Source organism: Falco cherrug, chromosome 6 (assembly GCF_023634085.1).
Source record: "Falco cherrug isolate bFalChe1 chromosome 6, bFalChe1.pri, whole genome shotgun sequence".
In the NCBI taxonomy this organism is placed as follows: domain Eukaryota; kingdom Metazoa; phylum Chordata; class Aves; order Falconiformes; family Falconidae; genus Falco; species Falco cherrug.
In genome coordinates this window covers 66,645,250-66,767,145 of record NC_073702.1, presented here as the reverse complement: position 1 = coordinate 66,767,145, position 121,896 = coordinate 66,645,250, and the positions used below count along the sequence as shown (strand labels likewise).

Sequence of the window (121,896 nt, the reverse complement as noted above, 5' to 3'; positions counted from 1 at the left end):
TGAGGGGACAACGGGAGTCAGGAAACCCCGGCGCGGCGGGGAGCCCCGTCTGACAGCGGCGGGGCCGGGCCGGGGCCGGGGGGCCGGGGGCAGGCCGGGCGGACCCCCCGCGTGTGCGTGGGGGCTCACGGCCCCCCTCCCCCATCCCGGCTGGGGGCGGGGGCGCGCCGCCCCCTCCTCTCCGCTCCGCTCCGCCCGGTGCTCGGCGCGGCCGCCCCCACCCCCCCCCACCCCCGGCTCCCATGGCGGCCAGCGGCGGCCGATTCGGTGCCGGCAAGCCCCGCCCGCCGGCGGGCCGAGGCCGGCCTCCCCCTTCCCTCCGCCGCCCCCTCCGCGGCAGCCCGCCAGCAGCGCCACAGCAGGCGCGGGGCCGGCTCGCTCCGCGCTGCCTCTCGCCCGCTCGCCCCGCCGCCCCGCCGCGCCGCGCCGCGCCGCTCCCATGCAGGCCGGCGGCGAGGCAGAAGATGGCTGACTCGCCGGGGCACCCGCGCCCCTGCCCGCCCGCGCCCCCCGCCCGCCCGCCGCCGCCGCCGCGCTCCCCCCGGGCCCTCCGCGGCGCCGCCTGCCACCACTGAGAGCCGCCGCCGCCGCCCCCCCCGCGCCCCTCCCGGCCCCCCCAGAGCACCAGCAGCCATTTCATCTCCACCACCAAGTAGGCGCAAAAAATGGCAGAAATGGAGAAAGAAGGGAGACCTCCCGAAAATAAAAGGAGCAGGAAGCCGGCTCACCCGGTGAAACGGGAGATCAACGAGGAGATGAAGGTAGGTGCCTGTGATGGGGAAGGGAGCGGGGGTCCCCCCCGCCCCCCTGCGTGGAAATCAAATAAGAAAGGATCTCTTGTCATTTTTTTTTTTTTTGTAGGATGCACTGAATGTGTCTCAACTCCGCCTCCTGGGCTGAAAACAGAGACGAATTCACACAGGCTGCAAATCCTGTTCATTGACCAGCTTTATTTATTTTTTTAAAATAACTCTCCCTCGTTGGGCTTTTAAGCTCCTTGGGTGCCAGTGATGAGCCTCCCTGCCCCCCGCCCCCCCGCCCCCCCCCCCCAGCCATCCCCTCAGGTGGCAGGGAAGCCCTTAAAGTTAGGAAAGAAGGGGACCCCTCTTAAACTATGTATTTCTCTCCTTTTCCAATAGCCAGCTGCAACTGTGTAATTAAATTGTCAAAGTGAAATGTTACAGTCTGAGCCGCGCATCGCTCCCGCACTTGGGAGCACCGCGCATCCGCTCCCCGCCGCCTCCGCCGCGCCGCGCTCCGCTCCGCTCCGCTCCGCCGCCGGCGCCGCGAGCCGCCGCGAGCCGCGAGCCGCCTTTGCTGGAAGCGCGTTTATCGCGCGGGCGGCTGTCCTGCATGACAAGAACCGGGGCCGGTCCAGCTGTGCGTAGCGCTTGAGGCAGCCGCTCCAGATGTTAGGATGGCTGTGACTGCACAAAAATTGTTATTTGGGGACTTTCTTTATCATTTGGGTCGCTGCTCCGGGCTCGACCGGTCCAATTTTTCTTTTTTTTTTGCGCCTGTTTTCCACGTCTGTTCCATATCCGTTTGTTTTACATCTCTGATTCCCCGAAGTTGGGAACAGCGTATTGTGAGACTTCAGCTGAACTTGTTGTTGTTTAATGTGCAGATAAAGTGACTAAAACGGCGTAGTCTGGTTATGAGATAAAGCTGCGGACGTTTCTTTTGAATATGTCATTTATTAAAAGGCTGATTGTAAGTGGAGGACTGCCTGGAAAATGTCACACATTCACATAGTATGTATGCTACTACATAGGCGAATATAGGAGTATGTGTGATGCCTAGTGAAAACATCTTTGCTTTCCAGAGCATTGATCTCCCCGTGTAAAATGAAACAGGAATGCACAATCCCCTCCCCTCGCCCCTCTTTTGCACACCACTAATTTTGGTTAGGTGCCCTTTCCTGCCTAAGGCAGGCATTCTTGCTCCTGCTGCCTGCGTAATGAGTGTGTACACAGTTCTGCGTGCACATCGACTGGAAACGTGGACAAGAGTAGTATTAGGGAAACAGGCACAATAACGTGTTGGTGCATCTCTTTGGAAACAAACCATACTAGTTCAAAGTCCCGAGGAGCGGTATGGTTATTTGTGAGGTATATATGGCACATCCTACCTTCAGAGAGGGCTCTGTGCAGGCACCAAAGGACAAGAGTCATGGCTCATTGAAATCCCACATAGTTTTGAGGACTGCAGGGGTCTGTGGTATAGGACATTGGCCCCGTAGAGCATCGCCTAATGCAATCTATATGGATTGCAGCTTTTAAGTTTCATAGGTTCTAGAATTACAAATTAGCTAATTTTAATCAAAACATGTGAAATGTTATCCTGGCTGGATATAAAGGCTGACTGTGCTGCATCCTCTGGGTTTGTTTTGTTTACTTTGGCTGCAGGCACACTCAGCGGTTTGGGAGATAGTTGTTCTTCTACAGTATAACAGATGTTTGTCTGAAAGGGTGAGGAAGAAACAAAAACAACATTGTGTGAAGGAGAAAAATTACACAATTTTAAACTAATGCTTTGGTACTGAGCATTGGTGTTAACCTTCATGTAGAGAGTTTCCCTTTTTTGATTATGGGTAGCTGCTGCTTAAGGTCAGAATCCTCAAGATTTCAGCTGACTTAAAAATTAAAGGGGGTTAGAAACGGCATTTTGAACCAATGTGATTTCTGGTCAAGAATGAGGTAGCTGATGGCAGAACCTTTCACAAAAGACAGGCCACCTTTCGGTGTAAACTATGCTATATATGCCATGTATTTTTAGTAGGACAGTTGGCTGCTATCACCCAAGAAGGGGAAGGAGAAGGGGGCGGGGGGGAGTAAAAAAGTGGCTTGAATTTTTGACCGTTGAGGAAAGTTTAAATCCTGTGGCAATCATTTACTCTTTTTTTCTTTACCGATGAATTAAGACCTCTGGTTGCTCTTCATAAACCCGAGGAATACAATAATGTAACAAATTGGTTACACTGTGCAAAATGTTTGCAGTGAAATGACAGAGGGAGCACAATGTGCCCTTGTGTAGGTTCATATCTGTAATGTTCAAACAGGCTGACTGTTTCCCTTCATCTGAACTGCTTTCATCTGGACCAGTGTAAAATAAGCTCTGGTAAGTAATCACGGCAGAGCAGAAAGAAAGGAATGTATACAGCAATAGACAGCCTAAGCTGTAAAAACTGTAACCCGAGTATCAGCAGAAGATCAGATATCAAGGCTTTAAGGTAGGGGAAATGAAAGAGATGAAGGGGAGGAAAAGACGAGAGAGGGAATGGAAAAGTCAGCTTGGAAAGTGAAGGAGAAGTAGGAGGGCCCCCTCAGGGAAATTTGGCTCAGGGATTAGGGAATTTTATCATGGTGTACAGTGACCTACTCAGGTTTCAGCCCACGTTGCATCGAATTGCCTCCCTTTGCTAGCAGAAAAGACTGGTGTATATGTGTTGGTTTTTTTGGTGTGGGTTTTTTTTTTTTCCCTTTGGATAATAGAAAGGCCATTGGTACAAGTGTCTATTTTATGTACAGCAAATGCAGGGCACTATGAATGAGCAATAAAATTACCTCATCACAGAGACTTTCCTTCAAGACTTGCTGTTTGATACAGCCAGATATTTACTCAAGAAGAATCACAACACCTAAATTCTTGGTTTGGTGTCTTCCAACAGTACTGTCACAGCTCGGTTTTAACATGACTGGATGGGTATTCAGGTTGCTTGCTCTTTCCCTATGCCAGATATTAAGTTACATTTTTGTTATCGCTAACCTAATGTACATGATGGTTATAACAAATTTTAATTTGATACAATGTTGTGTGCAAAAAGTACACGACTCTGCACAGTTTTCTGATATTACATTTCAATGAAAAATATATGCAGGAGGAACTGTTTTGTTACACCGTGACCTTTGCAGCCTCTCATTCTTTTTCCTAGTTTTGTTTTTTTTTTCTTCAGATGATACTTTCCATTTTTTTTCTTCCAGAGGTAGCATTGTTCACCTCACGCTTTGGAAGAAGAGCGGTAGTTATTCTGAAATTCAGTTCAGTGCCATTTCTCACTCGCTGATGAGTGACAGGACACCTGATAGATCCAAAGCTATCATAATCAGAGAACCCAGTACTATTTTAGGACCAAAATACTGTTTACAGTTTAATTGATGAAAGCACTCATCAAGGCGCAGTGGTGGCTTCCCCATCCCTCCCTCCTCAGCTTATTTCGCTTTGCCATCCTGCTGCCAGGCAGCAGTGCTGCTCAGGAGGAACAGTGAGCTGCTCCACACGGTTGTGAAATGGAGTTGCATCCAGTACTGGATTGCACTGGAAGTTCTCCTGAACAAACAAGACAATGTATCCGCATGTCTCTGTCAGTTGAAAGGCGAGCAATTAATTTGTGCTGTAATTTCACAGGGTTGCTCCATGTGCCCAGGGAGTTTACCATCTATAAATATTCTCAATAACTAATTTGTATCTAAAATTGGGCTTCGTTCCTGATGCCTAGAGCTTAAGACAGCCCCATCTGTTATAGTTTAATAGTAAACTCATCAGAAGATCTTTCAGTTTAGTGTTTTAATACTCCCTGTTTGGCATTGAAAAGTACTACTGTCAGAAGGAGGAAAGCAGTGAAGCAGGCGTAGCAGCCCCGTGCCTGGAGCGAGCCAGATTGCTCTGAGCATTCAGAAGATTCCAAGGAAACTCCTCCCTTCTCTCCTGAAAGGCAAAAAATGTCTTTGGGAAAGTGGAAAAGCAGACAGACTTTATCAGTTGTACTATTTCAGGAGCCTGAGGTGGAGGAGGTTTTCTTGCGGAGCCTGCGTGGACGGAGTTCTGTGGGATGGCTGCAAAGGGAGCTGTGTTGCCTGCACAGGGAGCCTACCTGCCTGTGCAGGGCAGAAGCAGTGCTTCCCCAAACACAGCGGGTGTTGCAGAACCAAACGCGTACATGAGAGGACAAAGGAAATTAAAGCATCAAGAAATGTTGCTTTCCGATGTCATAAAGGTCTAACTGTAAAATTCAATATGGCGACGATGTAAATAAGCAAAGAAAGTGAGGGCCGGAAAAAAAAAATAAATTCGAGTTTGCGTTGTGACTGTAGAAACATTTTTATTTCCTTGGTGCAGTGAAAGTGAAAAGTGAATTTGTGGGGCTGTGACCGAGTGGGTTGTGCAGGCAAGGAAATGGAATGGAGCCACTGTGCTTCCTCCCAGATCTGAAATAAACATTCAGCAGTAAAACCTAGAAGAAAATGAGTCTGACAGACTTATTCTCCCCTGCGTTTCCTGCCTCCGTGTTTGCCAGGCCTCGTTCAGTGAAGCCAGGCTTTGCCCCCTGTGAATAAGGTTCATAGAGAAGGAAAGGTAAGAGGTCTAAGATGGAAAGAGAAGCATGGCTTAGCTTCAGAATATATTAATTAGCAAAGATTTGGGAAAATGATGCATTGCATTGTAAAAAAATCAAGGTGTAGGTGTACCGTTACGATGAAATGAATCCTAAAGCGGGAGTAAATGTGATTATGTTTTTACTGCCTAGCATATAAGTCAGTCACAAAGGAGAGGAACCACAGTCTGGCGAGTCAACACACTCTTCTTCATCTTTCCCCTGAATAGGAAGCAAATTCAAGTCAAAATACCAATGAGCATAATAGTTAGTTAGTTTTCCTGGCCCTTCCAGGCAGGAGGATATTTCTGTATAGTACAAGAATAGAGAAATCATACAGTTAAAACATGCAAATTGCCCTGCAGTGGTGATAAGTGGTTTGGGACTTAGCAGGGGGCAAAAAAAGAATTGCTGTCGATTAGGAAGGGAGGGCTTTGGCAGTGTTGTGTGACTGGGGCCACTGGAGCATTTTTGGGCCAGTTTCTTTGGCAGGGATGTGGTGGTTGTGCTGCAGCCGTGGCAAATACCCTGGCAGTTGGGCAGCTGTGGTGGTGCGCTGGCAGCTAGAGGGGTGCGGGAGATTTGGCTCCAGTGGGATGTTAACTGGCTGCCTGAGTGTGCTGGCAGCTGAAGAGGTCATCAGTCTTTCCACCACAGCCTCGGGAGCCTGGCTGCTTTGTGCACGCACGGAGGCGAAGCGTGGCGTGGCGGTGTGATCATGGAAGTGTGTGGCTCAGGGTGTCTGTGCTGGTCTTCACAGCTCTGATGCTGGCTCACGCTGGGAGCTGCACCAGGGATCAGTCTCTTGGTTTCCCCCCAGGGGACTGAGTGTTGCCTCTCTGGTAGGGTGATGTTAGCTTCTGTCCTGTAATCCAGTGGGATTTGCTCTGGGCTCAAGGATCCCTGCTTAACAGTGTGATTGCTGACTTGGGATTTTACTGATAATGGACAAGGTTTTCCCTGATGTGCTGGTTTTTCACATCATCCCAGGCCTTCGGCAGGGCTGTGGGGTTAGGGTGGCGGCCTCCATCTTGAAGACCCTTCATATCCCTTTGGGGAATGAGTCTGAAAGTAGGCATGGACTAGCTCAGTGCCTCTGCTGTCCTGTTCCTGCAAAAGCATGGAATCACAGCTCCTTGCACATCCTCCATCTGGTCATCCACACTTGCCTTCGCATCTCCCTGGGCTTTGGCAGGCCCATCATCTCTCAGTTCAGCTGGTTCCTCTCTAGCCTGCTTCATCACTGCTTCTTCTGCTCTCCTGCTCCAGCCTCGGGTCCCACATTCTTTCTTTTCTCAAGCACTGTTGTTACAATTGTCACCCTTCCTTTCACTAAGCCTTTGGAGCTTGTACATCTTTCAGTGAGGTTCTGCTCTGCATGTACAGGTTAGTATTGATTGACTTGCTTCCTTTCCTTAAGTTCATTGAGCACTGGGCTTTTTTGCCTCTTCCCCCCCTCCCTCCCCCCCTTTTTATCCTCCCCTCTGCATTCAGACAGAGAAAAAATGTCTTGTCTCATCTCATCGTTTGTGTTTTGACTATTGCCACCATGCTTGGTCTTTATAAAGCCCGTTTTGTTACCGTATCTAGGACATAAGCTGTGTGACCATCATCTTGACTGAGAGTGTGTTGGATATTGCTGCAAATGGGTATTGTAGTCAGGAGTCTGAGGGAAGGTGACGCTGTAGTTCTGTGGATGCATGTCTATACAAGAGAGTTAGTGTGCAAGAAAACATTTCTCAGCTTTGACCTCAGCTTGCTAGGGATGTCCTCTTGGTTTGCTGTGTATATAAAGTGCTGTGTAATGAAGCCCCAGCTGTTAGCCTCTGAGAGAATAGTATTAAGAGTGATCAACGTCATTGTAATAGGTGAGACAAATTATGAAGGAGAATGGCTTAATTGTTTTTTTTTATCCAAGCATCCTTGTTGAGAAATCACAGTGTTAAAAAGGTGCTTGTTACTGATAATATGCAACCTCATCATACTCCCACTGAAGTTAGTTAGGAAAGACCTGGGTGATTATTTTTTTTTTAAGAGTCAAGTCTCTACGATGGGTAATTTAAAAATCAAATGTGTTCTTTGTCCTTATGAGCGTTCATTTTTGTGTGTCACTCATCATGGATAGTAAAAATGAGACTTGAAAGAAAGGCACTTAAAACTTTGTGCCATTACAAACCCAAGCATCACTTTGACTAGATTCTGGAGAGACACACACATGTATGAATTTTCAGAAAGAAAGAAACATATATACAGCCTTGCTTACTTATTCCTTGACAAGTAATTAGAAATTACTCATTGCCTGAGTTGATCAACAGTGCAAATAAAACACAAAGCATCCACAGGAGGCAAATTTAGAGCTACTCAATTAATTTGGTTACATGGGGTTTAAGTCAGGAAGACTTTGTCAATTTGTCTCTACCTTGCTAGATTAGTCTCTAGGGCCACATCTCCATAGCTGAAATCTAGCAAAGCAAGGGAAGGTAGCAGAGCTTGCTTTTGGGCCTCCATGGACCCCTTTGGGTCATTCTGGGTGAGCTGCAGTGGCAAGGTTTCACTCCCCATTCCCACATAATTTCGTTGTTGGATTCCCATGGGTTAGAGACAGGGTTAGTGCATTGGGAGTTTCAGTGCCAAAGACATGTTTTCTAAAAAGCTAAAAAAACCCCCACCCAACAACCAACTTCAGAAAGATTTCCCTTTTTTGCTAGTATTTAAAACACTTGCAACACTGCATCATTCAAATGAGAGTTTAAATGTATATTGTAGAAATGAATGTAGGTGTTAGCCACACTACACTGTATTGTACTTGTTGCAAACTGTAGTAGTGGCATACCTCAGATGTAACAGGCTGTTGTGCTTTTAATGCTGACACTAGAGGTAAAGGTGGAACAATGTAGTGTTTTCTGGCAATTCGGGGCTGCACGGGACAGCCACGGCATCAAGACTTCCAGCAGGAGGCCAAGTGAAAATGAAAGAGGGGAAAAGACCAAGGGAAATTAACGCTCCAGGGTCCAGGGTCTGCTGTGGGTTTTTGTTTTGGTTTTTCTTTTCCTGAAATGTGTGTTCGTAGCACAGTTGCACAGATGATACTCCTGGAAGAGTATAAACTGCTTGCGTTTATTGCTTGTAGCTGCTTTACAGTGCTCCTTGAGTGACAGGAACACCTATACAATCTGGTGTGATGAATGAGCCAGGAGCAGTGCAGTGCTGTGATGTTCTGGGGCAGAGTGCCTGCTGTAGCTTCGAATTCGGAAGCAATTATCATCTGATTAATTTTATTTATTTATTTAAATGACTGGAGAATTGCTGTGTTCCATCATTAGATTTGCTCCCACTCAAAAATTAAGCTAGAGCAGTTACTAGACAAAATCTAGCAACCTGCAAATTTGACACGTACCATTTGTTTTGAATTGGTGTGCTCTCTTCATTCCTTTACTGGTAGCCAGAGTCCCAGGAGACAGTCCTTATCAGGAGTGTTATTTTAGATGTCAGGATCTTAAAGGAAAATGAAGTTTGGAATTTGTTTTAAAAGAGTGATAAAAAAAAATATATGCAGAGACCAAATAGAAAAGCTTTGTGTGTGGCTTTTTTTTTTTGTTTTATAGTTGTCATGCTACTTTAAATTGATCTTTGCCATCGCAGTAATTCATTAGCTGGTTTCATTTGGTGGTTTCTTAAACCCATAGCCTGTAGACCTCCATGGCACTGTTTGGTTTCAGAAAGCTTTGTTGCCTGGCTGTAGATTTCTTAACTTACTCCACTAAATCTCCTGGCCCAGTAATGAGAATTTTCTGCAGATTTTTTTTTTGCCACCTGACCTAGAGGACGTGTTTTTAATAGAATTTGAGAGTTATGACAGTCATGTTCCATATTTTGCATTTCCATACAAACATAAAATGTAACCACATGGCTGCTTGGAAATTGGTTTGAAAATAAATGTGGCAAAACTGAGAAAGGTTTTCTTAAACAAATATAGGGGATGTTTGTATGAAATGTTATGGTAAAAGGCTTTCATGGGGCCGAGTTTTTAAGTGGTTTGACTACGCAAGGGCTTATAACTGAGGAAGAACGTCTTCACTGTGATTTTATTTGATTTGGTTCATGGGCACCTCAAGGAACTGTAATTGTGTCAGTGACCTGCTCCAGCTGAAAAGACTGTAGCACAGTAAGATTGATTAACTGCTCGTTGAAAAAAGTCCTGATTTTCTGTTATTCTCTCGCTGCAGTCTTAAATATTTTATGGCAACACAGACAAGTTTGTGTGACGAATGTATGTTAAAATATTTCTGACATTGAATGCCAGAGCAAAAGTCATAAATAACTCTCCTTTTCATTTTCTTTAAATTACAGATGTATGAGTCTCTGTCATAATTACATGTGCCAGTCGAAGATTTAAATGCATTACACTTTATGCACTTGACTTATGAAATGAGCATTAGTCTTTGAGGAGGTGGGCTAAACCTGACACTTCCTCGTGTAGCACAGATATGGTTCGATTTATGCAGTCCTCCCTTCTTTCCAAATGGTTATTGATTACATAAATAAGTAGGTAATTTTTCTCTTTCAGAACTTTGCAGAAAACACTATGAATGAGCTCCTTGGCTGGTATGGTTATGATAAGGTTGAATTGAAAGATGGAGAAGATATTGAATTCAGGAACTACTCGGCAGATGGGGAAAGCCGCCAGCACATTTCTGTTCTCAAAGGTAATGAGACTTCATGTTTCTGTGTTCATGCAAAGAAGGATTAATATCTCAACCTGTCTGAATTGGCGTGGATTGGGAAGCGTGTTCTGCTGCTTGCTTCGTGGTTGCTTTACATAAAAACATCAGAGAGTGCCTTCTGGTACAAGGAAGCCAATACAGTATGAGGAAAATCACTTAACAGAATTGTTGTTAGTAGGCACTTACTAATATTTCTTCGCAAGTAATACCTTTTGTGAGTCAGTTGAAAGTCCTGTACCTGTGGTACCGATAAACTGCTCACAACTGGAAAAAAGAGGGAGCGTTTTCTTGGCAGTGTGGCCTTAAGGAACCCTTTTGCTTTCAAAGCTAAGGCATTCTGGCCTATGGCTTTTTTAAATGCTGAAAGATTTTGAGCTGGAATATTCACAATACCTGTAGGAACGAGCGTGAATGTTCACAAAAAGCTCCTCATCCATGCTTGTACTATACTGCCTTCTGCAAGTGCTGTAGAAGTTCTCCAGGGATGGAATTTGTTTGGGACAGTGCTGCATCTTAGTGATTCCAAACGTGAAGGGTGGGAGCCCTTCTCTTTGTTCGGCTGTTCAGCCGCTACCTTCTGACTCCTCGGTCGCAGGGGATGGGTAAGGACTTGTCATCAGAGCGAGGGGAAGAGCAGGAAACTGCTGCACCTTGACTTATCCAAAACAAGTTCGTCAAAGGTGAGGTAGAGAGAGGAAATTGCAGCAGCTTTTATGCTCTCAGCCTGCCACTTTTCACTGCATTTGTGGCCAGCAGCATTTGGGTTTTCTTTCTGATGGCCAGCAGCAGCACTGTATTCAGTGAGCACTGATAGCAGAGAGAGACCAGTTCTGAAGGAGAAATGGCTAGGAAAAAGGTGGAAAAATTAGAGGTAAGATGAAACAACCTGGTCATGTTAAAATTGGATGTTTGCAGCTGGTTAGTTCTATAGTGACATTGGTGATCAATATTTCTTTGTCATTGAAAATGCAATGTCATTAAGCCACCTTTGAAGAAACTGTACCTGTGTTGTAATGCGATTCATTTATTTATGTTTTAGTAAATAGATCTGCTATTGAATGATTTGTGGCTCCAGTCTATGCCTGATGAAATTGTGATGTGCTTTTTTTTTGTAGAGACACGGTACAGGTCATAACGTTTCATGTAGCAAACAAAGATGTCGAATACCTGTGACAGAAGTTTTTGGTGTGTGCAGTCTATGGGAGGGAAAAAAGTGTGTTTCTTTTTCTGAGAGATGGGAGGAGAGGGAATTATAAGAATTAAGTCCTGCCCCATAGCTAACTCAGATGCATTAGAGAAATTCCTACAAATAAGAATCCTGAGGTGATTTGGGATTAAAGAATTAGAATAATAACTGTCATCATTTCATGTACACTTTGTTGTCATTTCAATATTTTGTCCCTTTCTTTAAATCCTTTCCATTACTACTACTCATATTATTGATAGAGAATTAGAAATTCTTTTATTTTTAAGTTTATGCTTCTTGCATTGGTGAAGTCACAGTACGCTGAGTGTAATCACCATGCAAACAGTAGAAGTAAAGGATGAGAACAGGGCATCATTGATTAAATCGGGTGTACTAAGGACGTGCATGACACAATAATCCCACCTTTTGAAAAAGAGGAAGTGTGAATTTGATTTAAAAAAATGGAGTAGTTCTGAAGAATACTGGAAACTATCCATTTTTTAAAAGGGAAAATAGCTGGGTTTTTTTGTGCGCTCTTCTTGTATCAGGGTAAGTAATTTAATGAACAGATTGGTGAAAGTATGTCAGTGAATTTAAGAAATATATTTGTCATACTGTACAATATGTTCGTTGTGTTTTACAGAAAATTCTTTGCCAAAACCAAAATTACCTGAGGACAGTGTTATTTCACCGTACAATATAAACCCAGGCTACCCAGGGCTTGCCACAGGAAATGGACTATCAGACTCACCAGCAGGGTCGAAGGATCACGGGAATGTACCTATTATTGTCCCATTAATTCCACCACCTTTCATAAAGCCACCAGCAGGTAAATCCTAATGAACATTTAAAAATGGTTACTGTCATTGACAGGTCCTGAAATTGCTAGATTGTGACATCTTAGTAAGAGGTCTGATTTCAAAATGTTTAAAAACCAGTTGCAGGGAACTTTAAAACGGAGTGGGAGAGTGACTTTATTTGTTAGTATTCTTGTAAAACTTCTACAAATGCAATGACAACAGACTGGTGCTGCTTGTGACACTCTGCATGCTGGATTATACTCCCAGCACTTCAAAAACATCTGCTTTTAGAAAGAAAAAAAAGGATTTTGTTCTGATGAATAAAGCCTTTAAAAAAATTAATGGAAGACAATTAAATTAAAAATAGGCTCCATGAAGGAAACAGCAAAAGAGACAAAGCCATCAAATCAATATCTTGTCTTTATATTGGGTTAACAAGCTCATCCTGGGAAAACTGTCTCTTGATTCTCATTGAAATCCCTGACCGTTGTCTCTTGAGGATTTAATATGATCTTGACTCTTCCCAGGAGACTGCACTGAGATGTTTTACATTTTCATTAGATTTTTATCAGGCGTGATTTTATAACATGCCATTCCTCAGAGTTTGCATGAAAAATGATTTATTCTACACTGCATGCTGCTTACCATAATCTGTGAAAGTAACTCTCACGGCTGCGCCGGGGTGATTAATTGCTCTGTTATTGTTTACTGCTGTACATGGTGCGATAATGGTGAATTTAGATAGGAGTAGGCTCAGTCCTGCTTCCGTGGACTTCCCTGGGTGTCGTTCTGGGTGCTCTTGGGTGACCGAGGCACTGAGTCCAGGGTGACCTGCAATAACCTACCCAGGAACAGTAGCTCCCCGCACACAGGGAGGCAGCTTGGCTGAAGAGTCCCCACCAGGTGCGAGGAGGCTTCTGCAGAGTCAGAACAGCTTGTAGGATCAGGTCCCAGGTGTTAGATGGTCACCTCTGCCCTTTGTTGCATTGATTAAAGGTAGCTGTAAAATACTGATGGGTCCAAGAAAGTGTTTGCGGGTTGACAGGCATGTGATAGGCTACAGTTGCCCCTCCCAAATTATCTTTATGCCATTGAGTTTTATCTCTAAAGAAGTATAGTAATATGCCATGAATAGTTTTCAAATGTTACTCAATATGCATTCCCTGCCAAAGACTTTTCATCTATTTTATACGATATTTGCTAATTACCAAGGCTATTTGGGCCCATTCCTGCAGCCTTTACACAGCTAAAGATCTCGGGCCATATGGGCTGGATCCTCAGCTGTTGTTGATTTGGCCCTAAAGCTTTAATCAAGGGCTTGTGCCATCCCAAGCTATTTTCTCCTCCAATCTGAGTCATGAATGAATCCAGAATGCTGAATTTGTGGTACGTGAACACAAGGCTATAACATGCATTGTGCAAACTGCCACAGTTGCTGGATTTTTATGACATCAAACAAGCAGGAGGAGATGGAACTATGAAGTAGAAAAACAAATTACTGCAACAGTAGTTAAGTGGACACAGGGGAGCCTTGGCCAAGTCAACTGCCTTCTGTTCTTTGCCCATCCACCTACCACGTGTGATCCTGAGTTCAAATGTACCGCTAAGGGCAACGTGCAGAGAAGGCTTTTCATAAGTATTTTCCAACTTTAGGTTTTTAATTCATTAATTCATAATGAATACTGTTGTTTTACTTGCATAATCTCTGCCTCCTCTGACTTTATCCCATTGTCAGTAATGGGCGCTAGATTAGCATGACTTCTGAGCAGATGAGCATATTTATCTCACCTTTGTTTTAGAGAGCAAGGTTTGGGAGGACCGGAGGGGGAGGAGAACCACAGCCTTTGTGGGATTTGCAGTAAGCATTGGTAGTAATTGTTCTGTTTTATCTTAGGGCGTAGGTGCCCTAGTCATTATCACCCCAAAGAGCCTGGCAAGAAGCAACTGGTGAATGCAAGTAGAAAAGGGAGTACAAAGGAGCCAGGAGAGCCAGCATGTGAGGCAGTGGACTTGGCACTGCACTTTGACACCGTTTTGTGGGCACTACATCAAAGCAACAAACTTCAGAGTGATACAAAGCCAGACAAGAGAAACTCTGGGGATGTTTTCTTGTTGCCCCTCACAAGCACAGGGGATGACTTCGGAAGCAGCACAAAGGTGCTTCTTTGAGTTGAGCAGGCAAATGGAAAAGACTCACATTATTAACTGCTAAAGCCGAAATTCACCATTTTCGGCATGGAAGAGGGACAGGCTATGGCTGACCTGCCGCAAGAACAGAAGCAGCTTACATTTGCCCGAGTTAATAAATGAAGACGGGAGAAAGGAGGGAGCGGCAGAAAGTGTCTAGGAGAAAGCTTCAAGGTTAAAATGCTGGGCAGAGAAAGGAACCTTTGCAGCACATTTTGAGTGGGTGCACATAGGATGAGGTTACATTACAGGCCAGAGAAAACCAAGTAGTGATGCACTGTAGTGACTGAAAAGCTGAGAAGCGGGATGAGTCCAGACTTTATGGATGGATGGGCAAAGCTTTTAGGTATTGCACAGAAGAAGAATCTACAAGATTTAAATATAGCTGAAAAGAGAGTGCCTGCAGATGGAAATGATATCTAAATCATGAACCTGAAGGACAGGAAAGATGATGGTGCGGTCCACTATTACTGAGCAAATAATATGGAGTGAGCACTCAGGGAGAAATTATTAAGACTTTAATTCTTGCCGTATTGATCTTGAACTGAAGGGTCAGCACCAGTAAAGAACTGTCAGGGAGACAGGCTGAAATATTCATTTGGACAGGAGAGCAATGGTCTGGAGAGGATAAGCAGATCCAAGAAACAGTCACAATGAATTATTAGTTGAATAATTTTTGCAGGTAAGATTCTATACAGATAGGAGGGAGAAGAGAAAGAGCAGAGCACAGGGGATGCTCACAGAAGCCTGAAGGGAGAAATAGGAAGGATGCTCTGCAATGTGCACTGATGTAGCAATGGCAGGGGTAGAAGAAGGGGAAAGACAGTCAGGAAGCCAAGGGAAACAAGATTTCCAGGGAGGCAGATATAATTCTTGGTATCAGAAACAACTACCAGCTTGAAAAGGAGGAGAAGGAGTACTAGTACTGAATTATGTCTAGGAAGCAGTCATTGAAGATTTCAGCAGGCTAAGGTCTTCCTTGAGCATGCTGGAAAACCTTGAACAGTGCCCTATCTGCATTCATATTTTGTATGAACAGGCTAAAACCTTGAACAGTTAACGAATCTACCTTTTTGCCCTCATATTTATTTTATGGTAAAGTGGTTTTTTTTCTTTTGAAAACCAAGTAATTTTGAGCATTCAGACTAAAACTTTATCTCCAAGCTGTTCAGCTTTTCTGTTTTAGTCAAATGAAATATTAGGTAAGAATTTGCTTATAGAGTCTTGGAAAACATCAGGCTGCTACCTGACCAATTATAAACAGCTCCAGTAATGGCACTCTGTCTTCACTGTACCCCAGAATTACACCCAAAAAAGGCCAAGTGGGCCCTATCTGGTGCACTGACCATCTACAGACTCAGGTTGCAGCATGTTAATGGAGGATACTAAATCTAGTCACGGGAAGCCTCCACAAGAAGTATGCCAGTTGCTCAGATCTGGAGACTGTCTGCAAGAGCACTCCACTGATCTGCACCACCAGGCAGATAAACCACACTCAGTCAGTGCCCAAATCAAACAGGACTTTATCAGTCAACATCAGCCATCTGACCTGCATCTGGAAGCAAGTAAGAAGTCAGTGCAGCCTCCAAAGAGTTGATGTAATAGTCTCCTTGTGGCTGATAACCATCCTTCTTGCCCAGCAACAGATTCTGAGTGATCTTCAGGGTTAGTCTTGGGTACAACCCATTGCAACAAACCGATACTAAGATTAGTTCTACTTGGTATGAGAAGTTTCTTATTTTCTACACAGCAATGTAAAGAAAGTATTTTTTTCAATTAAAAAATTACATAGAAATAGCAGGGAACAAAGTGCAGTAGCCAGGAGTGATCTAAAAATAAAAATCCCACCACAGTTGTGCAGGGTATACGTCCATAGTATGCAGCATGCAGACATCCTAACTGTTACTGTGCAGCCCTTAGCGATAGAGTAAATCTGAGAGGGCACTTCGGGTGACTCTGCCCTTTCACTTAGACAAGTTTGGACGGCTGCTGTTACATGGGATGAAGGAAGGCTAAAATCAAGACTAGTCAAAGAAGAATGCAAAAAATTCTTTCAATGCAGGTAAGAACATGCTGCCTCCTTCCCCTGGCACCTGCTGGAGGCTATGCTATCTCAGTTTCCCCATTTTTTTTAAGAGTGCTCTTTGGTTTACTTTCTCTTGTGAACCCCCATGGCAGTGCCTTGGTAGGGGAGGTACAACTGCTGGTGGGTCTAGCCTTTGAGCATGGGTGTCGGCAAAACCTTCCCTTTCCTGCCTCCTGTGTATAAGCGATGCACCCAGTGTGTCTACTGTTCTAAGTGTCCCAAAGAAGAACCAGCGCCCTGCCATGCTGTGCTGTGAGGGGAAGTCACTGTCAAGGGATGCGGTGGAAGGGGACGCAGAGAGTGACGCCGTGCAGTTGACTGAGCTTTCCACAGGGGAAAGAAGTACAAGGGAAAAATAATGCTCCTTCCCAGGGTTTCCACAAGATAATGAGTACATTTGGGAAAGGAAATTAAATTTAAATTCTGCAATCTGCAGATCAGTGTTTCTACATAACATTTGGTTCAGTGATTTCCAAGTGACAATGACTAGGATCGTACCAAAAGTTACTAGAAACTCGTGGAAGTGAAGGAAGAATGGGCCGGAGGAGCTGTTTCTGGTGAGGCAAAATGTCTTAAAGGAGGAGCAGAAGCATTTCCAGTGCTGACTACCTTGTAAAATAGGCTTGTGACCTAAGCTGGCAAGGAAATGTCACATGCAAATACTAAATAAAATAATTAGGTATTTTATAGATAAAGGATTGAAAGGAATGAGTGATTTTCTGTGTTACAGCTTAGCCTAACTTTATAATTAAAGTTTACAGGATTCTTTTTTGTAAATACAAGTGCACACCAGTAATTTGGTGAAACACGTGAGGTTAAGCAAAGTCCCTGCCCTGTGAACACTTGGAACTGCACGTTGTAACCTCTCTCAACATTTAAATTGTATTGGAGGAATCTGGAAGCATAAAAGATGTTTTAAATGGTAGTTAGCAGGGCAGTAAAAATGAATTCCGAGATCATCTGTCTAAATTCACCAAGGAATTGGTTCTATGACTGCATTACCAAGAAGTCTGATTCCAAGCAAAACCCAGCGGCAGTTTTCCTTAAATAAAGACCATATTATCAGATCTAATTAAGTCTCTATATTGAGGAGACTTTCATTTTACTACGCTTTCGATCCTTCTTCAGTATTTCCCAAATCTTATTCTAGCTGCTGAACCCCATTACAGCTTCTCTTAACTGCAGGTTTAGCTCTCTCATAAAGACCACTGCGACAAATCCTGTAGTCACTACTCTTCAAATTCTTTCTCTTGTTTTCAGTTTGAAACATCATCTAATTTACACTGATCGTAGGGTTATTAGTGCCTGGGTTTTAAAATGCCAATGGTTGCCAGGATGCCTGCCCCATCTAGCCCACTGTTGATGCCTTTTGCTCTCTGTGGAGGGCCAAGTGTTTCCTTTGTGCTAAAAAGAAAATCATAACGTCTATGTATGCACTTTAATAGCATATATTCAAAATACACAGGGAGTTCCCCCCCTATTAGCTGAAATAGGTGCTTTTTTGTTTGCATGTTTAAAACCTGCCTAAATGCCAGCTTTTATTTGTGTTGTGCATTCAGTCCTTACTGAACTATGCATGAGAATGTGCCTCAACTCATGCATAGAAAACAGAGGCAAGCCGTGGTTCCCCAAAATGATTTTTAAAAAGGAGCTGGGACACTTTGCTTTATTGGCAGAGTAGTGAACTTCAAGAGGCTGGTCCTTAAAAGGAAATGCATTGTGGAGCCCCTGAGGTATTTCCATAGCAATGGTTGCAGCAAGCTTTCTATTGCCAGCCCTATTTTTTAATCTTCCTCTTGTAATTACTTTTTCTAAGGTACTTTTTGTACCTTAAGTTTGTATACACTCCATCTGTTTAGAGGATCAGCACTTAAGTGCTATCACAAGGGTATCTGCAGCAATGTCTCAGGCATTTTGTTTGTTCATTTTGTAGTTCAAGATGAATCAGATAAAGCATCTCAGATTTAAGAAAAATGACTGTAATGGTCCTTCTGCCTTGCTTGGGATCATCAGCCTCAGGAACTGCTTTGGGATGAAAACTCTTGAGTACGTGCTACTTGGTTTTCCTCAGAAACGGCAAGCTGGGGTTTCAGAAGTGGCAGGCGGGTAACTCAGAATGAACCATTCTGAAATCCTGGCATGTCCCAGTGGAAACAGTGAGCCCTTATTGTTCATGCTGCGAATGCTAGAATCAAGTTCAGATCTAATGTCTTTAAAAAGGAATTTTTGCAGCTTTTCATTAGAAAGTAGTAGTGAAAGCAGCTAAAATAGTTCAAGATGTATGCTAGTGTATTCAGTGCAGTTCCCAGGATGGGGTAAAAGGGCTATTCTAGCTCCCCTCAAAATAACCTGGGATCCAAACTGCCCACGTGAGGGGGTGGGATGCAGCAAAGAGAAAGGGAGGAAAACAGAAGCAAGCAGTACTGGGGAGACATGGCTTCTGATAGCTGTGGTGGAAGGAAACTCATGCCTGGAAGAGATGGGCCGTGAGGAGACACCAAGCAGGGATGGGGTGCCAAAATACTTTCTGTATCAGATCACAGATACAACCACAGCCAAGGTACAGGTTTCACACAGGCTTACTCAGTCCAAGGGACATACTCTTTGAGATTTCCATCCCAGACCCTCTGGTCTCCTGGTCTTCCTTCTGCACAACAGGACTTATTCGCTACTGCAGCTGGGCACTTTCAGGAGTGATATTTTCTTCTTGCCAGAAGAGTTGAGTATCTCCTACTGAATTTCTTGCAAGGAAATGTGGAAAGCAAGGTTTTGGAGTACTTGCCCATGAATCATTACAATCTGCAGGATTAGAGCTGTATTTAGTTTCACCCAAGTTCTTGAAACTGGAGTTAAAATTGAAAATACATATCAGTAAGTACCAAACGGAATTAGTAGAAAGTTACAGCCCAGAAGTTAGTAAACTGATCAGGATTTAACTCCAGAATTGTAGGGATTTTAAGATCATCCTGCTAAACACTGTAGGCCATGCTGGTTTGCTTAGATAAAGGGACAGAGCTGTACGTGATGGATTTACTCTGCTGTACTCATTGCCTTTCTTCTCTTCCCCCCACCTCTCCAAATTATGGTTCCACATAAGATCGATTAGTGTAAACTGCTGCTCATTGGGTTTAAGCGGAACAATTTTCTGCAGCTCCTTCACACCGGTTTGAAAGGAAAAAAAAAGCCAAACATTCTGCTTAATTAAGACCTAAAGAGGCGGTGCAAACTTTTGATGATTAATTGAAGCATGCTTTAGACTGATGCATATTTAGTTATTATAATGTGATAATTTTATCTTGTTATACAAACTACTCCCTTTGGGAACATGATTTAACACTGCAAACGCTTCGCGTTTATTGCATTGTTCATTATGAAAAATACACAGGCTAAAAACCACAAGGAGATGTATCTGAACAGTATCTGTGCGGTGGGTGCAGGGAGTACTTCTTCTACCTGTAATGACACAACCCAGGGGCAGAAAAACACAGTATTGGAACTCCCACAATAGCTTTCCCTGTGAAGAGTTGAGAACTCAAAAAAGCAGAGGCTGAAAATTCAGATCTTGTTCTGCATGTGGAAGGAATATGTCTTTCTATTACCCAGTGTAATTGTAGAAGACAGTGGTACAGATGTTCTGCTGAAATCTCTCCTGTTACTGTTCAGTTGTCTCTGTGCCAGCTACTCTCTGTCTCACCTGTATGAGTACCTGCGCTACCTGGCATAAGCGTGACAGATCTGAGAGCATGCTAAGCACATTGCAAGAGCAGGTCATAAAGTTACAAACCCAGATGGAGGAAAAAAAAATACAGCTGTTAAAAAATAACTTTCTTTCACTTCAAAATGAGCTGTACCAGGATTGCAAATGTTATTTTTGTACTTCACAAATGTGTCAGCCTAGCTGTGTGACTCCTAAAAGTGATGGTGAATGATCTTCATCAGAAGAGCTGCTCCAGCGAGAGCTCACATGATGGGCATAGGCATGCTGTCAGGATGAGCTCATGTTACTCAAGCGGATATGCTAAGCTAGACTACCAGCGAAAATTTGTCTGTGAGCAAAGGAGAACATTGCTGATGTACTATACTGATGTGATTGTTGTGGAGAAGCTTTCTTAGTGCAGACCTGATCAGGAAAAGATTAGAATAAAGATTCAAGACAAATAAGCAATCTCAGGCGACTGGATTTGAAATTCCCTGCTTCCCTGTGTTCTCATCGCATCAGGTTCCTCTGGCTGAGTGCTTTAGGGATGGGGATTTGATACGTTTTCCTGAAAGAGGGGCAAGAGTCTAGTAAAGTGATTTTTAAATGATTTGGTCTTATGAAACAAAGGTCTGTGAAGAAGTAAGAGGAATTTTATCTTGAATGGAAGAGACAAATTTCTGGTTTCTGATTATTCCAGTTTGTGTTTAGGAAAAGACAGCAATTAAATCATGTGACATTGGCTTTTCTTATTTCACACAGTCTTAATGTTTTGTGTTTAAGCTATTGCTTCCCACATGGACTGTAATGTTAGAAATGCATGGACTATTACCTTTTGGTTAATACTGCAGTCCTCTTTTTTGGTCACTAAGCTTAATACACTGCAACAAAACGTCCCTGTTAGTTATTTTCACAGCATCTGCTCAGACCTTTACTGCAACCAGTGTCAAGAAGGAAAGCACAGGATCAGGTTTGGACCTTTATCATTGTCCCCAGCTGTCATCCGCACCCATAGGCCATAGGGCATGGCTCCGTACCTATCCCTCAGGTACCAAGAACAGGTCCTTTTCTCTGCCGTTCTTAGCTTCACTTGAAGCTCAAAGAAAGGATTTGATTTTAGAACAAGTCTTCCTGCCACAGGGCTGCGCAGGGCTCTTGTTGATGGTCCATAAGGAATTAGTCGTGTGATACTGGATGTTTTCTTTCTTCACCTGATGACTGCATTGCAAGAAGTTAGAGTTGCATCAAAAATTGAGTTGGGCAAACCTACACCTGAGGGAGCAAAGATGACTTAAAAAGTGACATATTAGTGTACTGTTCCAGGAAGCACATGGTCCAAACTCCCTTCTGAATTACTGCTTTTTTCTGGCTGCTTTATGTGGCCATACTCAGCTAATCCTTTTGTAGCAGTGTTCCTGAGCCTATTCAATGGAAGAGGCATCTAGTTTTATTATTACTATTAAAAGGATTATATTGTATGCGACCATTCTTTGATGACTGGCTTGAGAAGGGAGTAGGCGAGAGAAATAATTGAAGTTCTTTGTATTTAGGCAGACTCTTTCCCTCCCTTTCTCCCTTCCTTCTTTCAAAATGATGAACATTTTGATTAATATTGATGGTGCCTCCTGCATATCAGCAGTCTCTTCCTGGAAGTGCAGACAGTGGCTGGAAGTAGTAGTTCGTAGACATTTTCTGCCGTTCTATTGATTGTCAGATCTGTGGACCACAAATGAAGCAATGCTGCTTCAAAGGATTCCCCATGAGGTGGTGGTGAAGTTCTGCTGCTCAGGGCAGGGGAAGACAACTTGACAGAGCAGGACCGTCTCCTCTCCTCAATCTGTCTTAGAGGGTCTTTGGCAGAAAGAGGGAAATTGAGCCTTACTGTCCTGTATAACCTCCTGCACAGAAGTGTGTAATGCAGCTTTTCCATGTAACAGCTTCTGCTGCTGCTGGGATGTTGTGTAATTGCGAATGGACAATTGTGTGGTCACCCATGGAAGGCAGTTCATGTCCGTCGGTGAACAGGAGCTGAATGATAGCTGAGGTGTTTCCCTTATCAAGTCATGCGTGAAAGACCCTGCGAATCCTGGTGGTGCAGCTTTGTGGTTCTCCTTAAAAACCGTGCCCCAGATGAGCCCACCTGCTTCCAAGAGCTTCTCCAGCACCTACTTTGCCAGTGAACTCTCTTTCAGCTCTGTATTTTTTTTTTTCCATTTATGACAGTTGGTCTCACCAGAAGTGAAGGTTATTGGAAAGTATCACTGGTAGATGTCCTATTTTCAAGAGATAAAATATGTCTTATCAGTAGTAGAATATATGTTGCTGTTATCTGAAACAAGAGGTTGCTGTCTGTTTTCGTTTGGTTCACAGGATCTTCTGTTGTCCTGATACATTCAAAGGGGCAAGTTCAGCCCGTAAGGGATTGGTTTATTATGGTGCAGAAGTAGCTGAATAGGGCACCTTTGTAAAAGCTGAGTACTTCAGATGGCTCAGGATAAAAACAGGGAAGAGCTCCTGAGCTGTGCTGGAGTAGTTAGCACCCTGACCCAGACTGCTCTGCAAGGAAAGCTGTGATGACGCCATGCAACGCCACCGTGATGGTACCCTGCGCTCCTGGCTGAGATTACAGCCAGCTCAGGGGCAGGCATCTTGACCCTATAGATGGGTAGAGATAATTTTGGGCAAATTGTTTTGATTTCCCTTGATGTTCAGTATGTGAAAGCATTTATAGTATTGGCAAATCCCACTCTAAAGGGTAAGTGATAAAATACGTTAAACACAAATCTGTGTTATAACTTAGCCTTAAATATAGGTTTAAAGGTAGACAGTCTGATTAAAACTAAAAGGTCATTATTTTACATTGTACAATTTTATTTGTAGCTATAAATCATAACACAATTTGTGGAAGGAAAAAAGTTATTAAACTGGCAATATTTATTCCGTTAAGGTGAATAAAATGTAGCACGTAGTTCTGAGTTATGATAGCTGGGGAAAGGAGCCAAATCACTCTGCTAAAAATTAGTTTGCCAATAATTTTACAGAATGATGACAGCGTAGCTTCAAAAACAAATCCTTTATAGGGAAATGGGATGGCTGCATGACAGACTCTCTGAGCTATGAATTCTCCACAGCTCATGGACCAGGAACTGCTTTAACAATTAGTCTTCAGGGATTATTTTTTTTTTTCCCAGAAGTTAGACAATGGCTGCTGCCTATAACTGAAAGGTCAAGCTGTATCACAGGCTGGACATAAGAACTGAAAGAATTCTCAGTTTTAGGTCAGAAAGGTTCCTGCTAACGTATTGTCTTGATCTGTTCAGGAGGCTTAACTATTTGCTGCCATCGTCTGTGAAGCTGAAGGGCGTGATGACTACACAAGGATATTGCTAGCACTTTAGTAATAAGCCCTGGGTTTTGTTACATGACAGAAGGCATACATGCCACATTTGTAACACGCATTAGATAAGAGCTTGAAAGGGGCTCAGGAACTCTTCCTGAATTAAAATTTGACCAATGAACATAATGACTGGAAAGTAACCCGGCAGACTTTACCACAGTGCTGCATCTTCCTTCTTGCTCGAGTCTGTTTCTGTGACTGCTACATTCACATGAAAGCTCCCCATTTTGTATACGTCATTATTTCGAAACAACATGGAAAAGGGGTATCTTGTGTTCCTAGTTATTTAGAAGAGGGCTCTTGTTAGATACCTGCCTTGGTGCGGTACCTTCCCAGTGTGTTTTATCCCCAGCTTGCTGAGCAGAACATCTCAGGGGGTGACTACAACAGACTGTAAGCAGCAAGAACAAAGCATCAATAGTCATTAAGCCTCTAGTCTTGGTTAGTTGTTCAATAAGGAGTTGTACACTCTTAAACATGCTAAAAAGCTCTCGAGATTTCCAGAGCTTTTCAGCAATGCATCATTTTTTAAGCTAATAATCTTCCAGCCATCTTAGAAGCTCTGCCAGTCTCCCCAGCCTGGCTGGCACAGGTCACTGGCTGCCTGAGGATGAAGCTGGTAATCACAGACATGCACAGTTCTGCTCTCAGACAGTGAGGAGGGCAGAAATAAGATAAGCTGGTGGTGGTTGTATCTAAGAGTAAGTGTGCAGATGTCTGAGGAAGGTGTTTGCATCTCATGTAAACATTGTTCTTATATTTTTGTTGTAGAAGATGATGTGTCAAATGTACAAATAATGTGTGCCTGGTGCCAGAAAGTTGGAATCAAGCGCTATTCCCTGAGTATGGGAAGTGAAGTGAAATGCTTCTGCAGCGAGAAGTGCTTTGCAGCCTGCCGAAGAGCATATTTCAAGAGAAACAAGGTAAGAGAAATAAGGAAAGATGTAACCTACATAGACATAGCTTTAATCAGGCCCAACCTGGGTCTCATTTAGCATCTAACAGAAGCTCTTTTCTTTTGTTTTCTCTGTTTCATCTAGTCCCTCCACTTCCCATCTGTATTGTCTGTTGGACTGTCAGTCTTTTACTAACCCTGTTTCTTTCAGTTTCCTTCAGTTCAATGTTTGGGTTTTGTGAGAATCAGGGAATTCAAATACTAATAAGCATTAACATAAGAGTCCCAATTTGGCTTTAGAGTCTCAGGATACTTGCTACATACACACAACTAGGAGAGATATCATGGAAACAGTAGAGGAGGGTTGCATATGACAGTGTCACTAAGTCCTATGGTGCTGGGATCTTGGCCAGTGGGTAAATGCTTTTAGGGCCTGTGTCTGGATCCCATCACAGTAGCGGACATCTTCCTACTGCTGCTAGTGAGCTCTATTTTCATCCTTTTAAAATGTATCATTACTAAATAAATTATCATTCCTGCAAAATTCAGACACTATACAGTTTTTGGGTTGGGGTATGCAATGTTAGAACATTTAGAGTAGCGTGAAAACCCCTCCTACGCAATTTAAATTTAACTGTCTAAAATTAGAATGCAATCCTAATATTGAATGTCTGCAAAAATTGCTGTAATCACTGAAGTACAGTGCCTGAAAATGCCCTCTAGGTTACTTCAGCAGCTGTTTTTCTGTAGCAGAATGTGCGATATGTCATTTAAAGAAAAATAACGAAGGAATGCCCCAGCATTTTTAGTTGTTGAAAAAGTAGCTGTGTCCTTTTGGTGCTTAGTAGTGTGAATTTTTGGGTAGCTGCTATTGTCTTAGAAATGTTTATTATTCATAAAACCCTTTAAATTTTTGTTTTCTAAATAATGCCATTTTCACTCATGCTACAGAACATTCAAAGCTTCTCAAGATCAAACTGAATTCAGGTCTCTAAATCTGGTCTTTTACATTTGTGGTAATAACAAATCGGTACATACAGATCCTAGATTCAAGATGCAATGTTATAGCAAAATACCCTCCTTTATAAATTTGGGTCACATCATCCTGGGGAAAAAAAAAAAAAAAAAGGAAAAAGAAAAAAAAAGGGAGGGGAAAAAAATGCCTGAAGAATTAGGTTGCAAAAATCAGTAGAGTGGAATTTTAGTGGCAGTCTTGGAGAATCAAGCTCATAATGTCTACTGGAGCAGACAGGCTAGTTCAAGTCATGTGAGTCTTCTGCGAGGAGTGGTGTTTACATCCTTTTTATCTAGAAAAACCATAGAGGAGGGAGATACATGCTCCTTAGATGTTCCTCATTTGAAAATAAGTTCATGTATGTGTATGTGCACTGTGCACACATGCATGTTTATGCCCTTGCAGTTCAATGGGCCTTACAATGTGTCAGACACTCTGGGGTGACGGGATCCAGATCACCGTCAGCTGATGCTCCCATGGCTTTTCAGTCACAAATTTACATGGGTAAGATGGTTCATAGTACTGGAGGCATTGTCAGTGATCCTAGTTAGGTGGTCCTGTGTGTCCAGTAGTGATGAGTACCAGATAATTCAGGAAACCCTGGGGATGTAGATGAAGGAACAACCAGTTCATGGTGGATTCTCAATTTCATCTGCATCTTAGATCCTGAAATAGGAGGTTTAGATCCCTACTAAATGAAAATAGATACATGTTAACATAATGCATAGGTGTACTTCAACCTTCTACTAACCCATGAGTAGTAGGATTCATTAATGGTTTATGGCCATGAATTCAGTGAGTCAGGCAATATATGAAAAAGTTCCCTTTACCTGACTTAAAATTTATTACCTGTGTGCTTTGTTGGAGGCCTCCTTGTCCTTGTATTATGCAAAAGGATAAAATAGAACATCTCATTCCCCCTGCTACTCTTTCCTACACCTCTGTTAACTTCTGGAAGCTAAAAGATGCTGACTATTTCCTTCCAAAAGCTCTCTGTATTCATTATTTTGTATATATCTAAATAACAATAGATGTTCCTAATCTTTTCATATACCATCATACCCTAGTGAAATGTCCTATTCTTCTCTAAAGAGACTGCAAATTAACAAAATGTCATATGGGAGGACTTGGCAAAATATGGCGAGATAACGTATAATTGATATCATGTTGGTTGCTGCATTGGCTCTGCTGCAAAGCTAAGCCAGTGAGTCAAATTTTCTTCCTCTTTGCACCTGTGGAATCTGCAATTGCAGAGGATCTGACCCAGCAGGGGAAATCTGGAACTGCTCCTTGCATGTGTATTTACAGCATTAGATGATCAGGGGACAGAACACTTAGGAAATGCTGCTGTTAAATTAAGACATGTACAGTAGAACTCAGCAGTCCCTCATGCTTCTTGTTTTGCACTTTACCTATTAGTAATAGAGCAGAGTCTTGAGGAACAAGATCAAAGGAACAAGGCTGCAATAGTTTCACATGTAACTGCTGACCTTTAGTCTGTTATTACTAGTCCAACAGCATACCTGTCTTCTCCATGAGTCTAATGCTTATTTATTTGAGAAGTTATGCCACTCTACACTTTCTCATTTTTCAAACAGAGGAGTAAAATAGTCATGTTTCACCTGCCTTATGTATGTTTTAAACAGCAGATCACCACCACAATATAGTGTTGTATTACATTAAATATGTACAGCTGTTACATTTCTAGGAGCTGATAGGACTTTGTGGTCACTTCATTTAAGGCTTGAATTTCCTAATGGATCGTGTTAAGCCGTCTTCCCTCCCTCCCCTAGAAAGAAGTGCTGTAATAAGCACTTGCTTAAAATGATAGAACTGTTTAAACAGTAAAGAATGTCATCACTAATGTCTCAAAAGTGGCACTAAGTAATGCTGCAAATTATCCATCCCTGAATGCCAATTGCTGTGTTCAGAATTAGGACTTCTGTCATCATCCTAATAAGAAAATCTTCTCCCATACCCAGGGCAACTGCACACTGAAGCAATACATGCCCACAGATTTCCAGCTGGGAGAAGGCTTGGCATGAGACCACCTTGAAGGGCCCCTGGAGAGCAATGAAAGTGCTCCAAAGAGACCCAGGGTAGCTGGGCACTGACTGCTCCCTCTAACTCCTTCCCAGCCTGCTCTTGTAGTGGGTTTAGCAAGAGTAGCAACGCACCAGAATAAACCGGTACCTTGCTGGCCTCAGGAGTGTTTGAACCCAAGCAGTGTAGTCAGAAGCACACATCAGTCCTTCCTGCCTTTTGTCCCAGTGGAGCTGTGTGCTCCATAAGCTGTGCCCCTGCACTCCGCATCTGTAAGCCAGGGCTTACACAAGCTTCATGGCTGGGGCGGGGAGTTTGTAAGGAAAAAGGCTCGTGTACTTGTAAGTTGCTCTTCTCATAAGAAAGGCAAAGTTTGCCCCATGTATCTTTCAGTCATGACCATTAAAATTATCTATATTAGCAACCATGCCTTGCAAGAATAGGAATATGTACGTTTTGAATTATAATCGGTCTCCCCACAGAGTGTAATATTATCTCAATTACCAGAAATAAATGAAGAAAAATTTGGGGGTTTTACCCCATTAGGCAAAAAGCAAAGTATTTAGACTAGATCCGATTTAGAAAACACCTACAAATGCCACCACCACCAAAGAAAAATAATCCAGATCTGCATTCCCACTCCTGTTTGGTCTAGTGTGCATAGTCAAACACACATAACAAACTACTATATAGTAATAACCTGTTGTGGGTAACAAAACCAATTAAAAGGAAGTATTGCAGGGAAAGGGAGCATTTCATACTAATGTTTGTAATTGAAGATTTAAGATTTGGAGCTGTTCTGGTGCTCCCTTCCTTAGAGATTTAATTTTGTAGGCCAACTAATATGAAGCTAAGTACCAAAGAGGCACATAAGGGCAAAAAGCATTGGAGCACCAAGTTTCAGAATATGAAATTTAAAGGGAACGATAGGATTCATAATTGGATCCAGTGAGTTTGAAGCCTGAAAAGATTAATTTTGAAATTAAGTTTATTGACTCAGTGGGTCAGAAAACAAATTTATTGTGACCAAATAGCCAAACGTAGAATGAGGACTGAATTCACAGAGGTTATAGACTCTGTTCACAGGTATATTAAAGGATAATTTATTTGATTTGACTAAGACATCAGAGGCAAAGTGATTGCAAGGTTGTCAAGCCAGCATTTTGTACTTGACCTTGTTCCTGTTTCACACTGCCTCCCAATCAGGAAAAATGATGATAGATGCTTTTGTTTACAGTGCAGTCAAATTTCATTTACACTAATAAACAAAAAGGCATAAGTAAAAAAGTAAAAGTAAACTGCTGTTTAGCAGCATGAAGATGTAAATGATAATGGCTCTTTTCTCCCCATACAGGATAGTGGTGGGCAGCACCATGTATGAGTCAGTATCACAGACAGGCATTGTGTTTTATGCTGTATATGCAGCATATATAAATATATGCATATGTATGTTTTATCTCATCTGTATAGCAAGAATGAATGTGAACAATCAAATGGGGCTGTAAGAAGTAATACGCATTTATTTAGTCCTGGGTTCTGTTGCATTAGACAATTCCTTACATTTTCAAATTATGTTTAAAGATGATAAAATGCACACAACATCATAAAACCTCAGTATTCCTGAGTATTTTTTTGGTTAATTAATGTATATCACTATATGATTAATATGGGCGTGTATATACAAACACATACTAAAAACTGGGAGTAAACAGAAGCTATTATTCCCCAAAATTATTACTGAGGGCTGTCAGAGAAACTTCTCTTGATTTCAAGCTTAATTGTGCAGCCTAACAGTGCGTAAGAAACATTTAACAATCTCCCTGTTAAGTCAATGAGTAACAGTAAAAAAAAAAAGTTACTTTCTTTTCTTTCTTATGCACCTGCAAAATTTAATTTGTAAAATGATCATAATTCATGGCAATTTGGAAAATTGCTTAAAGCAACTTATGCAACTAGTGCCCCTGACGAAAAAAAAAAAAAAGCCAATGAAAAAAAAGCTTAGGTGTTACATCTTCCTTTAGACTCCCTTTCCATAATAAGTTTTGGAACATATGGGCTTCTGAATAGAAAACCTATTTCTCGTAGAGATTTAATGTGTATTAATTAGGTGTTCAGAAAGGTCTGCATAGAGCAGGTGTCCTACCTGGTTGGTGTGAAATTGCCCGTATTTGGTTCTGCAGAGGTGTAGAGAAGTGGGGTTTCATAAGTGGTTCACAAAGTTGCTTCTTCTGCTGTGGTTTTGTGTAGAATATGTGCATGTGTGTTTATGTGTGCTTGTGTGTGTGTATGTGCACATCAGCATACGTGTGGTTGTGTGTATTTGCCACAGCAGCCAATTTGATAAGGTTTCTTGCAAACGTTTGAAAGTAGGAAGGGAAAAGATGACAAACATCTCTGTAGCTATGACTGCTATGGTGGGATATAAATGAGTGCTGATGAGTGAATGCAGATGAAACGCTGAGTCTGCAGAGGAAATAGTTCAAACATGGGGGACAACTGCAAGCTCCTTGAGGAACCTATGGGAAGGAAAATATCCTTCCTCAGAGGATGTTTTTAAAGTTTGTGGAGGGTAGAATGACACAGACAGTGGCCAAGAATCTGAACAGACACTGAAATAGCAAGGAAATCCTGAGCTGTGAAAGAAATGGGTGGCATCAGTCAGAAAGGAGAAGAGTTGGCATCATTGTGTAGCTGTCATCAGCTGGCCTTTCTACTTACTGGATACTAAACCCAGAAATCTCATAAAACTCCTTCCCTGAACCAGAGCTAGGATTTTTCATGATTAGAAGAGGCAAATGAAATTCCAAATTAACCTACTGAGACCATCAGTCAATATCTCACCACTCACCCACAGCAAAGCAAAACGTATTAGCATTGCTAACGATGAAATGCATCAGCACCTGACTGATGCCACCAGTGACTTAATGAAAGGATCTGGCAAACCCAGCATGCTTGTCAGTTTGCAAACTCAATGGACATTTTACTGTCCATCTGCTGCCATTTAATACTATAAATTTGAATCAAATTCCCATTGTCTGAATTACTAGCAGGTATCCAATTCAATTAAAAGGCGTGTTCACTTTTAATTCTAACCACCATGTCACATTACATCAGTCGTGTTGCATTCTGGCTACTTTGGTTATATCAAGATGAATATGCTAATTACAGCTTGAGAATCGGCTGCCTCTTGGACAGCAGCGTTTGATCCAAATGAAGCGACCAGTTTCTGCAAGGTGTCCTTGCATCAGTTCTGGACAGCTTCAGCGACTGCACAGCTCCTTCTTGCCAGCAGTAGGTTTTGTTTACATACAGATATCACAACACAACATCACTAATTAGATTAGGACATGACTAGAAATGCATTTAGGGTTTTCAGACAGTAGGTGTATGCAGTTTAGAGCAATTATTTGGATTTAAATAGATGTTATGACACCTTGATGTTGGAGATGTGAGAGAAGTTGCTGCCTACCAGGGTGGCTGAGGAAGAAAGATGGCTGGTAGCGGTATTTCTGGAGATTACTAAGGTGCTTTACTGAAGTCTTAAATCACATAGGATGAATTTTTGGAAGGAAGAGGGAGACACGAAGGGAAAAACAGACCCTTTGCTCCGTTAAGAAGTTTGGCAAGATGGAGTTCATACTCTGCAGTATCCAGGACATTTTTGCATCACCAAGGGATTTTTGCTTAAAGAGTTTAGGTGCATAACAATGATGGCTTCAGAAAATGAGGAGGTATATCACACACGGGTGCTTACTTTACCTCTGAACCCCTTTAGCTCCAACCTACGTGAGCTAGGCAATCACTCAAAAAAATCCTGCTCTCCCCTACATTCCATGTCTTGATTCTTGTTACCTTAGATTAGCCCACATTGCCTTGGCCTTGTATGAAATTAGGCACCTTCCAGCTTTGTTTCTATGTGATCAACACAGAATGAGCATCGAGGAGAGTCTTTATTCTGACAAAAACATAGGATAGATCTCCAAAGTGAATTTCATTTGCACAGATTATATTTGGTGCCACTTTGCCTAATGAACACATCAATCATTAATACTAATACGAGCTGGGCAAATAATGAAATGCATATTAAATAATATGTTTGTTCAAAAATACCATGACATTTGAATAAATTATTGCCTTAGTGCATCTGTTCACTTATCAGTCAGCTCATTAACTTAGGGAAATATTGAAAAAGGAGCATGAGTATTTTTTTCACTCTATATATTTTTATTTTAAAACCAAAATTAAGCAAATATGGTTTTCAAAAATATGTTTGCATTAGGAGCAATGTTGTGAACAACATCCTCCGTACACTCTCCTGAAAGGACGTATGGAATGCTACAATTAACTCTGTAGTTTAACAGGGTGAAGTTCTGCCCGGGCAGGAGACCACGGTGGGCAGCAGTAGGAAACCTGAGGGGCCAGCTGAGGTTGGAAGGTCATTTCTAGTCCTGAAGGTTTTTGGGAGCACACATTTCTTTAGTGGTGAAGGGATTTATGCAGGTGAGGCAGCAGTTCAGTGGAGTTGCGATTTCTTGTCAGCGGAATGCCTGTGTTTAATTACTGTCTCATTTTCCTGAAATGGTGACTTCCCTCTCCATTACGCATAGAAATCTTGGGACAAATTCAAGGATGAAACTGAGTCCAACCGAGGGAGTAAATCCCATCATGTATCTTTTGGCCCCTCCTAGGTAGGAAAGTTTCATCCCTTTTGGATTTGTTTGCAAACATTTGCTGGTTGATGGGAAGACTGAAGAAACCCCTACACACGTTAGCCTTGAGTCTGGCCTCGTGAGTCTAAATGAAGCTAGGAGAGGCCAGATGGATATAACTTACAAGCTGCTGGATGAACAGGAAAATCTACTACTGGGAATTGTTAGTTAAAGTCAGCTTTACGCCATATATCAAGCCATGCACGATGCACAAGTGTTAAACTTGCTGGGAGAACGAGGTGGGTTTTATTGGGCAAAAATCTGAAAATGTGAAATATCTTTCCTGTAGAAAGTCGTTTCGGCCAGCTGTTTGCTGGCCAGCGAGGTTCGGTGAGGGGCTGCGTACTGTCAGAAACCCAAGCATTTACAACTCCGCCATTTGAATTTAAATTGGACTGAAAGTAAATGTATGTTGCAAGTTTAGCCTGGATACAATTTTGTATCTAAAGTAAATGTACTCATCTGTTTAAAAATTAGTCATAAAGTATCTGATGCTTTTGAGGGGTGTGTGTGTGGGGGTGTGTGTGTGTGGGGGGGGGGGGGGTGTGGGTCTGTGTTTGTGTGTGTGTGTGTGTGTCTCTGTGTGTGTGTGTCTGTGTGTGTGTCTGTGTGTCTGTGTCTGTCTGTCTTCAGGTGTTTTTTGTTTATTTCATCTCCTGCCTAAGGAGTAGGAGGCCAGGCTCTGCCTCCATTGCATGGAAGGGCTGGTGGATGCTCAGGCAGGAGCAGCTCTTCTGGCTGGCACACACGGGACGGGCAGGGGCAGATGTGGCTGCCTTGCTGCCCATTTACTTTCAAAGCAGAGCAGAGCATCTCTCTGGCTCATATCTGGGCTTTGCAAGGGGAGGATCTTCAGTGGGGTATGGTAGCCTGGTGCGGCTTTACCGGACAGTGTGCGAGACCGTCGAGGACTTGGCTTCCCCCACTAGCACTGGCTGGATGCAGTAATTTCCCCTGTATCACATTGATGGACAGAGCTGCAGTGTCCCATGCATGCAGCACAGTGTCGCTTCCTTCCCCTGAGATTCGGACTGTTGAATGAAAAGGGGAAACCGAGTGAGTTAGAAATCAAGCAACAGCTCAGTCTCGATTACTCTTACTATTTTTAATTTAGTCCCCAGGCTTTCACAGTCGTGGTGCACAGTGCTACTAACTCAGGTGGAAGAGAGCTCCTAGAACTAAATATAAGTCTTCAAAGCCTGATCTAAAGATTTAAACAGAACACTGACATTTAGATATTTATGAGGAGGTAGGTTTGAATAATTTCATGATGTAGTAGTAATAATGGTCACTTTGGCCATTGTGGAATGGTTCAGTCTCATGCCTCCATTTGCAGAAGCAATTTATCATTATCGATGCCTCGTTAAGGCAACTCCCCGCTGCGTTTTGTCTAATGCACAGGTATGAAAAGAACAGGTAGCCATAGTCCTGACTCCCATGTTGGAAGATGGTAACTTCATCCTAAAGAAAGGAAGGACGAGGAGCTCTGAAAGAGAAGGCTCTAAAATACTGAGGAAAAGGGTTAACAAAGATAAGGTTTAAAAAAAGGGGGAAAAAGAAGCATTGAATCACTCTGGAGGCTATTTAAGAACACCATATTAGATGCACAGATGGTATGTATACCTCTGAGCAAGGAAAAAGTAGAAAGGGGAGAGTAAATCTGGCATAGTTAAGTGAAGAAGTGCATAAGCTTAAAGGGACACTGTCAACTTAAAACTCACACGTTTATTGGAAAATTTGTTACCTACTACTGTTACAAATGACACCTATGATTACTGTAACTGAAAGACAAAACAAAAAACTCTCTCTGCTTTTAGGTGTGCTTCCATTTGGGCCTGATCCAGATTCCATCAGTGTCAGTGGGTGACGTCCCATTGCTTGCAGTAAGCTCTGGATCAGGCCCCCGTACATTGTGTACGAGCAGTTTTGTTATTTTGCATGCAGTCTGTTTTCTTATTGTTTCTGTGGTTTTTCACACAGCAAGAGAGGAAAAAACATTTTTTTCCAAATTGGACGTGCAGTTGTTAAGCTATGGCAATGCCAACGGGGTTCCAGCCACACTTGTACCAGAAATATGAAATGGTTTGCTTCTCTAAGACAAAACTCATCCATCAAAGAATTTGAAAACGCGACTAAGTCATTTATAACTGAAGGTCTCTGAGATAAAGTGTGGGAACAAAAGGACAAGGAGATTCTCTGAAAGGTGTATGTACAAGGCGCTGTAGAAAGTGTAGAAAAAGTGGCTCTGTAGAAATAAAAAGCCACCTGTGTACCTCCCCCCTGCCCCATGCCTGTAGGCCGCCCAGCAGTGACTCTGGCCCCTTCTGAAAAAGTGGAACAGCAGAAAAATCAAATTAAATTTTCTGCGTCCATCTTCACCGCAGAGGATAATGAGGAAATTCTTGTCCCAAGGACACTTTTCACAGGAAATCAGAGTGTGGCCTTATAACAGAAATTGAAGTCTCTTAGGAGGAAGTTATGGAGCAACTTCAGCAACTCGAGAGCAGTAAATCACCAGGAGCAGATGGTACTCAGCCGAGTGTTCCTGAGGAAATAAAAGTGTGAAGCAGCAGATATATTGACAAGGATCTGCAATATATCATTAAAACCAGCAACTGTTCCTGAAAATTTGGAAGCCATTTGTATGGTGCTTAGGAAAAAAAAAAAAAAAAAAAAAAAGAGAGAGACGTAAGAAAGTTGTTTTCTTTTCAGTATAGGAAATGAAGCTGAGAATTCCTAAATACTTCTTATTTAATTTGCTTAATGGCAGAATACAGTAACTTTAAGTTAGACCTGGCAGGCTGTAACATTGTAAAGAACAACTGCGATATAATTTTTTACGTTAACAGCTTTTAGACAAAGATATTTAGGTGAGCATAGTTTATTTGGACTCAGGAGTATGTTTGCTGAATAAAGTTTGTTGGTTTTGGTGTGTTATTTGATGTCTGTGAGTAGTCTGATGCCCTCTATGGAAACAATGAACACATTTTGGTGCAGCAGCATTTATCGGTCCATGTTTTTATATGAAGTTGAACATTTGAATAAGAAACTGATTGCATTCCAAAGGACCTGAGTTTACTGCCAAAACAAAAAATAGCTTTATAATGCTGGGGAATGTTTTTATATGTGCTACGAAGTTTTTAATTCAATTTGCTACAGAAAAATTAATTATTTTAAGAAAAAAGTTTAATTTTTCAACAAAAAGCAGATACTTCGATGCACAAATCCACTCAATCAAATCCCTGTTTTCTGCAGTTATACCATATGGGCAAGGAGTAACAGAGGAGTACAGAGGTTTTGACAAGCAAACACAGCTAGTATGTATACACACACACGGAAATCAGCTGAGGGAGGCAAATTAGAAGTTCTAATGGATTTGGAATTTAGTAAAGCACTCGAAATAGCATCTCATGAAATCTTACCCTCAGATTAATTCAAATTGCTTTGGATATGAACACTGTCAAGTGGCCTGAAAACAGGCTCAAGGAATAAAGTAAAGGGCGGTGATAAAAAGCAGCATATCAGGTTGTGGATAGAGAAGTGCCAGAGGGACTTTCGTGAGGTTGGTCTTGTTTCATATTTCATTAATGATGTCCTGGAGAGAACAGAGAGCAAGTTCACAAGCTCTGCAGAGGATACTAAGCCAGGAGGAGTTGAAGATACCAGACAGGACAGAAAATAGTTCTCTGGAGGAATTAGAAATAGTAAAAAATAACAACTAAATTACTTGTACTTTGACAAAATTGAGTTACTATGTCTAGGGAGAAAAAAAACAACCCCAGACAACCTGAAAAAAAATTTTAGTGCAATGAGTGAAGCTGGACAAGAGGCTGAAACTGAGGATAAGTATGGGCAATAAGCTGGGCTGTGTGGATGTAATGGTAGTTAAGTGGCGACAGCTAGGGTCTGGAGTGTGGGGGTGTTGAGGAGAATAGTTGTGTGGTTGCTGAAACATGGACAGAGCAAGGAGCCGCAAGATTTGGAGGGAGTTTGCACAGGCAGATTAAAGGATGAGCAGAAGCAGAGGATGATTTAGGGAATATGAAAGCATTAAGCCCATGGAGAAGGAGAAGGTGGCTGGGAAGAAGTTTGTCTTTTGCAATTTTGATGTGTAATACATCAATGTAACTGTTAGCCCTTGGAACTGTGGCCTGAAATGAGCTGCTTTGCTTGGGACAGACTAAGCTGGGGTGAGCAAACACTAGTAAATACCGAAGCTGGCACTGGCAGAGGGAATGCATACACTGTCTTCTGTGTATTTTCTGTCTCAGACTTCTGCAGAAATGAAAGGGTAGCACACTTGGATTCAGCAGGCAGTATTACTTCCCAAAATTACACTGCCCATTTTTAGACTGAACTATCACAAATAGTAGTTAAATGCCTGAGCCACAAGCCACTGAAATAAACAGGAGTGCTCTGACTGGAGTAGCAGTTGAACTGGGCCTGAAATTGAATAGTTTAGTTTTATACATTTAATAAAACTGATGATTATTAGCAAAATATATAGCTAAGCCAAGTAAAAGAGCAATGGAAACCAAACCTCGTTTATCAGAGATATTACCTGCCAGTGTAAGTCCCAGATGCATCCTATAACTGCATAGATTATGGGATATTTTTCACTCCTTCCTTCAGGTATTGGCTGTTGTCAGCTGCAATTTGCCAGACAAGAGGAACAAATGGGCTGATCACTATGGCAAGACCCATCTTCCCAATCAAAGCGGTTGCACTGATGGCATAGCAAGCGTGAAGGGTTCCGTGACATACAATTCTTAACTGACATGTCCCATTTGGGCAGCCAAATACATAGCTGGTATAAGCCAGTGTGGCTTTATTAAAATCAATGGGGCTACTTAAATCAGGTGTAATTTTGGCCCAGTATAGGAATTGTAATAGCTCCATTTAGTTCTTACTAGGTCTGAAGGGGCAATAGGTTCACTGTAGTGTCACTGGGAAGTTTTTTTTTATTATTATTGTTACTATCATTAAATTGAAAATGTTTTGCCTCACTTTCAATCATCCTCAAATGTCTTGTAAAAAATTTCAACATTCATAATGCAGTTGTCAGTGTCACCACAGTGCTCATTTGAAGTATTTCGAAAATGTCAGTGTTTTCTAGTATCTACTGTTGATGAAAATATGGGAAGCGTAGAGGACTTTTTATAAAAGGATTGAAGTGATATGTGAGGTTGTGTTCAATCTCATGTAGTAAGGGCTGTTTTTAAAGAAATGTCTTGTAGAACTCAAATTTACTATATCTGGACATTTCAGTATAAAATGTAATCTGTAGCACCTTCACTACGCCTAGCTTTTCCAAAAAACACAACTAGAGGTATTAGAGCATGTTGCATAGTTTGTAAGATATTTCCTAAAGACACCTAATTGCAAATGTTATTTTGAGCTTTTTGTTTCTTCAGCCTTTAACTTAGGTTTGAATAACTCCATATAAATTGCAGAACAGAATATGCAATAAGGTACTGACCGCCAGTTTTGAAACAAAGGAGGTATTTTTGACTTGCGGATGTCAAGGGCAGTATTTCCAGTGATGTCAGTAGGATGAGAACTGAATCCCAAGCTACAAGCCAGTGGTGGCATTTCAGCAGGAAAAATAAGGAATTAGATATTTACATGTGTACTTCATGACCCACAACTATCACTTTTTGCTGATAAAGCTGTATAAGGTTTTTTAAATGTAACCTAATTTATATTAAATAAAATAAAGCCCAGGTCTGCCATACTTAGGCTGGGTAGCTCTTTATTCTCCTTCCCAGGGCAGGGAGGTAATGCACATTTTTCTTCCTTCACTATTCTGCTTTAGCCTTTCCCTTGCTTTATTAAGTGGAACCTTTCTAGCCTTCGCAATGCAGCCACCAAACTTTTAACCTCTCTCTGGCTATGTCTTCCTACATTTCCTAACCCGTTTCTGCATTTTCCCTGGCAAGGTTAGGATAAGGTATGGCATTTAATGATCTGTGTTGTGTTATGTATTTGCAGCATGTCTTGTGTTGTCTTACGGATTTTTTTTTCTTAGGGTTTTGGTTTTTTTTTTAATTGAAAGGTACCAAGGAGATTCTCAGTTGTTTTTTCTCTGTGCCCTTAACGGGGTTTCACTTACCACCCCATTAAACAGTCATTTCTTATGTGCAATTGTGATTACTGGAATGTAGGTTGCTATTATTAATCATCTTTCCATTTGTACTGTTACATTAATCATGTGAGGAGACACGGGTGTAAGTTTGAATCCGGCAGAATGACAACTTCTTGTTCACAGTGATCTGAAATTCAACCCGTGAAGCAGAGAATGACTTTTACAAGTCATTTTCATGTTTGCCAATTTTGAAGGCAGCTCTGTGCCATTTTGCAGTACTCCATGCTAATTGTGACCCGTGTGGATTTAGGGATTTCATGAATAATACAAGAGATGCAGGAGCAGTTGGGAAAAAATGGTTTTGCACGTTGTTTGTGTCAGGGCTCAGTAATGGATCTACCCTCGAACGCAGCCACCGCTAAGAAGACATTCTGGTTTCCAGGGCCTCACACTGCGCATGCAGGAGTCATTTCAGTTTTGCACGCACAGCTCTCTAGCTGCTCTCCCTTTGTTTCCAAATAGCGTGTGCTCTGCTGCGTACATGTGCCTTCACATATTCCTACAGGAAATCTACTTTCACGCCCAAGAGGAAGAAAGTCTAGCACATTTTCTGCAAATAAGCGTGCTCCTTCAGGAAGCGTGCTTGCAGAGGAGCAAAGAGGACAGTACAGCTGTAAACATTCTGCTCGGAGATAATCAGTGCCCCAGCAGGAGCACCTTCCCCGCACAGCTGTACAATTCCCTTTGCTCTCTAGAAGGCACTGCACCCTACGTGCAGTTTCCAAGCTACATTTAACACAATTGCCCATCAGCACTTAGGAAGCAGTTACCACAGAAACCCAGCAGAGACCAATTAGTCACATGATTAAATTAATTAAAATAACCCAGGGTATCTGCCATCTTGCTTCTTTCTGTTACACATAGCGCGTGACCCAGGTGGAGCTGTAATTGGGCAGCATTATTGTGCCTTTTAACCCTAGAATCATCTTCATACTGTACTGGAGTGGTCTTTGATTTTTTCTTTTCCACCAGTCTTGTGTAAATCCCTTTCCAGAGATCTGTGTTATTCCCTTGCCACAGAGGTGCATTATTCCTTTTCTGGAGATCTGTGTTATTGCACAAAAAACATTCTCCAGCCCCCTCAATAAGCCAAGCAGTATCAAATTTACAAAACATCAGATTTAACAACAGTGAGATTTGTTATGTTTGGGATAAGAGGATTTGGAAACATTTTCAATTGCACAGCTAAGACTTTTGGAGGTCTTTAATGACAGCTCTAACAATACTTGCCAGAGAGAGCTCTGTAATATGTATTAGCACTTGACCTGAGAATTGTAAAGCACTAAGAAAAGACTGTATGTTGTGTCTTCATTTCCCAAGTAATACTGTTATTGCAGTGGGGCACGTTTAAGTGGAACAAGGTGTCTGCCTTGTAATACTGCTTCCTGGGAAAGGCAGGCAGTTTGGTTTCCTCGCTCATTTTTAAAACCTAGAAATGCACAGTCATATTCTAACTTAGTAATTCAGCTCTTTGTCCTTGGTCCTTTGGCTGCCCTGATAATTGGTATCCCCCAAATATCCATGTCAACTAGAGTTTTCTTCTATTACATTGGTGTCATACTTCTGCACGCACACAAATCATCTCTACCTGAAATGGCATAAAACATGGAACATTGCAATTTCCATCTCATCAAAGATTTGCTGGTGACTGCTCTGAAGTTACCTTGATCCATGGCACTAAAAAAGAAAAAATAAATTAATACTATTTCTGGCCCCAGAGTAGAGAGCAGCTTGCCTCTCCAAAGCAGATTCCATACAAACAGACTTGACAAAATAGCATGCATAAATTACACGGCTCTGATGCATTAATTCGTGCCTAACAGAGCAAGTGGCAACAACACTACATCTACAATGGATGGGTATAAGATGGAAGAAATGAAGTCTGTGGGTTAATGTATAAATAATCAACTGTTACGGAATTTGCAAATATTGTGGAAGAAAGCTAGCAGGTTTTGTGCGTGCTGTATTGCTAAAGTGCTGTGCACAAACACATTTGCTAGGCTTAACTGGCTCTGACTAGCCCGTCAGGAAGGATGTACATGTTTGGCAGTGCTGAGGCACAGATGCTCCAATATGAGACAGGGTCTGGTTGTGAAATGAGGTCTCTGTCCACCAGAGTAATGTCAGTGACAAAAGTGAGCCTCCACGCTAAGTCATAGCACGTTTCCCAGGGTGAAGCAAGCCTTGTGCCAGGTATAATGTGAGTCTGTGATTTTATAGAAATTATCCCCAACTGACCAACATCACCTGCATCCAGGACACACATGCACACACGATTTACCAGGCTTAAATGAAACCCGTGCTCTGAGTGTTTTCATTTTGCTTGTGTTTTACTTGTAAATTGTCATGGGCTGCTGTGGCCTGTATAATACCCACTGAAAAATTGCCTCTCGTGTAATGTTTGATCTTGCTATTTTTGCAATAAGTGACAATAAGAACACTGAGAAAGAAATTCTCCATGGGATCACCCAGTTTTATAATGTAGTCATCCCATAGAAATTGGCTGAATTATGTTTCTATAAAACTGAAGTAAACTAGTGGAAAATCTGGTCTGAAGATTGTAGATGCAGCGGCCACATGCTGTTGTTCCCAGAATTAAAAAATGTCCCATAAATATACTCATGAAAAGGATCACGAGAAGGATGCTCTCTGTTTCGTATTTAAAGTACTTCATCAACAAACCTGCCTACTAAGTTCTCAAAGCTTTTCTTCCTTTACAATGCAGAACAAAAAGCATTTTTTCAGACTAGAGCAATGAACAGTTTTGACTGTGTTTTCTTGTCACGCTGCATAAAGTAGATGTGTCTGAAAGCAAAAGACAGGCTCTTCTGTACCAGCTAAAGTGACAGCAAAGGCTGAGGTGGCTGTTTTGAAGTTTTCAATGTGAATAGGAAGGGAAGGATTTTGCTGTGATGTACAGGGGCTCTATGTTCTTGGTACAAGTTTCTTGGTATGGGTTTCTGGCTTTTCCAGGGAACACAGAGTCACCCTTAGCCGAGTGTTACAAAGGAGTGAATGGCAATGGAAATATGGGTCCCTCTCCCAGCTGTCCTTGGAGTGGGATTCATAAATGGGAAAGCAGGGCCTGAAGTGGGTCAGTACATATCTCTGTGCCATATCTGCATTTGAGAGAGAGATGTGCTGACCTCTTCCCAGAGCGGGAGACGGAGCAGTCCTGCAGGTGCTGTTCTCCTTGCTGAGTAGCCGGGGGGTTCATAGGGGCACTTCTGAAGTACGGTCTCTGAGCTGCTGCTGGGATGGTCACTCCAGGAGCACACAGATTAGAGGGTGGGATTGCAGAAAAAGAGAAGGTACTGGGGAGTAAAGAACATAATGTTTCAATTGTGGAGGTATTGGACAGGATCAGCGGGATTCCAGGCTTCCTTTATAAAAAGGTGAATAATTTATATTTGCCCTCCTTGGAATAAGAAAAAGGGAGAATATAAAAAGAAACGTGATGAAGTGCAAGCAATTTTGAAATAACTATTGTGAATGAATGTTATAAATGTGCAGTGTATTGCATGCCAGAATAAATGAAAGCAAATCAAGATAGCAGAAGAATTTTGGTGGAATATTTTCTGCTTACCGCCATAGCTGAAGCAAAGAGTAAAGAGTCATATCGTAACGATTTGATTTTCCTAGGTGTTGTGAACACCTCATTTCTCAGGAACTGTGATGGGGCTTAGCTAGACATCCACATCTGGGAAAGTCAGGTCATCTTTAGCCCATTCATAGGCAGGCTGAAGTCAGTAGGAAGCCTGAGTTGAGCGGCAGTAAAGTGATTAGCATTTGGCTTACATGATTTTAAACAGGAGGAATGGATAAAACATGTACTTCTGAATCATTTATGTATGATGTTTTTGTGTGCTAGAGGACACGTAAGATAGTCTTCAGGCCCAAGTAAATACTCTGATACATCGTATGAGAAGGAGTGCCAATGAAAGAGAAATTCAGTGCCCTCTAAGTCAGGGAGATGGTAATATAGGTGAGAGGAGGATAATTTTGGGGGTTCCTTTTTGTAAGAAGTCACTACTGATAGTTCAGAAAGAGCTGGTGAACCTACAGCAATCCAATATCCAGGATTCATCCATCCCTGATGTCTCCACTTATTTGTATTCCTAAAATGGCTCTGACATAGAAGTAGTTAGGGCAGAAATAACCTCCTGGAGGCCATCCAGGCATTTCCCTACATTGCAAGAGGGTTTGTTTAATTTAATCCTAGTCTATCCTCATGGCATTACTAGACAAAAGCATTTAATAAATGGTCTGAGAGACTGTAAAGGAGTACTCTCTCTTTGGTTGCATTTCAATAGCTCTCCTTGGCTCCTTGAAGTTCAGAAAGTTTAGCAGAATAAGTAAAAGTTCACAACTAACTTTTCCAGCTTGTATGTAGTATTGACTGTAGGCTGTGGGGTTGAATTCTGGTCATTCTCAACAGTTGGTCTCAACTGATTTTAATAGATTAACTGTTTATTTTGGAACAGCTGTATTCACAAGTGGGCCATTGCTTTAGGCACAGACCTGTTAGTATGAAGGATGTTGCTGGTATTCTTGATTAGGAACAGTGTACAATTCTGGATAAACATCAGGTGAGAATTATCTGACTCAAAGGGGTGGGCATGTTTCCTTGTCAGCTGGGATAAAGGAAGGTCCAGGTGATTCCAGTTTAGACAGATACAGCTTATTCTGAGGCCATTTGGATAGGACCCAGTTTCCAGAGCCATATCCGCTATGGCTTGTGTTATCATTCAGGCTTTATGTAAACTGGACAGGACTCATTTTGCTGTTGCCTTTTTCTCCAAAATTCCTTTGTCTGGAGGCTCAACACTTTCTACTTTTCTCAGCAGCATTTTCATTAGTCTTGATTTCCTTTGCCCATCCTTCTCTCTCTCCCTCCTGCCATCAGCTGCTGCTTACTCCCTCGACTCTTGCCGTCTGTTGTACCTGCTCTCTGTAGCGGCCCTCATGGATCCTGGCACTTCCTATATGCCACTGACACTGTGAACTCCACAAGAAAGCAGACAAGAACTGTTTCTAAATTCTGTATAACTAAGGCTTTTCCCCAGAAGCACTATGTTGTCTTTTAACATACATTTATATATAAACCTTGTACTAGGGAAGTGATAGTAACCATGTCCCTGTTACTCCACTGGCATTGCCAGCAGATTCTTAATGCGATGGCAAAATAATACAGCTCTGCCTCAGGAGCTCACTGCCACTGCAGGCGGCAAGGGGCAAATGCCAAATAGGTAATGCTTTTATTTATGTGCTTTCAACAGATTCTTAGTAGTTTTCCCCCACATTTCTGCAGCAAAAACTGGTCCCAATGAGGAACAAAGACTGACTCCAGGGAAAATTTTAATTTATAGATGTGGTCTGTGGATTTCCATGCCACTCTGCTCTCCAGCTGTCCCCTCTGCTTCCCTCTGAGCACATGCTCTGGTTTTTCCCTTTTCACAGCTCTCTGGGGTCTAAAACCTGGCCCCTTTGAAAGCCAAAGGTAAAACTCAGCTGGTTTCGGAAGGGCAGGATTTTAGCCCAGCCGCTCTCACTGAGCAGATGCCTGTCCCATGTTGCAGGTGGCTGTGCGTGGCGCTGCTGGGACGAGGCAGCGGTGTAGCAGGCTTGGTCACGGGAGAGCATGACAGTGAGTGCCAGAGGAGAGGCTGAGGGCACTAAACCAAGATATGTCAATGTTATTATCTCTGCCTTTCCAAGCTACTTACAGCACTGCATGCTCCTCTTGTCAATTCCACTCAGATTAAAAACCACAGTGAAATGTTCCTTTTTTTCTGCTTCTGAATGGGAAATCAGAGATAACTTAGATACCTAATATGTATTTGAAAAGATAAGTGTGAGTTGTGTGGGTTTTTTCCCATCCGTTGAAGAGTGTTGCAGAAAGAAATAGTTGTCCTGAACTATCTATAAGATGGTTCCCTTCTCTAGAGAGTTTATTACCCTTCATCTTTCATTACCCTAGGATATTTACAGGTAGCATATTCATTGTCTTAAACATTCCTGCATGCTTGTATGAGCACACAGTGTACAGATGCTAGGAGACAGGCTTCTTAGCACCCAAAGACAGGGTATTCTCATTTAACGTTTTCATTTCACTGCACCAAACTGTGGAGCTGCAGCATAAGCAACTTCAGACTTATTTACTCAAGTGTGCGAGACTCAGAGACACAGAGTTTTTGACTGGTCACATTACGTGTCATGGTAAAGAGCCTTTTGTCTCCATTCAAGCTTTCTGAAACAAGACAAATTATGATATTTTCCTGTTAATTTCTGTTAATTTCTTTCCTTAATGAGTTTCATTAAAATCAAAGCTTCTGGAAGACTGAGCCATGACAGCTGTCTAAAGACTGTTTCGCTTGCTATGGGCTGTTTGGGCTGAATAATTATTTCGGCTTTGTGAGGATTATTTCTTTAAATAAGAACAATGATGCTCTGTTTGGGAAGAGAAACAAATGCTTGGAGTGGTGCAGCATAATTTCGTAGCGCTGACTTGTAGTACTCAATGGCTTTCAGGAATACCTGGGAAAAACACATCTCTCAGTCTGGCACATTTTTTAATGATTTCACTTAAGGATACAAAGGCAGCTATTTCAGCTGGCAAGAGAAAGAGGGCTTGGCTTTTAATGAAGCAAATCAATTCTTCGAAAGAGAGAGGAGCTTATTCTTTACTGTTGCATTGCTGTGACTGTGACCCAAGAATGAAAAAGCAAGTCTTTCTGATTTACCATTCATAAAATATTCCTGTAAACTGCAGGCCTGATACTTTGGTAAGGTAATGGCAAATATTTCAGTTCTTTTACATTACCAGCATTGTAAAATCTTAAAGACGTATTGTGTCTTTTGCAGCTATTGTAGTTAAAAGGACAAGGCTTTTACAACATAGTTCAGTCTGCTTGCTGAGCTGACCATTTTCTTTTGACACAGAAATTCTTAAATCAAGGGGTGGGAAGATGGGAATTTTACAGTAGTACACTGCTTCCAAGTATGAACTGGACACTCACCACCTGTTTTCACGAGCTGTTGCACCGAATTCCTTGTCAGAGTTGCAGAAAACCACACTGGTTTGACGGAGTTTGTGTTCCTATTGTGAGTCTCAATTTTCAAGACCCAAATAGTGGATTTTTATTTGGTGAAAGTGAACATTTTCTGAGCCTTAGGGACACTCTCTCAACTTCCTAAATCCTTGCTCCCTGCCCCCTGTTTCTAATCCTGTGTCTTTTCTGGTGGTGATTTTATCACAGTACTCATTCCTTGGAGGACAGAGGCCGGTGACCTCTGCTTGAAATGAGATTGTAGTTAAGAAAGTGGTTATTTAGAAATGGCACCTACTTGTTTAACAAGACTCTGCGTGCTCTGTACACTTCCTGTGTTGACCCAGATGTATCTTGTCCCTGTCAGTATGGCTGGAGCATGACTAGGTGACTTCCCACCTCAGTTAGCATCGTCAGGGTAATGGTCAAGGAAGCCTGACCAGATTTTTTACTACCAGGTGTGACAAAACACTGAAAGAGCACAGCTTAATTTTTAAACCACAGGTTGATTCTATAAGACAGACAGAAAAGCACAACCCTGTCCACGCTCAGAAAGCTACCACTATAATGAAAAACGAAGCCAAGCGTATCTGATGTAGTAACTGTCAAAAGGGAAGTCAGGCTCATGTCGGTACTGCAGGACTGGTCTCAGATGGCAGCCACTGCTTGATGGATACATGGGACATGGCATAGGTCAAGTGTTTAAGGTAATTGTTTGTGAACTGGCCAGCTGACAGCTGAAGATCTGCAGTGAATTTGCGGTTTGGCCAGAGTTTCGCAGGGAGCGGCCTCTCCCCCACCAAACAGCTACATATCAGGAAAAGATGGGCTGCTGCTGTCTTATTTTCCTACCTGCTCAGTAGCTGTAGCAGTTGGAGAGGTGTATGCTCCCAGCAGGAGAGGAAAGGCGCCCACAAAGGCACAGGGAAAGCCAGATGGGTGCTTCTGCACCACATAAGCCCCTTCCTTCACAGAGCACCCATGATGGGAGCAGAAGAGTATCCCACCACCCCATGGGGAGCACCACACCTGAGCAACCCTGATGCAGCTGGGCTTTTTTGGCCAGTCCTGTCATCGTTGCGGCTCTGGAATGACGGAAAACATTTCCTTTGCTCCTTTCCCCAAGGCTGGGATTTCCAAAAGTATGGGACAAAATTAAGCAACTGATTTCCTTGCAGAAAAGCAAACAATGGGCTTTGTTTTCTTAAACTGCACTGGGTCTGCTGAGAATCCAAGCCCAAGTGGCCTTGTGAGAGAGAATTGCATGGGCTCTCGGCTCCACCACTGTTGTATAAATCCAGAACCCACCTTGTAAACTTCTGTCATGTCTTAATTACTGTTGTGACATACTTTTAATGGAAAGTTTCTCAAAGAAATCAGTCCCTCTTAAAACCTTCCTCAGATGAAAAATGAGAATGATAGATGCAGTTTTGGACTGGTTTGAGGAAGGCTGCTTATTCGTTGCTAGAAAGGACAGAAGAGCTGTTGAGATTTTCTCCTCACACTCATCTTTACATGATCTTCCTTTTACTTCTGGTTTGTTGTTTTGGTTTTTTTGTTTTTGTTTTTGTTTTTTTAAACAAAACAAAACAAAACAAAACAAACAAACAAAACCCTAGGAGGGCCACTTTTCAGTCGGTCACTTTATAGGCATCCAGTGTCGAAAAAGCAGGTGTATGTAAGCCTGTTTATAAAATACCCCACAATTGCTTTTTTTCTAGTTCTAGTTTGAAGAATGCTAGGTTTAGGTGTTGCTTAATCTCAAATATTAGCACCATAAGATCAGTTGCATTTAAACACTTTTCCTAAGAGACATGCTGTCTTTCCAGTCGGTTGTTGGCTTGTTTTGCTCCAGCAGTTCAGGACTTGCCTCTCCGCCTTTGCTGTTCCATGAAGTTTCACTGCAGAGACTTAATCTCCAACCATGAAAGCTATTTCAGATTTGCTAAGAGCCCCGCAGCTTCTGCACCCTGGGAGCCCGTGGAATGAAAGCCTCTGCATGTGTGGTGGGCTCGGCTCTGCTGCTTTCTGCTCCATGGCTAAAAGTAGCCAGCATAAAAATTTGCTGCCTTTCTTGTAGAGTGGTGGCTTTTAGAAATCAGCCCATGTCCTGCATGTCAGACATAACAAGTATAAAGGAGCCACATGCTTCATTATCATGGAATCACAGAATCATATAATTTGGGTTGGAAGGGACCTTAGTGATCACCTAGTTCAACACCCCTGCCACAGGCAGGGACATCTTTCACTAGACCAGGTTGCTCAAAGCTCCATCCAACCTGGCCTTGAACACTTCCAGGGGTGGGGCATCCACAACCTTTCTGGGCAACCAGAAAGTTCCAGTTCCTCACCACCCTCACAGTAAAGAAATTTTTTCCTTACATTAAATCTGCTCTCTTTCAGCTTAAAGCTATTCCCCCTTGTGTCCTATCATTACATGCCCTTGTAAGAAGTCCCTCTCCAGCTTTCTTGTAGGACCCTTTTAGGTACTGGCAGGCTGCTATGAGGTCTGCCTGAGCTGCCTTTTCTCCAGGCCAAACAAACCCAACTCTGTTAGCCTGTCTTCACAGAAGAGGTGCTCCAGCCCTCTGATCATCTTTATAGCCCTCCTCTGGACCCAGTCCATGTCCGTCCTTCTTATGTTGGGGGCCCCAGGGCTGGATGCAGTACCCCAGGTAGGGTCTCACGAGTGTGGGGTAGAGGGATGGAATCACCTCCTTTGACCTGCTGGTCATGCCTCTTGATGCAGCCCAGGATAATGGTCGGTTTTCTCGTTTACAAGTGCACACTGCTGGGTCATGTTGAGCTTTTCATCCACCAGCACCCCCAAGTCCTTCTCCTTAGGGCTGTTCTCAATCCATTCTCCACCCAGCCTGTACCTGTGCTTGGGATTGCCTCAACCTATGTGCAGGACCTTGCACTTGGCTTTGTTGAATTTCATGAGGTTTACACAGACCCACCTGTCAAGGTCTTTTTGGATGGCATCCCTTCCCTCCAGCATGTCAACCATACCACACATCTTGGTGTCATCAGCAAACTTGGTGAGGCTGTACTTGATCGCACTGTCCATGTCGCTGACAAAGATGTTAAACAGAGCCAGTCCCAACACTGACCCCTGAGGAACACCCCTCGTTACTGGTTTCCACTTGGACATTGAGCAGTTGACGGCGACTCTTGAGTGTGACCATCCAGCCAATTCCCTATGCACTGAGTGGTCCACCTGTCAAATCCATGTCTCTCCACTTTAGAGACAAGGCAGCATCAAATGCTTTGCATATCAAGAGAGGGTGCCTTTGGAGAGATGTTTAGATGTTACTCTCCTTCCGAAAGTGTTGGTTATGTTTTCATGTTAATCATCACCAGCCGATACCCAGTTTGGCAGACAAACTCTAGAAGTCTGCTTTGGGCCTTGGTGGGTAAACCTGGAATCAGTTATTTTTAGCATATATTGTGCATGTATGTCTAGCTGCCTCTCAATGATGTGAAAGCCCTTAACTGAATGTAATCTATGAAAGATTTATTCTCCCAATCAGCTTTCTCTCAGGAAGTGATTTTAAACTCATCAGATTCCAGCTGTTGCTTAAATCCATTCAGTCATCAAGCCTATCAATTTTATTGTGAGTATTCCAGGTCAGTTCCCGGCTGAGGCCTAGATGTAGGCCTCCTATTCTTCTGTTTTTCATTTAAGTCCATCTATAGAATAACACAGGTCTTCCCTGGTGTGTGGAGAGATGAGAAAGGATGTGGAAAAAATGGGAGTTGATCTGATCTAGCTGATCCCACAAGGGTGGTGTAAAAACCCCTTTTAAGCTTTGTTCTTAAGATCTTCTGCTTCCCACAGTGATCTTTCTACAGCAGCCAGTGCTTGATGCCCAGGAAAGATGAAAGATGATTCAAAAAGAAAATAAAAACCACAGACTTTTGTGTGCTGTCAGAACATTCAACCAGCCTCAGCTACATGAGACAGCTCCACCCTCTTGTGAAGCCCCTCAGTTGTAGTTTCAGGATATTAAGGGTTGACTTTAAAGTTTCCAATTGCTTCTCATGAGTGAAACTGAACATAGAGATTCGTGCTCATGCCAAGGCTGCTGTATCATTTCCTCTGGACCATCTAAAGAGAAGTGGCCTATCTTGGCACAGCCAGTAGGTTTTACTTCTTTTCCATCACTACATTCTCCTTTCCATGTCTCAGAGTTGCATAAATGTTCCTCATCCCACCTGTTATCACAGTGTGTGACTGAGAGTAGCAAGAGACTCTGGTTTTGAGGGTCTCTTAGAAACCAATGGAGCTATTGAAGGTGTTCTTGAAGGACCTGGGTAATATAGCTAGTAAAGCTGTAGTATCAAAGTTTGTTAGAAATGTGCCCAAGGCTAGCATTTTCTTTTTTCTTTTTTCTTTTTTCTTTTTTTTTTAATCCCAGTTTTAGTAAAGAAAATATTAAAAGTCCTGCTGAGGGTCTAGACAAAATCATTTCCTGGCATGTATATTCACCCTTTCCCTTCCTGCTCATGTGTTACAGGAAAAGTGTCTCTGCAGCCGGTAATACTTTAGCAAGCTCCCATTCCTGTAGTGGTGTTTTCTAGGATGCTGGTCTGTAATTGTCAGAAATCCTTTGAGCAGCTCTGCATTCTTTAGATCAGGAGACAAAGATTTAAACTCCTGCTGAAAGGCATCACGAGAGTGATGACATTTCTGGTTACTTTGTGTATCTGTAGGAGTATAATCTAAGTTGGCTTCCTGGATAACCATGTAATTGAACTCAGAAATGCAGGAAAAATAGAAGAAAGAAAAACTAGGCATCAGAGTGAAATTTAGCTGTTGTACTCCTCATTATATTTGCATGTTTCCATGTGGATATTTACGTGTTTCAAGTCCAGTTGTCTCATTTTGGCCCAAGTCAGGATATTCAAAGTTTTGGGGTTTCAAGAGCGCTGTGCTTTCTTACAACAGGAGTAGACACCTGGAAATCTTTCTGTGGTGTGAGCAGGCACCTGGAAGGCCAGAGAAGCTGTGACCTCCTGGCTTTCAAAAGCCCTTCAATGACAAACCTTTCCTAGATCATGTATAAGAAGTAAAGCTAGTCCATGTCCAGTACTGTCAGGAGATACACATACAAGTTTTGCCCTTCCATCTCTTAGCCAATGTGTAGTATAACCAGGTGTGCTTGCTGTGCATGTTAAATTCAACCCCTGTGCCTGAAGTCTCTTACCAGTTTCAGGAACAATTTATTTACCTTTTTCTGGAGGGAGAAATGATTGCCCAAACTAACTTCCATGGGTGACTTTCAAGATTTTAAAACAGATCCAGAGTTGTTACCTCCAAAATCAGTTCCTAGGACTTGGCTGCAGAGGCACGAATGTCCCAAAACTCCACCTGCAGTCAGCACGCACCCTGCAGGCCAGGCTCATGGCTCGTCACATCGAAGCCATCACTGTACTGGTTCTTTGAAACAACTCCAGTGTTGGAGCGCTTGTACCGTTGCTGTTAATAGCTGATGAATGTGTCCTTCCAGAATGCATTACACTCCTGGATGCATGTGTAGTTTTGACCTGCACACCACCCAGCCTGATGACTTTTTCTGCAAAGAGTTGCTTTCTTTCATTTGTTTTTGCGAATTTATTGAACTTCTAGCTTCTTGCAGTGTGAGAAACAATGTCCGGTGAATGGATAGTTAGCCACTTTTTGTAGGTAACATAAAAATATAGCAGCCTACATAGACTACTATCATACTTGTTCTCATCTTTTTTTTTTTTTTTTTAAGCGGATAAGTCCTTGTTATTTAATATCTTATGTAAGAGCTGTTCCAAACCTCTGATTACCCTTCACTGCTACTATTTCCTTTAGTGCAGATCATGGCCAGATTTTAAGGAGGAACGTTCCATGTATTTAAAATAATGTTTGGAAAAGAAGGTTTATCCAGTGTGGAGATGCAATTAAAGTTGGTTGTTGAAAATAAACGCAGCAATTAGTACTCAAGGCAAGAACTTGTTATTTTCCCCTTTCCTTGCTTCTCTCTTATTTTCGTATCTTTGATAGGTTGGGTGACAAAATGTCTGGGTGAGCCTTAAATTGCTGTTTCTTGTCTGTCTCCCCCAAAAAGTATACAGCCAGGTCCCCCTTCCCCTTTGCCATGGAGCAGGCAAGGAGGAGGCGGACATGGGGCAATGGCAGAGCCATGCGACTGTGCTCCCACGAGACGAGGCAGAAAGCTAAACTTAGCTGGGGGTTGTATTTCATCCTCCACGGTGACATGCTGTGCAACTCAGAGTCATCCTCCCAGGGGAGCCCTGGGGGCACAGGGCAGTGGGAGTGGGCTGGGAGCCAGTGCCCTGCTGCAGGACTCCTCTGATGCCTTTTGGGCAGCCCTTGGGAGCAGCTGGGTTTGGAGGTGCCATCATCATGACTGCGTCAGAGGAGGGAAGCCCTCTCTCAGCAGAGGGATGTGTTGGAGGCTAGAAAAAAGCTTCCTCCTGGGATGCCTTTCTCCCTCAGCTTCTGTTGGCAGGACAATTAGGCTCTCCCTTCCCCTTGGGATCAAGTGGGCTCTTGCATGAGAGAAATACATTTGGGTAAGGAGCCGAAAAGAGTGCGATTCCTCTGGCTGAGTGCCTGTGGGATGATGTGATCTCTTCTACCATGCGGCTGTGCTTTCCACAACCTGTAGCCGTCAAGGAAGCTGCTGGAGCCAGAGGTTACCATCTCAGGCAGCACTGGGCCAGACAGGAGGGATTTTTTCCCAGACAGTAGCTGAGGCTTCATCTGGCTGGGGAGCCCTCACAGCAGGCAGGGGAAGCACACAGATCAGCCCTGACAGCTCCACTGCTCAGCTGCATGGGGTGTTCATTACTCTGGGATAAGGGAGGAAATGTGATGTCTCCAGTCATGACTTTCTTATCGGGGAAGTTCCTCTGCATCCTAAGAAGTGCCATCCCACCTTGAGTTTCCCTTCCCTGTTTTGCTTACTCACCACACTTCTCTACCTACACATGCATGCATAGATGGAGTCCATCAGTAGGTAAGAAAGGAGATGTACTACAATCTCACACAGTTCAGTGCTGCACAGTGAGATATACGTAAAAAAATCCAGGAACAGTGAATATACAGGCCAAACTCACTTATCAGACCTCTCAGACACCCTCTCCCACTGCCCTTGTGGCAGGTCTGTACCCCTGGAAGGACAGGGTGGCCCGTTGATCCTCAGATTGTGCTCAAGAGTGTGATACTGGTCACTACTGGAGACAAGTCTGGGCTAGGGTACCTTAGATCTGACCCAGTGTGGCCATTCTTGCTCAGATTAAAATAAAAGAGTCCCTGTTTCAACACTGTGGTGGAAAAAAATAATTACCAGACATCTGGTCCAACCAGCACAGGAGAGTTGCCTACCATATGTTTCCCACTACCTTCAGCCCAAAGAGCTGGGGGAGTAGGAGACACAGGACCGATCACAGCTTGAAGGCTACAGTGCTGGGCGAGGAGGAGAGCCACGAGAGCTTTTTGGCTCTTGTCCACCCCTCCTTGAATCCCTTCCTAGCACAGGCTACCTGCAAGTGCAGCGGGGCACTGGGGGGATGATTTGCCTCTTTGTTTGCTGGTTGCTAGCTGGAAGCCACACGCCAGGGTTGGGAGTCATTGTCCTAGAACAAACCATCGCTATTTGTGACCCGCAGCAGCAAAAGCCCAAAATGTGAAGTTAGGGCTGACACTCCCTCTTTACACTTGAGCCGCTGTACTTTTCCTCACGATGCCAGGAGTTGTCAGCTTTAGTGCTGGCTTTTTTTGGCTTGTGTCACAACCTAATAAGTTATAGGCCAGCTTCTCCTGTCGATGTTTTTGCTGCACAGAAGGCTTCACATTTTGTAAGCTTTTACAGCACAGCTGTGCTCAGAGATAAAACAGAATGTGTATACAGTACAGTATGCATTAAACTGATGCACTAGATTCTTCCCACCATATGTATGGAGTGGTGTGCATTTCACTCTGATACCTCACTGCCAAAACTGCCAGAAGCAAATAAACAAATGGCAGAAGAGAGACACCATATGATGCAGTGCCAGGCACATGACCTAGACTTTCAGAAAGAGACCCTGGCTGCTTTTAAAGAATTACAGTGGTCCAATTTTTTAAACCTCACCTCCTACCATGTGAAGTGTTGTGCCAGTGTATGCTGTGAAGTGTGCCGGTTGTTGAAGAACATGCATAGATTTCCCCTTCCTGCTCAGCAGCTGATGTTGCAGCTCCTCGTGCTCGATAATCATGTCCCCTTTCTTTGATGCCAGTGATTCCCCATCAGATTTCTAAACCGACAGAGAGGAACAATGGAGATGTGTGAAGTAGTCTGATTCTGGAAGGAAAGCTACTGTAAAAAGATAGAACACATGTAATTAGGATAATGAGATTAATAATATTAGTAACAATTTAGCAATTAATATATAAACAATGCAACTGAGACAAATGGTTGTTCCATCTCGTTCCCCACAAAAAAAAAGTCACTAAGTTGCATTTCACAGCACCGATGGTGAAGATGCCTGTAATAAACTGACACGAGTGTTAATTACATGGTTAGATGTAATTAATTTAAATTGTAATTCTATTCCTGGAACTCACACTCTGACTACAAAAAGGGGATTCCTTAGCTTCTTTTGTCTCTGACCAGCCTGTTGCTAAAGAGATGATGATGACGGCCACCACCACGGTGCTCCTCCTGCTAGTAGTACTGGGAAACACGGGTGGATTTTCCAGTCTGTTGGCCTTACTCTCATGTTAGGCTGAACATCTGGCACTAGCCTGGTGGTTATCTTGCTACCTCTGGCCTTTGCCTAGGCTTAGTTTTACTGGTGATTGTGTGAAAGGCAAGCAGGTGCTTTCTCCACTTTAGAGAAGCTTTAGGCCCAGAATGAAAAGTGCACTAAGAACAACAGAGGTCAAGACCATTGCTGCACTTCACAAAGCTGATACCCAATGCAAAATGGTCAGGATACAGGTGGGAGAATTTGGTCTTGGATTTTGATGGAATTAGATATGGAACAGAAAGTTATGTCAAGTTTTTCAGATAGCAGCACTATTCAGTAGACTAAGAATGTGCTTAAAGTGTTTATATAGGGCTGGTTATTTGCTTGATGCTTTTGTACTTCTGTGTAGTGGAAGTAGTAAGAGCATCAGATTCCTCCAAGCCTTGCTGCCTCCTACAGTAATGCACACTGTGACCAAAATGAAGGCCTCTACATATTGGTCAAACAACAGGGAATCTGCGGAGCTGCGCATGGTGACTGAAAGGCTGAAGGCCTCATTTCTACAAGTTTCTGCACACTCTGCTTAGACAGAGACATTGTTTTGACTGCACCCTAAAATGAGATAGGTAGGTGTCTGCCCTGGCAACAGAAGAGGCAAGGACTTGATTCACAGCCTGGGAGTGGAGAAACACCAGGAGTTCTTCACTCTCTGAATATTGCAAAGCCCACCTGGCTGCTTCAAGCCCAGCCCTTGAATGGAGGAGCCAGGGGCACTCACTGTGCAGGGGATGTGATTTTGGCAGCTCCCAGCTCTGTAGGTGTAGTACTTGCTTTGCAGAGGAATGTCCTAGCTCCATCTCTTTTCTTCCCTCTGGAAGCACTGGCTCCACCTTTGAGGAAAATGGGACAGACTTATGGCAGCAGACTATTGCATAGGCCACCAGTGGGACTTCAGCGGGCTCAGCAGCACAGTGAGTGTACATTTGAGGTGATGCCAAATAGTCAATTGGACAGTGAGAAAACACTGAAGAAGGTGTCCTGGTTTCAGCTGGGATAGAGTTAATTTTCTTACTAGCTGGGGCAGTGCTGTGCTTTGGATTTGGCATGAGAACAATGGTGACAGCACACCGATGCGTTTGGTTGTTGCTGGGTGATGTTTATACCAAGCCAAGGACTTTTTGGCTTCTCAGGCCCTGCCAGCAAGAGGGCTGGAGGGGCACGGGGAATTGGGAGGGGACACAGCCAGGACAGCTGACCTGAACTAACCAAAGGGATATTCCACACCATAGAATGTCATGCTCTGTGTGCAAACAGGGGGGAGCTGGCCAGTGCCTACCCATCGCTGCTCAGGGACTGTCTGGGCATCATGCAGCAGGTGGTGAGCAATTACATTGTGCATCACTTGGGGGTTTTCCCTACCCTTTGGATTCTATTCCTCTCCCCTTCTCTCTCCTTTTCCTCTTCTTTTTCTTCTTCATCGCCATCATTATTTTTCTTCAATTATTACATTTTTCTTATCTCAATTTTTACCTTTTTTTCCCAATTCTCCTCCTTATCCTGTTGCAGGGCGGGGAGTGAGCGAGTGGCTGCATGGTACTTAGTTGCCTGCTGGGGTTAAACCACAACAGAAGGCTGAACTGTAAACAAGTTTATTGGCTAAGTATTTGTTGGAGGTGTTGGGCAAGTAGGAGTTATTTAAGAGGCCAGCACATGAGAGGCTGGAATAAACCCATGGAAGCTTTAAAAGTGCCACCCTGGAATGTTAGGGACGCCGTGGACATACTCGCGCACACCCATGAGGAGACAGCAGTGCTAGCAGGGAGCGTGAATGAGTCTGGTGCAGCCTCAAGGGATGCTTTTCAAGACAGGAGCTGTCAGTGAGAAGTAGGAGAGAACAAATCAGCGTTACAGGAAAGGTGGCAAAACTCGCCAGCCTCTGCCATGTGGTGAGGGGCCAGGCTGGGTTGGGTATAGAGATGGGGATGGCAAATGAGCCATTTGAGTCAATGCAAAAGACAAAAAGATGGTGAATGTGTTTGTGCCTGCTCCTTTTTCTAGTGGAGGCATCCCCATTTTTATGCCTGTCTTTAGGAATTAGAGAAATATAATTTTGGTTTTTTCTTCTGTAATAACAGTGCACAGAGTGGAAAACAAAGGTGTGGTCTGATAAAGCCTGGGGCCTGAAGTAAACTGCTAGATATAGTTAGAAGTGGCTTCCTTTAGGCTCAGAAACCTGGCCAAGGATCTACTTGCACCTGCTCCCTGTGGTAAAGTACCACTGGGAAAGTGGTAGTGAAGAGAGCTAGGAAGACAGAGGTGTTTTTCAGTACATTTCATCTTACCGTGACAGAGAGGAGAAAACTCTGTATGGGACTTCTCAAACCCCAAGGCAAGTTGGGAAGATAAATTATCGTTTGTTGCCTCCCATTGCCTGAAAAGATCTGTGTGCTATGAAATTTCTTATGAGTTTAAACAGACAGTTTTCTGGTTTTAGACATGATATATGTTACTGGAATCCCTCCAGGTGACAGAGGGTTGCAGTGGGCAGTGGAAAACACAGGCATGACACTGTGATTTAGAAGTAACTTTCTGCCAGTGTCGGGAGCAAGCTCAGAGGTGTTTCAGTTATGTCCCATTTGTCAGTGAGACTGTGGCTTCTCCCCATGGTCATGACTTCTTTAAAGAAGAGTGGAAATCCTGGAAAAGGAGGGCTACTTTATTTGGACTATATCAGCCTATTACTCTGTGAAATGTCTCTGAAAGTAAAACTTTGAATAAAAGCCTCAAAAAAAGCTGGCGGGAGAGGAGGGAGAAGTGCAGTACCTGGTATTATACCCAAAGGCAGTGGCAATATCGTGACCTCAGTCCCTGACCTCCAGCTGGGCTATCGGGAATTACAACGAATGCTCCTCACCACCAACCAGGTTTTGCTTTTGTCCTGCTTATAACTGCCACTATCCCACCTTTTATTGCAGCCATTCATCATCAGCAGAAAGACTGGGAGATGATATTAAGGTTGTAGAAGATGTTGTTTGTATCAAAGCTTCCCCTTCTTTCTTTTCACCCTCTCCTTGCCTGTTCTCCTGCATATGCTCTGTTCCTACCGGGTTTTGCCCCCCTCTCCAGACCAGTCATCCCTTCACCCAGCTCATAAATGATTGCTTTAATAATAGTACAGCCCCTCCATGTGTGAATGGCCCAAGTGGCATGTCACTCGTAACCAAAGCAGGGAGAGACTTCTATTTTCATCCTTTAAAAGGCCACAGGAAATATAGAGAACAGGATCCTGCCTGTCTTGCACTGCTCCCAAACAAGCATTTATTGCTGCGGAGTAGGTTGCAGACACAGCTCATTTGAGGGAACCAGACCTGGCCATTGTTTTTCCTTCTCTGCATTTATTTAAAGTGCAGAACTGTTTATATACCACAAAGAAGGGAATTAAAGAAAAACAGTAAGTGTAGAATTTACCAGCTGTTTAAGTCTTATTGTTACCTTCTGTATCGATCAAATCCGTTGCCTCTTAATTGGATATTGACTGTTGTGAGGCAAATAAGGCAAGCTGTCAGAGAGGGGAGGGATGGGGTGCGAGGTTTATCTTAATGGTATGTTGATCATGACTAGTCTATAAAAGCCAGTGGGAGAGGAGTTCATTAAACCAGCTGCAATTGCTTTAAAAAAATATGCTCTGAGTCAAGATGATTAATCATATATGTGACACTGCAATCAGAGAAAATCCGCATTGTTGCTCTGGTATTTACAATGCCAAAGCTTGGAATAAGCAGATGCATTGAAGCAAATTCATTAGGGACAGTGATTTGTTTGGTCTGTGAGCCTTAGCTAACTGTTACCAACATTTGAGGATCTTTTTTTTCTATTATTTTTTTAAACTTGGTGGTGTGTTTTGTTTTTCTGCCTCTCTGCTTCTCTGGCAGGCTAATTGGAAATGTGTGCTTGCCCTGCACAGGAGTCTCTCATCTCTGCTTGGGAACCCTTGTAGAAATGGCAGCAGTGAGAACCTTGCGCCACTTGGTAGTGAACCACACAGAATACTTTCAAAAACACTTTTATCTCATAAATGATAATAAGCAGGGAGTACAAAGAGAGAGGGAAAGCTTATCAGCTACACTGGTGTGAGCTACCCATTACAAAAATGGAATCTGCTGGGAAGTCTACAGTATATTTTCATTTCTTTCCTAGCTGTATTTTAGGCTGTGTATTGAATACGTTGCAATAACTGTCAAGCACGGTCCATTAGTGTCTCTGGATCAGGCCTGTCATGAATCAGAAGGGAGATCAGTAGTGTAGGTACGCTTTTATGAAGGTCCCACGCAGCTGTGACTTGTCGAAGAAACGTTCAAAGGGACAATAAACAAAGTTTATTTCAAATTATCTCAATGTTACGTGTTTGTTATCGTATTTATTCTTCGACAATTCAGAACTGGCTATTAACAATTCATGATATGGGTAAAGGTTTGTGCAGTTTGAAAAATTAGCTTTTGAGGCAGCCACCTGAACACTTCTCATGTATCACCATGCCATGAACTGTCAGGGAAAGGGTAGTGCAGTCCCGTGGAAGCTGGTAAAGGTGCAGGAGCTGCCCGGTTATCGGCCAATAGAGGAAAGAAGAATGTGCCTAAGTCTGGAATGCAATGGGAAAATGAGGTTTAATGGGGAGCTTTCATTTGAAAGCATGAGGCAGTTCCCTGCCCGAGCAACTGGATGGAGGCTGGACCAACCTCGCTTACTTGTGGGCCTGAGTCATTTCATGTCTCAATCCTTATGCTCCTCTTCCTATAAAAATTAGAAGAGTGGTCCAGGGCAGTAGACACCACTATTTTTGCTTCAGTTGCTCTTTCTGGATGTATTGTGCAGCTGAAGGCGATCATCAGTTTTTCCCAAGTATTTTATGACTGTGGTAGAAGGGTCTATAAACGTACAGCACTGCAAGCTGTATAAAAAGGAAATCCTGATTTTGCCTGGAAGGATGAGAAGTCCAGAAGGAAATCAGGGTTCTTCTATAAAGTATATGAAACAAAACTGGGGGAAGGAGAGAAAAAGGTGTATAGAATCCGGAAAGCTGAATCCATTTTGCTTTTTGGTGTAAGTTTTGAGTGACTTTTAAATGCAGTAGGATGAAAGTTATGACTTTAGCAGGCACTAGGGTAGTAGTGTTACTAGTATTTCCTTTTGATTCACTTACAGTATTACTTACATTATAATAGAGTTTGCAGGATGCATTTTGTGAGATTCTGAGTGAAAAAATTAATACATAAAGCTGGACCATTCAGATCCATAGCCTGTGAAAGACAAGCATTATTCAAAAAAAAGAAAAGATCCATAAATAACCTTTATCAGATTTTCAGGCACATTTGTCTGGATTTTTTAGTGTGCTTCAGTTATGCAAGAAAATGAACATGACATTCCACAGTTGCTTTGACAAGGATAATTTCAGAAAAACTGCCCTGTCGTTCCACAGATTGGCACCTTCTCCTTTGTTGTAACACATTTTTTCTGGGGTGACTTTTCTCAGCGAAACTGCCTGTTTCCCAGGAGTTCTAACACCTCTTCAGAAAGGGACAATAAGGAGGTGTGCGTTTGGTTTGGTTTGAATAGCAGGTTCGACCTGGTGATCATTTATTTTTGAAATCAGGGAGTATTTCTTCTGTCAGCACAATGGAGAAGATCACAGGATGTTCTGAATTATGTATTTCCTCTGGCTTTAATCATGCTAGCCAGATCACTGGCTCCCGAAGGCATTTCCACACCAAACCTTCTCCTAAACACATGGACTCGAGATGCTGATGGTTTTCTAATTCAGTCTGCCATTAGTGGTATTGCATTCAGATTTTGTATTTGCTTTTGAAATAGCAACTAAAATTTGAACGAAGGTTAGAGTCTGGGTCTAGATTCATCACTGTATATTATGGAAATATCACAGTAAAGCGTAAGCAGCTCTTGCCACGAGATACACCAGTGGTAGGGTCCCTTGTCTTGCTGAGGATGCCTGCAGGGAATGGAACCGCAGTCTCTGCAGGGACTGCATCTTTGCAGGGATATCTGTGCTTCTTCTTGGTGACCATGTAACACAATCTGCAACTGTGGAGTCTGTACTATAATATATAGGAGCCAGGAGCAGCTGAGTGCCAGGGAGAGGTTTCAAGGAAGGCTGTGGATAGATCCCAGGCAACAAGATGGCACAAACCTGTCTCCAGCAGTACACTCTCTGCTGAAGACCTGGGAAGAGCTGCGTGCACAGTCCCCAGATTTTGCTTGTCGCGCTGATACTGTTCTGCTGGTTTCTGTCCACTGGTGACTTCTTCCAGTGTAGATCTCAATTCCTAGCTTAATTAATGGGTGGAGATGTGCATGTGTGTGTTGGTATAAGTGTTTGTATGCGCATTGGTGTGGGGAGAGGAGAGGAGGCAGCAAAAGAAGTCAGCAAAAGCCCTTCTGGTTTTCCTCTGCATGCTTAATAAAGAAGTTATAAGAGGGCATGTTCCCAATTTTTTTTTAACTTTATAGATCACCTCCAGTAGACAGATTGTCTCGTGGACCACTTCCCCTCCCCTTGGCGATCAAATAACATTCCTGTGGTGACTGCAGCAGTTGCTTACATGGAAAAATAACATTAGGAAAGTATTTAATGTATTTTTAGCTGTCTTTAAATGCATTTTAGCAGCTGGAAATGAGGGGAGTTAGTAGCACATGACCTGCAAGCTCTCCATAGACCACCACCAAGTCCATAGAGCAAGTGTGCAGAGAGTCACTGCTGGCAGAGAGACCCTTTAACTGGGAAACGTTGGATAGGGTGGTCACCTCTAACCTGGGGTGGTCACAGGAGGTCAGGCAGAAAGGATAACCTCGATTTTAGTGGGATATAAATGATAATGGCATGATAAACAACTAGTGTGATTTCAGGTCCTTGTTTTCGCTGATCTGAGTTTTGGGAGATTTTATGAAACATTGTTTTGATGTGTTTCAAAATACCTGGGACTTTTTTTGAAAAGCTGGAGAAGATTTTAGTATCTTGGAGTGGCAAAATATTACAACTGTAGAGATTAGTGAATAGAGTGCAGCTGAGAGAGACAATAAGCTAATAAATACCACTTATTCCATCACTCCGCGCATCAGGAAAATCCTGAAATCCTTGTGAAGTGCAAACATCTTGTCAAACATTAGTGGCGGCTTTCCCTGAGGGAAGACTTTCCCGGAGCCAAGGGCTCACTCACTCCTGTAACTGGCCGGTTGGTGAACCAGTGACATCCTCCCTGGACTGTCATCCTTGGCCCTGCCCTGCTCCCAGTGTGGGGTCACCCTGACATCGCCACCCCCCTGCTCCCCCGCCCCAGCCTACAGCAAGTACATTTGTATTTCTGGGAAGAATATACTCAGCAGATGGAAGTTTAGCACTATTTTTACCATTGTTGGTACAGTGAATGTAGAGAGCATGATAATTGATTATCTGGGACAACAGAAATGCACAGGAACTAGAATTTCAAGGATTAGGGTTTCCCTAAGGATTTCCTTCAAGTTTCAGTGAAAGCAGAGATAACCTTTGTGGTGGAAACGGAAACACGGCTTTCAGTTCCCATCTGCGGCCAGCCTCCGGAGACAATAGCATTAAGGGTGATGTGAACTGCCTCTGTTCATCGCCACGGGATGGGAGCCTCGACACAGTTAACTGTGCTTCTATAGCAATGCTATTCAACTTCTCGCAGCTTTTTTTTTGTCTTACCAGAGAGGTTCAACTAATGCCTGCAATTAATGTGTCTGGGGGTAACGGTCCTGTGTTTCATCCGCTTTAAAGGACATTTATGGAAATTAGGTGGCAATTTTATCCCAAGTAAGCAGGCTAATTCTGTCACTCTGCATTACTGAAGTGGCCGTTGCTCACAGAAAATAGACGTTAGCTGTTTTCAGTTAAGTGGCATTAAACTTTTGTGGACTGAGCAGTAGGATTTCATTGCAAGTGCATTGTCTCATTTTAGTGGAAGCTGTGCAGTAACAAGTTCCATCTTAATAAATTATTCTGTTCAACCTGCCTTGTGACTTATACTATCATAAGATCCTGCCCTTAATATTAAAATGTAAGCACAGATTTCCTCTCCCGAGGCCAAGGCTGCATGAAAAGACTTACACTGAAGCTCTGTCTGGATCAAGATAATTTTTCTCTGAGAGTAAGGAGAAAGAAGTGTTCATGCACTTCAGAGAGGAGGAAATTCTGCTGTAGATTGTTCTTCCTTCGTCTTGTTAAAAAAAGGAATCTTGACTTAATATATAGCCTGTTTTCAAACTATTGGCATCTTTCACAAATATAGGCTGGCTGGCTTAAGAACAAATAGCACAGTTTGTGTAGCCAAAGATAGTTGTCATCATGCACTTATTAATGAGTACACATATCTCTGAACATCAAATGCTGTGCTATTTTAAGAGAGGTCCTTTCAGATCCTGTTTTCTGTTCTTTTTAAATTTTTTTTCCTTACCCTCCTGCCATTTTCCTTCAAAGCTCAGTGGTAGAAAGCAGAGAGGAAGGGGACCTGGGAAGGAAATGGTCTCATCTGTCCAGCTTCCCCACATCAGGAGCTACTCTGTGCATGTCATTCCTGACAGATGTTTGCCTAATCTGCTCTTAAAAAACTCTGGTGACAGGGCTTTGACAGTCTCCTTAGGCAATATGCTCCAGCTCTTTGCTGTACCTGTCATTAAGAAGGGTTTCCTGATATCTAACCTGCAATTAAAGGCCACAATTTCCCGTGCAACCCGTCATCAGGCTGACCTTACAGCCAAGCCAGCTCCACCAAGTCGACTGCAGTTTCTTCACTAGATCTTCCTTACCAGCACTTCTCCTTGGTTAACACACTCTCTTCTGCCAGGAGTAGCCGGGGCAGTGTGCGTCCAGCCCGGCATCCCGCGGGCCAGCGACGGGCAGGTTTCCCTCTCGGATCCCATGCAGCTGACGGGAAGGCGGCTGCCTGCCAGTAGAGGCTATTGAATTAGGACATTCAGTAAATCCCAGGAGAGGCACTGCCACAGTGAAGTTGCAGCAGTTTTGCACTGATAAAACTAGCAGCACTCACCATGGTCCCAGGGCTCAGAACAGGAGCTGGAGCCTTTTTTGTCTTGGAACAAAATGAGCTGTGAGAGCAGTTGTACCATATACTGCATATATACAATCAATTGCATCTAGTATTTTGGACATACAGTTTTTGATGCAAGCATTTCTATAATGATTTTAGCAGTTTAAAAAGATTTTAAAAAGATCAGAGAGATCACAGGTTTGGCTTGGGTTTTTTTCAGTTGCTTCCTTTTGAACAATAGCAGGCGAAATACATCCCATGGCAGCCAGGGATGGAGACGCTGTAGGTGCCAGCCTCCTGTGAGTGAGATCGAGATGCTGGGGAGCTAAGGCGATCACTTACTGGTGTGCAGCAGCGACTGAGAGCGAGTCAGTGTAGATACGGGCATATAACAATATTACCATGGCAAGATAAACTCTGAGCCACTTTGTAATAGGCTTAGAACTGTGCTCAACATTGTGTTTCCCTCTGCAAGTTATTTAAAACTATAAGATGGTGGTAATGAATTAGTGTAAAGCAACTGGAGAATTAACCCTGGCTGCTGAGAACAGGTATTTTTTACAATGGAAACCAGCTAGCTATACTAGGTATACTCTTGCTGCCAGAATGAATTATATCAGTATGTCGCTGAACTGGTTTTGAGACTAGGAAATTTTGGTGATAACCAAGGTTAAATAAAATGAGGTTTGGATCAGTAGGAGAGGGGACATGTTGCCATCAAGCAGGGGTGAATAACTGTTGTGTAACTGGCAATTTTGGTAAGCAGATCAAGGTCAGTGGAGTTTGTCTCTATATTTTGATACATGCACTACAAACACTCTGATATCCATTTCATTTTACAAGGTGTGTGCGTGCACCAAGATAAAGCTCCAAAGGGTCACTGGCAGGTTACAATGTGCCAGCCGTCATGTGCACAATGTCTAGAATAGTGCCAAGATAGAATTTCAGGAGTCTGGGGGCACCGATAGCATTCCAAGCCCTACATAACACCTGTGCCCAATGCAACATCTCACTAGGTCTCTGTCACTGAGCATCCCGTTGGCACCTGTGATCCTGAGCTGACAGGTCCATTCCCATTGTGCTAGGCATTTTTAAGACATTTGTCCCCTGGTTGTCTTCTAGATGACCTGGAAGAGCTTCAGTGGGTTGCCCATATTCTTCCATGGAGAAGAGGAAAGGACAAAGTTTGTTTTCAAAATGAAAATTGGTTTTGTTTTTTTTTTTTACAAAACACGGTCGAATTTGGACTTTGTATTCCACTCAGCATGGGAGGTAGATTTATTGTGTGAGAGAGGTTTCAGTTTCAAACTAATAATTAGAAGAATACATTTAAACCTATGTCAATATAAAAGTGATTTCAGGTGCTCAGGAATGCTCTGCCTCTTCCTTGTGGTTTGAAGGAAAAATTCTAAACATTTTCCACCCTGCAGCCATTGAGGGCAGTGAAAGAAAATACCTATAAGCTGCTAGGAAACGTACAGAATAAACTCATTTCCCACTTCCCGCTTTGTGTAATAATCAATTGTAGGTATGACTCAAAACATACTTTTGGACAAACTTTGCACTTTTAAAAATGGTATTTTCTGTCGGGCAGGGTTTGTTCATTCCCCAGGGCCAGCATGCAGACACCCAGGCTGAAGCCCACTGGAGTCAACAGGCTTTCCATGAGGTGCAGCACCCTCCTGTTCTCCTGAAAATCCCTGCTGCTGTTAACCCACAGCTCCCCTTTCCCACCCCATCTCCCTGGGGAGAGGCAGAAGCCTATTTGAAGGCAAACAAGCCGTAGAGCCTACAAGGTGTAAATATCTTTCATAAACGCCAACGCTGAAAAAGCCTGGGCACCAGGAGTGTGACACACGACGACAGGCAGTTCACGCCGCGCGAGGGGAGAGCGATACGCCAGCGCTGATGCCGCCGGGATGTGTGTGCATTGCACACGGGCACCCCTGGGCCCCCCTACCCGGGGAGGCGGGGGGGGCAGGGCGGCTGGAGGGATGGGGAGCGGGGCTACCTGCTCCTCGCCCAGCCGCCCCTGCCCGCTCCCCTCACCCAGCTCCAGTCGCCCCCCCACCCCCCCCGCCCCTCCTCCTCTCCCCGGCTTCTTTGGGCAGGGGCTGATTTAAATAGGTTGGCAGGGAGCCAGGAGCTCATCATTTTAATGCAGTGTAAAATGGAATGTGCATAATTATATGCAAGCCATATGTGAGGGAGACAGCTCAGCTGTGAATTTCAGGAGGCTGCAAGAGGGAGAGAGCGAACAGTCAGGGATCAGATGAGATGGAGCGGAACGGAGTGCAAGTGTCACTCAAATGAACAGTGTAATGAGTGTATTGCTGACACTCCTCCTTTCACCTGCTTCTCCCTTTTGCTTTAGCTCAAAAGCAGAAAATGCTATAGATGAGAAGGGAAAAATACTATATGCAAGCAGGACTGCTAATGGGCTCTGGTAATGTCTCCATTTAAACTTCAGCTTTCTTAATTAACAGCGTAGTTCCAAGTAACCGGTAACTTCTAATGCATTTTTGTCATTAAATATTTTGACCGCATTTGACTGAAGGATCATTGTTCTGGCTAGATGATTGCTCCTTTCAAAGCTTCACTTAAACATGGAGGGGGAATCCATTTATCTGTAATAATATTACATGTAAATTATGAGTATGAAAACTTATTTATTTTTTTTGGCCTTGCTGTTAAACTGAAAATACAAATACATTATCTAGGCATTGCTTAAGCATGTCAAAAAGTTTAAACAAGTACGTATGTGATGTAATCCTGAAAAATGCAATGGAGTAAATTGAAACCCTGAGTTACTCACAGTTTCCAGCTCAAATATTTCATTTTGGGTTTGTCTTTTGTTGTTCTAATTATTACACCACAATGAATTTGCATGTTCAACCTAAGCTATGTAAGAAAACAGCATCCCAAGTTCTCATATCTAAAGGTGTACTGCGTATTTAAAGAAACTTTTTAATAATGTTGTATTTTGGGATTCCCGTCTGTTTTAATGATCTGAGCTGTTATGCTTTTAGCTATTTTTTTTTCCTTCCATTATTTGTAAGTCCCTAAATAGGCCATTATATTTCCCTTCAGGCTAGAGATGAAGATGGACATGCTGAAAATTTTCCCCAGCAGCACTATGCTAAGGAAACTCCAAGACTTGCCTTCAAGAATAACTGCGAACTACTTGTAAGAATAACATACTTACAACAAGTCTAGATTGTTACTTTAGCACAGTGAAAACCGTTTTTTTTTTGAAAGGCTTTTGTTCATTATGACATACATTATGAAATATGATAGGTTTTTTTTTTCCTGTTTAGCGTTCTAATGCTAGTTCTGCTATCCGTGAACGATTTAAGATCTCAAATTGCTTGAAAAATCTCTTATATTTGATGACAGCACGTGAATGGCCTTGTCGTACTACCTTGTCTCGCACGGTAAATCAGGGAGAGCCATGCAAGCAGCAGCTGGTGATGCACGAAAAGCCCCCCCCAGTCCCCAGCCCCCTGCCCTGAGGCTCCCCAAAACTCACTCTCCCATCCACCTTTTAGCTCTGCCTTGTTTTCGGGCAGCAGTGCCGTGTTTTGTTCTGCTGCCACACAGTGCTCCCTTTAGAGCTTGCCTGTTCCTCCCCTTCCTAGCTGCATGCAGGCGGGAGAATCCTTTCCTCTCCTCTCCACTCCTCTCCTCTGCTGCGGGGAAAGAGCAAAAGCCAGGAAAGCACGTCTAGGGAGCCTGGAGTGTTTACAGGCCGTAAGAGAGATGATATCAGCTGTGAAAGGATCTCTGTTCCAAGGCAGGGTTAATTTGCTGTTCATTTTAGCATTTGCAGCTAGGCAAGATTAAAAGCAAGCAGGAATGCCTATTATATTTCTATTAAATGAATCTGTTGGGACCTAATGTTCTTGATTAGCTTGCGAAAATGAGTGCTCCATGATGAGTTTTTCTGTTTGCCTAAAGTAAACAGAGAATGAATTGTAATACATTTAAGAGAGATTCATGCATGGCTTTCAAAAAAGGGAGTTTTAGATGAATTGGCAGATCTCTCCCTTGCATTCGCCTTTCTTCTCAGCCGTACTTAAGTAAAATGTATCATTTGGCTAAATGGAAATGTTTGTGGAGAGTCAGAACACGGGGTTATGTTTTGAAACAGCAGCACTTTTTTTTCTCATAACGATAGAAGAGGCGGACAGTGGTGGAGGAGCAAGCTGTTTCCTCTGCATTAAAACCTGTGTCTGCCTCCCCTGCAGAGGATGCTAATCTTGGTGTCCCAGGTGCAACATCCAGCAAAGTCGAGCCGATGAGCCGACGTAACCCAGTGCTGAAGCCGGCCCCCACATTCAGGCAGTTGATCAGAGAAGCCCAGACTGGAGGGCAGCAGCCCAAGGGTGCTGGCCAGTCCCTGCTCCCAGCACTGGCCAGAGCATAGAGCATCTTGGCCACACCTGCACTAATGGGCCCACAGGCTTTCCTACTCCCCAGGCATCCCCTGTGCCGAGCCAACCCTTGGTTAGGCAATAACAATGCTTTTTAGAGCCACAGGTGTCACTCAGAAAGGTCAGTTTGTTCCCAATATAATTGTCCCCAGCCAAAAGCAACATGACCCATAAGACCTGATCTTGCTTCCTCTTAAACACCTTGCAAAGCTCCTCTTGGTTTTGGGGGCAGCAGGGTTATGTCCTAAGGGGAGGAAACTAGACAAACACAAAAAGCGATTCCCCTGTGCAGTCACAATTCTTGTGCCAAATAAGTGAAACCGTTTCTTCAAGGCCATGCTTAATTACTGTGCCGCTGGTCACATCAGGCCTGGCAAGCTACCACAGCACACCAAGATGCCCCCGAAGTCATTAGGGCTTCTTGGTGTTGGAAGAGTGCAGGACTAGAGTTGGAAGAGAACACAATATAAAATAAGTTATATATTACTTTAATTGAAAATCTGCTTTATTTTTAGTGCAAGCAATCAGCAAACCAATTAACCCCCTTTGTGCTATTACCATAAAACATTCTTTTAATGCCCACTTAATTATTCCTCTATTAATATGCATTATAAGTTTTTGCTTAATTATATCATTCCTGTACCTGGCAAAAGCTCAAGTCATCCAAGTTAGTCTTTCATGTGCTTTTTTGGACAAGTTTCAGTTCTTGTTTAAGGAAGTAATAAAAGCAATTTGTCATAGTTTTATTTTTCCTGTGCTGTTGGAAACAAAATTGGCAGGGCTGTAATCTGTACTCAATTTGTATGTGGAAAAAAAAAGTAGACAAATAATTAATATGTACCTCTGCTATCTTTAAAGATGTATTTTAGGAACTTTCAGTGAAAATATGATGTTGAGCCTAGGCTTTGGTGGTAGTGGTGGGACTAGTGTTATTTGTCAAAGATGCCGTGTGTTTCACAGAGAGGTAGTGGTTTTCCTTCTATATTTCTGCTTTTTGGGAAACGATGCTATATTAAAGTGTACTTGAAAGTAGAGTGAATTTCACAGAAACTGGCCATAAAGACAGCATCTTTCTTCTAAAGGCTAGTCAGTATTCCTACAGTTGTGCTAGGAATTGTCTCCTTGGGAGGAGGGCGGAATATGAAAGAAAGGAGTGGGGACAGCTGCTTCCTCTAAAAAAATCTTATCCCAATGGTAAAAACTTACCCAGAGTGTAACAGTGCAAGTCAGATGCTGGCTGAGTGAAAAGCTTAGATTTTTAAATGAAAGAGAAACTGAAACTTGTTTATGCTTTCGAGAATTGGGAAATCCTTGGAGTTTTCTCAGTGCAGTTGAGAGTAAGTACTGTAATAGCCTGTCAGGTGAAATTGGAAGCTTCGGCTCAGAAGTGCTTTCTTTGCTTTAGGGTTCAGCTGCCATTTTTCAGCGAGGTTTGTTCCGACAAGTGCAGGCTCCTCTGTTTGGGAAATGCTGGTGCTGGGAGGGTGCTGCCAGGCAGGACCCAGGGGCTGGGGCACTGCTGCTGGCGCTGTGTGCCAGGGCTCTCCCGCAAGAGCCAGCTACACCAGCTGAATCTTAACATCGCAGGTCACAGGCACACACGGCAAGCTTTAACTCCTCACTACTTGGAGAGACTTGAAGGTGTAGTGACAGAGTATTACAAATGGTGTGCTGTCTTCATTGCGTAGTCCTCAGAAGAGGAGATAATTTGGGTGGTGAGCTACCACTCAGCTGTTGGGGGGGAGGGGGGCAAGGGCGAGCTTGACAGGAATTAGGAGGAGGAAAGAGGTATAATTTAGGCAAAAGAAACCCCTGAAGTGCTTTCAGTAGTTCTACACGTTAAGGAAAGCAGTGCCAATTAAACATTTTGATTGGTATAGAAAGCTGTTGTGCAGTTACAGGATTAGGTTAGGGTATTCGTTTCCCACACTAAATCCTGATACGTTTTATCGTGCCGTTTGTTGTTGAGCACAGAAAGTGAAGTGGTTAAGATGCTCTAGTCGATGAGGACATCAAAATTTCCTTGTGAACTTTTCAGTAATTTTGAGAATCATGTTTTCTTAAGTTTAGCTACCCATGATAGATACTGGGAACTACATAAAAGAAATTTATTTTTAAAGAGCCCCGCCAGCATGCTGTCTTGGCCAACTATCCACTCTTCTCCCATAGGCACTGCCTCAGGATTTTAATTTCTTATTCCATAAGTGGCTGGAAGCTTTTCTTTCAGGCACATCTGTTTCCAGAAGGAAAAGGCAGAATTTAGTCTTCTGGAAGCTGATTGTCGAGGAGAGGTACAGGCCAGCTAATAGTGGATATGGCGAGAGAGATGGGATTAACTGTGGAGAAAGGGTAGGCTGGAGTGAAAAGGCCAGTGAGAAGCCCTCAGCCCCGGCTCTAGCTGACTGAAATTCCTGAGCCATTGCCTAGAGAAAAAAAAAAATCCATCTGGCACGTACCCAGGTTAGTCAGGGTAGGAAGAGCCATGCTTGCATGCCTTTTAACAAAAGTGGGAAAGAAAAACCAACAGTTCATCCTTCCCCCTTCCCAGTTACCCAGAATATTGAGTCAAGGTTTCAGATTGGCATGCTGCTGTATGAGCAAAGGATGGTTTGACGGGTTAAGGAAATTAAACGCCAGGTTGCTTTCCAGACCATTTGTTTATGGTGATGATCTGGGTGCCACCCACCGCTATGGGATTATATGTAAAGCAAACAAATAACCAAACAAAACATAAATACCCTGGGAAAAAGAAAATAATTTCCAGCCCCACACCCAGCTGTGATCCATGGTTTTCCTGCAGTAAAATCATGATCTTTTTCTCTTTGAAATCAAAAGGTCTGCTCCTAGTAGTTCTGCTCTGGGAGGATAAATTTGTGAGTCCAGTATGCGATGATTTATATAAGATAGTCCTGGTGCTTGGAAGCTGTTATGTAAAAGACACAAAATAAAACATGTTTGTTATTTGATTTAATGCAAACTCACCTGTGGCCAGTTATCTTTAATTACTAACAAAAGGAGGCAGAGGAAGCTCTGAAAACACATCTACAACTGAAATGCAAATGTTCTACGGGCAAAAGGCATTTGGGGAGGCTATGGCAAGGCTGAGAGGAGCCAGAACTACAGCTAATGTTTGCTTGAAGTCATCTTGCTTTGCTCTGCTGTTCCAGCACTAGAGGCAGGGTCATGAGGGATGGCACATGGCGGGCATCTGGACAGGACCGCAAGGATGCAGGCAGGTTAACCTCAGTGTTACGGTACGGGAATGCGGAAAAGATTTCATACGTACAAGACTGATTTTAAAAAGCACTGAGAGTATTTGTGTTCAGATGAGGCCTGTAGGTTTTGTAGTCATAGTCAGGTTAAATGTAAATGTGCATGTTGGTATCCTTTGGAGGCCATAAGATTTTTGGTTTCAGAAAGTGAGGTCTGAATTCTTTTTTTTAAGGTACCTGATCTGTTTCCTGTGCCTCAGTCTCAAGCAAAACCGCTCCCTGATAGTGTTTCAGCATTAAAAGAAAATACCTCTCAGTCCATTTTTAATCACAGTGCCTTCAAAGGAGGACTGAATTAGGGGGAGACAGCTTTGCTCATCCCCTCTCTTGCCTTTCCACCCTTTTTGTCTCCCATGCTACCTCCTTATTTTTAGCAGAGAGGGGAGAGAGAAAGCAAAGGCTCTTCCCCTTGTAGCTCTCCCTGGTTCTTCCTTCACCCTGTTGGGTACAAACTGGCAGAGGGAGAGGGAGAGTGCTTCCTTCATCCTGGCCCAGGCTTTAGGATGCACAGAGCTTTTGGCCAGAAAGCTGGAGCGGCACGGCCACCCAGCAACTCCGAGGGATGCCAGGCCACATCTTGCCTTTAAGGTACAACCTTGCAGTCAGGAGGTGATTTTGCCACCCTGGAGAGGCAGAAAGGGAGAGGACGATAAGACCTACGACACCCTGTGGAGCTCCAGGTTGTAGAGCTACGGCTACCAAGCCTGCTAAGAGTTAAAACCTCTACAGCGGTGCCTACCAGTGTTTCAGCATCACGACATTTGCTGCATCTCACCACTGGTGCTATTTCTTGGTGGCTTACCAATGGATTTCATCAGTTTCTTGCTCAGTGTGCCACCGCAGTCTGAGAGCAACTGGTACTGCTTCATCAGCTGCATCGTGGTGTACGCAGTGATTCGAGCAAAGGGCTGTGGCAAAACCCATAACAGCTAACAGAGAGCCCGCTGTTGGTTTCAGGGACTTTGGATCAGGCACAGAGAGTTGTCAGAATGGCAGTTACGGCTCTGGAACAAAAATACTGAGAAAAGCAGTTGTAGCTTTGAATTGATACTGATATTCTTAAAACCTCAGTAATTTTGGCCACATGAAATTCAAACTTTTTTGTGACTGAAGTAACAGTGAGGCTTAGGTGATATTGTAGACGAATTGCCTGTAACGTTTCATTTTCAAAAACTAAATTGTTCACGAGTTACAGCAGAATATTTTTAAAAGAACCTCCTCAAAACCCCACCAAAAAACTTGCATTCTGTTTCTTTTCAAGCAAGGGCAACAAACCAGGCAAAATTACTGTAGAGTTTTTCTGGTCCTTAATTGCTGCCAGGCTGAGTGAAGGGCTGTATGGCGTTCACCTTATGCATGCTCCTAAAGACTGTTGAAGTCCACAGGCACTGGGTAAACATGCTGAAAAAAGGCAGTGCTGAACCTACGGGTAGATTTGCAGCCCCGGGGAGAGAGGGGAGCCCTGACGCCTGGCTGCAGCTGACCCTCCCTGCCTGCTGCCTGCCTGTGCGGGTAGGCACCACGGGGCGCTGGCTGCCTCGGCCGCTGCACCCTGATAGGCATCTCGTTGGGATAATGCAGGACCAAATACAGAGCTGCAGCCTGCCAGCCGCCCCGCGATATGCTGTCCCCAGGAAATGATAGGCTCTATGCCTGTCTACACGGATCTGTTTACTGTTTTAGAACAAATGCAGCCACTGTCTTGCCCGGCACACGGGCTGTGTCCTTGTCCTTCTTTTTAATTCATACGGTTTTCTACCCTGTAATGGAAGCGAATGCTGTTGCTCGCATTTATGTCAGCTTGAGCTGGACCTGGGAGGTTTGGGTCCTGCTCCTGGGGCTGCAGCAGACCTTCTCAGGGGTCCTGAGAGATTTCCTCAGTCTTTCAAGCCTTTTGTTCCCCTTCCTCCATTCTGCACCACCAACCTTCTAAAGAAATATGCTTTTGAGTATATGAGTCTTGACTCATACCATGCTCAGGACTCCACAATCTTTGATCCAAAGCCCAGTGAAATCAATAGGATCCTTCCCATTAATTGTAAAGTGGGCTCTGAATGACACACTGTATTCTGTAGACAGGAAGAGATGAACAACTGCTTTGGGACGTCTTGCCCCTCTCTGACCAAGAAGTGCTGTAGGCCATTTAACAGCTGATGTGAAGTGTAGAAAGCATGATCTTGATTAATAATATTTAAGTTGAAGGCTGTAATCAGAGACCAGCTGTAGGAACTTACAGAAAATACAACCCTGTCATAGCAAGTTTGAGACAGCAGCCCTACTGGAAATAAGACCCAAACCTCACTCCTTTTATACTTGGGGTGAATGAGTGACCATGACCTACAGCATTAAGGAGGGCGAGGGGTTCCCCATGCCTCCTGCAGAGGTGGGCAGGGGAATGCCATAAACCCTTGAGAGCAAGCAAGGAGTGTAAGTCTCTGGAAGTTCCCAGTGACATGTAAAATACAAGGTATAAAATCCCCAGGAGCATGGGAAGCAGGGAGAAAGAAGGGAAGGAGATGGGAATAAAAGAAGCAAAGCTCTCCCATGGCCAGGGATGCAGCTTCCCACACAAGCAGGCTGGTACCCTCAGTAGCTCTACACAATCCCCACCCTTTCAGTTCAGTGGAACGAATTAAGGAATATGATTCAGGGAGCTCAAGAGACGGAGTAAAAGGTGTGAGAGTGAGAAGGGTGGCCAGCATGGGAAGGTGGGCAATGGGGACAGGGCAGATGTGGGAAGGACCACAGCTACCGATGTGGGTGTTTGGCCTCTGAGAGCCAAGAGCAAGTCATATCCCCTTTCCCACAGCACTTGCCTTGGGCATGCTAGAAATAGCAAGCAACTTCACCCCAGTGTCTCTAGTTTAGCGTTTTCCTTCATACCAATACAGGAGCATTATTTTAGGATGTGACACTTGACACTTTGTGAGCAGAAGCCTGCCTTTCCTCAGAAGGAGGCATGTTTTCTAATTTTTAACATCACTGTTGTTATTATTGTTATTATTTCAAATGAGAGGCAAAATGCATTTTTAAAAAAGGAAAATAATTAAAATTCCATTACAGCTTCAATCCTGTCATCTTCCTTCCCAGAACAAGCATTAAAATTTTTATTAATAAATGTGCAATTACTGGTGACCTCTGAATAATTTCTGCAACCTTAATTTCTCCTCACTGCAATACTGTGCTGTATTACTCTATTTTTACTCTTTGCTTTCCTCATTTGTTGTGTTTACTGAAGTTATTATTTTCGAATTAAACATGTTCTCATTGAAAAATTGCTTTTTCAAAAATGATTTGAAAAAAACACCAATCTTTTTACTGAGTGAAAATTTAAACAAGTAAAAAGTTAAGAAACTGTTAGCTGAAAATGCATTTTTAGCAGGCTACTTCTTAATAATGGTTCAATAAATTTTAAAGAAGCCTGAAAAAAATCGTCAGCCATCCCCCCTGCCCCTCCAACCTCTGTAAAACTGGGGGGAAATAAAAGCAACTTTGTATCCCTTGGAAAGAAAACCAGTTGTGAATTGTGGTTTGCTTTATGAAACTGGCATTCATAACCAATTTAAATAAAATTCAGACAGTTTTTATAGAACATTAAAGAATAAAGATATGCCTTGTTCCAAAGGAAGTGAAGTGCGGTGAAATAAAATTCATCCGATTTCCTTCCACATAAATTGGAAATAAAATTTCCAGAGTCATCACCCAGAGCTATAAATATTTTCTCTTTGGGGTCTGTGCAGGAGATGCAGATGACTCAGTAGGGCCCGTGGGGCACCCTGGCAGCTACCTGGGAGGAGCATCCCTCGCACCGCACCGCGCCACAGCTGCACCTGCGGCACGGGGCCAGGCCATAAAGCCGGCATTTGTCCCTCGGTGCTCGAGTCCTTGTGCAGCCCAGACCCTGGCGCTCGCTCGTGCAGGCTGTTCAGGAGAACGGGTTTTGTCAGGTCTGGAAAGGTGCCTACGTAGACCAATGTGACTTTCTATAGCGGTGCTGTCGGCTTATGCCTCATCTTGCTGCATGCCTTGTACTCCTCCCCGTTAAAAAGGAGTTTGAAGGCTTTGCCCACCTTAAGAGCCAATATAGGGCAGTAAGAGAGCTGGATTTTGAAAATCAGGAGCCCATGCTCTTTTTATTTCTCAGAGTTAAGATCGAGCCCGTGGGAAGGAGGGTTGGGAAGAGCCTGGCCCACCATTCAGCTGGCCTGAAGGGAGGCTTGGGGGTGCGCTGGAATACTAAGCTTGTGGCCCCCTCTCTTTGGGAATCCCTAGGATTGTGCAGGGCTTCCAGGAATGATGTTCCAAGAGGGCAGATTAATACCACAGTTATCTGAAGGCACACTGAAGATCTGTCCGCAAGGACCATGTATCTCACTGCTCACTGCTGTCTGCAGCAGACACCTTTTTTACATTTCAGCAGTGACGTGTATTACATTGCTTTCAGAATGGGAAAAAAAAAACCCAAAATATAAATCCTGAATTTTATTATAGAAGTTAATACCAATAATTACTTAAAATCTAATGAATTTCAGTTCTCACTTAATTGCTTTTGAGTAGTTCACTTAACTTATTAAAAAGAAGCAAGGACATATTCATTTAATGAGCAGCAGCAGCCTTGGCCTAGCATCTGCCTACATTCTCTTTTCAATTAATCAATTATAGTCCAATGGTGTGTAATTACACATTAAGAAAGTTATTGGATATCGCAGCACGGCTGTCCCAGGGGGCTCATGAATACACTAATATAACACACCTGTAATGACCTGTTCTCAGATCTGCAAATTGCTCCCATTTCTCTCTCTCTCTCATTGCTAAATGAAGATGAGAGCAATTACCATTAACTTTTTGAGTCACATCTAGTCAATGAGAGAGAAAAAAGATCCCTACCAGCATTCATAATAAATCTGCCTGTTGGTGCTGAGTATTTTAACTGCACCAGGCATCAAGCTGGAAGGCTGTAAACGCACATCGGGATCACACAGGCTTGTGGGGATCCTGGGGCTGGTCTGGCCCGAGCACACACTTCACCTGCAGGTGAGAGAAGCAGACAAGCAGGAAGACCTCATAAGATCACATCTAGGCGTGAATTGCTTGGCTTGGTTCGAATCAAACCAAAGTCTGGAACTGATCCCTATGCAGTGGCTCTAAGGCTTCGCATAGCAACTAAGCCGTGTCGCTGTTATGTTGAGGGGGTTTTTTTGAACACTAGAAAGAACAAAATTTACTATGTAATGGCAGAAAGGCTTTGGTTGTGCGAGAGGCTGCAGTCACCAATGCTTTCTTATTAATGCATAGCAAATGAAACCAAGGAGAGACTCTTGATCTGCATAATGAAGTCTGACAGATTCTAAATTGGTGATTTAGTCAACTAAAGGGTCCAAAAATGCTCCATGGAAGTGAGCTTTTGATGGCTCCATAAGTTAAACAGGGGATGATATCTGTCAACATCTTTATAAATGTTGTCTTGCAGAGTCTGATATCGATGTGCTGTTGTTTCTCTCTCTGGGAAGAAGTGTCTGTTTCCTTACCCGAGTTTTCTTGTTCATGCTTTCATTTGCAGACAGGAGTCTTTCAGGTGGGTGTACGTGCAGATCAACATGCAGCAACATCTTGAGTGCAGCTATTCTTTACAAGCAGGGTCCGTTTTGCTCGTAGTAATATGAATTATTTCCATGCTGTACGCCTTGCACCACACTAGCATCAATTTTAGTGAAGCCTTCATTATGCTGGAGGTCACTTCACTTTTTAAGGACCACGCATGTCTCCTTGTGCTCGATATGCCACAGGATAACACTCCAGTGACATTCAGGTGGTCAAGTGTTGCACTCACAGTGAGGCAATGGATGTTTCAGTCCGAGCTTCAGCTGGATCCACATTTCACTCTAGTTTTCACCTGTGCCATGTTTCTTCCCATTTCCACAGTACCCTTTGGTTTAGGACACAGTTCCGTTCATATACCCAGCTGTAGCATCTCGGTATTTGACATCTGGGCTGGACATCTCTAGGTCCCATAGTTAATGGAGGAAGGCAAGCACCTCTAGAGTGTGATTTACTCAAAATAATTTGGTGCTTATTTAGGATTGGTTAAACCACCTTTAGATGTGCCTGTATCTATTCATTAACTAGATAAATAACTTTCCATATGACACCTACATTTTTGATAGCTACAGCCATCAGTTGAACTGCGTATTTCTCCATGTGTCTAACTTCAAGCTTGCATGTAGAGCCATTCAATTCAAGCAGAGGGACTGCTTGTATGCTTGAATTTAGGTATCTCCTAATTTTGTGTTTAGATGTCAGGTCTCCGGCTTTGAAATGGGGATGCTGTTACTTAATTGCCTTTGCATGCAATTGGAGATTGAGATTAAAATGTTAGAAGTGCAAAGTGGTGTCTATTATTTAATGTTGTGTTATACTCCAAATAGCAAACAACAGCATCCTTGATATTTGCACAGAAGTTCATTTATTACGAATTAGAATCTAAGACAGAAAACAGGTTCCAGGGTTTAATTTCAGGTATTCAAAAACAATTTGACTGCCCAGGCAATGCATAATAACTGAAGCAAGCAGAGCAGTGAGTGTGGATCTCACAAAGTGATCAAGCTGTGCTTGTATACAGTGTTCTCCAATTCTGCTCAATGCACAGATTTGTTTATGCTCGGGACCAAAAATCAATTCTGTGCTTTTTTTTTTTTTCTTTTTTAGAAATCAGTGCCTGAACAATCAATTAAAAATGTTTTAAGCAGAGAAAGGAACACAATAATAGTCTAGAGTTTTAATATACAATACAATACTCAGTTTTACAGGCTCGTTAAATATCGGGCCTAAAATACCTGTCAGCTAGCTCTTAAGTTGTGTTGGTTTTGTGTATCTGATGGGGGGAGGGTGGTATTTCATTCATGCAAAAATTCGTTTCTTGCTGCAAAAATTCATTTCTAGCTGTATTCTCTGCAAGAGGCTGTAACTCTGCATGTCACTTTCCTAATTGAGCAATAAACTCTGTATTGTACTAATACTTTTTATTATGAGGAATAAACATGCTTCTTCTAGACAGGCAGAGGAATAATTGACCACCAGTGGCCAGTCCTGAATGAATATTACTGCACATGCCACTGAAATTAATATCTCCTTAGCCAAGATGGGAAACAGTCATTTTGTGAGAGATTTTTTTGTGGTTAGGAAGCTAACACACCCGATACATTTCCACTTTCTAGCAGCGTGGGTTCCTGACTGCCCAGGGAAGAAGCACTTGGTGCTCATGTGGTTACTGACCCTCTCTGTGCCTTTGGGATTCAAACAGTAGCTTGATTTGTTAAACACATTAAGTGAAGAGCCAGATTCTGGCTTGAGCCAGGGGTGTCTTTACATCACTCTGACAACAGAAGGCTCAAAAGGTGATGTGCACATAATGTAGTCCCGTGGCCCCTTTCTGCTGCTGGAGTGGTGTGAAGGATAAGAATCTGTCCCAAACACCAGTTTCTGTAATGCCAGGAGGCAGCACTAGGACATTGTGCTGGTGTATTGTGTTACAGCTGGCCCGGCACTGAGTCATAAGGGCTGAAGGATGCTGGAAACTAAAATAACAAAGAGCTAAGAGATTAGCTCAGTAGAGAGAAATGGTAAATGCTTCTCTTATTAGTTATTTCACTTTGATTTAATAAAACTCCGGGACCATATCTCATGTAAATCACCAAATCCTTCACAATCCAGTCTCTTCTTTAAATCGGAAGCACAGAGTGCCCTGGGAAAAGCACGCAGGTTAGACTGCCAGGTGTGCACACACCCGCAGCACATGGTGCCCGTGCCAGAGCACGTGCCCAGGGAGGAACAGCATCCTTGGCAGGAGCACGCACTCCCTTACAGGCACAGGGGTTGCGCAGAGCCTGGAAAATGTATTCGGTCTTATCTTGTGCATACCCTGTGCCTCCCTTTCTGAGAGATTGCACAGGGCTGTGTTGAGCAAGTGCTTTTCTCCACAGCGAGTGTGCTCGGTGTACGGCCACAGGGCTCTGTGCTGTCGTCCTTACCACGCCATGTTCATTTAGTGAGGGGTTATAGCTGATGCCCTTGCACAGTCCAGCAGCCTGGTTTTAGGTCCCTCTTTCTTCCAGCACAAACTAGGGCTGAAAGCCTCCCCGGCAGTGAGGCCTGGATGAGCTCAGGCTGTCCAAAGTTCAAATGAGATTAGCTTGAGGTCACTGTAGTTGGTGAAGGGAAATAGCCAGAGGGCCTGGCTGCTGACATGCTCCCCGCAGAAATGGAGATATTTGTCTGCATTGGTTATCAGACTCCTTCTGTGGGGACCTCACTGAAATCTCAACTGCCCTAAGTCACCACACAGCTGCAATGACAGAAGTGGTGGTTTTTCTCTCCAAAGCTGCCCTGGTGAGATGTGTCCCTTTGGGTGTCCCTGAGCTGCTGTCCCTCTGTGGCCGCATCTGCGCTCAGCCAGGAGGTGGGGGCTGAGCAGACCGCAGTGGCTGCGTGGGTGAGCTGCAGTCTTTTGCTCCCGTACTTGGAAAGCAGTCCGTGCTTGCCTCCGTCGAATTTACTATAATCCCACCGCTGTTTGCCTCCAGCTCAGCTGAGTCAGTGTGAGTGCTGGGAGGAGCCATGATGTAGACGGGTTTGGCCCAGTTTCCGCCCCCCACCCCCCATCCCCCCCAGTGCTTTTAGAAAAACCTGCTGAAAGCAAGTCTGATTAACACAGCGGGGCAAATAGCTCTGCTGTAAAATGCTGAGGATTGCCACTAGCGCAGGTTCACCGTGTGCAGGAGACAAAATGCCTTTTTGAATGTTTGTGGGCTGATGGGCGCTGCAGTTCGTGGTCTCTGTTGGCCGGCTGCAGGTTCCTAGGTGCTGAGCTTGCAAAATCTTGCATGGCGTGGAGAATCTGCCTTTTATTTTCAGAGCACCTTTTTAAGTGGCGGAGTGGGCAGCACATCAGTACCACGGCACACTGCCACAGCAGGAGTGTCGTGGAGGTGCCGCATCCTTGGTATGCAAACCCCGGGTCCTGCACCAAAATCCATCCGGATGAATGCGGGTACTCATGCTGGAGGTACGAGCTGCTGTGGGCATGGGGACCTCTCAGTGCTTGCAGGGTTAGAAAGCTGCAAAGAGGGCAAATCCAAAATAGCTTGGACCGTGTTGATCCCCCAGGAACTCTACGTAGCTCTGTCGTAGAAGAGGCGTTTGGAGAGTGCCTGGATTGCAGTACTTGGAGGGAACCAGAAGCGTTTAGATTTCACGTTGTGTGTTTTCTCACTGCTGCTTGTTTCCTGGGTGGGATTTGCTCCTTCTCATAGCTGTAAACACAGTGCCTGGGTGAGCTCTGGGAGGAGCCTGACTCAAGGCAGGTCACCCTGAATTTGAGACAGATGCTTCATCTGGATATATATACAGTGAAAACCTGGAGATGGAAAAGATCTATTAGTTCCTCCAGCCAGTGCTTCGATTCTAAAGCGTATCTGTAACATGCTGTAGGCTGGGGTGTGGGAAGAGAAAATAGCTCACTTTTCTGTAAATGGAAAAGCAGTGAGTATCGTGATCTGGTCTGAGAGAAACCACTCTGCAGTCTCAACAGTATATGCTCCCTTTTAGACAACCTCACTCTTGAGTGAAGGCACTGGGGGCATTTCAAAGCTGTGCCTGGCACCCCTGCCTGTCAGTGTGATAGAGAGCAAGTGAGAGGAGAAGAGGGAGAAAAGGGCACACACAGACTTTTGGTGTGGACAGGGAAGTGGTTCCAGGTGTTTGTTACATCACATGAACCTTGCGTGGGGAGCATCTTCCTGAGCACGATATACCCTGGAGGGTGGAGGAAATGGTAATGGGTAGAGATGAGGTCAAGGGAGCAAGACTACCTGCAGATGTGGCATCTGAAAAAATCCAGAGACAATGCAACTATTTTTAGCAAAAGTACAAACAGTGATAGATGCCACAGGGCTGCTGTCACTAAAATTTGGCTATAAGCAACATATTCATATTTAAACAAGTCAGCTTTGCACATTGAAATGAGCAAACACTGTCTCTGTGCTTGTTTGTTTGTTGTGCAGAAGCCATCAGCTTTCGCTCCTTATCCCTTCACTGTGGTGGTGATGCGGAGTCATGATGATGGATAGGCTGTCTATCTAGCTTATCTGCAAGGCCACAAAACATTTATATCTTAGATGGCATGATAGGCTGTTCTTGTGCAACAGTGGGAAATAGGAACTTGGGACCGCCTTTGCAAAAGTGTACCATCTCCTGCACAACATTGCCATTCCGGTAAGCTCACTTGGCACAGTTTGTACAGCTAAGCACATCCACTGTGAAACCTAACACTGGGATGTACATGAATAAAATCACACAAAATCAGGAGAGGAGCGAGCTTCAGAGAGGCTTTTGAATGCAGGGGGCAAACCAGCAAGGATGGAGTTCCTGCAGTTTCTCTCCTGCTTAGAGGGGGCCTATGTCACCACTGGTAAAAAGCCTCCAGCTTACACCACCAGCATTATACTTGGCCAATTATCTTATTTAGGTATCTCATATATACTTAGGTCTTGAAAAGGTCAACAGCAGAGCATGGCTGGGCAGGGTTTTTTGAAGCTGCAGGACTGGAAGCTTTGCTTCTAGCATCATTAGAAAATAATTGCTTGTGAATGTCCAGGGATTTGAATCTACATGTTGGAGCTCTGAAAAGGAGGGCAGGAAGGTTTAAAACATTATTGAAACAGCTGCTGCTAACATTACACTTGCTGCAGACGCTGAGCAGGCAGCAAGTGGAGTGCACAGTGGGGGCACGGCTGCTGCACCTTACCTGCCTCAGTACCCTTGCACTGGGACCTGTCTCCTCGGGCTGCTCCTCTTGTGACTGTCCCCAGCACAAACACGGTCCTCCATCCAAGATTCATGCAAGCTGGTGCACGTTTATCAAAAGCTGCAGTAAGGCAGGGATCGTCCCTGTGGCACTCCAGCTGAGCTGTTTTCACCTAAGTATATCTGCTATTCCTGCATTTTATTTTTGTCATTTGTTTTTGATTTTCTGCTCCTTGCAACTTTTTCCTTAGGTCTTTCTTCCCCTTCTGAATATCTCTTCCTCCACTACTATCTTTTCTTTCTTTCAGTTTAACTATCTTCTTCCCCAGGTTCCATGGTAAATCACTTATTTTTTATACCCCCACTTGTTTTCAAAGTTCCTGTAGTCTTTGGCTCCTCGGTGCTGTTAGCTGTAGAAAGTCGCCTTCCCTGAATGTTGTAAGTCCCAGATGTTACTAAATATGATTTTTGCCACCTACAAACCTGCCAGTTACCTGCCGCTGCTCACAGTTTGATTTCTCAGTATGACCAAACTGGGTGTCTTGTGACTCTGAACGCGAGCCCTGAGTTTCTTGCAAGGAAGAATGCCTTGATGCCTGGTATTAGACTAGTCCTTAATGAGGCATCTGTTCGTTCCTCCGCCCTGTTACAGATATTCCCCCTGACCCTGGCCAAGTCACTTTATCTCTCTTTGTCTCTGCTCCCCATTCATAAAATGGGCATAATTGCACTTCTGAAGCTCATGTGGAATTGTGACGATGAATTCTTCCTGCTTGCATTGCCTTTACCTCATCCCTTTTGTCTGCACAATTGTCAGCTGGGATAAAACGCCACCAAATCAGAGTTAGCCATGGTCAGCACAAAGCTTATGCTCCAAGCGGCTGGCCCAGCCACTCGCCATATCCTATAACATTGACAGCGGAGAGTCAGCTTTATTGCCGTTTGCATAGCAGTCTTGTGTGCTTTGAGGAGCTTCCTATGCTATCTGTGAATAGTGAACAGAGACATTTCCAAGGCAGGGTGCTCAGGAGTACACCGTGGTGACTGCAGGACAAAGGGATAAAATGGCTTCCTTTGAGGGCTTGCTTCACAGGGTTGTTCGCAGAAAATGTGGGGCCTTGGAAGTACCAGAAGGAGAGGGAGGGAGGCAAGGCAATTGCTCCATTTGTAAAACCCAGCTCTGGTTTTCATCCCCGTGGTCCATGCTCTTTTCCTCACCCTTCCCACTTTAGTTCTGTGACAATAAAGAAATAAAGAAATGCAAGGTAAAGGCATCCTTAAGGCTGTCATTGTTGCCAAGTAATGTTAATAGCACTTTCTCACATACCTGCTTCTGAACACTAATGTCATTTAATTATTGTGATGTTGCAAATGAAGGTGCCCACACACAAATTCAATATGGATGTAATTATTAGAGGTGGAATGCCAATTAAGCACACACCAAAAGCAAGTGGTGTATTTTTGATTTGTCGCCTGATTTATTATCATTTACCTCAACATGCCTTAGACAGCACTGCCTGAGTCAGGAGCAGAGAAATAGCTCTTTGTACATAAAGCTTGCTCTTAAATCTACACTTCACAAGAAAGCGGTAACTGACATAAAACATTTGTTTTTAAAATACAGCTGGGAATGTTGTTTTGAAGCATTCTCTCCATCTTGGGTAAGGAACACAAGGGAGGTATGACTTTTGGTAGCAGGGTACACATCTCCAAAAGAAAGCAGTGCAGGCAATACCATTCACATACATAACATATGTCAAAAGGCCTTCAGTGAAAATCCACATTATGCAGGGGAGAAAACTCAGCCTGCAGACAGTTTAAATGTGTTGGCCAAGTCAGCTAAGAAGATCTGCAGGCTTGGGCTTCAGTAACTAGGGGCATATTGCCTACCAGATAATTACTGGGGCTTTCAATTTTTAGGTATCTCCTAGCGTTGCATTTTTCAATTCTAGTCAGTCAGCCTTACATTTCGGGGTGAGGAACAGAGTGCTGGTGGAGCATCCTGCCTGGACACATTTATAATGCTCTCCTACTCTACCAACCTCTAAAGAGTCTTCTTTGAATAGTGCACTGCTCACCATGCAAGCAGCTCATTATCCAAGGCATTTCGAGACTAATTTATAGGACATTTGGTTAATTTGCATAAGCCATCCAGTACACAGAACATGTCTCCACAATAATGTAATATGCCAAAATCAGGATTTATGTGAAAACATGAATACTGGAGGGTGGGGGGTGGGGGGATGGGGGGTAGACATGACATTTTTAAGGATCTGTCATTAGCATCAATCTCTAAACGAGTATCTCTGATAAAAAGTCACAGAATCCTGCCTCTCCACCTACTACATGTGAAGCTCCCATATAATTCTTTGCTTAGAATTTTGCTCGTCTTTTTATTAAGATGGGTTTTGATCCTTAAAACAGCCTGGAAATATGAATACTTGGCACTGTTGGCTTTGTCTAAAAAGGAAACAAAATCCCCCAAACTGAATCCAAATCGAGGGCTGCACGTTCGGCTATCGCTGCGAGAAGCCTCGTGTGTCCGCAGCTCTGATTATTACCTTGACACCAGGAACAGGAGGACCTGTAATCCTTGAAACAGCTGACATCTGAAGCGCTGATTCTTCCTGTGCTTTGAGTTAGTCGGTCCTTGATCTCCGTGCCCGGCATGCAAGCCTGGCTTTCACTGAAACCTGACCTCGTGGTCCCTTCTTCTGCAGCCCTGTTTGTCTTCTGCTGTTCAGAAATGCACAGCTTCTGTCCTCAGGACTCTAAATTAGAGTTGCATGGGTCAAAGGAGCAAACAGGAGAATTGTCATTATTGGATCCAATACCTGCCCTTGATTTGGTGGTGGTGGTTTTTTTTTAATAACAACTGCATAATAAAAATGTTGCAGTATGTTTTTTAAGCGAACCTATCCCCTGCAAAGTGACACTGGCTTTCCATGATCTCTAACACATGACTGCTTCACCTACAGGTACAGATGGTTTTGCTCCCTTCCCTTGCAAAGCCAGCCTGGGATTTAAAAGTCAAGTTGGTTTCTTTCTTCTCTCCCTAATGCATCTTCTGCCATTACGAGGCCTCTGAAGAGCACATTAAGTCCATATTTACCCCTGTGCAATCTAATTAACTTTCAGAATAACTGTGCAGGTGTAACTGAGATCTCAGTTTGAAGGCAGCTTTGCTCCACTTATTATAATTGAAGGAACTGTTCAGCCAGCAGCATTTCTATTAGTAGTAATGCTGTTTGAAAAGGAAATAACGTAGTTGGACTCTTGGACTGAATTTGTAGAGATGCCAGCTAGAATTGCATAAGTGAATGCATATTTATTTGCTTACTTGTAAATAGAAGCTAACTTGAGCTGGAAATCACATGTACAATAAATAAGTAATCCTGATGCCATTGCTACAAATTCATTTCCCAGGGCAGAGCTGTGGTTTCAAGAGCCCGTTTCAGGGCTTTATTGTTTTGAAGATTTGAACAGTGTTGGCTGTTTGCTTTGGTGCATCATGTGTAGTTCCAGTTAGGTAAAACCTGCTGGGTGTTTCACAGCTTGTTCAGCTTGAACCAGAAGCAAATCAAGGGAAATAACGTATAGTAGTATAGATAAGTACTCTAGATAAAGATTATTTTTTCTGCTGTTCTAGATTCTGTTACTCCATTACATCTGTTATTCTAGGCTTTGAGATTAGTATTTTCAACTGCAGAAATGCAGGAATTTGTGGGTTCTTTTAATCAAACCGTACTATGGATTAGATGGAACCGACAGCATTAGCTTGAACGTAATGAATATGTTCAACAGGAACGAAACATGCAGTTTTTTGGTTTACTCTTTTCCAATTTGAATTACTTTTTACTATTCTAAGATGTTAGAAGCACATTTTTTTCCTCTGGGGATTTACAGTTTCTCTTAGTGTTTTGATTACTTGTGAATAATTTGATAGAAAACCCCTTACACATGTGCCTGTGATGTACAGCATCTAGCTTAGATTTGGTTTTTGACTGATCCCTAATGGCTGAAGTTACTGTATACAACAAAAAACATTTGTAATGCTGTCAGACGGGAAAAATCTCTCTTCTGCGACTTGACTCGAATTTGTTATGTGTATAGCTCCATGAAGTTCAATAGATGTAAATACAGATTAATTATTTAAAAAGTAATAGGAAGGAATGAGCTTCCAAACATGTAGTGTTTAATTATTTAAAACCTGTAATGGAATTTCAACCCTTGCGCATACTTCACATCTCTCGTTGTGCTTGGACAAGTGCCTGAGGTCAACTGGCATGTCCCCACCTCCCAGTCATCTTCCCTCGATATCACAGAGTGATAAATGTGCCTGATAGATGTGAAGAACAGTCAATATTGTCAGTCATGTCTACTAGTAAATATGCTATACTTCGTCTTCCTTTCCCGCATTACTATATTGCATCCTGCAATAAGCCATTCCATGTAACAATTCATGCAACAAGATGTGTACAAGCGCGTAAGTTGTGCATGTCTGTATCTCGCCACAGAGGACCAAATCCTAAGGTCAGGGCTTGGGCAAAGCCCCTTGTGATTCCTGATCCCACAGAGTGGAAAGAACCCCGTAGTAATGGTGCACTTTGGTCATTTGATGGTGGTGGTTCAAGGCACCCGCTGTATGTGGCTGATTGTACTGGATGTTGTGCACACATGTAGGACAACCTGATTCCCATTTCAAAAAACGTATGCTCCGAGTAGGCTACTCAGGTAGGGGGAAGCCTCCTCCCCGTTTTAAAAGGAGGATCAAAGATACAGACTGAAAATAAAGAACATGCAAGCCTCCCAGTTTTAGAGACCTGCCTGAGATTTACCCTCCCTTTGCTCCCTCTGCAATGGATGCAGAGAGTTTGGCTGGGACCAGTTCAGAGCTTTAGTTAGGTTCCTGCTGTGATCCACCCTCCTGAGATGTCTGACTCTGTCCGCAGACCTGAGCTGGGCAATTAAAGTACATAGCTAATACTGAGCTGACTGGATTGTTTCACTGACTACTCTTCCCCTTCTCCGAAGTTACTCAGGAATTTTGTGTTTGCAGGGAATGACTAATGCCAATCCGGCAAGTCCCGTCTCAGCATCCAAGCTACATAACCTTCCTTCTTTTACTGCTGAAAGTCACTGGTTGAGGAGCACTTGACCCGGGATGGGTGTTAAAATAAATCTAAAGAAAAGCTCTTAAAAGAAAATCAAACACTTCAGTTGCATTGAACAAATACAGATAGGAGTCTTTGTACGCAATGGCTACTTGTCTTCATTGCCAGCCAGATCTCAGCTGGTTCAACGAGGAATATTTCCAGTGGCGCTCTAGCCTGTAAAATTGTTGTCAGAAGGAGTTTTGTGAAAAGACCTAGGGAACCAAAAAGGCTGGAGAAAGCAAGACAAGGTTAGTCCTCTTTGAGGAGGACTCTGAAGAGCATAGCACTCGAGAACGTTGCTTGCAATATGCTTGCAGGGTGAGGGTTTAAATATGTCGGTTTCTTTTGTCCTGGTGTGCAGCTTCCACATAGCTGCTTTGTTATGCATGTCATGCAATGAGAAAATCATCTGCATGATCTTATAAGTATGAAAGGGTTTACCATGATGCATTTACATAATAAAATCTATGCAGTCACGGTGTGCATCATATGCACAGGCAAGGAATGAGTGCCATCTACAGTAATACAATGCATTACTAAAAGGTCCTCTGTAATTGTGTTCTTTACCAAATAGTGCATCTGATGCCTTCTGCTGTAATGTACCCTCCTTGGTGAGAAATTAATACTTTGTGCCAAATTCAGCTCTCAGTTACGTGGTTCAAATTGAAAAAACAACACTGGCTTCAGTGGAGCTATCCCAGATTCATCCCAGGGTTACTAAGAATAGATTTGATTTATGTAAATAGCTGGGTGTCAGGTACGCCCCAGTGCTAAATACTGTCTAAACAGAGGGATAAGTAAGACCTTTTCATTTGAATAGGAAAGACCTGCTGGCACTTATTTTTTCCACATCCATACTTCCTACTTAGAAAGAAGATGTAAACACCAAAAAGAACATGCATTTTCCATTCCTTGAGAATCAGCAGATGTTTTGGGCCTGACAAAAGCATCATAGTGGACAGTGGGATATGTGAGGGGCAGGTCCTCCCTCCCTTGGGTACCAGTCACAAGTAAAGTTATTGCTGCCTGCCACCCTCACAGACTGTCGGAGGATGCCCAGCTGCATAGCAGGAATTTCTTAGTAACAGAAGAGGGACATTAGCAGAAGAAGACAAGGAAGTTTTCACACACATTAGTTCACCATATGTTTGGCTCTAGGCTGCAGTTTCAGACCTTTATAGCTCCTCATTTATTATTTTTAAGGCTAAAATCCTAGAAAACAGTGGTTTAAGATAGCTAGGGACCATAGTAGTCGTGGTAAAGCCTACCTACCAGAGACAGAGTAATTTTTTTCTTTTTTCTTTTTTTTTTGGTTTTGCTTTTTCTTTTCTTTTTGTCTCTTCTGTTTTTCCCTTTCTTCTCTTCTGCTTTTCCTTTTCTGCTTTCTCCTCTCCTCTCCTCTCCTCTCCCCTCCTCCCCCCTTCCCTCACTATTTGGAGGATGTGCAGACTGTTGGGTTCCCCATCTTTCCTTTTCTCTGGCCCTTGTTTCAGTCTTACCTGCTCGATATGGGAGTGTCCAAGAGCGAGCCTAACAGTTGCTCATAATAAGCCTCTCTCCACTGGTGATTTTGTACTAATAGAAGGGGGAAGGGGAGCTGGGTCTGTACCAACAGGGCCTGGGTTTCAGCCAGGATCAGTGCCTCACAGCAAGAGAAAGTAGAGGACACAGAATGCTTCCTCTGTGTGTGGCAGAGCTATTTCTCTCTCTTGGCTTCATCTTCTCCAGCCCCCAACTCCAGAGGAAATGGGAAAATGAATTCCACTCTCCATGCCCAATCTGCAAGAGATGTGACACGTCTCGGTCCTGGGCTGAAACTGATGTGACACAGTTTTCCTTGATCCAAGCAGATTTTGGGTCTGGCCCAGGGTTGTTCTAATCAAATGTGGTTTCCAGAGAGAGGGCTGCTCTTTAAACTGAATGTATTCTGGGACACAGGGTGGTGCGTACCATTACCAGCAGCAAAACCAGCAATTCTCAAAGTGTGAATCACACGCATTCAAATCTGGAACAGTTTTGACTCCCTTCAAAGCTCTATAGACTAAAAACCAGCAACACTCCTCTTGGAAAACTTTAGGGGGTTTTTTAATCCATTTTTACTGACGGTCAACTCAATCTTTCCCTAATCAAGTCAGTCTTTCCCCAACATTATTTTTCCAAGTAAGCAGCTGATGTAGTCCCTCAAGGCGTTTACATGTTTGGGAAAGGTGGGAAAATGTGTGCGGGGGGTCTGCCTCAGGTAGATTGAGAGACTCAGCCAGTTCTGCTGCAGCCCACACTATGGCCATGCGTATGTTTGAGCACATAGCATGATGGGTCCTGGCCTCTAAATATTGTCGCATGATAAACATTTAATAATAAAGGCTGAAGATCCCTGACCTATATAGTTAGGTGGAAGAAACGTGTGTGTGTGTGCGTTTATATTCCAAAGCACCTAGAGACTTCTATTCTGTAGCCTTCTTGCTTGTACAAGCATAAATCAGAAGAAACAACACACAAATCTGTGAGGGTTACACCACTGTAATAGTGGCATAGTTGATAGGAAGAATTGGACTTAGAACCCTTCATTACAGGTAAATAAAGATTTCTCAAGGTTTCAGATTGCATTCCTATTCTACAGACTAATGATATTTCAAATCTGGATTACAGTAATATTCTCTAGACCCAGTAATATTACATTTAAGTCTGAGTGATTTAATGGCTGTTCAATGGTGATTTTGGTCCAGGTGAAGTGGTATTGGCCTCCAGCAATGCCTTAGGCTAAAAGCATCATGTGTTAGCAAAAAACATTAACCTGCCCCTCAAACCTCCTCATTATTACATTTACAGTCCTGTCAAACAACCTATGAGCCACTGGAATCATAATGGAGGGGGTTTTATTGGTATTTTTATATTCTCTTGAATATTAAAAAGAAAATATATTGGAGAAAAAAAAAACATATAAGATATTACTAGATATAAATTCTAGTCAGATGAGCCACATGGGTTATTTTCCATCTCACAATGTTACTTTGCTATATGACCAGAATAAAGTTTTGTTCAGAAAAAAAAAGGGTGAATATGTTTATTCAGATACTGAATAAAAAAGTGAATTAATTAGAGAATATAAATCTTCATCTGGCTTCTGAAGTCATCTGCAGACTTGGTAGCATGCGATTGTTAAGGGTGATGATTTCTCATTTGGAGACATTTTGGTCACTCCGTAAGCGAGATACTCTTTGAGGCATGCCCCTTTCTTCTTTCACCTTTAAGTTTGCGTGTGCTCGACAGCATCCATAATTCTCAAAAGAATTTGACAGAAACATTAACAGTGTTGATTGCTCTCAGTTTCCCTTTCTTCTCCTGATCACTGGGGCTGGATGCAGGGAGTGCTGCAAAGCCCGGCACATACAGGCTCTCTTCCCTCAGTGCTCTGGTTGGCAGCTGCTCTGCAGAAGAATCCTTCTGTCTCATGTTTGGTCCCTGTTCTCGCAAGGAACAGGGTCTCTGCAGCCCCTGTGTAAGAGTGAAGAGCTCCTGGCATGGTAGCAATGCTGACCCTGGTGTCTGTCCCCTGAAGAGGGGCCAGCAGCGGTTCCCAGCCTGGGCAGTGTGGGGACCCCGCGGCTTGGGCACCCCAGGGATGGGGTAGCTGATGTGCTGCCTCCAGTAGCTGAGCATGTGGGAGTGTAAACTGTGCAGACGGTTCTCCAAGGACATGGAGGTAAACATCCTCCTGAGGAAAGAAATGCATTTCCACTCTCTGGAGGAGGGGAAGGAGGGGGATTTCCTAGTGTGACATTCACTTGCTGCCCCAAAAAGGCGGCAGGCCCTGGGTGCTGTGAGGAGGTATTTCTAAGCTCCACAAATGTTTTTCCAGCTGCTAGCTTTGATTTATTTCTTTTGCCTTCCTGAATATTCAAAGCCGACAGTTCCTGTCCTGTTCTCAAGGCGTTTACGACGCTTCTCACTGCTGGTACTTTGCACAGCTTTAGTGGCAGCAGTTTGAGGAAGTACGTTCATGTCATCTTTAGGAGGAAGCAAAGCTCTCACTGTGGCACTAACAGCTGAAGGATCTTAAAGCAAAACCGAGACTGCCAGCTTCACCTACTCAATGTAGTTCTTCCTTCTGGCTGCTCAGTTTTCCCCTAGATCATTTCAGGACCAGGGGAATTTGGGAATGCATGCTATGGGAAGTCTTGGCCCACAAATCAAGTGTCAGACATCAAGGTGACCAGTGCCCACACAACCCGAATCAAACTACTTGCCTGACCAGCAAGTATGTCTGTGCCACTGGTCTGCCAAGCTGGCTTCTCCCACTGCCACCCACAAGTTAAGGGACTTGAGCATGCTGGAGACACTCAGTTGACTCCACAGATCCCTACCCTCTAATTAGGCTCACCAAGAAGGAGGCTACAGACACACTTGAATGATCTCCTGTCAGACCAGGTTAAGTCTGGAAGAGTAACTGCCTGTTGGCCTTGTGTGGGCACACCACCATGCAAGTGTTGGGCTACTGCTTGCAGATCTGAGGCAGCTGTCTGATGACCTTGAAGCTTGATGGGAGCGTAGGGGTTGAGCTTGGGACTCGATGGCTTGAGCTGGGGTTTGCTCTGCCCCGCAGTCTCTTGCATGACATAGTTATGGTCAAAGGCCAATGGACTTGCAGTGCAACAAGGTTTCTCAGGGCTTGTGTTATCCTTGGAAAGGCCATTCAGGCTTAGGTGTTCTTTAGGTATTTCTGAAATGTGCGTCTTGATGAGACAGTTGTCAGACCTGATGAGGGTGTTTAACCCTCCACCTCTCTCTCCTGCTCTTTCCCTCATATCTTCTGGATCATGATAATTTTATTTATGACTTCTGTCACTGCTGGACTGGTGGCCTTAGCCAGTACTGAAACAACAGCACAGATGTGCTCTGTAATCAGCTCTTGTATGGTACAAGTGTAAAACCCCCACATGAAGGATTTTAAGGTTTAAATGCTATTATTGTCCCACTCTGTGTTATTTCAGCTAGGAAGGTTTCTGGGGAGGACAGCTTCCCTCTTAGCAAGCCCACCTCACACTACATTCATTTTCCCTGAAGTTTCACCCACCATACTGTGGGCTTCACCAGTGGTTTCAGATACAGAGTTCCTCCTGTGGTTTCAAAGCCTCAGACTGAAGTTGAAAACACAGAGCTCAGCTGTTTATATACAAAATCAAATATGTAGCGACTCTGATGAAACAAGACCCAACCAGGTCCACCGGGCATTAGCATAACTTACGTTCATTGCTTTTGGCTGGGAAAATTAGAAAGCCCCCCCAACACAAAGGAATGCAAGAGCTTTGAAAATACTATGTTTTAAATACCACAGGTGAAAACTGCAGTGCTTCAAAAAAAGAAATAAAATTTATCATTAGCCATTGATTACCAAATAATTCTGTTTTCTCCTTATGCTTCATGTAGCTTAGACTTTTATGTAATTAGGGTGAAAAATGTAGGCAGAGTGGGTCTTGCATTTAAATGACATAAAGTCAGTATTCACTCCTTAGAAAACTATGGAAGGGCGGACAAGAAGTTTAGGAGGGTTACATCAGGGTAAGGAAAAGCAAGTGAGCAGGCAAGCTTTGGTCTCTTTTAAACAGAGAGAAACTTGTCACAGGACAGTTTTAAGTTACAGGCAACTGCAGTGTTCTGTTTTGTCAACTGTTTTTGCACAAAGCTCCAAACATTGTAAAAATCTGTTTTCCTTCACACCTAGCATCGCTACGAGCTATATTGTAACCACATTCACAGTGTGTTAGAGCCTGCCTCAGGGTTCCTTCGCAGCAGGTTTCAGCTGGAATGATTTTTCTTTTTTACTTTTTATAATAATCACTCCATTCAAATGGAACAATCATTATAAAAAATTATCATGAGCCATCTTGGACAGGAAAATCCTGCAACAATAAACAAGCTGAATGTCTTGCAATAAGCACATCAAAAAGCGATCGAGGCTGGATAACTGCTTCAGGCCACACTTTGGATTATGCTGTTATTAGTATTGTTTGACATTTGGTAGTGAAAGAGCATTAATTCCCAGTCACAACTGCTGAGGCAGGGACTTGGTTACAGTTGTCTTGCAGGTAGATGCTGTGAACTGCCCTCCCTCTTTGGGGACAGTCTAAATCCCTGCCAGGGACCTCGGGACCAAAGCCCCCTGCCCCATGGGCTAGCATGCAGTAGCTACAGTGCTGGACACACAGGCCCCTGCGTACCCTGCTCATGTACCAGCTGTGCCCCTGGCTACCCAGTCCCGCTTGGGAGGAATCATAGAATTATTTAGGTTGGACAAGACCTTTGAAATTAAGACTAACCATTACCCAGCATGGCCAAGTCTATCACTAAACCACATCCCTAAGCACAACATCTACATGTTTTTTAAACACATCAGGGATGGTGACTCCACCACCTCCCTGGGCAGCCAGTTCCAATGCCTGGCCACCCTTTCAGTGAAGAAATTTTCCCTATTAGTCAATCTCAACCTCCCCTGGTTGAGGCCATTTTGTCTTGTTGCTTGTTACTTCAGAGAACAGACAAACACCTACCTGCCTGCTACCTCCTTTCAGGTAGCTGTAGAGAGCGATAAAGTGTCCCCTGAGTGTCTTCTTCTCCGGGCTAAACAACCCCAGTTCCCTCAGCTGCTCCTCATAAGACTTTCTCTCTAGACCCTTCCCCAGCCCCGTTGCCCGTCTCTGGACACGCTCCAGCACCTCCACGTCCCTCTTGCAGCGAGGGGCCCAAAACTGAACACAGGATTCGAGGGGCGGCCTCACCAGTGCCCAGTACAGGGGACGGTCACTGCCCCAGTCCTGCTGGCCACACTGTCTCAGATACAAGCTAGGACGCTGGTGGCCTCCTTGGCCACCTGGGCACACTGCTGGCTCACGTTCAGCTGGCTGCTGACCAGCACCCCCAGGCCCTTTCCCCCAGGCACTTTCCAGCCACCCTTCCCCCAGCCTGTAGCGCTGCGTGGGGCTGGTGTGACCCAAGGGCAGGACCCGGCACTGAGCCTGGTTGAACCTCATGCAACTGGCCTGGGCCCATCGGTCCAGCCTGCCCAGCTCCCTCTGCAGAGCCTTCCTGCCCTCAGCAGATCAGCATCCCGCTCAACTCGGTGCTGTCTGCAAACCTACTGAGGGTGCACTTGGTCCCCTTGTCCAGATTGTCAATAAAGATATTAAACAGGACTGGCCCTGATCCTGGGGAACATCACTTGTGATGGGCTGCCAGCTGGATGCAACTCCATTTACCACTACTCTTTGGGCTCTGCCATCAAGGAAGCCTGAGCAGGTCCAGGGTGGGTTTTTTGGAGGACGATCAGGTAGGAAAACGTAGGATACCTTGGTGAGCAATGGGGGCTTGTGCAGCTTCTGGTGAGGCTGCACCCACTCCATTGTTTGCACAGGGTGCTGGCGCTGAATACCTTTTGTGATAACTCAGCTGGGAAAAAAGCACAGCAGCATTAGGATTAGCAATAAGCCTTGAAATTATGAATTTCAATTCCATTATCTGATTATCACTAACCTCTCAAAGGAGTCTATTATTTGCCATCATGTCTGCGTGGAACATATTCCCCTCCTCTTCCTCACTCTGAGCCCAGCACCTGAGTGGAGCACGGCTGTGCCCTGCAGATCTTCACCTGATCACCTTCCCAATTGGCACGACAGGGTGCCTACCTTGCAGTTCTTAATATTCATCCTTCTTCTGGGTCAGTAAATGCTAAAAGGGAACGCCAGTTCCTTGGAACAATTTTTATGTCAAACATATCACCGTATGTTTGTGTGCTAACAGCTGGGCAGATCCTTCCCAGCCTGGCAGGAGCTTTTCTTCCCCAGGGGCAGTTCTGCAGGGGGACCCTCAGGAGGTGAGTGGGGCAGGGGATGAAGAGTCGGTACAGACCTCTGAGCTGATGTTTGCAGGGGTGGTCAGTCTGACCCAGAGCCCCACAGGGGCTGCAGCTTCTTTGTGCTCACAAGCATTGAATACATTAACACTCAAGGTACAGTTCTTGCCCCAAAGTTTCTCTGTGCTTCATCATGACACAGACCACAGAGATGGGGTCGTGTGCAGGATTTAGCACCACAGATGGGATCTACAAGGGGATTTGTTTAGAAATTACGATTGCTTTTTAGGTGACCTGCTCTGAAGAGAAACCTTGGTGGTAGATAAATGGAGGAAAGAAGGAAGGGAGCAGGTAGCCACATTGCCCGACAAGCTGGGGGAGCTAGTGAAGACAGCTGAGAGGTTTCATGCTCCTTTGCATAGTTAGGCACATAGTCCTTCAGAACACAGGATCTAGGTTTCTTTCCTTCTGATGGACTGAACTTTTCCCTGGTGTCCTGCTGGGAGTGCTTCAGAGCCTTGTTAGGGGGCTGGGGCGGCAAGGTGCCTTGGTGTCCATGCTGTGGCAGCTGCTGGGTGATCTGCAAAGGATCTGACTGAGCTGCGTGTAAGAGCACTAGTCATGACTCATTTGGCTGTTTACTAGAAACCTCCATATGTGCGTTTCAAGCCACTTCCTAATTTCTAGATTGCTGCTGTGTCCAATGTTTGGCAGGCTTCAAAAAACTTGAGCCTTTGCTGAAAAACATATGGCTGGCGTGTCGGGTTTTTGCTTGGCGGCAAGGCAGGAGTGTGTGCAGTGGGAGGGGGGTTGTCCTCTCATCTTGTGACTTTTGGGATGGGATGGGAGCCTCTGACTCCATGCCTCGCACATCCTGGGTGGCTGGCAGGGTTGAAAACTCAGGGAATGGCCGGGGACCCGGTCTGGGCTAAAAGGAAAGGGCCAGAATGTGACACAGGAAATGTGCAGTGGTGTCCATGAAGCCAGAACATATGCCTGAGCGTATATGAAGAGATAGCAGTTGGATACCACGGTGGGAAAAGACAGTAGAAACTACTCAGCAAAGTCGAATACAAGGTTTTTATGCCAGGAAGTGAGGTTTTGATAATCTTCATTCCCATGTTTCAGCACCTTTGATAAGAGCCCGATCCGCAGGATGCAATACAGCCCTCCCTTGTGCAAGATGTCCCTCAATGGCATTCTCCTGAGCAAGGAGAGAAGCTTTGTTAATCACTCCTTGGTTCTGGAGAAGCTGAAAATGGAATTTTTGCCCTTTCTGTCCTCTCACAAACTTTACCAGGGAGATGATACTAGTTCAAAGCACTGTGTACAAGGCACAGGCTCTCTTTCATCACAGTGGTGGTGTCTGCGTACTACTCATTCCCGGTTTCTCTTGGGCTGATGTAAACACCTCTGCAAACAGCTTTTAGGAAATGTGTTTCTTAATGAAGTGGTGCCTGATACTAGATTATTGTTCAGAGGTTAGTGGTGGACTGCACTAATGGATGAATTTTGTGCCGATTGAATAAAGTATGAATTACCCTATGCCTAAAGCCCAAGTGTGGCCCTTTCAAGTGCAGCAGGATGCCTGTGTTGTGCCCACGTGACAGCCTCATGGCCATGTCTGGACCCCACTTTGGACATTTCTATCAAAATAAAGACACAGATGCCAACAGGAATGGCTTTTTTCCCCTTGTTGTATTAGAGAAATCCGAGTGTTACAGATCCCTTGGTCCTGGCTTCCTTGACGTTCCTGTATTGGGCACGAGTCATGTTTCTGCTGATGCAGTGTCTTCTGACTCGTCTCCTGGTGTAGACTGTTGCATGTTTCACAGGAAAGCGGATAAATGATATCAGGTCATTGAGCTTATAAGTAGCACACTGGCAACCTGCCACTAAAATATAAATACATTAAATGTACTGAAGGAAATGTTCATTCTGTTGTTTTGCGTTGGACATGCCCCAGCTAGGTAAATTGGATCTTCTTGAGGGTTGTTGCATTACGTTTGAATGAGATAGGCAGTTATCTTATTACTGATCTCTCTGTCATTCAGGGTTTGTGTTCTGGCATTTGTGGTGCGAAGTGTGCTTGCCCAAGAGCATCCCTAGGAGTATTTTCTGAGGGAGATGGAGGCGTATAGGGGATCTGTTAGCACCTTGCAAGGTCTGACCCTTTATTTCAGATGTGTTCGTGCTCCTTTTCAGTCACACCATTACTGGTCCCAGCTCCTTTTGGGTAGAAAAGTACAAAATGGTTACTTTGCCTACGTTTGTTAGGAAATGTCTGAAACTCAGCCTCGTGGCATTTATTTTCTTTCTCTGTATTTCTGCCACAATTCTTTCCAAGATCCGCAGCTGTGCCTCTGCTCCTGGTGAGGTCCAGGGGCAAAGCTCCTACCAACTCCAGGGTGAGCGGGGGCTGGCATTAAGCATCAGACCCCAAGCCAACTGACTGCATTAAAGAGGAGTCTCTTCGTTGTTTTCCATGGGTGCTGGGTCAGGACCTCCGAACGTGATCCTGCAGCATTAACTCTTACGACTAATCCTGCTGAAACCCAGGGAGCTACTCCCATGTGTAAGCACTACCAAATCCAATGCACAGCATTAAGAAGCGCTCTGCAACGGTTTAGCTCTCCTCTTGGTTGTACGGTGAAGGGAAAGGATGAGGCAGGAAAAGGGAAGCAAAAGGAATAAATGAACAGAGGGCTTTTGAGCTGGCTGTGAAGAATGACAACGTTCTGTATGGAATGGAAGTACTTGAAAAAATAAGACATTGGCTGTGTGTTTTACAGATAAGAAAATGTTATTTTATTGAACAGGAAGATATATATGTTTCACCTATCACATCTGAACTAATCAGTGTAGGCTTTTAGAAGAAGTCTGTAATTACTCTGAGCACATCATTAGTTAGATGTAAAATGAATGATATTGCTCCATTTTATTACCTCTAGTGATATAGCCATTTGTATCATAAATTCATTGACCTCATCTTAAATGATCAATCCTGTAAGACAGACTTGATTCATTAGTTCTTAAGTGATGTTTTTTCCTCTCCAGTAATTTCCTCCTCATTGTAGGGACTGTTTTTCTGCCTTTTAGTATGGTATTGTAAGGTGTTGTATTACTTGCATATGATATGCACACTTTATACTTGTTTCTTAAATAATCAGCATAGAGTGATTGCTTATATAAGTAGGTAGGTAGGAAGAGAGAAAGACAGAAAGAAAGACAGAAAGAAAGACAGAAAGAAGGAAAAGAAAAAGAAAGAAAGAAAGAAAGAAAGAAAGGAAATAATGAAATACATGGATGTAGTAGATTGACATTTCTCACTGATGTTAACTTCAACACTTTGAGATGTTGCCTACAATCAATGAGATATTTATTAGATATTTGGTCCATCCAGGAATTTCAGAGGAACAGAATCACTAGCTTTAATTAATTTTATCTAGTGATAAAATATACAGAATGGTGTGTGATCAATATGTGAGTGAGGCAGGCAGAATTCTGAGTTTCTTGTACCTCAGTGAATTATTGAAAACAGGAGAAATCAGTAGAGAATTTCTAGGCAGGATTTCTAAATATTTTACCAAGGAACAGAAAATATTTGTTTAGCTAGGAGTGACATAGGAGCCCACCTGAGATAAACTAATCAATAGAGCAATAAAACAGTAAAGTATTTCGTAGAATTTTTCAACTGATAACTAATAAAATTAAATTATTAGAAAAGTTGCTACAAGTTTTTTTGGGGGTTATATTTTTCTTCAGTCTGTTAAATTAAAGTCACTGAGGGGGCTCTTCCTAGAGAGATAAAGGAGACTGGGCTTGCTCTCTCGTATTTCTTTGGTGCTTCTTTGGCGGCAGGCTTACAGCTGGTTTGCCTCCTTTTCTCTGAAGGAAGGGCAAGTCTCAGCTGCACCATCCAGGACTAAATCAGGGAAGCAGCTGCATCTGAAGTCCTGCCCCATCCCTTACAGCAGCCGCCTCTGGGGCTGGTCTCCTCCTCAGCTTTCCCCTGCAAACAGACACTGGTGTTGTGGGTGATGGGCCAGGGTGGGCTTTATCCTGCCCCAGTCTGCCTCAGGAGCGAGCTGGCAGCTCCTGGTACCTCTTTGTGCAGCTCTTGCACTGGTAAACAAATCTTACTTGCAAAGCATAGTGTACAAACAAGCAAGTTTTAAAAATAATTTATTTTTTTATATGGTACCTGAGGAGAGCTCAGGCCTCTCTGCACAGCCCTTGGGGCAAGAGCATGCCCTACAAGCAGCAGCAGGAGCACGGTGGTTCATATCCTGATCCCATGCATGCAAAATACATAGCATTTTGTGGCTAAGCAGTGAGCTGTCGATGAGAAATTACTTTAAGGTAAATTCAGCAGCTTTACTGAGTTGAATAGTATCTTATTAACTTGTGGCGTAGACTCACAAATTCCCCTTTTGTCTGCTTGGAAAACAGTGGCAAGCCAGAAAATTTCAGGAGGTCAACTATAAGATGTTTCCATCAGATGATCCTGTGCTGACTTGCCAGGTGGGTGGCAAAACCCATACCCGTGCCAAATACCCGGGATGGTTCAGTGCCCACTGCTGCATGTTTGCACTATTTGTGGTGAGGGGTTGCCCAGCTCTGGTGCTGTCTGCAATGGTCGCTGAGCCTTCCTGCAGCAAGCAGAGGGAGAGCCGATGGTTAAACCCGGGAGCCCTTGGAAATGGGGGTGCCCCTGCTTTGCCCTGCTCAGTGCACTCCCGCTACCCATCCGCTCTTTGCCTGGGGAGGGGGGGGATGCATGCGCAGTGGCAGCAGAGGCATTTACCTCAGCCCTTTTGTGCATTTGACAGCCTTTTCGTCCATGTTTTTTAGGGTGTTACATCATCAGCATGCGTTCAATGCAGGGCTGAACTTACTTGAAATGCACCAGGAAATTTTCTTCCTTGCATGGGGCATTGTGCTGGAAATACACCTGCCCTAATGCTGCACACGTTGAGCAGCACCAGCACTCACTCTGCTTTATCTCACATGACACTGTTTCTGTGTGCCCAAGCTAAAAAGCTGGGCCCTCCATTCCCAAATTTCAGGGGTGACTACCTCTCAAATAATTATTTATGTTGATTTAAATGCTGAGATACAAACTTTGTGGTAGCGAAAGGGTGTGTGTGTGCGTGAGTGTGTGAATGGGGCGGGGAGGCAAGAGAGGGAATCAAATAGCAACCTGACTGGATAACCAAAAGGTTGCAGAGTTAAAAAAAATGGGCTAATAGCCACAGAGTATAATGTGTATGTGTGAATATATATATATATATATAAGATACATTACTGAAAACTCAAAAATGTCACCACTGTTTACATTAAATGAAAGCTGAGAGTTAAATGAGATGGGTAATCAGATGCCCGACATATGTTGTTTTGAATTGTTTATATGGCCAATAGTTATTAAAATTAATTATCCTTTTAATGCAGTCTTTTCACAATCATATTCTTCTTTTCTTTTTTCTTTTTTCTTTTTTTCTTTTTTCTTTTTGGTACAAAGGGTATAGCCATTTCAAAACAAGCTAATACAGGCTATTTGGAAAAGGCAGAACAAACAATACTAGGGTGTATTCTGACATGGTCATAGGCTCAACATGCTGATAGAAAGCACCAAAAATCTCTGTCAGTGGAGTATTTTGAGAGCTAATGTAAATGACAAAAATGGGTTTTTTGTGTGCGTAAAATTCTGTCAGAAAAGTAAGGCACTGAAAAATCTGACATCTGTTTATCTGTTTATAGCTATGGCAAGATTACTCATATTAATTCTTGTTTAAAATGCCATATGAAGGAAAGGCATTTGTGCAAACAAGAGTCATATTTGAATTGTAGATCATGTCTTCACCATCTGTGAGAGCTGTTGGTGTTGCAAAATTAATGTGTTAATGAAATCACAATAATTTCTCTGAAGTAATGGATTCTGAAGCCTAGAATGACTATTTTTTAAACTTTGGTGTCTAGTGGTTTGCAACTGGGAAAACCTTTCACAGCTTAATTAGTTCTGCAGCCTTACTTTAAAAAAAAATTGGCTATGCCTTCACCACACCAATAGTAACACAGAAAAGGATTAAATGGAAAGCAGAGAAACAAAACAAAAATGAGCCTGCAATGCAAACTTTTTGCTGTAGTATTTGAAAAGTTGCTAAATAGGCCCTTGCTTGCCAGGAAGTTTTACTCAAAGTGACTTGTACACAAGAGTGGGCAAACAGCTCAGAAAATAATTCCAGCTTGCTGAAACATCACAAATTGGGACTATTCAAACCTTGCAGAAATGTCCTATTTCCAAGTTTCTCCTTGGAATGAAGGGCAAAGGATGATGGTATCTCAGATGGTAACCGGTGTGCTTAGATTACCACTGAGGAGTAATCACAGCCATACTCATATGGATTTTGTATACTTACACAAGTGTTAAAACAGTTTATGCCAGCTGAGGATTCTTCCCTGTGGTATGGGTATAAGATATATAATGCACTGTATAAGGCAGAATTGAGATCATGGGAGTCAGAGAAGGGAGTGGCATTCAATTCACCAGTATTGTGGAACAAAAAAAGCATAGTTTTCACAAACGTATCTTTTCTTTTTTTTTCTGCTAGAAAAATAATGTACTTAGAAAGCAACTGAAATATGACTTTTTAAAATAACACTATGAAGAGAAGATTGCTTTTCTTACCTGATTTGATTTTATTACTGTGTTGTAGGTATGTGACTGGTGTAAGCACATAAGACACACAAAAGAGTATCTGGATTTTGGGGACGGGGAAAGAAGGCTTCAGTTCTGCAGTGCAAAATGTCTCAATCAGTACAAAATGGACATTTTCTACAAAGAGACACAGGCCAATCTTCCAGCTGGACTGTGCAGTACATTACATCCTCCAGTCGAAAATAAAGCAGAAGGCACTGGGGTGCAGCTGCTGACTCCAGATTCTTGGAATATACCGCTAGCAGATGCTCGGAGAAAAGCCCCATCCCCAGCGTCTGCAGCTGGCCAAATTCAAGGTCCTGGACCATCAGCGTCTACCACTGCCTCTCCGTCTGACACTGCCAACTGCTCTGTCACTAAAATCCCCACGCCAGTTCCCAAACCTATTCCCATCAGTGAGAATCCAAATATTCCACCAGTTTCTGTCCAGCCACCTGCTAGCATTGTGCCTCCCATTGGTGTCCCACCACGCAGTCCTCCCATGGTGATGACAAACCGTGGGCCAGTTCCTTTGCCCATATTCATGGAACAGCAAATCATGCAGCAAATCCGTCCACCATTTATCCGTGGGCCACCTCACCATGCCTCAAATCCTAACAGCCCTCTGTCAAATCCAATGATTCCTGGAATCGGTCCCCCACCAGGTGGCCCCAGAAGTATGGGTCCCACCTCCAGCCCCATGCACAGGCCAATGCTTTCCCCTCATATCCATCCCCCCACAACACCTACCATGCCTGGGAATCCACCTGGCTTGTTGCCGCCTCCCCCTCCTGGAGCTCCTTTGCCCAGTCTTCCCTTTCCCCCTGTCAGCATGATGCCAAATGGTCCTATGCCTATGCCACAGATGATGAACTTCGGATTGCCATCCCTTGCCCCACTGGTGCCACCCCCGACTCTACTAGTGCCATATCCTGTCATTGTCCCTTTGCCTGTCCCCATCCCCATTCCTATCCCCATCCCTCACATCAATGACTCCAAACCCCCCAACGGCTTCTCCAGCAATGGTGAAAGCTTCATTCCGAGTACCTCCAGCGAGACACCTGGGGCAAAGCCAACCAATAGCTCTTCATCCCCTCGAGAGTCAAAGCAAGGATCATCTAAATCCTCTGACTCATCACCGAGCTGCTCAGGCCAGTCCCTAAATCAAGCTCAAGTGCTTCAGGAGCACAGTAAAAATGAAGTTGTTGACTTGACTATCAGACCTAGTAGTCCAGTGAACAGTAAATTTGGTTTCCCCAGTGTGCTACAGGGTCCACAGGATGGTGTGATAGACCTAACAGTAGGCCACCGGTCTAGGCTGCACAATGTTATCCACAGGGCTTTACATGCCCAAGTGAAAGTTGAACGTGAACCTAACAGTGTTGTAAATTTGGCTTTTAGTAGCTCAGACAAAAGGAACTGCAGTGACTGCAGGGACAACTGCAGCCCAGTTGATTCAAAAACATTATCGTGCAGTGATGGAGCTCACTGCTGTCCTGTGTCCTTGGCCTCTGGCACACCGGGCCTGGAAGCTGGTGCAGCGGTGTGCAATGTCATTGTGAATGGCACGAAGAGCACGGAGGGTTCCAAGAACCCGGAGCCGCCCCAGGAGCCAAAAAAGCCCCAACCCCCAGAGGAGCTGGTGGTGAGCGAGCTGGAGTCCGTTAAGGAGAACAACTGCGCATCAAACTGCCACCTCGAGGGAGATGCTGGCAAGAAGACCGGGGAAGAGCCCCTTGCTGGGGGAGACAAACAGGACCCAAACCTTAACAATCCAGCAGATGAGGACCATGCATATGCTTTGCGGATGCTGCCCAAGACAGGTTGCGTGATCCAGCCTGTGCCAAAACCAGCAGAAAAGACTGCTATCGCGCCGTGCATTATCTCAACGCCAATACTCAGCACAGGGCCAGAGGATCTGGAGCCACCATTGAAAAGGAGGTGTCTCCGAATTCGAAATCAGAATAAGTAAAGGTTTGTGTAATCACTACTGCCTTCTGTGTGAATAGAATGAGTATTTTCAGGTATGAGGTCAAACTTCTCCTGTGGATGTGGCCTTTGTGAAACAGAAAGATACTGATTCAAATTTATCAGCACTTTCAGAAAACTGTTGGTATTTGTGTTTTAATATTGTTCTTTGTGTTGTATTGCATCTGTACTTGTCAGTACTCCATCCATCAGCAGCCTCATTACCCTTTTGCTCACAGAACATTTTGTGATGATGCTGGCTGTGAAGTTATTGTGCTGTGTATGTCAGTCAGTGGTTTTCTGCCTAGGATATGGTTTAGGTCTGGGCCATTAATCTGGTTACTTACTCCAGCTGAGTTATGCAGCAACACAAGACTTCATGATGATTGAAATTGCCCTACAGCATAGCATAGAGCAGGATGACCGAGCTGCTTCCCACTAGCTCAGATCCAATTGACTTAATAAATGGTCATCTCCAACCATTTGTTGGTTGATCTCCAGTCTAATGGTCACCTCCAACTTACTTTGGTCTGCCTCCAGACCACACCCTGGCTTTCAGTTGGGCTGTCCTCTGGGAATTGAACCCCCTCTCCCCGAGCCTTCCTTCCTCAGGTATCAATGCTTAGGGACTGCCTGCTGTTTGGGACCTGCCTGCTGTAGTTTATCTCAGACCTGTGCCGTGGAGCTTTACTGTCTTACGTGAGGTATCTGCCTTTGGTGCAGGTCTCCCACCTTAGCAAAGCAGCTGAGGTTTCCCTCAGCCCTGTGGCTGGTATATGTGTGTGGTTCCTGGTAGGGATGCAAAGGAAGGCAGAGATATGGATAAGTCCACCAACAACTGTGACTTGTCCAAGAACAATGCTCCAGAGGGAGACACGCACACACCTTCCCCCCAGCCCTTCATTCCCAGCCTACTGAGTTGCTCCGATAAAACAGTTTCTTTGTAAAACCATTAGTTTAATATATGTCTGTGCTTCAAACCCAAGAAACAAGCAAGAAACAAATGTAATTGCATTTGTTTAGATTCACAAGCATGAAGAGCTTCTTTCAGGAAAAGGGAAAATGGTGGGTGTTGCAAGAAATCTGTTCAGCAGTAAAATACTGACGGTTTGCCGGATGTGGCTTGGTGACATGCCAGATTTCATTACAATCCATGGAATATTCTGTAGTCTCCAGTAAATCCTTGTCCCTGGTAGCACTAATAGTGACTGCAGCGGTGCTTGGCACCTACAGCCATAGATAGCAGCTCACACCATGGAATCTGGGCCATTGCAATATCTCCCTGCTCCATCGGTGCAGGCTAATTGCACCATCAAAGATACAGCAGTATAGTCAAGACTCCCTTTTTCTTTGTTAATGCTGCATTCCCTGTGCTGGCTGCAGTGCCAGAAGCATTACTTCCCTTGATCACAAACAGTATTTATTTACTTTCTTTGGTGGAACAGAACCATTATTCTTTGCTCTCAGCATGTGCTGACACATTTAAAAGACACATTTCTAAGAACAGAGGACAACTGTAACATTCTTGGACTAATAACCAACATGCACAATAACTCAGAAGTCAAATGAATATTTAAAATCTTTATAGGTTGCTAGGTCCTGCTAGTGGGGATCCCCCAACCAACCCCTGAGGTATGGATGTACTGTACATCCATCCCTCTCAGCAGCAAGTTCTTTATTGCAAACGCCAGTGTGCCACCTTTGAAGCCTGCAAGATTGTCTTTTCATAAAGGTACCCATGCTTTCACCTAGAGGTAATGATTTGATCTAGTGAGAAGGCCACTGTTTGACTGCATACCTTTTATTTAATTTTAGGAGAGCCATGGTTACCCTTGTTTTCCCACCTTGTTCAAGCTCCCCGTACCTGTGGTTTGTTTCAAGACAGTGCTAAGACACTTGTACATTTGTGTGCCGACACTGTAGTCAAAAGACAGGCTGCTTCTTAGCATCTGTTTATGCTTGCTTGGACCATCCAGGCTGCAGTAATGCCACCTCTCCGAGGTCACAATCCCAAGAGGGGGTTAGCATCATTCAGAGCTAGTGCCTTAAAACCTCAGAGAGAGTTCTGGCTCCACCAAGTTGTGTATTTTTGCCTCCTGACATTATACATGACATCACTTTATGGATAGTATTTGACAAAGAAAGTGGACAAACTGAACAAGCTATGTTGAAATGACAAGAAGGATGCTTTATCACTCAGTTACTGTCCTCAACTCCTTGTATTCTCTAAATATCAGTAACTGCCACTGTGATTATCCTCAGGAATAACCGTTTTCTGATTCACCAAGAGTTTTATATTCCTTTGTCTCAGTGTAACGGTTGTCTTAGAGGAAAGTTTTCAGGTTGCCAGGCAAGATTAATCTGATCCAATATAGACATCTGGAATGAGGGCACAGCTGAGCTAATTGTCTAAACTCCCTTTAAAATCAACCTAGAGAAGCAGGCACTTCAAAGAGCCAGCTGAGCTCATCCTGAAGTCGAAAACTAAGACAGATCAGACAAATTGTGCCCTAGGAGTGCCTGTTTCTCCCTGCTGTGAGGTAAACTTAGGGTGATTGGCACAGACATAGATTTCCCTTAGACACTGAAGGTTAAGAAGCCCAGCCTAGGTGTCTGCTGTGCCGCTGGGAGTTGTGCAATAGCATAGTATGGCATGGTGTTGGTTATTAGTCAGTCTGTGTTCACCCCCTCCTTCCTCCACAAAAAGAAAAGAAGTAGCCTCTATACAGAAGGGACGTGAGACCAGGGTCCGTGTGTGCTTCAGGGGAAAGAGGATACCCAAAATACTCTGCAGAAATAAACAGCTTGATAACCATCTCATTCCAGTGGGTATCTCAGTGAAATGTGGGTGGGTTTTGAGCCTCTCAAGGCACGCACAAGTGATTTGCGCAGCTCTGATGATTGATTTGAGGTGAGGACTCTCTGGTTTCTTGCAGAGCCCTCCTTTCACTAGTGCTGGTCATAGGCAGTCCAGAGGAGCTAGGGGGGCTGCTTGGATTTCTGGCCTCCCAGCAGTCTATCTGTGAAGACTGTGTAGGGCTCAGAGCCTGCCCATGTCTGTACAGAGGTGATGAGCACAGGGAGCAGAGCAACAGTGCAGCCTCTTGCTCCGCAGCCCTGACCTCCGCCATGCCCGTGTTTCCTCCTGCCTGGGGCTGGGGAAGGGCAGAGGTAAACCCCTGCTCCTTCAGCAGTCTGATTGTGGGGAGGATCCCTCACGAAAGACTCCCAACCTCATAGAAACTCTAATAAAATGCAAAGAGGGTAAGAGCTGCACTAATAATTGTGTTGACTTGTGCCCTCAGAGGTTTGCATCGATTGCATTGGCCACGCTAACCCAGGAGAAGAAAAAGCCCAGAGAACTGTCTTTTTCTCTCTTGCTCCCTGCCTACCCTAATTGGAAAATCTGAACATATTGCCCTGATGTGCAACTTTTCCTGGATTTTATTCCTCATCAAATTGTATGAAAAGAAGGAAATCAGCTAAATGATTTTACGCTAGAATTCTGGACAGACAGATTGAATTCGTGTAATAACAACATGGACTCTCTTAAAAGGAGTCAATGCAAGCGTGACCTTTTCAGGCAAGTTGCCAAACTCTGGATTATTTAATGTACCAGTTACTTGATTATTGAAAGTGCTAATCAGCAACATAATCCTTGATGTTAAAGTTTAGTCTCTCCATCAGGGTGCAGACTGTCAAGCTGTTCAAGCTTGATGCAATTTGAAGAACCAGCAAAAGATGTCTCAGTGCCAAAGTCCTACCATGATAAAGGAATGAAGCTAAGAAGAATATTCTGTTGAGTCTTATTTTTTCAAGTTTGAGCAACGGGAGTTTCTAAAATTAGCAGTGTTAGCATTGTCTGCCTCCATGCTTTATGTCCAGGCGGGATCGGTTTTAACCCTCCAGTTTTGGTGTCAAGGTTTCCTAAAGCAAATAAATGAAAACACTAAGGTCTGCTTGGATTTAACATGACGGTTATGGTAAATTAAATGAGAAAATTAAGTGGCACATGCTACCCTCACAACCAGCTTCTCTGTGTGTGTGTGTGTGTTGCCTAATCCTATTTGGGGGCAGAGAGGTAAGAAAAGGAAGGAGTTTTTCTGCTTGTGTCAGCAGAGTTTCTCCCAGAAATAATCGAAATAGTAGGAGTATGGCCACCTACAGAGCCAACCCGTATGTCCTGGGGTCAGCATCCACTGAGTTATAGGCCCAGACCTCCAGCTATCTAGTCCATACATTGTAGTCGTAAAAATATACAACATGCAGAACGCTCCAGTTCAGAGCAGAAGTAATATATATCCCACTGTGAGCTCCCCTGCCCATTATGGTCCAGCACAAGATTTCCTGCTCTGGTCGGGATTCCTGAGGCAAGGGGCATAGCTATTAACCTCCCTTTTTGCCTTAAGAGTTTTTATCACTCACCTGTCACTGTAGCATCTATCTACCAGCATTTTACCCTGCCCTGCATGCTATGATCAGGACAGATTTTGACCTTAAAGGTATACTTGAAAACAGATTTCTGTATTTAAACACATTTTTATGCTAGTCGTCTTCGTTGACACAGTACTATGGGCCAGAGCCTTAGCTAATTTTGACTGGATTTAGTTCCATTGGTGCTAAACTAATTTAAATCAGCAGAGTAATTGGACTCATACACTTAACACCTACTCTTCTGGTTCAGAAGTTTTCCTTCACCTGGCTTCTTATGAGCCTACAGAAATTTTCCATTTATCCAAAGAGGGAGAGGACAGACTGTTAACACAACAAAGCCTTAAACACATTTCCTTGGAACTGAAACTTCGCCCTTGAGAGCTGCCTGGCTCCAGCAGTGTGATCTTACGTTTCAAAATTGCCTGTGTAGCTTCTCAGATATATTAAATCAGAAAAAGGATTTCCCAGGGAAAAAGAAGGAAAAAAAGAAAGAAAAAAATAGGTCCTCAAAGTGGTGAAGTATGAAATGACATACTTCTAGGGTAGCTTTCAGCTCCCACATGTTGCTGCCGGGGTGTGGGAGCGCTAACTTCCGTCTCAGTGGCAGTAAATAGCAGGCTGGTGGTACGCTGCCGTAGATGACTGCACTCTCTTTGAATCAAAGAAACAAGTGTTGATTTCTGATGGGTTTCTCTTGCTTTCCTATAAAACCTCCTAGGGCATATATTTCAAATATGAAGTCTGATTCTTGAGCCCAATTTAGAAGATAACTACACCTGGTCTGATTTGCAAAGGTAGTGAGCGTCTAGGGCTCTTGGCGAATGAAACAACAGCCAGACCTTCAGCCAGCAAAAACCACCATAACTCAATTGACAGACCAACAGAAATCTGCAGAGCCTGCAGCTCCTGGAGACTGTAGCCTACCAGAAGCTAGGACCACTGACTTCAGAGATCATTTCGATGCTTATGTGCCCTTATTAGTTTTAATTGTCTTGTGAAATGAAAATTATTTGATCTGAAATAAGCATCTAATCCGTGCCATTCTCTAAGGTGGTACAACCCACACTCATATTGAAATGACGAGTTACTTAAAATTCTTTGCCAGGCTTTAAAGACTGACCAGGCACTTTCATACATATAAGGGCTAACACTCCTCTTATATAAGGTGATGCAAAGCAGATTATGCTGCATTCAAAAGTTAAGCGTGAAATGGGTGTAGGGGGAGATTGTAGCTCTCCATCAGCCTGTTCTTGCACTGTCAAGCTACCAAAGTCAGTGGGCAGGGGAAGTTTATGGGGGAAAAAAGCACAACTCATGATTAAATACAGAGTCCCTAACAACGAAGACCATAGTAAAACAGACAGGCACGCTTGTAAAAACATCATCTGAGACAACAATTGCCTTTACATTCAGAGGCTGAGATGCTGGACAGTAAGTGTCTGATTGGCCCTGAAATCTGATAAGGAGCTAAGCACCTAATAGCCTTTGTGAAGCCTGACCCTGAAACAATCACGGCCAACTTCACTGCAGAGTGGTGAGCTCTGAACAACTGTGAGGAGCTTCTAAACTATTGCTCGGTATTACGAGCAGCACCTGAAAGTGGGTCAGAAAGAAGCAAAACACTTTTGAGGACTGTAGTTGTGAAAATGTTGGACATAATTAGCAGTGACCAATAGTTTTTAAGGTAAAATTAAATTCTTGTTAAAAAAGCAGTGGGAGATTCAGGCAAAACAGAAGCAAAGCTGTTTGAGCAAGAAATCACAAGGAAATTGGACTGTGGCAAACAAGCCTTTCTAAAGCCCGTTTTGTTTCCAGATTACCTGCTGAGTCTCTCCTGACTATTTTTAGGTCCCATAGAGCAAAACAGGCAAGTTAAGCACATTCCTGGGTGCTTCCATTAGTCAAGGCCTCACAGCTGAGACCTACTAATTGTTACCTCATTTAAACTATTTTGATAATGAGCTGCATTTCACGCCTGGGACCAGAGGTTGTGTTTGGAAGCATGTGTGATTATCTCGTGAGAGCCGTGAATCGAAGTGACCTCTGACATTTTGCAGAACCCTCAACTATTCAACGTTTGCTTCTACCATGAAAAATGCAGCTAATTAAATATCTGGGCTTGATCCTGTGCAGTACTGTGTGCACTCAGTGCTCAGTGCCTCTAATGCCAGTTGAATGCCCTCGGCACGTTACAGACCAAGGTCCTGCCTCTGACTCATTTGCATGGCTTTACTTCCCCAGACACGATTTTGGTATTTGAAAAGAATGGTATTTCTGTGCAACATGTGTCTCAATTTGTAATGATATCCTCCTTGCAGCTGGCTTGCTTTTCCAAGTGTTTCTGAAACATTACTGTCTTACATTTGAGCCAACCTACAATAACAAATTATCTACAGGCAAAGAGGCTGAACTGCATTTGTTGAGAGGACACCCCACTCTCTGCTGCACTCCGTCTTCCAGTCCCAGTTTCAGACTTCCAGGTTGTGTACTGTAATCATCTTCTGTAGAAGCACACATTTCCAAACATGAAAAAAAAAAAAAAATTTAAAAGAATAAGAGTATTAGGGATTGGGTAGTGCAGAGTGAAATAAGTATTGAGTTCCGACCTCTCTGGAAAGATCTGCATCCCATCATTGGCCAATTGATATTGAAACCTATGGTTAGAGCAATTTTCAGCTATTTATTTGGAGCCCACGTGGTTAAATGTAAAACTTTGAGTTGCCTGCTTATGCTTCAAATATTTATAACCTTTCATAAACCACTTGTGCTGCCATTTCTAAGTTGCTTATCCAAAAAGAGGGGAAAAAAACCCTTTCCCACAGGAATTCTCCGATTGAGAGATGCTTGAACACAAGCAGCAAAATAAGATACATGATGAAACCACTGAAAATTTGAATTCTGACCATAAATTTCAAAGGTCGATTAAAATGCCAATTCAGTTTTATTTGAAGCCATTTACCAATTATTGCTGAACTGGTTGTCTTGGTGGTAAAAATATTATTCCTGTTTTCTTGAAGTGGGAGGGGAGGCGGGAAATAGGGAAAATCTAAAACGAGGATTGGGTCCAATGCATGTTGCTCAGTGTCCAGCAGTGCTGGGGATAAGGGAGATCCCCAAGGTGCCTGGCACTGCACTGAGGTCTGTGCCAGGTCTCATCTGCTTGCTCCCTATGTGTTCTAGGTGGATTTTTCCTCTTCCTTCCCCCACAGTATAATCTACCTGACATTTTGGCCACCTGAGCATGCCTCCTTGTTTTTGCATGAGTCTACATCTGCTCTCGCTTAGGCTGAAACGAACCAGGATGGAGGCTGTGAAAACCAGGGAGAAACTCTGTGGGGACAGTGCCAGGCATGCAGCCCTGGATGGTCACAGACAGAGGGGTTGTTTGTGGGAAAATGGGAAAATGTGGATTGCTTCCTGATATGGGATGTTGAAACTTTTCACTAAAAAGATTCAGTGCTGCTTCTGCAAAAGAATATTATTGTTGTTGTTGTTATTGTTGCAGATTGTTGTTATTTTTATTTTGTGGTCCACAGTAGCATTTCAGATTAAAAAGCCAGGCCCAAGTGTAACCCAGGTGAGGATGAGGACTGTCACAGGGAGATATGGGCTGTTGCTCAGCAAGACCCCCATCCCCACCCTTGGTCCTCCTCCACGCTGCTACCCACAGTTATCTGCCTTTTTCTGGCTATTTAGCTGGGTTTACTGGAGAGATCGGCTTGGGAAAGAAAATTGAGAAGCACCTCAGAATAGCCAAAAGACTCGTGGTTTGGGCCCACAGGAGGCTGCTGAAATTCAAGTTGAAGTTTCTATTCTATTCAGACAAAATCAGAGGCTTAAAGAAGGGTTATCACATCGCAGTGGTTGCCTGTTTTCAGGAAAGGAGAGTAGAAACTGTCTGGATTTGGGTTTCCTTCTGTTTGAGTTTTTATGTTTTGATTTTTTTGTTTGTTATTTTTTTGCAAAAAGATCCTTGCAAAGTTTCAGCTTTATCCGAGCGCAGAATGGGAGAATTAGTTGACAATTTGGCAGGGTTTTTTTTCAAAAGGAAGATCATATCTGCTGTCACATCTGCACATGAAGCATCAGTGGGGCAAGGCAAATTATTTACAGGCCTGCCAAATACACTGGTGCTGCACTAACTGGAGGGCAATGCTGCCTTGTTGTTGTGGAGATACACCCAGTTACCCCAGTATAAAGCAGGCTCTGCTTCAGGCAGGCTCTGTGGGCTGCTTTAGGGGACATGGCCAGAGGCAGTGGGTGCTGCAGCTGAGAGTAGAAGTCCAGAACTGTGGCGGCATTTTCCTCTTTGCATGATTTGTGTACATACCTCAAAATGCAAACTAGAGATCTCCCTGACAGTGGAAGCCTGAAGAGAGACGGTGCCATGGGGCTGGGCTGGAGGGCTGGCTGACATTGGGTTTGTCTTTAGTTCAGATTGAAAGTGAAGGGGATTTTTCATGAACTCACTGAGCAATTGTTCTGTAAAAGGTTAAACCACAAGAAACTTCTTTGAAATGGTGAAGAATTGTATAAAGAAAATATTTAGAGAGGTTCTGGGGAGACTGCTACATTGAAAAGTAGAAAGTGGTATAGGTGGGGAAGGAAGGATGACAGCAGTCGAGAAACTTGACAGCAGCACAGATGCTGGAGTCTAGGAAACAGCCCAAATGTTCAACATAGCCTACAAGACTGGTCTCCTCTGCCTGTCTCCAAAGTTAGTGGATAGAGAGGCTCTTCCCAGGTGCATTTCAGAGCACCAAACACAGTGCCTGCTGTGGAGTACCCCTGGCTGTGGGAAGGAGAATGAGGGCACTGGTCCCCCTAGGTAAAAGTTGATGACCCCCTGCCTCTCCTGTACAAGGAGAGGAAAGGAGAAAGCAGTGTGATTCGGTGGGGAGCTGCTTTCTCAAAAAGCTTGACAGTGGTGGGACCATGAGGAAATGGAAATTTAAAATGCTGCAGCTTGGGTTCCTGGTGGCAGCTGTTTTGCCCAGGAGAAGCCAAACCTGAAGGGGAGAGAAGGTGCCGTGTCCCCTGGGTTTGTGCAGAGCAAAGTTGAGTGGTAAAGTTGCGTTGCTGCTTTGTGGTACCGGGGAAGGTCTGCAGCAGCCCAGGCCATTTCCCCAAGTATGTGGCTGCTGTCTGCTAAATTTAGGGAATGCTGTTCCCACTGGCTATGAAGATGAGCTGCATGCTTACCCAGACCAAGACTGTACTCTATTTTAGGGGGGGGGGGGGGGGGGGGGGGCACTGTCTTTATGGAAGTGTATAATGGAGGGAAGAGACTCCTTTTCCCTGTGCTTTATGCTGTATTCCTACCATGGAGCCTGGGACTGGAACAAAACAGTCAAGAACAGATTGTGCTGTTAGATAGCTGGGGTTTGAACAATTGTCAGCATTTTTGAAAGAGGTAGGAAGGGCTTCATTTCTCTTCAGCAAATTGGCTGCCTGATAAATCCAGGAGTGCAGACCCCACATCTTCTTGCTGATTATCAGGATCTCTTCCACAGTGATGATTCCTTTTCTCCCTCTTTGTAGAGGTGCTTTTCCCTTGAGCCATGCAGGACCACAAAGGAGAGTCTGGAACTGTATTTCCACCGTTTCCTTCCTACATGACAAGGGCATGGTGACATACATGCCTGTTCCTAAGTTCACTAGCTAGTTTCAGGGTTCAGTTTAACATACATGGAATTATTTTAGCGAGAGATGGTACTAAATGTACCAGCAAGGGGTTGAACATAGATGTAAACTGATGAAACTTCCCTAAAGGCTTTTCTAGCAATAGATGCAGAGAAGCAGGAGTCAGTCCACAACAGACCTTCTGCTTTCCAGTTCATGTTTCTTTGTCAAGGTCCTTCCCTCAGTACAAGGTGACTGGATGTGATTGCAAGCATGATCTCTGGTGCATCCTTGAAACAAGTCAGTCACAGAATTTGGGGTGACTAAGCTGTCCCTACGACTTCTTCTGCCTAGGCATAAAAGGAGAGCAAATCCCAAGCCTCTTCCCCAATGCATCCCTTAAAGTCACAATGTCTGCTCACATTACAGCTCACGTTTCACTAGTTGGGAGAACCTGAGTTGCATATCTGACCCAAAGCTGAGAAGGATCCATAGCTTAGAAGATCAGAGCAGAAGGTAAACACCACCTTTGAAATCAAAGGTTAGTGCTTAAGGACCCTGCTTGTTATCCCATTCGTGCTAAAGGCCGCCTCTGACTCTTGCTATGTGGCATCCTTTCAGTTAGCTCATGGAAAGATAAATCATCAAGTATTCAAAGGGGAAGGTTTTAATGAAGAAGCTTGAACTGCTTTAAGAATTGCTAAAAAAAAAATAATAACAATTTACAGAACTATTACAAGTAACAGATGATTCCAGAGAGTGTTTCCAGGGCTGAGCTTGCTCCCATGCTGACTTTAGCTGCACTCTTGTGGTTTAGCTTCAGAGCAGTTTCCCTGAGAAAATAATTGCAGTGCCTTTACTCTAGGGCCATGCATGTCCCAGATGAACTAGGCCTCTTTTAGCACATCAGCATTCATTGTGTCTGGGTGAATTAAGTGCTGTGCTAAATGATGGAAACTCTGCCATGCCAGCCCACATGAACAGTCCCTTCAGCCTTCCCCACCCAGTCTCCACTTTTTTCTGAACAATAAGATGTGAATCTGGAGACAAATGTTCAGTGGAGAGCAGAACTGGGGGGAAGCAACCATGGAAAAAACTAGGGGGGGTGGGGGTGTGTCCATGTGCACGCATGTGTCCAAAAGCATGTCAATGTCATGGGCCCTCTGAGGAGGTGGGACATGACTGGGGAGGGCACTGGGCAGAAGCAGCTCTTTCTGGCAGCTGTCACTGCCAGCAGGAGCGTGCTGCCAGTGTGGCAGTGTGGGAGCGGGCACGCAGGTCTGGGTGCTTGGGTGTGCTGTAGGTCTGCAGCAGCGCTGGGGAAGGGTGGGCTAGCTGTAGGAAAGGAGGAGGGAAGCTCACTGGGGAGGCTTTGCCCCAGCTGCCAAACTGTCCTGCCAGGCTCTAACTGTGTTGTTCCAAGCAAGGATTTAAATCCTCACGTGTCAGGGCATAAACCAAAGAGGAAGCCCAGTGTCGGTGCAGGCTGTTTCATTGCTGCCCATTGCTCAGGTTATGACTAGCAGCCACAGAGGTGCAGCTCTCGCCTGCTGTCCAGGGGAGTGCTGCATCACTGTCTGAGCCCACGCAGACGAGCCTCCAAGTTACCTGCTTGAGCTGGGTCATCATCCAGTTATTCACATTTTCCTTCCCCACCCCTTGCATTGACAGTAGGGCAGAAATAAGCCTTCCTACTTGTCTTTCTGTCATCTTTTCCATGCTGCCTCCTGGGGTTGGAACTACAGCCTGCCTTTGACTTCTAGGTGGTCTTCCAACCCAGGATCAGCCCAGCCCTGCTTAGCTTTGGGAAGCAGGCAAAACACAGTGTGCTTACCTCAGTGCAAAAAAGCTCAACACCATGGCTTTATGCTTACAAAAATTCTTCTTATGTGGCTCATTTTTTTTTTTTTTGCAATTTTTTTATCTGATAAGCAATATTTGATGTGTGTTGAAGGCAAGATCATCTGGGGTGAAGAGCATATGTTGCTCTCCTAAAAGTGTTTTGTTTTGAGGGGGAGATATAAATAGATGACTTTATTGTACTGGCCATGCACGCTAGTGTTGGCATGAGGTGTATAACATCTAACTATGAAGTGGTGATGACTAGTGTGCTCTCATTTCTTTATAAAACTTTGCATGCTATGCCTGATGTGGATTTTTATTCTGTCACTTGATCACTACAGAGATGCATTTATCAAACACAATTCCTGGCATATGAGCAAATCAACAAGGAAGGCCCTTCTCTCCCATCTGCACACCCTGTTGCACTGGGCCGGTCTGCAGTAGGGGAAAATAGGCAGGACTTAGAAAGCTAGCTGACTGCTTCATGCAGAAAACATCAAGAGCTAGTGAACTTCTTTATGTCCTCCCTCCCAAATCACTTATCACTCTATGCTATGCCATGCCATTTGAGACTGATTAGTGAGGGATGGAAATTCGTTTCCGTTGATGTATGGAAAGAGAGGAGCAGGCAAAATACCTAAAGTGCAGAGTGAGGTTTCATGCAGACATTACAGGTTTTATTTTCTCTGCTTCCCTTTTTAGTTAAACTCAGAGCAAGATTTCAAGCCAAAAAGTGACAGAAAGCAGTTGTGTACTTTATGGGGAGTACTTTGTAGGTGGATACGTCCCAGCTCTCAGTCTAGTTCTTGTCCACAGCTCTCTGTACACACAAAGCTGCTCATCCTGCTGGGCACACTGCCTGAAAGCCCAAATGTTACTCCTTATTCTAGATACAGTGGTCTCTGTGCTCGGGGAGTTTATGCTGGTCAACATACTCAATGTGCCTTCCAGTCTCTGCCTTGGGAAGGGTGGAGTTTTGGCAGGAGGATACAAGCACAGTGATGAGAGGGATCACAGAGGAGCTGGCGTGAAGGGAAGATCATGGAGCAGACTGAGAAGGAACATGTGCCCCAGCACCAAAATTAAGGCTGATAAGTACTTCAGAGTTTCAGTCTGAATCTTTAGGGGACAGCAGATCCCATCCAAGGAGACGGAGTCCAAAGCACACCATGGAGAGGGAGAGGACAGTCCCTGCTGGACAGTCTACATGGTCAACTGATAAGGGAAGCAGAAGCCTGCGAGGCAAAGATGTATCACCCAGTAGCCCCTAGATTAACTCAAGCATCAGAAGCTTATCACCACTGGGGTGGTGTTAGTTGCATTAGATTGATGAGAAAGTGATTTGGGTTTTCAAAAATGTAATTCCAAAGATTTTCATGAACTTGGCCTTCACCACTGGAAAAGCTCACCTTATTTTATGGGAGCTATCATGCAGCTTTCTGAAGGCCTCAGATTAATAGAACTATGTTTGCTCCAGTATTGTTCACCAGTCAAGGCACTGGTGGACTTCAGAAGGGGCTTGCCTAAATAAGTCCTGTGGGATACATCCCTTTTGTGTTCTAAAAAATGAGAAAAGAAAGAAAAGCAGTCAGAATGTCTGATCAGGTAACAGGACCTGGAAATGAGGACCAGGATAGAAAAAGGGAACAACTGGGAAGTTAAATTATTTGCCTGATTCTATGATTTGCTTTAGCAAGATCTGGAGGGGTTTGTTCTCATGTCACACATGGTCCAGGGAAAAGTATGTGTTCAACACTGAAGATATCAGCTCTTGGTAGCAGTTTCCCTCAGGGAGAGTAACGCCTAGTTCTGCTTTGGGTCCTAAAATGCCTTTATTTGAATTCTGTTTGTCATGCTAGGCAGTGTCAGTCCCCATGCTCTGCTGGTTGTGACCGCCTGGCTCTGTAGCTGCTATGGTGCTGGTACAAGACTATTTGCAGGCCATCCCAAGAGAGTATCAAGGAGGTTGTGAGGGACTCCAGCCTGACCTCCCTCACTGCAGTTCAGTTTTGTTGTGTTGAGCATACATCTCTCTTTTGTATGACTACAAATCTGAGGAAAGACCAAGAGGGGCATCTTTATTTTGCATGTGTAGTACAGAGAGTACCTACAGGCTTAGGTCTGTTAGTGGGAGAGGCGTATTTTCATGGGATTGGAGCTCTCTCTGGATACTGTCCCAGTTTTTCCGTGAGACCGATAAGCCCTGCGGAGCTGCACACCAGCCCATGCAGTGAGATGTCTCTGGGGAGCCCTGGCACATGCGCTACTCCCTGTCCTATCTCCATCCCACATGCTGGAGAATCTTGGCCCAAATGCTTCTCCTTCTCTGACTCCACTTTCCCACCTGTGCCATGCAGAGAGCAATACACCCCAGCTCTGTGAAGCACACTGAGATCAAGGGGTGAAGGGTGCTGTGTAATTGCAAAGTATTATTATTCACCTGTGCTCTTGTAGGATGAAAGGCGCTCTATGGAACCCAGAGAATGAACTATTATTGTATTGATTTCCAGCTTTTTATCACAGGAATTCCTCCGTCTTCCTCCCCAGAAACCTCGGAGGGTGCATGTACCAACGGCCCTTGCGGCAGGAGGCCAAAGCGGTGTGCTCGTGTCTCATGCCCGCTGCCCACCCAGCATGAGGCTGTGCGTGATGCAAGCTCAGGCAGTGCCCAGCCCACCTGTGACGAGCCTCCCACCACTCGCCCTGACCACCTCTGCTTGTCTGCTTTGCAGGAACACGCGCCAACAGGGTACCTTGCATGGAGAAAGGGAGCAGAGCAAATCACGTCACTCCACCGAATGACACCAGCTGGTCCGCTCACCACACACTCTGGCTAAAAGTCCAGCAAAGAAAGCAGCTTCCCATCACGAAGCCCCTCCAAGGAAGCCTCGGTTCCATGGGTGCCTTTGACCCAGAAGACAGCACATCATGGACCCACACAGTGTGCTCAGCATTCCTGCGACCACCCCTCTTCTCCTCCAAGGAACACTTTTTCCTCTTGGTTTCTTGCTGGGGGGGATTTTTCGCCCTGGTTTCAAAAACCACACGGACCAACATAGGTACTTTTCCCTTTCTGACTTCAAAGTTCAGATATTTGAGACTGGACAATGATACGTTTTTGGGTTTTTTTTTATTATTATTTTTTTTTCCTTTGAAAAACTGCTGTGGTTTTGCTGCTACACTAAGAATCGTGATTTGCATTGTATGGTTTTGGACCTATTCAAGTTTTGATGGGGGAAAGGGGTAATACTGGAGTAGCAACGCTTCAGAGTCATCTCTGTCCTACCCATGATGCACTTTTAAATGAAGAGTTAGAATATTTTATTGGCTAATATACTTTCCTTGTTATTTTTACAAAGGCCACCTTTATCCTTTCTAATGCCATATTTTCAGTGTTACACTTTTATGGCTTTTAATTTTTGATTTGACAGATGTAAGAAGCAGCATGAATAGTTTATACTGTGGTTTTTCAGAGACTGAATGCCAAGAGAACTCAGTAAATGTTTATTCTTCTCAGCTTTCTCTTTAAATTCCCCTAAATAGCGCCCCATTTGGGAACAGAGCAAGAGTGTTGAACTAAAGACCAAAATTCCCTCAAGGTGTAAAATAATCTGAGGGGAATATTTGCTGGGCGTCACAAAAGACTTGGATGAAATTTCAACCCTGATGGTTTTCAGTGATCCAGGAAGGCAGTGAGACAATCTCTCCATATGCATAGCCCTTTCATGATAATTAGAATGGTATGGACAAACCAATGAAAACAAGGGTAAAGTGAGAAAGATCCCCCATGATTCTGTTTCACTGTTTGCTTTCTCCTGTCATGGTTAAGAGAAATGTGCAATTCGATCCTCAATCAGTGGGTGGAGGATAACAGGGTAGAATTTACTTGTGTGCACTTGTACAGTTGTAGCCAAGAGTCCAAAAGTACACTAGAGCATGTTATACTGGCACTGAATTGGTAAGAGAGTCGTGGAGTATCCCATTCTGACAAATACACAAAAAAAAAAAAAAAAAAAAAAAAAAAAAAAAGAAAAGGAAAAACCCACAAAAAACCCACAAAAAAATAAAAAAGTAAAAAAAAGTAAAAAAAAATTTCAGATCACCTTGTGATTCAGTGTAACTGTTTACTAACTCGAATAAAGCAATTGTTCACTCTTGAGTGTTCAGAGTACACCTTTTCTATAAGGCTGCTGCGGGGAAGTGAGGAACAGTTTGCAGGAGCAGTGTCTCTGACTGTGTCAGCGGTGTTGGGAGCAGGGTAGCAGAGTCGGTTGAACCAGAGCCTTGTAGTGATGGTGCACTATGAGCACTATGTATATACTGTATTTCTATATTTTCCTTTGTACAGATTCACTTAAGTCAAGCTACTGTTTTACAGGTGCTCCTTATTTATTAGAGCTGTGAAAGCTTGGAAAACACACCGGGCGAGTAAGCTCGCTTTTTAAAAAAAAAAAAAAAAAAAAAAAACAACAAAAAAAAAAGGGGGGTGGGGTGGGGAATCCAACAACTCCTGAGTTTAGGGAGAGAGCTCAAAGAGATACTGATGAAACATCTTCAAGAGAGCAAGAATCTGAAGCACCCTCAGTGTGCTATGCTTTCCTTTTGGGCTTGCAACACTTTTCTCTCTCCCTGACTGGTGTCAGATTTATTAAAACAAAATAAATCTCCAAGAAAAAAAATGCACTTAAATGTGCTGTTGTTTTATTATTATTTTTTCCTTTTTGTGCATGCGGTTATTCATTCCTCTACATGCCTGGTCACAGACCAAACAAAACTCAGTCTGAAGTCTCGGAAAAATATGTATAAGTGTTCTTGAAGGCTGTATCTATGTCCCTTCCATTTTCATGTCTCCCTTGCCACTTCTCACTTTCTGCAGTGTTTAAGGCATGGAAGGGGGGGGAACCCCACAGTTAGAACAGTGCAGAGTTAGGTCTTGGTCTTAGAGGAGAGCCCTGGATGGATGCACTGACTGCAGCAGCTTCATTCATTTCAAGGGGATCTGTGCAAGCTGTTTGCTCCTGCTGCATTTGGGGCTGTGTATGGAGCGTGTTCCGCCTGCTTTTTCTAAGGATGGGGTTTTTCTATGCATTAATTCTCCCCTTGAAATCAAGCCTAGGTTCTTCAAAGTACCAAACTCTTCCCAAATGCCCCCAAACGCTGCAACAGCAACAGATTTGCAGGCCCCGAGCTATCTCGCAAAATAGCATTTGCTTCCCAGCTCTTGGCCAGCACAGCCAGCACTGCTGATGGAGGGGTTTGAATGTCCGGTGAGCTCTGTAACTATTTGACTGATTTCATTAACCAGCCATGTAAGGCAAACAACAACAGGATAAGCATGCCTGCTTGGAAGGGCACATAGAGCAAAGCTTGTCTCCCTAGTAAACAGCTTGCTGCATCTCTATTTATTCATCTGAACTTGGCTGTAAAATGAAGGCCGTGTGTATTGATTTTTCTTTTGTCAGTGGTCCAGAATTGTTAGCACACATTTTCACTCTTCTGAAAAACAACAGACTCTTTAGAGAAATCTTTCTCTCTTGTGAACTGCTTTTTCCAGAAATGGAATCAGCTTGTCAAAAATCATCAGGACAGCAGAGGTAGAGAAAGCGATCTAGGCTGGAGCTGGCTTCACACATTTCCAATGATCAGAAACTTACCTTAGCTTTCCTGAAAATTTGCCCGCCTTACACTTTCTTAACAACTTACCCTAAAACTCAGAATCTGAACAACTGCTTTGGACAGTTGAATCAGTTCATTGTTTGCTATTTTAAAAATACCTCCAGCTGCATATCTGGGAAGAAATATCCAAGTACACATAAACCTTCAGTAAAATGTAGACCAAATGGTACGATACATTATGCAAAAGAAACCTGCTTTAATTTTGAAGCCAAATCTATCCCTTGTACGATGCCAACAAAACGAACGGAATTACACAAAGGATGTAAGAAGGTCCTTTGCAATTAATCGGAACCCAGCAAAGGCTTGCAGAATGGTGCTTGCTCACTGCTGACATTATTTATTATGCACTAAGACCTAATAGTCAAGCCAAGCTCTTTCCTGGATAACTCACCGTCAAGGAGCCAGACAAAGAAAATCCTGATGCACTGGGAGATACAGGGGAAGGTTCTTGTATGCAACAGCAATTGCTTCAGCTCTTGCACACGTACGGTTTTGAGATGCTGAGTCTGTCTTCACGAGCAGAGAGAGGCAGCTTTGCTTCAGGTCTCTAAGCAGCCAGCCCTGCGTGCTTCCCTTCGCACTGCCAGGGCAAAGGGGGAGTTTGCTGTGATCGAGATGCATGGGTCCTTCTGCTGGCACTGAATTTTTGCTGTCCGCAAGAATTTTACCCTTGCAATAAGAGGGGGTCTGCCTGCTGCAAACACTCTGCATTAATTTCCTCCTCTGTTGTCTTAGATGATTTTGAGGACTTCATTTTTTTCAGAACTACCACACACATCAGTATTTGAGTGGCCCAATTCTGTGAATAAGAAGGTCCCTCAAAATGAAAACATTTCATGCTTTTTCTGTGCTAAATGATAGAAATAAATTTGCTTTGTTCAAATAAGCGCTGTGCGCCAAATTTGCAAGGATGCTTATCCAAGTGAGATATCCCATTCTGAGGTCCATATTTGGACACCCAAATCAACACTCAGCCAAACACATGCATGAGGCATTTCAGTGCCATTTGGAGTGTCCATATATAGAACTGGATGCC

General features: G+C 43.7%; 1 protein-coding gene across 4 annotated transcripts; it reads left to right on the top strand.

Annotated features, from left to right (window-relative positions):
• Positions 1–318: 318 nt before the first annotated feature.
• Positions 319–119,339, top strand: SOBP (sine oculis binding protein homolog). 4 transcript variants are annotated; one of them, XM_027814628.2, is made up of 8 exons: positions 319–761; positions 9,942–10,080; positions 11,928–12,113; positions 24,223–24,374; positions 66,205–66,300; positions 99,074–99,145; positions 101,338–103,292; positions 117,917–119,339. In XM_027814628.2, exons 1-7 carry the CDS (start codon positions 666–668, stop codon positions 103,288–103,290), a joined length of 2,694 nt encoding a protein of 897 aa, XP_027670429.1. In that variant the 5' UTR covers positions 319–665; the 3' UTR covers positions 103,291–103,292; positions 117,917–119,339. The 4 variants fall into 4 exon arrangements, with proteins under 4 accessions (XP_027670429.1, XP_027670430.1, XP_005445779.1 ...); XM_027814629.2 differs by having other exon boundaries at positions 117,695–119,339; XM_005445722.3 differs by lacking the exon at positions 99,074–99,145.
• The last annotated feature ends 2,557 nt before the right edge of the window (positions 119,340–121,896 follow it).

What these genes read in the sequence shown, in the direction of transcription:
- SOBP (XM_027814628.2), top strand. Translation starts at nt 666, where the DNA reads ATGGCAGAAATGGAGAAAGAAGGGAGACCTCCCGAAAATAAAAGGAGC. An exon ending in GCACATTTCTGTTCTCAAAG is followed by an intron (nt 10,081 to 11,927) that starts GTAATGAGACTT and finishes TGTGTTTTACAG; the next exon opens with AAAATTCTTTGCCAAAACCA. An exon ending in AGAATAACTGCGAACTACTT is followed by an intron (nt 66,301 to 99,073) that starts GTAAGAATAACA and finishes CTTGGAAAACAG; the next exon opens with TGGCAAGCCAGAAAATTTCA.